Raw genomic sequence first — 135550 nt, 5'->3', positions numbered from 1 at the left:
TTTACAGAGAATTGTGACAATATAGAGTACTTATTAACACCCACCTAGATGAAGGCAGGGTTTAGAAGGCTAAGTAAGGGATATGGTATTATATAATACCCTAAAATATAAATGAATGTCAGTTAGGTAATCAAAGAATGCACAGAATACATCCATTTCGTCATTGCACAGGAATCTTCTCCAGCATGGGGAGTTAGGTCAGAAATGAGTCAATGCCCCAGTATGGGACTCCTTGCTAAAGAGTTGAGTCTTTATCCTGCTTGATGGCTCTCACAGTGTCTGGCTGGGTAACAATCGGCTCAAAATCCTTCATTAGGAAGACAATTCTGATACAAGATGGCAGATAATCTTAAGAGCAGCCAGTATCTGTAACAGGAATTAGAAAGAAGGCCACTATGTGTTCTCAAGCTGGGAAAGAAGTAGCAATTTATTTGAAACCACTGGTGAAAGATGAGTTATAAGGTTCTATAAGGTCAGATGGTGATGTGGGATGCAAGAGGAAGAAGGGAAGGGAAATGTTGAGCTTGAAATGGTAAAACCCATCTAAAGATGTATCAAACATTCTCACAGAGACTTTGAATTTGGTAGACCTCGATCAAGACTGACAGCAAGAACTCAGATGCCAGATTCATATTATTTCTTCTTTTAAAGAGTTTATTAAACAGGGCTGGAGTGTTGGCTCTGAGGTTAAGAGTGTGTTGCTTTTTCAAAGTACCTGGGTTTGATTTCCAGCACCCACATGGTAGCTTGGAACCAGCTCTTACTCTAGCTCCAGAGGATCTGATACCCTCTTCTGGCCTCTGAGGACACTAGGCATGAGACACATACCTACATACAGGCAAAACACCCATACACATAAAAAAGCCGTAAAATAAATAAATCAAAAAAATGTATACCCAGATGAACAAGTATGAGACCTCGTGTCAAACAAAACAAAAACAGGGCTGGAGAGATGGCTCAGTAGTTAAGAACTTGTTGCTCTTGCAAAGGACCAGAGTTCAATGCCCAGCAGCCACACTGGGCAGCTTACAACCGCCTACAATTCCTACTCCACAGGATCCAATCTATTCTGCCCCCACAGAGGCAATAAAACACACATATACATACATAAAATAAGTCTTCCACACACACAATACTGTCCCTGGTCTGATTTTCTTTTTAGCTGCCATTGACTTTTTCCCTCTCTTTACAATCAAAGGGGTAATGTCAATGTTGTCATGTTGGTTACTTATTGGTGGCATATTAGTTGAACTGCCAGCTAGTTAGGCCACTTTGTTGAAATAATTCACAGAAAAGTTACAGTAACACTTTATCTCTTAAATTTAATTTATACTTTCCTGTCTTTGCAATGCCCCCTTCCTAGATCCTCTGGTGGCTTTAGGACTCCACAGTCTGACGTGAGCCTTTTCTGTTTGTTGTGCTGCCCTGAGCAGTGTTGGCCTTTTATTGTGGGTGTGTCTTTCCTGTTGTGGCTGCTGCATCTGAGCAGTTCTGCCTTTATGCAGCCTGTGCACCCTCAACACGCTCTCTCCCATAATATCATCTCCAAGTCTGTACTTTGACCTAGATAACTCTCCAAACCACATCCCTGCACAGGATCTGTCCGTAGCTAACCTACTCACTCGTTTCTCTAGACTTAAAGTCAGTATACCCACAATGAAATTTATTTCTGACTTCCCTTTATTTCCCCTCTCTTAGTTTCCTTTTCTCAGCATGCTTCACCACTGCTGAACTAAATGGAAACCTGGGTTTCATTCTTTGACCACATTGACCATTTAACCCTCTTACACCTCATCTTGTAGTTTTTATTTTCTTATTCCTATTTTTTTTTAGCTCTTTGCTATTGCCTGCCAGCCATTGTGTTGCAAGCCTTTAACTCCAGCACTTAGTAGGGAGGCAGGAGAATATATGTGAATTTGAGGCTAGATGGGTCTACATAGTAAATTACAGGCCAGCTAGGGCTATACAGTGTGACCCAGTCTCAACCACACACACCCACACACACTAAACCAACCTGCTGTACAACCCGTCCCTACTGTCATCACTTCCTTAATCATGTCCTTCATCACCTCTTTCATAAACTGTTGCAAAAGCTACTGATTTGACTCTGATCTCAAACATTTTACTGTCAACAAAGATGATCTCTTCCTGTACTTGTGTTTATTTGCACTAGCTCCATTTCCACAGGAAGGGGGGTGCAAGGAGCTTTTCATGTTACTCACATATTCCAAAGCTTGTAAGAAGTCAAAGGACTTATCCAGATCTCTAGATTCTCCAAGGTCAGTACCAACTTAGGCTCCGTTCTTGAAGGTGCAGTAACCTAAGAAAGGCAAAGTGCTGGAGACAGCCCCACATCGTGCGGCTTCATGTCTCAGAGGCTGGGCTCCTCTCTGCATGGTGTCTTCTTTACCTGTGACTATCTGAGGAACAGCTGAATCCACAAGACATAATGAAACTGTTTCCTCTTCTAATAAAACTGATATCTGCCTTTGTCATAGCATTTAGTACACTTCATTGCACTCCCTTGGCTTGTCTTAACTTATTTAACTAATGGCTTCTAAGCACCTATACAATACCAAGCATAATCTAAAGATAAGAAATATAAAAAGCAGTACATGACTGGCAAGTTCTATGTTATCCGGTTATCAGGTCGTTTACATTCCAGCATTTGCCTCATTTCATAGTGAAAAAAAGTTCTAGCCTCTGTGTATGTCCCTTCACTGCCATGACCAGCATCACTAACTCTAAGACCCTAGAGTGACCTCTTATAATGTCAAGTCTGCTGCTGGGAGACCCTGCTCAGGATTTTCTCATAGTACATAGAATTCACCATCACAGATCAGTCTTTCTCAAGTAGTTCCAATGGTAGCACTTTCCTATTCATGAATATTTAATAATCTCTGATTGCAATCACAATTAAATTTCACCTACTTGCCAAATAATAGACACTTTTAGAGGAATAGATGGTGGTAGGGGGTGGTGGTTTATTGCTCAGCCTGAATATATTCATATACAATGTGGCAGTCCTGGGCTGGAGAGATAGCTCAGTGGTTAAGAGCACTGGCTAGGCTGGGCGATGGTGGCGCACGCCTTTAATCCCAGCACTCGGGAGGCAGAGGCAGGCGGATCTCTGTGAGTTCGAGACCAGCCTGGTTTACAGAGCTGGTTCCAGGACAGGCTCCAAAGCCACAGAGAAACCCTGTCTCGAAAAACCAAAAAAAAAAAAAAAAAAAAAAAAGAGCACTGGCTATTCTTCCAAAAGCCGGGGTGCTGTTCCTAGCACCCACATAGTGGCTCACAATGGTCTCTAACTCTAGTTCTAGAGGGTCTGACACCACTTCTGGTCTCCTCAGACACCAGGCATGCAAGTAGGGCACAAACATACATGCAGGCAAAGTACCTATAGACATATAAAATAAGATTTTCTTAGCAACCAATATGGTGATGCCATTTTAAAATAGCGTTAAAGAGATAAAATATTCTGATGGGCATAAAAATGCTAAGAAATGACTATCCTGTTTGTGGTTTCACTGGCTCATACCTCACCTCTGTTGACATGAAAATAGTTTCTCCTGTTGATAGGGGACCAAAACAGCAGGTCTGGGTCCAGATTTCCTGGGTTGGTCACACAAAATAAAAAGTCCCAACTGTGGGTCACCAACAGAACAGACAAAAGAAACATTGTTCCATATAAGGTGTGAGGTTTATTCCAGTTACAGTTCTTTATTCCAGTGGAGAAGGAAGCCAAGCTCTGAATTATTTGAAGCTGAAACTATGCCCTTGTCACCATGTGAAACATGCAAGTCAGACAGGGCTACTGTGTTGTAAAATTTTCTTTTAGTTGTTGAAGCTCTTAGATTCAAGTGAGTGTAAGATGAAGAAGCTTTTAAATCTCCTTTTGAAATAAAGGGTTTATTCCCTCTAAATTATAAAGGTGATACCAAAGTATTTTTTAATACAAAAATAAAAGCAAGAAAAACACACAAGAATGTGCCCACATCTCCAACCAGCCAGCTTTTTACAGATCACACCATAAAGTCCAAATCATTACTAAAACAGATATTGTATCATTAGTCAAAGCCAACTGATTTATAACTCAGTGCACTTAGAATCTAAAGTCAGAAAAACTCACATAATTATCCTCTTATCCTGTTCGCAGGGATATACACAGTGAAATATTTTATTATTAACATAGGGTGGGGCATAATCCACATTGTATACACAGTTTTTATTGTTAGGAAATCAGAAGTCAGTCAGCTCAGGTTTTATAAATCTCTCAAGAGCAAAGTCCAGTGTAATTATCCCTAGCGTGTCTTACATTTTGTACAAGCCATCCCCAGATTAGAGCTCAATAAATGTTGAATGAGCCATCCAGATTCTCATATACAGTCTTAAAATTTTGATCTGCCCAGTAACTCAATGACATCTTCCCAAACTTATCTTCTCGTACTACAGTGTCCTCATAAGAATTCCAAACAGCTAGAGCATAAAGCAGTTGTTTGCCCAGTGCTCAAACTACCAATAAAAATAAAATAGAGACTAAAGATGTAAAGAAGTTTTAAAACACAAAGCTTCTATCATGACATCACAAACTATTTACTTTACAATTCTCTCCACCCCCCCTCCCTTTTATGAAAAGAAAACTTATTTCACTTTACATTTCCAGGTCACAGTTTGTTAACAAGTGAGTTGTGGGGCAGGCATCTTAAAGCAGGACCTGAAGCAGAAACTGATGTGGAATTCCCTGCTGTATGCTGTGAATTCCATTGGTTAATAAAGAAGCTGATTTGTCCTATTGCAGTGTAGGAGAGAGTAGGCAGAATCAAACAGAAGCCATGTTGCCAATACAGGAGACAGGTGCTGGACTCTGGACAGCATCTTACCAGTAGGCCACAACCATGTGGCGATACACAGATTAATAGAGATATGTTAATTTAAGATATAAGAGTTAGCTAGAAATATGCATAAGCTAATAGGCCAAACAGTGTTTTAATTAATACAGTTTCTGTGTGGTTATTTCAGGTCTGGGTGGCTGGGAAACGAACAAGCAGTCTCCACCAACAAAATAACACCCAGTATAAGACAATGTACATCCACATAAAGCCTTAAAAAAAAAGAGGGCTTCTAAACCCACAAAACAGGACTCAAGCACAGTTTCTTGGTAGCCACATTTTTTTTTCAGATAGGCTCTGTTTGCTAGCAACGAACAGAGACTGGCTCCTCTAAGAGAAGGCGATAGCAGCAAAAGCAGCACAAACTCCTTTAAGAAGGCTTCCTGGTTCATGCTAGTTGCACGAGCAGCTCTGGCTCTTTCAGGAGGCCAAGCACTTAAGTAGGATCTGTGAGTATCATGCTACAAATTGCATTATGGTGACACAGACCCACTGTGACCCTGGAGCTGGGACAGTGTGCATAGCTCTCAGAGGCAGCAAACATGACTCCACTATGTTGGACTGGGTGGATCCAACAAGCAGGACCCTGAAGTTGGTCCTAGCCATGCCCCCTTAGCATTTAAAAAAAAAAGAAAAAGAAAAAGAAAAGCATTTTTGGACAGAAAAAGATTGCAGATACACAATAAAGACAGATTCAGATGGAAAAAACCTCTAAATGGGTTACAGTGTTAAATAAATAAATGTAGGCTTGAGAGAAAGAAGAAAAAATACAGACATCTATTAAAAGAAGTTGATGATTTTTTAAAAAAATAAAAATAAAAGTCTTTAAAGAGACAGAGTACAGACAGTCACAGATTAAAGGAGTAAAGATAATAAAATAAATATTAAACTTGTAGAAAAAGTAATAGAGCAAGAAAGTAAGGCATGTAAAGATGGAATATACACAAAGCGTCTGGATCATGTATAGTACTGTGTTTTCATTGAATGTTTTGACTGTGAATGAGCTAAGTACAGAGAGACTTTCATTGTACAGGGTGCTAAGCTAAGTCAACATATATATTTTAAAGGTATCAAGACTTTAAAAGAATGGATATGATGCAAAAGCTTCCCCTACTTAAGTCATTAGCTAAAAGAAACCTAAGTTTTAGAACTTAGTCCTAGAAAGCTAGGACTTTCTTTTCCTTCAAGCAAGTTTCCAAAATCAAAACACACACACACAAACATACACACTCACATATACTTAAACACACACACAAACTCACTCACACATTCATATACACTTAAACACACATAAAACATAGACACTCACACACAGACATACAAACTCACACACAAAAAAACACTTAAACACACATTCAAACAAACACATGCTCACATACAGACATTTACAGATACCCCACTTGTCATTTACCACTCAAGGATGTTGAGAAAGTAAAAAGACTGTTCTGAGACAGTGGAACACTCTTTTCTTGTTTTCCTATAAAATGCAATGAGCTGTGTTTGGAGGTATTATGAATATGCCAGTGTCTGAGTCACCCAGAGTGGGTTCCTGTGAGGTCCCAATTCTGTCTTTACAATAAAGAGCTGGGTAGAGGAGGGAGGGAAAGTCTGTCCTCTTCTCAGCAGGTCTGAGTAAGTTGAATTGCTATAGATTAACAATCTATGTAAAATATACACCAAGAAGTCACACAGACTCTTCTACTTCCTCATGGCTAAATTGTTCTCTAAAATTAGATTTAAAGAACTTAGGTGAGAAACATGATGGAGAAGGTTTGGTCACAGGCCTGCTTTCCTAGACATGTCAGAAGGAACAATGTGTCCGTGGCAGTTTTTTGCCAGGAAAACACTTGAACTCCTTTTCCTTGGTATTATATTTAAGCAGCTCCTTCAACATCTCGAAGAAATCCTTCTTGATTTTCCTACCCAATTTCAATGACACTATTATTAGCTTTAAAAAAAAAAGAAAAAAGGAAGGAAGGAAGGAAGGGAAAGGAAAGGAAAGGAAAGGAAAGGAAAGGAAAGGAAAGGAAAGGAAAGGAGAGAGAGAGAGAGAGAGAGACTGACAATGGCTACCTATCTCATGGCTCCACTATTAAAGAAGCTTGCAGCCAAACCAGTGACCTGAGTTTGATCCTTGAGCCCCACATGGTGGAAAGACAGAGGTGACTCCTTTAATTGTCCTATGACACCCACATATATGCATACCTTGGAGTGTACAAACACACTCCAAGATAAATAAATGCAATTTTATAAAGTAAAGCATAGGTATCTGGCCTATCATATGAGGTGATTATAAAGATAAAAACATAATGCACAGGGCTAGAGAGATGCTCAGTGGTTACGAGCTCTTGTTGTTCTTCCAGAGGGTCCGGTTTCAGTCCCAGCATCCCAGCATAGGCTCTCAATTGCCCCTAACTCCAGTTCTAGAAAGTCTGGTGTCCTCTTCTGACCTCCATGGACACCAGATAAGCACACAGTGCACATATATACATGAAACCAAAACATGCGTGTACATAAAATTAAAAATAAGCCTAAAAATTCAAAAGGTAGTGCACATTCAAGTACTTTGGAAGCTGCACAACACTCCTCAAAATATTATTACTGTCACCACACTAGCCTTTGTTTCCACAACAATCGTGGTGTCACTCTGAGGAGGAAGTTAAGGAACAGCAGTGTTGAGTGCCCCACTTAGGCTCACATGAGTTGAAACGAATTTACACACATTGACCAGCTGCTAGAATACCAGTTCACACACAGGGAAACTGAGCGAAATTTCTGGAATTTTACTAGAGCATTCCCCCCCACACACACACACATGCTCACCATACACTATTTAAGCTTGAAGAGAAAGAAGGGAGAGAGAGAGATAATAAATCATCTTACACACAGCCAAGTGAATATGTTCAGTTCTCACGACAAACCCGTTTCTCCAGTAAGACAAAGCAAGGCATGACGAGAAGGAGAGAACACATTGCATTGCTCCCACACATGAACAACAAGACGGGTGTGCTCAGCATGATCAGTGTAAGCATGGACATAGGAATACCAGGGTAGGACACACTGGAACAATTCCTTTTACTGAGCCTGGTGGGAGGCAGCTTCTGATTTAGAAAACCCACAGTTACAAATTCGGACCTCCCAAACAAGTTCTTCACTACACAGAGATACATTTATAAGATTTTCTTTACAATAGTTCTGAAGATAAAAGAAAGCTTTGAAAATTAAAGAATTTAAATATCTGTAATTAAATAAATTATGGTACAATTTCTCAATGAAAGACTGTTTTAAAAAACTTTTTAAAGCTGAGACAATTTTACATGAATTCCTCGCCAAGCATTAAATAAAGAAAGAGTAAGTTGTTGACTAGAATTTCTTCTATAATTGGTAGATAGATGATAGATAAAAACACAATCTAATAATAACATTTTCCCTCTAAACATCTCATATATGTAGATTTTCACTTGCTATGTTTTATTATTCTTTACATTTTTGTTACAATGAAAATCAAAGAAATGCTTAAATAATAATAATAACAACAACAATAAAACAAACACTATGGAATATTCTAAAATAAGAATAATGGTGAAAGCTGGGGATGTTTCAGGAACAGTTGATCCTTCCAGACAAGGCAGCAGGGATGAGGGCATGTGATGCTGACGAGACTGTGAGCATCCATAAAAGCTAAATAAATCCTTTTATATGACATATAAATCCTTGTTCACATAGATCCCAGGATATTAATCTTTGTTAATAAGTACAGGGTGACAAATACAGTGAAATGACGAGAAAGTGGATTTTGATATAAAATTCAACCTAGGCCTGATGACTCAGGGCCTGGAATTTCTTTTCACTGTTTTTCAAATCCAAATTAAGTTTTATGATTTTTAAAAATCAAAATATAATTTTATAATTTCTCCCTCCACCTCTTTCCCGCCACTCCTTCCGTACCCCTTTGATTCTTCTCGAATTCAAGAGCCCTTTTTCTTTATTACGGTAAAAATATATAAATTAATGCATAGATCTATTAATACGAGCAGCTGAGTTTATTTACTGTTGCTTGTATGTGTACAATTTCAGGGCTGACCACTTGGTACTGAGGAACCAATGAGTGAACACCTCCCTAGGGAGGACTATTTCTCCTCTTGGCCTTCCTTAGTCGCCTGTAGTTCTTTGTCTAGAGTGGAGTCTCGTGAGATGTCCCCTTCCTGTGTTATCATGGTCCTTATTGTTGTCACTGCTCAGGACTTATTTAGGCAGTTTTATCATTGAGGTGTCATGGGTTAAGCTTCCATGCCATTTCTTAGACACACATTTTGCAACAGATGTCCGGGTCCTCTGGCTCTGAGGGTTTTCCCTCCCCGTTCCTCTGAGATGTTCCCTGAGCCTGAGGTGTGGGGACTGCGCCATAGGCATACCCGGTGGGACCCAGTCCTCCTTGACCAGCTGATCTCCACAGTTTAACCAGCTGTGGTTTTCTGTAACGGAGTCCATCTGCTGCAAAGAGACGTTCCTGGGACAGGGCGAGAGGTACACTTCTCTGTGGGGCTAAGGAGGAATGCTTAGAACACAGTCGAGGAATCTAAATGAGCAAAGCGTCAATAATCAGGAAACAGGAGGGAGGATCCTGAGATCCAGGTCAGCCTGAGCTACAAAGCAAAAGAACGAAAGGTATTTAAAATTCACAAACCAAATGAACACTGTCAAATGTTTTACTTAGGAATGCTAAAGGAAATAAAAAACAAAACTTTATCTACAAAAGAAGAAACAAATAAACAAGGCCTGTTTGCTGGGGAGATACCTAAGTCCATACCATATTTGTCCTACAAGGCGGAGGTCTCAACTTTCACCTCTAAAACCTCTCTGATAAAAGCCAAGTATGGTAGCAAGCAACTTGTGATCCCAGTGCTGGGAAGGGAAGCAGAGTAGATAGACCCATGAGGCTCACTGCCTAAGTACCCTGGCCTACCCTAAGTGACAAGCTACGGACCAGTGAGACACCCTATCTCAAAAACAGGGACAGTGGTGCCACTGCAAGGACAGTCGAAGTTGCTTTCCGCCCCCACCTGTGCTTCACGCATAGCTGAGCACCTACACGTACACACATGTATGAATATGTATCCCCACATACTAAACCACAGAAATCGGAGTATGAGGGAGCATCATATGGTTCAAACATTTTCTCTCTGTGGAACTCTTCCCTTGAGTCAAACCAGTTTTGCCTGAGTAGAACTGTTCTGCCCACATCCCTCTAGATGGCTGTTTAAATTAAACTTGAGAGTTACTGAAAACTATGTGTGTATAAAGATAGAAATTCAACAAAACTCAAGTCTGTGCAGAACATACTTTAAGTCATTAGAGCGGGTCGATTTCAAAACAACTTGACTATCCACACTAGAGAGTCGATTATAAATAATCTCATTTTGGAATTAAGCTCAACACTAAGTTGTCACATAAAATAAGTGTGATACAGCTGTAGTGACACATGTCTCTAACCTTAGCGGTGGGAGCTGAGGCCAAGAAGTGCAGGTGCAGGCCCGGACGACACAGTGAGGTCGTGTTCTAAAAGGAAAACATGGGAAGGTTATGCTGTAAAAGACCGTTCCAATTTCTGAAGCTCAGAAAAATCATGGGAAAAACAAAACTACAACAACAAAATCACACATGTCAGAAAAAGCACATGATGTAGAGACTGTAATGTTCACAAGCTTGTCCTGTGGGGGATGGGGTAATGACCTTCAATTCATGATTTGATTCTGTGCACTTTATCCTTGGGCAAAACAGAGGCAATCTCTTCTATTTCTCATTCCCAGGAAAATCCATACATCCTTCTTTGGATCCTCCTTGTTACCCTGCCTTTCTGGAGCTGTGGCTTGGTTATCCTTTACAGTTAATATCCACTTATGAGTGGGTACGTACATCATTTGTAAGACTCTTAGCAATGGGATAAGGGCCTGTTCTTAATTGTTGAGCTGGCTTTGGGGAACCTATTCCTCATACTAGCTCGCCTTGCCCCGCCTTAAAACAAAGGGAGGAACTTAGTCCTACCTCATCTTGATAAATATGTTTTGCTTTGTTGACACCCATGGGAGGCCTGCCCTTTTCAGAACAGAAACAGAGGAGTGGATAAGGGCAGGGGCATAGGGGAGGCGGGAGCGAGGCAGGAACAGGAAGAGAGGTGGGAGGGGAAACTGTGGTCGGGATGTAAAATGGATGAAAAAAATTAATTAATAAGGAAAAAAAAAACAGAGAGGCAAACTTGGCCTCAATTGTCCCTCTGATATGAGAGAAGTCTATGCTTAGAATTTCTAACTGACAAAAGAAGAAGAAAGAGAAAATGCATGTATAAATATTTCTGAATACTGACTGTGAGTTACCTAAAGGCTGGAAGAAGTCATCTTCTTCATTGCCCCAGAATTCCCTTAAGTGCCAATTTGTTTTTTTTTTTAATTTTTTTATTGATAAAAGGAGGATAAAGAAAAGAAAAAAAAAACAAATTTCCCCCTCCTCCCACCAGCCTCCCATTTCCCTCCCCCTCCTCCCACTCTTTTCCCCCTCCTCCCACCCCTCTCCCCTTCCCCCCACTCCTCTCCCCCTCCCTTTCCAGTCCAAAGAGCAGTCAGGGTTCCCTGCCCTGTGGTAAGTCCTAGGTCCTCCCCCCTCCATCCATATCTAGGAACGTGAACATCCAGACTGGCTAGGCTCCCACTAAGCCAGCACATTGCGTAGGATCAAAACCGCGTGCCAATGTCCTTGGCGTCTCATCAGCCCTCATTGTTCGCCATGTTCCGAGAGTCCAGTTTTATCCCATGCTTTTTCTGGTAACAGTCCAGCTGGCCTTGGTGAGCTCCCAGTAGATCATCTCCACTGTCTCAGTGGGTGGGTGCACTCCTCGTGGTCCCGACATCTTTGCTCATGTTCTCACTCTTTCTGCTCCTCATTGGGACCTTGGGAGCTCAGTCCAGTGCTCCAGTGTGGGTCTCTGTCTCTATCTCCATCCATCGCCAGATGCCAATTTGTAAAACGATGTGAGGATATTGCTGCCACCTAGTGGGCAATTATATTTTTACTTTTTTATTATTGCAAACTGAGACCATGAAGGAATACTTGTAAAATAATTTCATGACGAGTGCTAATATTCATGCTTCAGAATAATACAATATTGATGAACAAAAGCATAGACATAAAATATTTATTTTATTAATTTACTTTTATAAATAATTAGAAGTGGTACCACAATTAGAAGCAAAGAATTAGCTTTTACAGTTTTAGAGAAAAGAATATAATTTTAACCTACAGCAAGATAATAATCTCCCATCTTTTACTTTGTATCTTTAGGGTAAAATAATTCCATAAACTGTCTTTTCCTCCAATTGTAAACGTAATGTGCATGCATCAAATCTTCATTAAACATTTAATACCCGTTGTTAATTCATTCCAAACTTTTTAATATTTCCCCCTTTGTGCAAACCACAACAAAGTTTCATTCAAAATTTTGGGAATTTTCAATAATTGTGTCAAGTCTTACTGGCAATCATGATGAAGAGAACCCATTGTAACTTAACTCCCAGCTCAACTCCACATGGTAACTCAGAACCAAGTTCCAATGTTCATTGATATGGGAATCTTGTGCTATAAAATACAAGAGAAATTAAAATCTACATGTAAAGTCTCATCCAATCTCTGCTGGAAATGTGCACATTATCTAAATGTGACTTCCTAAGGCAAAGACTCAGTTGTACTGTGCGGACCATGGCCGTGGCTTCTGTGGCTTCTAGAAACTTGAATAACATCCTAGGAAGAGTGAACCCTGGCCTTTGCCTAACAAGCAATTAATGGGAAACAGGCTTATTTAACACCAGGCCGGAACACGCTGAAGGAGCTTCACGGTGCGTGGAGGAACCTGAGCACAGTAAAGGTTGCCAACTCTGGGTTACAAACTCACTCTTCCCCGATAACTCAGTGATTCAGTGATGAAGACAGGAGGAAGAAACACAAGTGAGCTGAAGGATGGAGGGATCTGAAGATTGTTGTTTTCAGTGGATTCTTGATGAGCAAATTAACATGCCTTAGAATTTGCACTGGACTGAAGGAGAAAAGAAAATAACATAAGATAGAACACCACAATCACACAATCAGTAAGCAGCCAAATTTAAGATAACAATGAGTTGATTGTTTGCTTAGTATTCATAATTTTATGTTCACCTACATTTCAACTTTGCTTTTATTTTTGTATTATTCAATTTGATCTTTGACAGTGTCTTACATTTATTTAATGCATTCTGATGACTCTTGCCTCCAACCTTCCTTATCTCCCTCTCAACCCTGTGAAGCTCTCTCTTCACGACAAGTCCCTGTCCCTTGTTCATGACATTTTCTTTATTTTGCATCCCACAGAGTTTAAGCAAGGCTATCTGTGTGACTGTGCATTTGACATTGCCCACTGGAGGTTGGTGGGCTCACCAGTGGATGCATAACGACTACCCCTGCCCCCATGATCTATCAGTATCCAGCAGTTCAGCAAGGAGGAGTAGGATCACATGCTCCTTGCAGAACTATGCCTGGTTGTTGACAGGCCCTGTCTTAGGCAGGTCACTGCAGCAGCTGTGACATCCTGATTGCAAAGGTTGCATCATGCCCTAAACATTTCAGAGCTCTTCTCCCTATATTCCAGTGCTTGCACTCTTACTTGCCCTGGGCCACAGTGTTCTCTGAGTCTTAGAGGAGATAGAATAAATATCTTGTAAAGAGCTGTGCACTCGTTTCTTACTTATTTTCAGCATCCTGAGCAGCCATGCATAAGATGAGAGACTTTATAGGAATGAGAGGCTCCTCTGACTGAGAAGCAGCCTTCGCCTATGGATACAAATGTAAATAATTTTAAGGCAGTTTGGTGTCATGTCAGACTAGCTAAACAATGGTAGTTAAGTCCCCCACCCCTGTCATTTCCCTAGCCACGTGTTATTGATTCAGTTTATAATACCAAGAGTACCAATACTGTGGGACTCAGATAAATCAGAAGGGGTTGGTCATCCCCATAATAGCTGTGCCACTACTACACCAATGGATACATATTACCTACTTGCTTAGTATCATGCTTGGTAGAGTTCACAGCTGGGTGAGTGCCTTGATCCTTTTTGCTCCTAACAGCCTGTAGAGCGTCTTCTAATATTACTATGAAAGCTAGTCAGCAAAAAGGAAGATTCCAGCCCTTCTCCAGCCCGATTTCTCTGTATCTTAAATACGAAGTACTTTGTTCTAGTGGCCAATAAGGAGGAATGGCAGGACCATTGTTTTAGGAGCTTCTGGAGCCTGCCTGAGGAACAGTTCATGAGGAAGTGTCCCACATCTGGCTCTAGGACTTTTTTGTTTTTACAACTCAGAGTCTCTGTGCAGAATTATCTAGCCATGCACTCCCCTGTCTCAATTCTAACCTTACTTTTGTTATGTTTTGGTGTGGGAAGTTCTTCTGTATATGTGTTCCTTTTATTGGTTAATGAATAAAGAAACTGCTTTGAGCCTATAGCAGAGCAGAACAGAGCTAGGCGGGAAAAACTAAACTGAATGCTGGGAGAAAGGAGGCAGAGTCAGGGAGAGGCCATGTGGTTGCTGGCTGGTAGGCCACAAGCCTCATGGTAAAATATAAAATAATAGAAATGGGTTAATTTAAGAAATAAAAGTGAACTAGAAATATGCATAAGCTAATAGGTCAAGCAGTGTTGTAATTAATACAGCTTCTATGTGATTATTTGGGTCTGGGCAGCTGGGAACAAACTAGAGGCCTTCATACAACAATGTTTTTTTTAATTTATTTATTTATTAAAGATTTCTGCCTCCTCCCTTCTACCGCCTCCCATTTCCCTCCCCTTCCCCCATCAAGTCCCCTTCCCTTGTCCGCCCAAAGAGCAATCAGGGTTCCCTGCCCTGTGGGAAGTCCAAGGACCACCCACCTCCTTCCAGGTCTAGTAAGGTGAGCATCCAAACTGCCTAGGCTCCCACAAAGCCAGTACATGCAGTAGGATCAAAAACCCATTGCCATTGTTCTTGAGTTTTCAGTAGTCCTCATTGTCCGCTATGTTCAGCGAGTCCGGTTTTATCCCGTGTTTTTTCAGACCCGGGCCAGCTGGCCTTGGTGAGTTCCCGATAGAACATCCCCATTGTCTCAGTGTGTGGGTGCATCCCTCACGGTCCTGAGTTCCTTGCTCGTGCTCTCTCTCCATCTGCTCCTGATTTGGACCTTGAGATTTCAGTCCGGTGCTCCAATGTGGGTCTCTGTCTCTGTCTCCTTTCATCGCCTGATGTAGGTTAATATTCAGGAGGGTGCCTATATGTTTTTCTTTGGGTTCATCTTCTTATTTAGCTTCTCTAGGATCACGAATTATAGGCTCAATGTCCTTTATTTATGGCTAGAAACCAAATATGAGTGAGTACATCCCAACAACAATGTTTTTAAAGGCATCATCTGTCACTTTCACCCAGGCATACTTGTTTTGTTGCCTTCAAGGAAACTTCCCTGTGCATTTCCTTTGTAACAACTCTTCCTTCTGTGGATACACTCCCCTTCCAGCTCACACCTTCACTTTAAATCTCCCTGCAAATGCTATCTCTTCAATGAGTTCTTTCTTGGTCACTGCATGCAAAATTATAGTCTTCCTCCTGTGCAGTATTCTAACCCCCCCCTTCAGCCTTACCTATTTTAATTTTGTCATATAACTTTTTAAACATCAGTCACTTGTCACTTACTGACAAGTATATGTTTTGAGACCCATACATATGGTCAAGTTCATCACACCCAGGAATATCATAAAATATATTCATGAACTTAAATGGTATAGTATCACTAAGCAATATCACCTTTCAGGACAGTGTTTGTATGCATATAATTTTAGCACAGGCCTCATATCTATGAAACTCAGCATTGCATTGAATTTTCTGCTTGTCACACACTTTTTTAATATCTCCACTGAAGAGAAGACAGAGTTGTTTGTTTGTTTTTTCATTCACTGATACTGTTACAAGAGCCTGGAACTTTTGTCAAATTGTCAAATTAACTCAGTTGATTTTTTTTATAGTAAATAAAGATGAAAAGAAAGTAGAGAAAATCTCTTAAAGTAAATTTAAAAAGCAATAAAATGGGAAGACTGGGAAGAAATTTTGAAGATCTGACACAGCTACATCCAAATAAAGCTTCCAGAATAAACACAGAAAAGCTACTAGGGTGGAATTTATCAGAGAAACCTTTCAAGAATTTATCCACTACTTTCAATTCTAAATAATAAGTATCCATTAGCAAAGAATTCACAAAATATCAAGAACTTTGGATGAGTGTACCCCTTCCTCCACAGCCTCTCCAGCAAAGGCTATCCTTGGTGTTTTTGACTTTAGCCATTCTGACAGGTGTAAGATGATATCTCAAAGTTGTTTTGATTTGCATTTCCCTGATCGCTAAGGAGGTTGAACATGACCTTAAGTGTCTTTTGGCCATTTGAACTTCTTCTGTTGAGAATTCTCTGTTCAGTTCAGTGCCCCATTTTTTAATTGGGTTAATTAGCCTTTTAAAGTCTAGTTTCTTGAGTTCTCTATATATTTTGGAGATCAGACCTTTGTCTGTTGTGGGGTTGGTGAAGATCTTCTCCCAGTCAGTAGGTTGCCTTTGTGTCTTAGTGACAGTGTCCTTTGCTTTACAGAAGCTTCTCAGTTTTAGTAGGTCCCATTTATTCAATGTTGCCCTTAATGTCTGTGCTTCTGGGGTGTTACCTAAGAAGCGATCACCTGTGCCCATCTGTTGTAGGGTATTTCCCACTTTCTCTTCTATCAGGTTCAGTGTTATCGGGCTGATATTGAGGTCTTTAATCCATTTGGACTTGAGTTTTGTGCACGGTGATAGATATGGGTCTATTTTCATTCTTCTACAGGTTGACATCCAGTTGTGCCAGCACCATTTGTTGAAGATGCTTTCTTTCTTCCATTGTATACTTTTAGCTCCTTTATCGAAAATGAGGTGTTCATAGGTTTGTGGGATTAAATCCGGGTCTTCTATACGATTCCATTGGTCGACTTCTCTGTTTTTATGCCAGTACCACCCTGTTTTCATTACTGTAGCTCTGTAATAGAGTTTGAAGTCAGGGATGGTAATGCCTCCAGACAATCCTTTATTGTATAGGATTGTTTTGGCTATCCTGGGTTTTTTGTTTTTCCATATAAAGTTGATTATTGTCCTCTCCATATCTGTGAAGAATTTTGATGGGATCTTGATGGGGATTGCATTGAATCTATAAATTGCCTTTGGTAGAATTGCCATTTTTACTATGTTGATCCTCCCAATCCAACCACTGTGGAAGTCAGTGTTTCGGTTTCTCAGGAAATTCGGGATCAACCTACCCCTCGACCCAGCAATACCACTCTTGGGAATTTACCCAAGAGATGCTCTATCATATGTCAAAAGCATTTGTTCAACTATGTTCATAGCAGTATTATTTGTAATAGCCAGAACCTGGAAACAACCTAGATGCCCTTCAATGGAAGAATGGATGAAGAAAGTATGGAATATATACACATTAGAGTATTACGCTGCGGTAAAAAACAATGACTTCTCGAATTTTGCATGCAAATGGATGGAAATAGAAAACACTATCCTGAGTGAGGTATCCCAGACCCAAAAAGATGAACATGGGATGTACTCACTCATAATTGGTTTCTAGCCATAAATAGGGACCACGGAGTCTACAATAGGCGAATCTAAAGAAGCTAAGTAAGAAGGTGAACCCAAGGAAAAACATATAGTTATCCTCTTGGATAAGGGAAGTATACAAAATTGCCGGGGAGAAAAGTGGGATGTTGGGGGTGGGGTGGGATGGGGGTAAGGGGAGATGGGGAGAGAAAAGGTAGAAGGAAAGGAGGGGGGACTTGGGGAAACAGGAGGATCGGGATAAAGGAAGGTTGGATAGGGGAGCACGGAACCCCATTTCTTAGTTAAAGGACCCACTTTAGGATGGGCAGGAGACTTGACCCTAGAGGGGATCCCAGGTGCCCAAGCTGAGGCCCCCAGTTAGTTCCTTGGGCAGCTGAGGATAGGGAACCTGAAATGACCCTATCCTAGAGCAATACTGACGAATATCATGCATATCATCCTAGAACTTTCATCTGGCGACGGATGGAGATAGAGACAGAGACCCACACTGGAACACTGGATAGAGCTCCCAAGGTCCCAAGGAGGAGCAGAAGGAGGGAGAACATGAGCAAAGAAGTCGGGACCACGAGGGGTGCACCCACCCACTGAGACAGTGGAGCTGATCTACTGGGAGCTCACCAAGGCCAGCTGGACTGTTACCAAAAAAAAGCATGGGATAAAACTGGACTCTCTGAACATGACGAACAATGAGGGCTGATGAGACGCCAAGGACAATGGCACGCGGTTTTGATCCAACGCAATGTGCTGGCTTGGTGGGAGCCTAGCCAGTTTGGATGTTCACCTTCCTAGATATGGACGGAGGGGGGAGGACCTAGGACTTACCACAGGGCAGGGAACCCTGACTGCTCTTTGGACTGGAGAGGGAGGGGGAGAAAAGTGGGGGGAAGGGGAGAGGGGTGGGAGAAGGGGGAGAAGAATGGGAGGAGGGGGAGGGAAATGGGAGGCTGGGAGGAGGTGGAAATTTGTTTTTTTTTTCTTTCTTTTCTTTATTCTCCTTTTATCAATAAAAAAAATACATAAAAAAAAAGAACTTCGGATAAGTGATCTACACTACAATACCTCCTTGTGAAATTTTAAATCAAGGTAAAACCAAAGGAAAAATATCAAAGAATTTTTTTTTCTAAAGTTACGAGTCTCCCAGCGCCTGACTTCTCAGCAGCAACTAACACAGGGTAGAAACTTAAGTTCAGTAGGGACGGGTACTGTCCTGTGGCAATATCTTCAAATGCTAGATAAACCCTCTTTCTGCTTCGGAGTCTTACAGCAAGCTTCACTAAGGATGGGGCCCCTTCCCATCATCTTATTGGAGGAAGTAACTATGTCAGCACATTTAACATAACAAGTAGCTTTCCATTCAAGCACTGCCTGAAGGGGGTAGACGCCATTTCCCTATTTTACCTAGAAAATGAAGAATCTCTTCTAATACATTTTTCTACAAACTAATCTTAACCTGCTCACACCTACCCTCCTGCACTGTGTGTACATAAGAAAAAGGAAATTAAATGGTGAGGTGGAACACAGCTGTAACATTAATTAACCCTTGAGAGGATGGAACAGAAGGAGCCAGAGTTAAGGGCCAGTGCGAGCTAGGCTGATGTGGCGGGGGGGGGGGGGGGGGGGGGGCCTGCTTTTGCAGGCTGTGAGTAGGGGACGTGTGCAGGGATAGGGAATGACAGGGAAGGTGTTTGTAGCATTTTCCAAGAGCTGTCTTTGGTCAAGTCCAGTTCCAATGTCTTCCGCTATGACTGTAAGAACTCAGATCGTATTAAGGCATGTCACATCCTCAGATACTGAAAGTGTTCAAGGTCTGTATAAACATAGACTTGGGAATTGTAGGATCTTCGCTAAGTTTTTGCTGTTCCCTTGAGATCTCTCCTTAACGTTCTAAGTGTCAGAAGAACTTCAAAAATGTTCGCTGATAAAAATAAAAAGTCCCCTCAGTTGGTTGTTGCCTTTTCTGCTGCCAGTGTCCTCAGTGTTTGCTGGTGTCCTAAGATAAGCAGGCCTCACTAGAACTACGTACAGTTGATAAATTCACCCCAGCACTGGAAACCACTGAAATGAGTCTTCAGGGAAACCGTCATTTTGAACTTCTCCCACATACAGATTAGTAGAAGGTCAGAAAGCAGTTAGTTAAGGTCCTCCTAACACTTCTCTTGGGAGAGGAGAATTTCCTGGCAAGGGAACATCATCCCAGACAGAGTGGCAGTTCCCAGGGGCAATGTTCTAACTCAGTCTTTGCATCTTTTGCCTTTGACTAAGACAGACGGTGCAGTTTTCAATTTAAAAAAAAAAGAAGAGAGAGAGAGAAGAGAGAGAGAGAGAGAGAGAGAGAGAGAGAGAGAGAGAGAGAGAGAGAGAGTTTTAAGAAGTAATCATGGTAGGTGCAGAAATCAGGAAGATAGTTATATCAATGGAAAACAAATCGCGAAGGTACAATCCTGAAAACACTCTTTTCAAATAAGTGACATGAATCTTTGGGTTGGGAAAAAAAACAACAACAACACAAAACCAGATCGGGTCTGCTGAAACTACTATGAATGAATACCCTCTGTGAAGGGCACTGGCTGTGTGCTGCCATGTCAGAACCTACAGCATATAGCAAACACTCACTAAATATCTGTTTAATGGATAAATATGATGTTCTGGCTGAAAATAAATAAATACAATCATTTTTTTTCCTTCTATTAAAATGATTCAACTATTTTTTAATTTGTTCTAATTACAGATCTAAGGAAAGTATTTATGCAGCTGTAAGTAATTTATGTAGGGTTCTACCCCAAAGTCATAGCCTAATCCTCGAGAATAGAATACAAATTATTCTCTCTCTTGTGACTTGAGTCCTTATTCCTTTGCTCTGTGCCGTGTAGGTCTGTAACACTAGGGGAGGTTGAGTATATGTGCACACCATCTTGTTCACTCTAGAAAAACAAACTTACTCAGTTAGATTAATACTTTATGGTGGATTGTTAATGATGAACTATTTCCCAGATGCTTCCCCAGTGATGTGAAAATAAAATAATTGAACGGGAGACTTTTCAAGTAACATAATGGGAGAACCATCATATACCTGTGGCAATGCCCTTTCTCAGGTAGGGTTTCAGTCATGAATTTGGTTCCATAAATATTTATCTGTAGACTGCTATGTGTTAGGCAACATACCAGCACTACAGACACAAGATAGAAAGGGATATATATTGTGAAGTACGTCTGCTATGGGAAGTCCTTCTGTATATGTGTTGTTTTTATTGGTTAATGAATAAAGAAACTGCTTTGAGCTTATAGCAGGGCAGAACAGAGCAAGGCGGGGAAAACTAAACTGAATGCTGGGAGAGAGAAGGCAGAGTCAGTGAGAAGCCATGACACCAGAGATAGACGCCAGATGAAACCTTGCCCGTAAACCACAGCCATGTGACAATACACAGATTAATAGAGATGGATTAAATTAAGATGTAAGAGCTAGCTAATAAGAAGCTAGAGCTAATAGGCCAAGCAGTGATTTAATTAATACAGTGTGTGTGTGTGTGTGTGTGTGTGTGTAAGTCTGGGAAGCCAGGAATGAACAAGCGATCTCCTACTACATATGTCAGTCTTTTTTCTATAACTAGCCTGAAAGAATCTATTCTAGTTTGCTTCTCCGTTAATGCAATAAACACGACTGAAAGCAACTTAGGAAAAAAAGGGTTTGTTTGGCTTATAGGTTCCAGCCTACCACCAAGGGTATCCAAGACAGGAACTCATGGCAGGAACCTGAAGACAGAAACCGAAACAAAGACGACAGAGGAAGGCTGCTTACCAGCTTGCTCTCCAGGGCTTGCTCAGGTTGCTGCTTATATCACCTAAGACCGGCCCAGAAGTGGTACAGTGGGCTGGACCCTCCCACATCAGTCATCAATCAGTCAGTTTTACCTACAGCAGAATTTTATGAGCACAATTTTCAGTAGAAGTTGTTCCCTCTTCCAAGCAACTCTAGCTTGATCCAATTGGTGAAAACTAACCAGCACAAAGTCTCCTCTATTTTGAAGGCTTGAACTGGTCAATTCATTATTCAATACCTAGCTAGCATCTACTAAGCGTCTCTTTTTCCCTACCCATATATACTGGGAACATAATAACGAATCCTTCTGGTCAGAGAACTCTCATTTGTCTACAAGGAATTTCATAAATTAAAGTGCCCTGGGTTCCTGGACTAGGTTGAGAATGCTAAGGGAAAGAAATCATGTCTTCTAAAGTATTATTTAGAAAGTCAGATCTCAGCATCCCAAACGTCTCCAACCTCAGAACTAAACCCAACTCTTGCTACTATATTTTTTGTTTTATATACTACTCCCCAGCTAACTGTATCTTTTCACTTGCCACTGTATCTTTTCACTGTTTTTCGTTATCCACTGCTCCCCAGTTAACATCACTGCCCTATACCAGTTTTGAGAAACATCTAGTACATAGTAGGGCTTTTGTGGCCAAGGCATAAATGAACAAAAGGCACAAATTCTGTTTTTACAAATGAGATCAGTATTAGTTCATGACTTTAAAACTCTTATGTTACTTGGTTAAATGTCTCAGCTTCAAAGACAGTTGTGAAGGCTTAATCCACGCTCTTGTTACAGACACCAGTCCACACATGGGATGGTTACAGTGTTGATCTGTGAGTTCCTTAGTCTAAGAGAATCTGGGCAATGCTGAGAAGACCTGCTATCAGTCTAGTTAGAAGGAAAACCATCTGGAAATTCAGCTACAGGTACAAGGCTGCTTCGGGGTGTGGAAGGAATCTTTAATTTGTTTAGATTTCCTGCCCTTGCTTGGTGAGATTTGTCGTTTCCTGCATTTGAAAGTCTGTAAAAGTTTAGATTTATTCTCTAATGGGACCAAGGCTGAAATCCTGAAAACCCCTACCTACTCAATACCAAGAAATATCTTTTAAATGAGTCGCATGAGCTATCTCAAGGTTGGTGGGTTTGCGCCCCGAAACTTTCCCTCGGACCCGCGGCTCCTCCAGGAGAATCGTTGCGTGACAGGCCTGAGGCTTAACTGGGAACAGACCATGCTTAGCTTCAGTGCAGCCTCCTGGGCGGGGCGGGGCGGGGTCGGCGAGCTTCGGAGCAGGCGGCTGTGGTGTCCAGAGAGTGTGGTGTGCAGGATGCTCTGGGTCCGCAGCAGCGTCCTGCGCTGGGGCTTGGAGTTCACCGGCCGCCGCGCCCCTCAAACTGTCCCGAGTTGGCCGGGATGGGGTCCCCGGGCCGCGAGTCACCCCTGTAGCTCCAGCAGCCAGAACCTCAGAGGTTCTGAGCCCCCAGGTTAGGGTAGGGAAAAACTGGGAGGAAGAGGGCTGCGAGAGGGCGGGCCAGGGGCTCGGACTGGAGGGTTCAGGTTTGCGGACGCACTGTGCTTCTGATCTGCCTATCGCTTTCGCTGCAGAGAAGGTTCACAGGATCCCCGCCCAGTACAAGCCTTCGCAATTCGACAAGAAAATCCTGCTGTGGACCGGGCGTTTCAAATCCATAGATGAGATCCCGCCCCTAGTACCGTAAGTGTGAATGGGGTCCTTGACTGGGTTTCGCTCCCAATGGGGAGACTCGAAGCTCGGGAGGGACACAGTGCCCTATCCGTGTGCTTGCTGGCCAGGGGCAAGGCAGCCAAGGTGCACACTAACAGTTATTTACAACATTCCCCTAGTGTGGGTAAATGTCAAGGTACTTAACTAGACAGTGGGAAGCTGGCGTTTTAGAGAGCAGACGCTGAATGAAAACCCAGGAATTTAGCGGGCAGTTCCCACCCAGCCTTGTAGACACGAGTTCCTGGAGAGCTCTGAGCAGACTGAGCCATGGAGTACTGTGATGGTTAGCAAGAACACGATAGGATACAGAATTGAGGAAGAGATATTTCTGAGCATGTCTGTGAGGAATTACTAAATTAGGTTAATCAGTGTGGGAAGATTGACCGGTGGTGGTGGTGGTGGTGGCGGTGGCGGAGTGTGTGGGGGGGGGGCGGGGGTGGTCCTGAACGGAATAAAAGAGCTTGACTTTCCAATACCATTACATACATATATGGCCATCTCAACTACAAACACCGCGCTTAACTCCATGATAGACTACATCCTCACTCTATGCACACCACACCACAATGACAGACTGTGAACCAAAGCAAACACATTCTTAATTTGCCCTTGTCAAGGTACTCTATTACAGCAATGATCAAAGTAATTAACATACTTAAGTTAAACTAGAACCTGGGTGGTGGTGGCTGGGATGTTAGAGACCTAGAGGGGCCCATGTCAGGGGATGTTTTCTTACTGCTCCATACAAGGAAAGAGTCCTTATAGGACTTTTTGACTACTGGAGAGTAGCCATCTGGTACCAAGTTTCCTGGCCCTGGGATGCTAGGCAACTTCAGCATGGTTGGTTTCATCCTAAACGGCTTTAAGTGAAATGGAAGTGGCAAATCGTGTGTTGGGAAAATGTACACTCAGTAACTCATTGTGAAGCAATGAAACTTGCTCTTTGAGCAACAGTTTAAAAAATGTGAAAATCTGAAATCAACTTAAATATATTTTCTAATACTATAAACAAATTTTATTCTTGACATATATAGACTCCAAACTGTTGAAAACATGAGTCTCAGAAAAATTTGAGGACAAGTTCTACTTACTAAAATATAGTATTTTAGAGTCAAAAATGTAGAAAGAATATAAGTAGAGCAAGAAATAAAAGTCCACCCTTAGTTAGTTTGAATTTTGATATCTACCATTATAACAGATTAAGAATGTAAAGAATCTGCAATGTTGCAAGTTAATTTCCAACAGAATGGATTTCTCTATATTGCATCATCACAGCTGAACATGGGAAAAGATCCATTTCAGAGTCAATTTAATTCCCCCAGGATCACCGTCAACAGAAATAACATATACGGGAGCATTTCACAACGAATAAGACACTTATAACAAGCATTGTAATTTTGAGCTCAGAGTATTTGTATATGTTTTCAGTTTTATTGTTTTTATAATTTTTGAAAGTTTTGCTATTTAGGAGGGACATTCTATTAAGATGTTATGCTTGCAACATAAGGAATGTTATTCTCTATGATTTTAACAGACAAATAATTAATAGAAGACCTACGGTTTTTGCACTGCACACTAATTTTGTTTACAGTAACTGTGCCTTTTCTTTTGGTTTTAACTGCTAAACTAATTCTGTGTGCCAGATCACAGCTAGATAAATAAGTTTAAAATGATCAGATCTTTTAGGCTTCATCTGGAAAAAGAGCTGGCAACAAATACAATCTAATAATGTCTCCTGGGCCACTAATTGAGCCTGTTTGCAATTGACGTTTTAAGCTTAATTCTGCCTAAAGCACAACAAAAACAGGCTACTGTATTTTTTGAGACTTTTTTCCCAAATCGTAAAAGAGTTAAAGTTTTCCTTTTCAGGAGAAATTTAACACATCTTTATGAATTTTAAAAAACGTAACTAACTGCATTATAACTAATCATAAATAAACTTTCTAGTAGATAAGAATGCCACTCAATATTTTCCAGAGTAAAGAACCTTATGCATATTGATAAATTGACAGTTAATTATCATGGGAAATTGGTAACGTTTTCTTTCAATATAAAAGTACCCAAAGTTTGATTCCCATTGTAACAGTCTTGTGAGTAGTGTTGCAAAAATCTAAGGTAATTGTACTATGTGTACTTGCATGTAGCTAGTCTTGTTGGAGAATAAGGTAGGAAAGGACAAGAAGAAACTGAAGTTCTTGAAAGAAAAAATGGAAAGTGGTTTTAAATATAAGCTGTTCCAAATAGTTTCAATTATTTTATCCTAGTTCAGAAATAACAAGCCATTGTCAAACAATACACGCTAGTAGTTTCATCTTGATCAATTAGAAACCAAATGTTTTACACTGGTTTCATAGGGGCTGCCTCTAGTTTAAGATTGGAATCTGAATGCCAATTTGAAATTGCTAAGACAAATGGGCTAGCATTTGTTACAGCTGTGGTTTGCATTTGGGGAAATAGTTGAGCTATTCGATCATTATTTATCATGATCATCAGGAAGCTGGATTGCTTTAATATTAGCAAATATTAAAGTATCAACAGATATTCTAAATGATTAACAAAATGCCCATTTTGGTTTAGGCCTGAAATGATAGATGTTGCCAGGAACAAAGCTCGAGTGAAAACCTGTTACATAATGATCGGGCTCACAATCGTTGCCTGCTTTGCTGTGATTGTGTCTGCCAAAAGGGTGAGTGTCTCCCTGAAATCCATACCCAGTGGTGGTGGGCGGGGGAAGAGGCCCAGGGGCAGACCCCTTGTCTATCTTCTGGAGGTCCAGGGTTCAGTCTAAGCTTATGGGGTAGGGAGAGAAACAAGACTAGTTACAAGAAATGTTATAGGCCTTGTTCTGAATTCAGGGGTTGACTATGCTGTAAGAACAAATTCATCTTTGGATCCTGGCTCTACCCACATGTGTATATCATAATAGATACAAATCTGTTCATAAAAATTTGCATCCAAAATTAATTGGTCAAGAGAGACAAAAGGTTTTTTTTTCTATTTGTAAAGTAACAAAGAGTAGTTTAAAATCTGCATAAGAGCTCTGTTGTGTGAAAGTAAAACAGACCAGCTCATTATCTGAATCACTAAGTAGCGGTTGCACAGAGTTAGGAGATAAGCGTACTGATTGGAAGTGGCTTTCGGGGTTGAGGATGAGCTTCGCCATCTTCCATGCACACTTCCTGTTTAATATCTATAAAGAGAAGTGGAGAGATGACCATTTCACATTCTGTACGCTGCCTCTAACCTTCCTGTCTCTGGATCCTCTGAACTATTTTATTTTATTTTTTTACCATGAGCAGCTTCAACAATACTGACAGATGCTCTAAAAGACTCCATCTGAGAGCTGCCTCTAGACACACTCTACCTCATTTGTCCCCTGTGACTGGACTGGTTAGAACTGGCTGGGTCGCCTGACCTCAGTATCCTCCCTTCTGGGGTATTTCAGCAGCTGTCATTCCTCCTTCTTTTGGAGAGGCAGGCATGCAAAAGACATCAATGCTTGGATTTCTTCTTAAAGTTTTGTATATGTATACAATGTGATAAGAGTCACCCCCTTTACCCTCTGGAATCTTTCCTTTCACTTTGAACCCCATCTTATTTCCACCTAGCCATGGCTACACCATTAGAGAACATGACACCCTCAATTCTTTACTCTTCGGGTTTTCAAATGTCTGAGTCCCCTAACCTCGGGCAAGGACCAGGTGTCATTAACTTAGTAATGGCACGCTAACCATTGGGGTTAACTTACCCCTACAATGTGCTCCTCAGAGGAGATACTTCAGAACCATACTGACTGGGCTGAATATTCAAAAGTGAACAAAGAAATCTAAACCATCTCATTGGTAGCCTATCCTAGATAATTGCTTGCCAAATTGACATTTCTCTGGTTTCTAGAACTCTTTTAATGGGAACTATATCCCACCCCTCTTTTTTGAGACAGGGATTCTCCATGTAGCCCTGGCTGTCCTGCAACTCACTCTGTAGACCAAGCTGGCCCCAAACTCAAAGACTGCGATTAAAGATATGTGCTACCACTGCCTGGCATGTATTCTGCTCTAAACGATGAAAACTAGGGCTTTTTGTTTGTTTTGTTTTTAAATCAAACAAATGGCCCCCTTGTTGCCGGTCTATCAGGCTGGTGTAGCTTATTTCACACCTTTCCTGACTCCTTCAGCTTCCCGTTCACAGCTCAGCTCCACAGTCAAGAATCCAATCATGTGCTCACTCCTTTGTGTGCATAGTTAAAGTCCCGGTCCACAGCTGTCATGGTTAGTGTTTTCCCAAATGCCCTCTGGCTGAAACCATTCCCATCCAGCCTGGCATCTTTCTCCCATCCCCTGCCAGCGCAAGCCTTGGGTTTCATTCATTCCTAGAACCTGAGGATCTCCCTTTTGGGCTTCAACGTTGGAAAATATTTCAACATATGTTTTAGCCAACACACATGTCTATTTTAACTAAGAGAGATGGCAGCTGATTCCTGGTATCAACTATCCAGTTGACTAGAAGCCTAGCATCTTAGGTGATTTCCACCATAACATTGAGCCTTTTCTTTCTTTCTTTCTTTCTTTCTTTCTTTCTTTCTTTCTTTTCTCTTTCTTTTTCTTTTCTTCTTCTTCTTCTTCTTCTTCTTCTTCTTCTTCTTCTTCTTCTTCTTCTTCTTCTTCTTCTTCTTCTTCTTCTTCTTCTTCCTCCTCCTGCCCCTCCCCCTCCCCTCCTCCTCCTCCTCCTCCTCCTCCTCCTCCTCCTCCTCCTCCTCCTTCTTCTTCTTCTCTCTCTCTCTCTCTCTCTCTCTCTCTCTCTCTCTCTCTCTCTCTCTCTCTCTCTGGATACTGTGAGAGTTACTTAAGGTACCTTTTCCCCTTTTCACTTTACAAAGGCTTTTCCATAGAACAACGATGCAAGTTCTTTAAAATGTCATATTGTGTTGTGTTTTATTTTTAGGCTGTAGAACGACATGAGTCCTTAACAAGTTGGAATCTGGCAAAGAAAGCCAAGTGGCGTGAAGAAGCTGCACTGGCTGCACAGGCTAAGGCTAAATGATGCTAAAGTGTCAAAGTACTCACTCAGAAGCCATTACTATTATTAGCAATAATAAAAGATTGATAAAATATTTGCTATGGTTTTATTTTGGTAACAAAAACACTAAAATCTTCTTAATGCTGTAGTAAACATTTACTAACACCCATTAAAAAATTGTGAACAAAAGTATCAGTGTCTTGGTAGATTTTTACACAGCAAACAGAAGGCAAAGGGACACTAACCCACTCAAGCATATGAGTCGGGCAGGCCTTTCCCTTCTCTCCCGAATTCCTCTGTCTTGCTAAAAACCACTAGATTGCTTTCTTAAATCTAGCCATCAAGGTCTACTCCCTTATTTTGCCACTTTCTCCTTCTAAGGCTGACTACCAAGGTCCAGAAATTTAAAATCCCTTTGGTTTATCTAACACGTCCAATTAAAATTAAATGTGTCATCCTAACGTGGGGTTTCCCCCTCTACCTTTATAAACCTTCATTTATCTAAGTCCCATATCTGTCTAGAGACATTTCTTTGTCCCTCTGGGACAAATACCTCTTCCCTTCTTCCCTTGTCCCCTTCTCCTCCTCTCTAGTTCCCTATCCACTTTACCACGTCTTGGGCCATTCTAACACAGACCTTCCCTTTTCCTTCTCTTAAAAATTACACCAGCAAGGTCATTTGCTGCTGTTTTTCTGCCTGAGTCAGAAAGCAGACACTTTAACTTTTCTTTCTTCCTACTTAATAAAGGATCTCTGGGGAAACTGGTGTTTGGGTGTGGTTTGTGGCAAATCTGGCGTCCGGGAGTAAGCCCCTGCTGTTGGTGGTGGTGGTGGGGGAGTCTTCAGGAGGAAGCTCCAACTGAGTGCAATACTGAGTGAATATTTTGTTGAAATGGACACAGCTGTGACAAAGACCCCAGCCCTTGAACCCATGGGAAATTAGCAAAGCTGTTTCCCATCTGGCTGGGCTTGAAATTGGAAAAAGCTTCTTCCTCTGATCCAAGTGCCAGTGTTTACAGAGGCTTGATCAGTGTGTACAAACACTAGCAACTGCAGCTTCCTCCTCCCGGATGTTTACAATTCGAGACAGCCTGCCAACAGACACCTCCTATGGAGGCTAATTTATGGCTCCCCCTGTGCTGTATATAATAAACGGGGTGTGTTGGTGGTAGTAGTGCGATTCATCAGTGTGCACACTGCACCTGAATTTATTCTAGAGCGTGCCTGTCCTTTCTGCATTCCCTTGTTGTCAGAATCAGGTCTCGAGATCCAGACTCCACGGATTACAGCAATGGTATGCTCGCTGCCCAAAATAAAATCAGCAGGACTCCAGAACTCTACTCTCTCACAACGTGGAACACTGAAAAGGTAACCATTGTTCTAGGTTTCCCTGTTGATTAGTTTTACTTGCTTTTGAACTTTAGATGGAATCATACAGCATGCAGCTGGTGTATGGGCTCTTACCATCACATTATGATGTTCATGCATAAAGTGTATAGCTACGTTCTTCCTTGTATTGCTAACTTTCACCCATCAATCGTACCTCATGTATGTAACCCAAGCACTGTGCTGAGGCAGTTTTCCCATGAGGTGAAAGATAGCCTGGACTACAGTGTGAGACCTTGTCTCTAAACAAAGAAACAAAAACACCAATACTAATTTTCAACCCAAGTATCTAGTATTTGGTACCTGGATAGTCCCTTCAGTTATACTTTTCCTAGCTGACAAAAAGTCTAAGAATTATTTTTTTTTCTTTTTTTTTTTTTAATTTTTTTATTTTTATTTATTTATTTATTAAGGATTTCTGCCTCCTCCCCGCAACCGCCTCCCATTTCCCTCCCCCTCCCCCGATCAAGTCACCCTCCCTAATCTGCTCGAAGAGCAATCAGGGTTCCCTGACCTGTGGGAAGCCCAAGGACTGCCCACCTCTATCCAGGTCTCCTAAGGTGAGCATCCAAACTGCCTAGGCTCCCCCAAAGCCAGTACGTGCAGTAGGATCAAAAACCCTCTGCGATTGTTCTTGAGTTCTCAGTATTCCTCATTGTCCTCTATATTCAGCCAGTCCGGATTTATCCCATGCTTTTTCAGACCCAGGCCAGCTGGCCTTGGTGAGTTCCCGATAGAACATCCCCATTGTCTCAGTGTGTGGGTGCACCCCTCGCGGTCCTGAGTTCCTTGCTCGTGCTCCGTCTCCTTCTGCTCCTGATTTGGACCTTGAGATTTCTGTCCCGTGCTCCTCTGTCTCTGTCTCCTTTCATCGCCTGATGAAGGTTAATATTTATGAGGATGCCTATGTGTTTGTCTTTGGGTTCACCTTCTTATTTCGCTTCTCTAGGAACATGCATTATAAGCCTAATGTCCTTTAGTTATGGCTAGAAACCAAATATGAGTGAGTACATCCCATGTTCCTCTTTTTGGGTCTGGCTTACCTCACTCAGGATAGTGTTTTCTATTTCCATCCATTTGTATGCAAAATTCAAGAAGTCCTTGTTTTTTACTGCTGAGTAATACTCTAATATGTATATATTCCATACTTTCTTCATCCATTCTTCCGTTGAAGGGCATCTAGGTTGTTTCCAGGTTCTGGCTATTACAAACAATGCTGCCATGAACATAGTTGAGCATATACTTTTGTTGTATGATAGGGCCTCTCTTGGGTATATTCCCAAGAGTGGTATTGCTGGATCCAGGGGTAGGTTGATTCCGAATTTCCTGAGAAACCGAAACACTGCTTTCCAGAGTGGTTGCACAAGTTTGCATTCCCACCAGCAATGGGTGAGTGTCCCCCTTTCTCCACAACCTCTCCAGCAAAGGCTATCATTGGTGTTTTTTATTTTAACCATTCTGACAGGTGTAAGATGGTATCTTAAAGTTGTCTTGATTTGCATTTCCCTGATCGCTAGGGAAGTTGAGCATGACCTTAAGTGTCTTTTGGCCATTTGAAGTTCTTCTGTTGAGAATTCTCTGTTCAACTCAGTACCCCATTTTATAATTGGATTGATTAGCCTTTTACGGTCTAGTTTCTTGATTTCTTTATATATTTTGGAGATCAGACCTTTGTCAGTTGCGGGGTTGGTGAAAATCTTCTCCCAGTAAGTGGGTTGCCTTTTTGTCTTAGTGACAGTGTCCTTTGCTTTACAGAAGCTTCTCAGCCTCAGGAGGTCCCATTTATTCAATGATGCCCTTAGTGTCTGTGCTGCTGGGGTTATACACAGGAAGTGGTCTCCTGTGCCCATGTGTTGTAGAGTACTTCCCACTTCCTCTTCTATCAGGTTCAGTGTGTTCGGACTGATATTGAGGTCTTTAATCCATTTGGACTTGAGTTTTGTGCATGGTGATAGATATGGATCTATTTTCATTCTTTTACAGATTGACAGTTTTGCCAGCACAATTTGTTGAAAATGCTGTCTTTTTTCCATTGTATACTTTTAGCTCCTTTATCGAAAATCAGGTGCTCATAGGTTTGTGGGTTAAAGTCAGGGTCTTCTATTCGATTCCATTGGTCGACTTCTCTGTTTTTATGCCAATACCATGCTGTTTTCAATACTGTAGCTCTATAATAGAGTTTGAAGTCAGGGATGGTAATGCCTCCAGACAATCCTTTATTGTATAAGATTGTTCTGGCTATCCTGGGTTTTTTGTTCCTCCATATAAAGTTGATTATTGTCTTCTCCAGATCTGTGAAGAATTTTGATGGGATTTTGATGGGGATTGCATTGAATCTATAAATTGCCTTAGGTAGAATTGCCATTTTTACTATGTTGATCCTCCCAATCCAAGAGCAAGGGAGGTCCTTCCATTTTCTGGTGTCTTCTTCAATTTCTTTCTTCAAAGACTTATAGTTCTTGTCGAATAGGTCTTTCACTTCCTTGGTCAGGGTTGCCCCTAGATATTTTATGCTATTTGTGGCTATCGTGAAAGTTGATGCTTCTCTGATTTCCCTCTCTGTTTCCTTATCCTTAGTGTAAAGGAAGGCAACTGATTTTTTGGAGTTGATCTTGTATCCTGACACATTACTAAAGGTGTTTATCAGCTGTAGGAGTTCTTTGGTAGAATTTTTGGGGTCACTTATGTATACTATCATATCATCTGCAAATAATGAAAGCTTAACTTCTTCCTTTCCAATACAAATCCCCTTGATCTCCTTATGTTGTCTTATTGCTATTGCTAGAACTTCAAGCACTATATTGAAGAGGTATGGAGAGAGTGGACATCCTTGTCGTGTTCCTGATTTTAGTGGGATGGCTTTGAGTTTTTCTCCGTTCAATTTAATGTTAGCTGTTGGCTTGCTGTAAATAGCTTTTATTATATTTAGGTAGGATCCTTGTATCCCTATTCTCTCCAAGACCTTTATCATGAAGGGGTGTTGAACTTTGTCGAATGCTTTTTCAGCATCTAATGAAATGATCATATGATTTTTTTCTTTCAGTTTATTTATATGGTGGATTACATTGATAGATTTTCGTATGTTGAACCAGCCCTGCATCTCTGGGATGAAGCCTACTTGATCATAATGGATAATTTTTCTAATGTGTTCTTGGATTCGGTTTGCCAGTATTTTGTTGAGGATTTTTGCGTCGATGTTCATGAGTGAGATTGGCCTGTAATTCTCCTTCCTGGTTGAGTCTTTGTGTGGTTTTGGTATCAAAGTAACTGTAGCTTCATAGAAGGAGTTTGGTAATGACCCTTCTGTTTCTATATTGTGGAATACATTAAGGAGTATAGGTATTAACTCTTCTTGGAAGTTCTGGTAGAATTCCGCATTGAAACCATCTGGTCCTGGGCTTTTTTTGGTAGGGAGGTTTTTGATAACCTCTTCTAATTCTTCGCGACTAACAGGTCTGTTTAGATTGTTCACCTGGTCCTGGTTTAACTTTGGTATATGGTATTTATCTAAAAAAGTGTCCATTTCTTTTATATTTTCCAGTTTTGTGTTATACAGGCTTTTGTAGTAAGATCTAATGATTCTCTGAATTTCCTCTGTGTCTGTGGTTATGTCCCCCTTTTCATTTCTGATCTTATTTGTGTGTTCTCTCTCTGTCGTTTAATTAGTTTGGATAGGGGTTTGTCGATCTTGTTGACTTTCTCCAAGAACCAGCTTTTTGTTTCATTGATTCTTTGGACTGTTTTCTGTGTTTCTATTTTGTTGATTTCGGCCCTCAGTTTTATTATTTCCAATCTTCTACTTCTCCTGGGCGCGTCTGCTTCTTTTTTTTCTAGAGCTTTCAGGTGTGTTGTTAAGTCCCCAATGTATGCATTTTCCGTTTTCTTTAAGTGGGCACTTAGTGCTATGAACTTTCCTCTTAGCACTGCTTTCATTGTGTCCCATAGGTTTGAGTATGTTGTCTCTTTATTTTCATTAAATTCAAGGAAGACTTTAATTTCTTTCTTAATTTCTTCCTTGACCCAGGTGTGGTTCAGTAGTTGACAGTTCAGTTTCCATGAGTTTGTCGGCTTTCTGTGGGTAGCATTGTTGTTGCCTTCTAACTTTAATCCATGGTGATCAGATAGGACACAGGTGGACACTGATATTTTTTTGTATCTGTGGAGGTTTCCTTTGTTTCCAAGTATGTGGTCAATTTTTGAGAAGGTTCCATGAGCTGCAGAGAAGAAGGTATATTCTTTCCTATTTGGGTGGAATGTTCTATAGATGTCTGTTAAGTCCATTTGCTTCATTACCTCCAATAATTCTCTTAATTCTCTATTAGGTTTCTGTCTGATTGACCTGTCCCTTGTAGAGAGAGGTGTGTTGAAGTCTCCTACTACTAGTGTGTGTGGTTTGATGTCTGCTTTGAGTTCTAGTAATATTTCTTTTACATAAGTGGGTGCTTTTATATTGGGGGCGTAGATATTCAGAATTGAGACTTCATCCTGACAAATTGTTCCTGTTATGAGTATAAAGTGACCATCTCGGTCTCTTCTGATTGATTTTAGTTTGAAGTCAGTTTTGTTAGAAATTAATATGGCCACACCTGCTTTTTTCTTAGGACCATTTGCTTGAAACACCTTTTCCCAACCCTTTACTCTGAGTAGGTGCCTGTCTTTGTGGTTGAGATGTGTTTCTTGCAAACAGCAGAATGTTGGATCCTGTTTTCGTATCCAATCTTTTAGCCTGTGCCTTTTTATAGGTGAATTGAGCCCATTAATATTAAGTGATATTAATGACCAGTGGTTGTTTACTCCGGTTATTCTTATTGCTTTTGGTTGTAGAGATTGTGTGTCTCCCTTCTTTGAGATGTGCTAGTGAAGGGTCACTAGATGCCCGGGTTATTGTAGGCAGTGTTGGCAGTGTTGGATTCCTTGGGTTGTGATTTTCCTTCTATTACTTTCTGTAGGGCTGGATTTGTGGCTACGTATTGTTTAAATTTATTCTTATCCTGGAATGTCTTGATTTCTCCATTTATAGTGAACGAAAGCTTGGCTGGGTATAGTAGTCTGGGCTTGAATCCATGGTCTCTTAGCTTCTGCAGAACATCTATCCAGGACCTTCTGGCTTTCATAGTTTCCATAGAGAAGTCAGGTGTAAGTCTGATCGGTTTACCTTTATAAGTTACTTGCCCTTTTTCCTTTGCAGCTCTTAATATTCTTTCTTTAACCTGTATATTTTGTGTTTTGATTATTATATGGCGAGGAGATGTTTTTCTTTGATCCAGTCTGTTTGGTGTTCTGTATGCTTCTTGAATATTTAAGTGAATATCTTTCTTTAAGTTGGGAAAGTTTTCTTCCATAATTTTGTTGAATATATTTTCTGGGCCTTTGAGCTGTGACTCTTCTCCTTCATCTATACCTATTATTCTTAAGTTTGGTTTTTTTATTGTGTCCCATATTTCCTGAATGTTTTGTGTTGAGAATTTGTTGGTTTTGCTGTTTTCTTTGATCTGTTCGTTTATTTTCTCTATGGTGTCTTCAGCATCTGAGATTCTTTCTTCTATCTCTTGTATTCTATTGATTATGCTTGTTTCTGTAGACTCTGCTCGTTGACCTAGATTTTCCATATCCGGCTGGTCCTCAGTTTGTATTTTCTTCCTTGCCTTCATTTCAGTTTTCAATTCTTGAACTGTTTCCATTACCTGTTTGATCGTTTTATCTTGGTTTCCCAGGGTATCATGTACATATTTACTCATTTCTTCAAACTTTTTGTTATACTTCTCATCCATTTCTATAAGGGCATTTTTTACATGTTGTTTAAGGGACTCTATTGCGTTCATAAAGTCAATTTTTTCCACTTCTTCTGTGTTAGATTGTTCAAATACCTCTGTTGTAAGATCCTTGGGTTCTGGTGTTTTCATGTTGTTTTTCAGATTATTGGGTGAGTTCTTGCCTTGGCGTCTGCCCATCTCCTCTTATTAATCCTATCTAATAGGTCTTTTAAAAACCGGATCAGGTTTCCCTGCTGGCCCAGGGCTCCGCTTACAAGATGCCCTCGCTCTGTTTTCTGGTTTCTGCCGCAGGCCAAGAACCCTCTCACCCCTCCGAAGTGTCTTCCGGACAGGACCAGGCTCCCCGTTTGCCAGTGACCTGGCCAAACAAAGGCCTACCTCTTTGATTTGATTGTAGTAGGGCGATCTGTTCTCCTTATTGCCTGCCTGACTCTGCTGCTTGCGTCTGCTGCCGCGCTGGTCTCTTAAAGCCTCGTCCTGAATGCAGTGTCGCTCCGCCGCATCTGGCCACCGGCGCTCCGCCGCGTCTGGCCGCCGGCGCTCCCTAGGTCTAAGAATTATTCCAGAATTTATTTTATTGATGAAGTATTAAAACAGCAATTATAAAAGTGATTTTAAAAATAGAAAAAGACTTGGATGGTGGTGGCACACACCTTTAATTCCCGCACTCGCGAGGCAGAAGCAGGTGAATCTCTGTAGTTCGAGGCCAGACTGGTCTACAGAGTGAGTTCTAGAACAGCCAGGACTGCATAGACAAATCCTGCCTCAAAATAAACAAACAAACAAACCATTAAAAAATAAAAAAGGAAAAAGTATGTCAATCGCCTTCAAACGTTTTAAAAATCATGCGCCTTGGAGCTGGAGAGATGGCTCAGAGGTTAAGAGCATGGGCTGATCGTCCAGAGGTCCTGAGTTCAATTCCCAGCAACCACATGGTGGCTCACAACTATCTCTGAGATCTGGTGCCTTCTTCTGGCGGGCAGGCATATATGCAGGCAGAACATTGTAAACATAATAAATTTTTAAAATTCTGCTAAAAAATTATGTATCTTGCCCTACATGCTCTTTATTTAGCATGTAATTTTTAATCATTAGGATTTTTTAGCTTTACAAACTGGTTTTCTTACAAAAAACATAGAATGCCTTAATAAATATGCTCAGGGCAGCATAACAAAAAAAATAAATAAATAAAAAATAAAAAAATAAACAAACAAACCTCAGAAACAAACCAAAACCAAAAAAACACCAAACAACACTTCCAAACCTAGAAACTAAAAAATTAAAGGCAGAAACTTCATTAAATGAAACCAGACAAATCAATGTAACCAAATATCTCAGAAAAAAATGAGATAAAAGACAAGATGCAAGAGAAAAGTATATAACTGCAAGTGAGGCAGAAGCCTCCTTTCCAGCTGTGAAGAGAACATGGTGGACTGGTGCCATTTCCTGCCAAAATGGAGGAACAAGGACTCAATTTGAACTCTAGCATAAAATGTCAGAGAAAAATGTGAACGAGCAGTCATTTGCAAAATCAAAGGAACCTATGACTGCCCTATTTGCCTTCCTACAGAGTTTAAAGACAGCCAGCTAGGCAGGGAACCCCTGAAATCTGAGTTAAAAGCCAAGACAGGCAGAGCTCTGTCCCCTTATGCCAATCATAGTAGGTAGGCATAAGGGGACATGGTTTCACAGAGGCAGCATTCTCTTCTGTCTTCAGATAAATTGGGCAGCTGTAGTTACTACCCAAGACCAGCAAAACAACCCCCAGAGAGGGCAAATAAGGGAAAACAATCCTTGGAACTCACCAGTGACTGGGCCCATCCCCTTGTAATTCACAGGCTATGGGAGATGCTCAGACCAGCACTGCCCAGCAGCAACTGCTTTACAATTTTTTTTATAAAAAAAAAAGAAAGAAAAAAAATAAAAATCAATTTTTTTTTTTTTGCCCATGTAACTTGTAGGCTGTTTCATATCTTAGCTGTTCATCAGTGCTACGATAACAACCCAAGGTGCACTTATCTTTTTGCTGTAGCAGTTTCATTGCTTTGGGATATGTACCAGAAGGGCTCAACTTCATTAGCCATCAGACACACACACATCAAAACAAAATGAAATACTATCTCCTTCATTAGAATGACTATTAGCAAACAGAAAACAAGATAGCAAATGCCGTTTAGGATGTGCAAAAGAGAGCCTGTATATACTACTGATGGGAGTAAAATGAGTAAGACCAATCTGGAAGTGTGCAACTTTCTAAAAAACAACAAATAAAAAACAAAAACAAACAAACAAAAGAAGTAAAACTGCCTCGTGGGGCTTGATCACTTTGCTTGACAATGTTTCCATTTTCAATAGTCTTCTGTGAGATTTACACTACTGCAGTGGTTTAAATGAGATGTCTAATGTCATTCTGGCATTTAAGTACTTGGTCCCTAGTTGGTTTCTGTTTAGGAAGCATAGGAGATATGGCCTTGCTGGAGGAAGTGTGTCACTGGGGTGAATTCTGAGGCTTCAAAAGACTGGTGTTGAGGTCTCCAATCCCCCTGGAAGTTGACTGGACCATGGCGCTTTTCCCTGGCAGTAGAAATGTGTTTAGTATAGCGACCTACTATGCTTATGCACTAAACATCTCATGAAAATCACTGTGATAACTGACAGAACTGATTTATGTCTAGCATCCTGCTACTTGTTCTATTTTTGGGGGAAGAGGTCCCCTTTTTTCTCTTTTTCTAACTAGTTTTTTTTTAATTAATTTATTTATTTATTAAGGATTTCTGCCGCCTCCCCTCAACCGCCTCCCATTTCCCTCCCCCTCCCCCGATCAAGTCACCCTCCCTCATCTGCTCGAAGAGCAATCAGGGTTCCCTGACCAGTGGGAAGCCCAAGGACCGCCCACCTCTATCCAGGTCTCCAAAGGTGAGCATCCAAACTGCCTAGGCTCCCCCAAAGCCAGTACGTGCAGTAGGATCAAAAACCCACTGCGATTGTTCCTGAGTTCTCAGTATTCCTCATTGTCCTCTATGTTCAGCTAGTCCGGATTTATCCCATGCTTTTTCAGACCCAGGCCAGCTGGCCTTGGTGAGTTCCCGATAGAACATCCCCATTGTCTCAGTGTGTGGGTGCACCCCTCGCGGTTCTGAGCTAGTTTTGAATGAACTACTTTTTATGTTTCTTATTTTATAGAAATGGACAGACTGTTAACTGATGGTTGCATCTGTTTTTATTCCATTGGGAACATACAATCTCAGCAATAAAAATTAAAATAAACACATGTATAAATGCAACTGCAAAACAGTATTTTATTGTGTTTAGTAGTGTGTAACATTTCATAATATTGCATAATGCTCAAATGTTTGTTCATTTAGTTTGGTGAGAATCTCCTCATCTCATCTCATCTCACTTCCCAATCAGGGGACAACAACCTTTTAGAGCCCTACTATCCGGGCTACTTAATAGCATGTCACATTTCAGAAAACATCAGTGCTATGTACTGAAAGGAATAGAAGAAGTTCATTTTATTTCACAGTATCAAATTAAGCAACAAGTAGATTGCTGAATTTCGAACAGTAACAAAAATCCACAGACTTTTTTAAGCTTACTTTTTCCATAATACTCCTTAATAAAGAAGAAAAACTATAAAAGTGGAGGTAATAAATTCTTCTTTAGTTCTGCACCCACTGAGTCAATCTTTAACTGCAAACAGATTTCAGGAACCAAATGAGAAGCTATTTCTGTGCCAGCAGATATACTTTAAAAACAAAAAGCAAAACAAAAAATACCCTGGTTTTGGTGCTACCAATAAGTGACAAATGACACTAAAAATTAGGCTAGAATAAACTTTCAAATTAAAACTTAGAGTAAAAACAACTAAATGAACAGTAAGAACCGAGGACAGTGCATCAAGTAGTTATCAAACAAGTAAGCATGATTGCATAGTTCAACCAGTAGAAATTCAAGTTCAAGTAAATTTAACTAAAAGGACCAATTTAATTAAATGGACTCTTTCAAGCATTTTTCTTGGTATCTGCATTAATATCATAAGAATTCCCTAAAACACGTTTTATTTTATTTGGCACAGTACTTTTATAGAAGTGTCATACATCTTAGAAAAGCAACCTATCAAGTTGTGTCACGAGGGACGATATTATGATAATGAAAACAAATTTGGGGGCATTTTACATGGTGCACCTACAAAGCTATCTCTTAGACTTGGTTCAACAAAAAAGAATTAGACTTAAAGTGGTACCAAGTACCATTCATTCAAATCTAATCAATTATGCAAGATGCAGATCCAATAAATTAAATGTATATTTAAATGTTTAAAGTATGTTCAAGTTCTGTGCTTAGAAATACATTTGTCCCACTGGCATAATCTAAAATCTCCTTTGATAGGTCATTCATTCTATGTATCTGCAAACATTATATGTATTTGTGTGTATGTTTCCATGTATGTATATGCATGTACACACATACACACACACACAAGTTTCTTCTGTAAGAGCTATTTTTTGGAAGATTTGGCTTAGAGATTTGTTATAGTGACTACTGGGTTGTCAAAGCAGGCACAGCTGGCTAGGTTTGAAGTATGCTGCATCAACAAGTTCAACTAACTGATTACAAAGAACTGAATACCCTGTCACCATACACTTATAAACATCGGCACCATAAAACAGTGTTTATGTGATAAATTTACCCATCAGCTTGGTAATCTTTATATCACTACCCTGTTTCTTTGAATGTATATAATGTAAAAAGAAAACTTTTTATACTTAACTCTGTAACTTCCATTATAATAAAAAGGGCACAGACACAATCTTCTACTTAATAGTATAAAAAGACCAACAGTTACAGTCAGCCCTATGGATGGAAACTATTTAAACCTAGATTTCATGGCTGTAGGGCTTAAGTGTCTTGCTAAAGCTTAGATTCATGATATATAGCTTACAAAGTGTCCTACTATTTAAAAGTACTCCCATATACACATTCCTATGCCACATGCCTCTGATTTCCAGAAGAAACATTACAGAAGCTATCATAAATGTAATATTTTACAGACTAGACCATGAATCATATCAAAATTGTTTTAGTCCCCATCTTAAAAGCGCTTTAAATTAGGTTTTACATAAGTATTCTTAAGTTTATAGCTGGATATATCCATAACCTGCATATAACTATAAATCCAAAGACTGAGTTCAACAATCCCACATCCTCTTAGAAAATTCTACCAAGCACAGTTCTATGGGCATAATACACATGTAGGTAAATAAATAGAAATTTTCTATCAAAATCTTTTAGCCTTTCATATTCCAAGAGATCGCTTGCTGTTAACTCATAAACACATATTCAGACTGGCCGATCTGATACAAAGGTCATCAGCACACAGTTCATAATAAGCAGCAGCATCACCTGCTGGGCATTACTAAAAGGAAATATTCCTAATGTGGACTTCTACACATTAAACCATCCTTAGTTTTCATTACTATCCTCATTTAGTCGAAACATTAAATGCATTTAACAAAATTTAGTATATAACCTTGTCATTCAAGTACTCAAGTTCACAACTATACAAAGAATAAAATGTTTCAAAATTTTCTGAAAGCTCAGAGGAAACAATTACATTTTTAATTAAGTAGCTACTTTAGACTCGTGATCACCTCTGTTATGATCCTCTTTAAAATAAAGAGTGAGGATAAACACTATTCCAAAAGGGATAGCATATCTGGATAAAATATAAAATATACTAGACTAGTAGTATTTTACGTGAACAACACAGATATTTAAGTGTTTTTTAGGTATACAATGTGATCAACACAAACAGCTTCTCTCTTCATATCTGCCACTGATTTTGAACAATCAGCACACTATTTCTTCTGTTTTATAAATAAATTCTGTATGCTTTCTGTTGCAATTGTTTGGAGTATAACATATAGCACAGTGATTTATAATCTAAAGTAATAAAGATTATCATATTTTAATTCAGCTCTTATATGACTTCGTGCTTCTGAAGCTATTTTTGCTTTTATGTTTGCTTCAAGACAGAGGTAGATTTAGTAAAGCCTGGGCACTGCCAGACTTCCTGCCAAAATGCAATTATCAATATTCACAACACTGCTATTGTGCAGTTTTCAAGAATACTTGAAAAGTTCAGAACCATTATATAACACTAAGCCCTCCTTTTCAAGCTTGAGTGAAATAATTGCATAATGAATGTATATTCACAAATAGCTATAAAAGTTCAAACAACAGAAGACAAATATAGCTACATCAAAATGAACAACCAAAACAACAAACAGAAATCTATTTTAAAAGGGGTGCATCTGAATGGAAACTTTTGTTTCATTTTTGCTTTTTAAAAGTGCATCGTATTTTTTCTTTTCCATATTACATAAAAATATTTCTACCAATACTCGTAATGTGAAAAAGAAATCAGAAGCTAGCCACTTTAGTCATTTTCTTCACCACCCGTTAGAGCTGAAATCCTTCCATTGGTGCCTCCTGCTGCTGAAATACAAACTGTTGCTGGCTTTCATCCACTGTAGGTACAATGCTGGGATCATCATCTTCTACACCAAAATAGTGTTCAATCAGATCAAAAGCCTTTTGATAAACTTCCTGATTTTCATGACTTTGCAGAAACTCAATTTTATCCAAGCCTATCACAGAAAGAACACATACAAGAAACAAATTATTATTAGGGCTTCGGTATATATTATATGAAAATAACAAAACAATAGCATCCATTCACTTCAGAAGTTTTTCAATTTATTTTTTGCACAAATCAATGAGTTTACACTTAAGCCATATTCTTTAAGAATGACGAGTATAGGAACCTAGGGATGTAGTTCACTTGGTAAGAATGCTTGACTCGCACACAGGAAACCATAGATTCAAACACCATTATTGCATAAAACCAGGCAAGTGGGACATGCCTGAAATCCTAGCACTTCATAGACAAAAGTTCAAGATCATCCTTGACTACACAAAGAGCTCCAGGACAGCCCAGGCTAATGAGATCCAGCCTTTCTAACTAAGAATACATAAATAAGTAAACAGGGGGGAAAGTACAGGGAAGTACAACGTGAAGACAGGCACCCGCTAGGAAGGAAGATTACAGCTCTAGCCAGCCTGCTGCTCTGTGTTCTTGACTAAGACAACAAGTTCCATTATCTGCACTTGAGTTACAGAAGTCTAGTTTTAGACTAACTCCACAGACCCTTTCAAGAACAATGCTAAACAATGAAAAACCAAAAGAGAAACAAAGCAAATAAACAAAGTAAACCATTTTGAACTAGAGGGTTTCAGTACGAAACACATGCAAACTATATTTGACTCCATGACACTTCACAACAAAATATCATATATAGTTACAGAATGTCCCCAAAGTACAACCTATAAATGAACCTTGAAAAAAAATTCATTCTGAAAGAATGAGAGAAATGTATAGCATCCTATTTTATTGCTTTCAGGAAAAAAATTCTACACAGATTTGAGTAATGCTAGAATATTTTTCATTCAAAGACAAATTACATTGGGCCAACTAGATGACTCAGCAGGTAAGGGCACCTGGCAGCCCCCAGGAAGTGGAAGGCGAGAGCTGATGCCACAAAGCTCTCCTCTGACACTCACATGTGCACTGTGGAGCTCATGTCCACAAACGCACACTAATAATAAAAACTCTCTTTAAAGAAGACCTGACACTGGATATTGTATAGTAAGGAATAAGCAAAGCAGCCCCCGTCTCCGTACACAAACACAGAACACCCCCAAACTCCAGTATAATCTGGGATTAAAAAGACTGTTCATAAGGAAATACTGATTTTTAACTTTATTTTTTATTTATGTGTATATGTGTCAGCAAGCTTGAACTTACGTGCATGCAGGAACCTAAAAAAGTCTGAATCTATGGATCACCTGAAACAGGAGGTTGTGACCTGCCCATGTGGTTACTGGAACAGAATCTGGGTCCTAAACTAGCACAGTGTGCTGGCTGGATTTTGTCAACATGACACAACCTAAATATATCTGGGAAAGGAGAACTACAACTGAGAAAATGCCTCCATAAGATCAGGCTGTGGGCAAGCTTCTGGGCATTTTCTTAATTAGTGATTGATGGAGGAGGGCCCATCCATTGTGGGTGGTGCCAATATAAGAAAGCAGGTTGAGCAAGCCATGGGGAGCCACAGATATCTTATATATTTTGAAATAAGGTTAATATACCTCAGGCTTCATTTAAGAATCTTAAGTAAAAGCTTCAATATACAAAAAAAATTGAGACTTAATAGAGAACAGTAAATATTCCTATAATAAATCTTTTAAAATTCAATTTAGGTTCAACTCTATTGGGAGTTAAATTTCTTAAGAAGACAAAAAAGATTGACTAAGATAAGTTTGGTGCTGTACATCTCTAATCCCAGCACTTGGGAGAGAGAAGCAGGAGGCTCTCTGTGATTAATTAGCTGGTCTACACAGCAAGTTCTAGGATAGCAAGGACTGTACAGGCAGAAGCTGTTGCTCCCCTTCCCCCAACCAAAGGGGAGGGAAGGAGAAGGGAAGGAGAGAAAAATCTGACCAACAAAAATTAATTTTTGCCAGATGGTAGTGACTGACACATAACTTTAAACCCAGCACCCAGGAGGCATGGACCATTATGCCCAGATGAATTTTCAGGAATGCAAATGCTGGAAACTGAGGTGGATGCCAACCTTGGGCTATCTAGTGAGTTCTATGCCTGTCTCAGCTACACAGCTGACAGTTATTATTAAAAAAAAATCCCAAACCAAGCCCAAAACTGCTACCAGTAAACAGAAGAAATAAAATTTCACACAAAAATATTATTTTGGCTTATATAAAGCACTAAACAATTTAGAAACTAATGATCAATTATAAGCATGTAGCTAAAACTGCTAAAATATTACTTAAACTATACTTACACATCTATTTGATACCTTATACATCTATTCAATCATGGAGAAATGTACAACACACACTACTTAAATCAATTTAAAGTACTTGTTCAAAAATATAAAAAGGAAGGTATACAAGAAAAGTTAAATTGTAAAAAGAAAAGTAAACGATGAAGATGAATTGCTGCAATGAGTCATGGGCAATTATTTTTAAATATTATACTGCATTTATAATGAAGAAAACTGATGGAATGGGGAGGGTGGAGGTGCAGAAGGGGGAGAGGCCTTTTAGGGCAGGTCATTATGAATTAACTATAACTACAAACTTTCAACTGCCTGCTTACCATATGCTTCTTCAATGAGAGAACAGTATGGATTGACACTCATTCCATTCTGCTTAGATTCTTGTTCTCCAAGACGTAAAATATTTTCAAGTCCATTCAAAGCCACTTGAACTATTTTGGAGTCCATGACAGTCAAAAGGTCACAAAGTGGTTTAATGCAGCCCAAGGTTACTAAATACCTTCACCAAAATTTTAAAGAGAAATGGGGGAGGAGGGTTTAAACAATGCAAATCATAATAAAACAAAACCAGAATGAAATGTTATATAACCAATAATAAAAGTGTTTTTATACACACTTGTTGCTGTTCTTTTTTGAGTTAGGGTTTCACTATGTAGCCCTTGCTAGCCTGGAACTTGCTATGTAGGTCAGGCTGGCCTTGAACTCACAGATTTGACTGCCTCTGCCTCTGCCTCCTGAGCGCTGGGATTACAGGGGTATGTCTCTATATCTGGCTTAAATGCAGAAAGTATTTTATTTACATTGCAATCTGCAACCCTTTTTCTCCTGTTATCCAGTTTCACGTACTTAGCAATAATAGAATTACAAATACTACAAAATGTATACACACAGACCAGCACTTGGATGATTTTGCTAAGGAGGGTTAGAAATAGTAGGTTCCACCCATTCTTTTTTAAAAGTGAAATGTGTTCTCTCTTTCCTTCCCTCCCTCCTCCTTGGTTTATTCGTTGGGAAGGTACAAATGAGAAGGAAAGGAAACACCAAATTAAATCAAAAGATTTCTTACAACAGCAATCACAGTCAATGCTCTGAAACATACACTGTATTTCAGAAATTCAAAGGATCGAAAGAAGAAAACAGGCTACCTGGTAAATGTGAACCAGTACTGTTTACTGAAGTAGCCCATAATTGCCTAATGCATTACTATTTCCTACTTTCCACTTCCTCTAATATAAATGAAACACAAAGGGCAAAAACAGGCTTTGAAGCCAGATTGCATGGTTTCAAATTCTAATTCCATTTTTAGTTAGTTATGTGCCTTTGAGCTCTCTACCCCACTTTCCCAACAGGAAGTATTTTATAGAAGTTTCTGCTCCTTTGAAAAAGGAGTGTGTGTGTGTGTGTGTGTGTGTGTGTGTGTATACATATATTTTCAAATATTATACAGCTTTTGTGGGAAAATGTATGGCATTGAAAAAGGCATACAACAGTGAGAACTTGTCTCTAAAAACCAAAAACAAACAAGATAATGATCTAACCCCTGGTGGACTTAAAATCCTTTGATTCATTAACATAACATCATAATTTGTCTTACTTTATAAAGTTTTAAGAGTTACATATTTGTTAGAAAATATTTCTTAAATAGTGACTTCGAGTTTTATGGAAGAATTCTTAAAATGAGAGGGTTATATAGAGAAGTCAAATTTATCTGAGGTACAAAGTCTATCTTTGCTATACAAGTCAAAAAGATTGAAGACACATGATACAAAGAGACTGGAATCAATATTTGAAATGACAATTACAAAAGACAGCAGTACCTTATTCTAACTGAGAACCTAATATTCATTAAGCACTGTCCTGAGCATTCCAAGTGCATACATTTCACTTTTGATACAGTTACTGAATTCATTAGCAAGAAAAAACTGGACTAGAAAGGTTAAATGATTCTGTCAAAATTGATCCTCTCACAAGTTTACCAAAGGATGAGGACTTGATCAGTATTTGGCCAGGCTTACTTAAAGTCATGGACCAATTCTGAATGCTGTCAGTAATATATATAATAAAAGGCATAGATTATTAACACAGTACAGGAGGACAAGGACAAATAGTGCATAAAAGTATTACACTATCTACTGCAAGACAACAACCAATAAAGAGAGAAGACCATTAAACAAATGCGTATTTTAATTTTACTTTAAACATGCTGACATTCATATTTGTTACTTCTATATAATGAAGTTAATTTTGTGGTTTTAATGCTTGAAACAAATCTAATACCTATGACAGTTTATTCTGCAAATCAACAAATTCTTCCATTCAAAGTTCTAATCTCTACCGAGGAAGATGGGTTAACTTTCACTTAAGCAAAATAATAAAAGAAACCAAATAAAAAGATACAACAAATGCTGTCATTTCCTGTTAATGCATGTCAAACAGACCTAAAAATGTTAGTTTCATCAATCAATAAAAAAAGTTTATTTCAAATTGTCTGATTCATATTAAAAGACAGTGTTAAAGAATCTAAGTCCACCTTATTTGCTCTGGAGTGCCTCCCGATGTGGCATTAGTTATAGCCCATGCTGCTTCTTTTCTGGTACGAAATTCCGCTTTCTGGAGAACCTCAATCAAAACAGGGAAAATACTTGCATCTATGACAGCCTAAGAAGAAAAATAATCCCACAAAATTAATGCAAATACTGTTTCAGAACTACTGTCACATGGAGTACTGAAGTAAAGAGGCTTTAAAATCTGAGAGCAGCTGGAGGATGGCTCAGCAGTTATGGGTTTGCCTTTTACAGAGGACATGGGTTTGGGTCACAGCAAAGACACCAGGGGACTCCTGATGACCTGTGCCTTCAGTTCCAGGGGATCTGACACCCTGGCTACCACAGGAACCTGTACACATGGTGCTTTACATAAACTCACTCAGGTGCACACACAAACAACTTTTTTTAAAAATTTAACTTTATTTTATGTGCATTGGCGTAAAGGTGTTAGATCCCCTGGGACTGGACTCTCAGACAGCTGTGAGCTGCCATGTGGGTGCTGGAAACTGAACCCCGGGTCCTCTGGAAGAGCAATCAGTGCTCCTAACCACTGAGCCATCTCTCCAGCCCCACACACAATTTTTTAAAATTTTAAAATGTAAGACATTTTCAAAAGATTCTGTTTATAATCTGTCAACACTTTAACTGCTTTTTTTTTCTGAAAAAAGAAATGAGCTTTTGTAAAGAATGGAGACTGTGTCAGTAAAATATAAACATCAAAGGTGATAAACCGTAGGCATGTGACTAACCAAGTGGGTGTTCTTTGGCTCAAAAAAGTTGACAGAGCTCCAGTGTGGGTCTCTGTCTCTATCTCCATCCATCACCAGATGAAGGTTCTATGATGATATGCAAGATATTCATCAGTATTGCTCTAGGATAGGGTCATTTCAGGTTCCCTATCCTCAGCTGCCCAAGGAACTAACTGGGGACTCCCAAGGTCCCAATGAGGAGCAGAAGGAGGGAGAACATGAGCAAAGAAGTCGGGACCACGAGGGGTGCACCCACCCACTGAGACAGTGGAGCTGATCTATTGGGAGCTCACCAAGGCCAGCTGGACTGTGACTAAAAAAGCATGGGATAAAACTGGACTCTCTGAACATGGCGAACAATGAGGGCTGATGAGAAGCCAAGGACAATGGCACGGGGTTTTGATCCTACGTAATGTGCTGGCTTTGTGGGAGCCTAGCCAGTTTGGATGTTCACCTTCCTAGATATGGACGGAGGGGGGAGGAAACCCTGACTGCTCTTTGGACTGGAGAGGGAGGGGGAAAGGAGTGGGGGGAGGGGGAGAAAGGTGGGAGGAGGGGGAGGGAAATGGGAGGCTGGGAGGAGGTGGAAACTTGTTTTTTTTTTTTCTCCTTTTCTCAATTAAAAAAAAAAAAAGTTGACAGACCTAATAAACACTGAAAGCCAACAGAAAGATGATTCCTAACATTTAATCCTCTGCCCAGACTGGGTCTCCCCATACAGTCCATTCTGGCCCCAAAATCATCATCCTGAATCTCTCTCAATTTAAACCTGATGGGACACTTTTTTTTTTTCAAAAAGAAAAAATCTTTTCTTCTTCCCAGACAAGGTGTCCCTATATAGCCCATTTGGCCTCAAAATCATACTTTCCTTCTGCTTCAGCTTCTTAAGTACCAGGATTACAGGTGGGAACTACAGTGCTCAGCAGAAACCATTCATTTCTCTAGACTAACTTTATGGTTCAGATACTTTTATAGACGTAATTGGTATTCCTCACTAGAATACTAAACACAAATGCTATTATTTAGAGAAGAAAAGGTCATGTTGAATGCCGGGTATCTCAGCTTAGACCTTCCTATTGTCATCTCAACTCTGCAAGGCACTTACCTGGATCTGAGCTCTGTTTCCTGCAGTGATGTTAGAAATGGTCCAGCAGGCTTCCTTTCTAATTGACTCCTTTGGACTACCCAACAAGTGTAAGAGGCAGGGCAATGCAGAACAGTTCAAAATGACCTAAATTGGGTAAGACAGAAAACAAAAAGGGTTTTAGTATAAATGCAAAAATCTTATGAATTACTTAGAAGTACAGAAATCAATCTGAAAACAAAGAAATAAATTACTTTCAAGGTAAAAATTAGGCAACTGTTAACCTTTCCACCTTGCTTTTTGCAAAGCTTCCCTAGAGCTAGTGCAGTTCTCCACCAGAGTGGGAGTCAGAGACATGGCCTTCAAATACACAAATTAAAGTAACAAAGCTCCAGCATTATCAGCACAGATTATGCTTTGAAGACTATTACCAAGTAGGAAAGATTTGAAACGGTTAGGATTTCTGGTCATACCCATAGAAATGTCTGCAAAGTTCAATGTAGAAAATTACTCAAAGAAAGATTTAGTGATGGAAGACAGGATTTAACCTCATTTTCAAAACAAATTACTGAATGATATTCTTTCCCCAACAGGTTTCTATAGCATCACAAAAAAATTTCAAGTACAGAATAAATTTTTCTGCTTTCATAATTTGGCTTTTATAATGAAATATTATCTAATTAGGTGTGTGGCTAATGCCTTTAATCCCAGTATTAAAAAAGCAGAGATGAGCAGGTTTAAGTTCAAAGCCAGTCAGAGTTACTAATGAGACCCTGTCTCAGACAAAAATCAACTGACTTAAGTACTGTCTGCTTTGTCCTATATTCACAATCATCCACAATGCTTTTTGATTTACTAAGGGTAGAAGGTATGCAGCATTAGGACCTTGAAAATTTTGCTGGTAAGTGCAGTGTATCCCAGAATAGAGAGCTACCATTAAAATGGGTATTATGGACTGACTGCTAATGATTACTCTCAAAATAGAAGTCTAGCCCAAATCTGGAGTCAATCTTAACCTCTTACCATTCTCCAAAAACAGGCATGTGTAAACAAGTTAATCACCAATTCTGGAACCATTTCCTTGTTATCTTTCCTTTGGCTTCATAGTCTATAACCTATGTATAATAAACGACAGCTCCTATTCAAATTTAATGGTTCTTAAACATACCTCAGGGTATCTGCCTTTCTCCTCTACTGAAGTGCTACTCTACTTATTTAGTTCCACCTGTCTACAGAAACTACAGATTTCTCATCACACTCAACTTTTCCACTAATCCTCAACAGCACTTACTGGATTGATCATAGCACATTCATTTCCTTGTTAGTTTGTTTTAAGTCTCAAGCTCTATTGATTTAGTTAGCTGGGCACCCGGCTTTATTTCAATGACTTCTAACTAGTTAAGATTCTGAATGAGATAGCCCAGGTTTGAGGTCTCCATCCGGTCACTTCCCTTGGAGCTTGTCCTGCAGAAGAGGAGGAACTGTGGGAGCCACGGGAATTGAGCACACCAGGCCCCAAAGGCCTAGAGACTCAACTAAGCAGGGCTCATGGTAATTTTTCAGAGACTGAAGTGGCAGTCACACAACCTGCATGAGTCTGTGCTAGGTCCTGTGCATGTATGTTATGGTTGTTGGCTTAGTGTTTTGGGAGATTCCTGACAGTGGAAGTGGGGGTGTCTCTAACTCTTTTGCCTGTTCTCGCGACCCTGTTCCTCTTAGTGAGTTGCCTCACCTAGCCTTAATGTGAGGGTTTCTGCCTGGTCCTATTGTACCTTGTCATTCCATGTCCAATTGATGCCCCTGGGAGGCCTGCTCTTTTCTGGGGTATGTGGGGAAATGGAGACGGCTGGGGGAGGAACTGGGAGGAGTGGAGGGAGGAGAAGCTGCAGTCAAGATGTACTGTATGAGAGAAGAATAAATTAAAAAGACTTTGAATCCTCTGAGAAGAACACTTGGTATATTTGCACTAACAGGGTTCTATGATAGTATATTCCCAATAAGGTAACTGAAGCTGAAAACTGGGCTTACTGCCACAGACAACTGTATAATTATACTAATAAGGCCTTGAACATATAATCAAGTGATATGAAACAATAATGCTAACAATGTGTCATAAATTCTGAACTTACCTGTGTTTGAATATCATCACCAGTCACAATATTACCAACTGCTCTTAATGCAGGTGACACAACTTTATAGTCATTGTGCCTAAAAATAAAAAATATGAGCTTATACACTAATAAGTTAACATTTATATAAGTTGAAAAATAGTACATAAATCTTCTGTATCTATCACCCAGAGATCCTACTCAATTTTTACTTACTAATATTTCAAAAACAAAAAATATCTAATCCAGTATTATAAATGCTATATAACCTCAGTTTATCTTATTAGATGACATATTGTATATACTCTGTCTTATTATTAGGTACTTAACTCTGGTCCTAATTAAGACTGTATATCATGTTACACTTCGTCTCTATTCCAATTCCTCCTCTATACTATTTGATGAAGAAATAGTTGAGATCACGTAAAAATCCCATTCTTTAACCTATTTAATTTATTTTAGAGATTATAATTACATTTCTCCCTTCCCTTTTCTCACTTCAAACCCTACCTTATACTCCTTCCTTCTGTTCTTCAAATTATGATCTATTTTTTACAAATTGTTATTGCATGCCTATGTTTATGTATACACATATTTCTAAATATACATGTACATTTTCAGTGTTAGTATCTGTTGGCTCATTACCTGAATTAGTACTTATTTGTATTTTTTATAATCATTTTGAAAACTACCATCTTGACCATATACCTTATCTGCCTACTGACCCAGCTACATATTGTAAAGTGGACTCTGGGTTGTTGCTAGTCACTAATTTATAATAATACATGAATGTTATTTATTCCCAAGATAATTGTTTTCTGTGTTCATCTAATTTTTCCTCATTCTAATGCAATAATTTCTCTAAGAAAAGCTCCTTTTCTTAAGTAAACAGTGATACTTGGAGACAAAGAGTTGTGGCTTTAGTGTGCTTACTTATTTTTAGAGAGGTGTCCATGGCCCCAAAGCCTTAACATACATATGCACACACATACTTAAACAGCTCCTTATTTTGAAAGCCATGAGTTTACTCTGAGGGATTTAGTTCTAATCTAACAGCAAAGCCTTTTTCCCTTTGTATTTTCTGACTAAAAGTCAGTTGCTTTACTTCACATCTTCCTACATAAAGATAATCTGACAAGAGAGGCTACCAAGAATTGAGTTTTTGGCTTTAAACTTTGTTCTGGTCTGCTGTCTACCCACTCAAGTAGAAATCACCACTGTGCCTGTCTAGCTTTCGCTGATACTATTCTCATATTGGAACATCAACCCTTTAACCAAGCTCTATCTGTTGTGCTTTCTGTTTGGTGGTTCTTTGAGATAAGGTCTCACTATGTGGTTCTGGGTGGTCCAGAACTAGCTATGCCTGAAACTCAGAGATCCACCTGCCCCTGCCTTAAGTGCTGGGACTAAAGGCATGAACTATCATGCCTGGTTTGCTATTAATGGCTTTTTAACAAAATGAAGACAACTGTAAGGAAGGTTGGAGGATAAAGAAGTATAACATCTTTATAAACGAAATTTTCTTTTAATGTCTTTGCATGGAAAAGCTGTAACTATAAACAAATGTAGTAATAATTGGCCAGTAGGAGAAACATCATGGAGACACTAAGTGAATTTCCTAGCTTTGTTTCAAATTAATTATTACAAAGAATAATAAACTAGATTACTGGTTCTGTGAAAGCAGTAACTCTATTCTCTCCTAATAACATTTCACATGTCACCTTTGGTACTAACAAAATTCCCTAAATGATTCCTGAGTTAAGGCTCCTTCCTTCAAAAAATAAAAGTTTAATTCATACAGAGATTAATTTATAAAGTAATTTCATTGTATTTCAGAATATATGTTAAAGGACTAGTATTTAAGGATTATAGATACTCTCTAAAGGGTGGAGTTAGTAACTTTTTAATTCTTCCTAAAGATGGTGATTTTTGAAATGTTTAAAAACACGATCTTAATTGTTAAACTTAATATACAATCACATAACAACTAAGTGTAAATTATAGTTACATCAAAAGTTCCACCAATCTTCGACAGACTCCAGAATCAATGACTACTTGAATTTTATCATTGGGCCCATCAGAGAGATAAGAAAGGGCCCAGCAAACATCTGCTAACACATCTGGATCACTGCTAAACAACAATCGTGATAAGACGTTTAAGCAAGGTGAAATCTGTAAGAAAAAAAATGAGTTAATATTTAATTATTCTCTTTAGTATCAAGATTCCTTAGCAAAATGTAGAAACTTAGTTTAAGACCCAAATCTAATACAATAAAGAATTCTATCATATTAAGATATTCTATCATAATATCAAGATTATGATTAAGTATTTGAGTATCAAAATGAATATGGTTGCTATTAATTGGTTATTAACTAAAACATGTTAAAGCAATAAAATATATATAGTATCTTCATTTAATATTTAAGCTATATAGACATCCAGACTAAAAAGCCTACATGCTTCATATTAACGAATAAATTATTAGTTTTTTATTCATTACATGTGCTCAATACAAATAAGCTGAATAAACTTGAGCAGCAAAGATAGAGGAAATGTAAAAAAAATATTCTGAAAGGTTTTCCATAAGAAGCCACTACTGCTAGCACATACTTCTTTTTCTTGTTTTATTTTAAGATGCTGGGACTTGAACTCAGGGCCCTGCATATGCTAGTTAGCCATAAGATAGACTGCCTATCCTGGTCTCACGTTAGCTAGCCAGAAGACAGACCCCCTATCCTTGTCTCAAATTTCAATATCCTGCCTCAGTGTAGGGTTACAGATATGTGCCACCATACTCAGCTCTATCTCTTTTTACTGTAATGAATAATGCTGTAAAATTTCAACTAAAACAAAATTCAACAGGTGTGTCCAAATGCACACCTGTAATCCCAGTTCTCAGAAGGCTGAGGCAGGAGGATGAAGATTTTGAGGTCAGCCCCAACTACATAATGAAATATTGTCTGAAACAAACAAGCAAAACCCAAAGAAAATACCAGCTAAAACATGACAAAAGAAACCCCTCTAGCACCGTAATTATTTCAATCCTTCATCTAACTACAACTAATCAGTGTGAAAGGGAGCAAGGCACTTGACAGCTCTCAAGGCTGTTTTCAATTCTGTGAAACAGAAGATCAGTTCTGTGATCTCTGCTATATTCCTGCCAGACAGCCCTAGTTCTCATGCTATTTGCAACCTCCGTGGTAGGAATAAATTACCTATTATCTGTATATCCAAATTTCTTCACTTGTAAAACAGACACAGGAAAGAACTGTTGGGTGTGTAAGAACGCATGCAGTAGCTAAGAACATGCCTGGCATCACTCACATAGGAATCACTCACATATTAGCTCTTTTTCCCCATTACCAGTACTGAGTCTCTTACCAACTTATTTTGAATTCTTTTAACTGGCAACCTCCCATCTCCCTTAATCTTATCTCTCAGATAGGAGATACAGTAGTGGCTTTCATTTTCATTCCTTTTCTGTTGAAGATACATCCCAACCCACCCGTGGATGTCTGAAATCATGCACAGGTCTCTATGGCTTTCCTATATACACAGAGATAGGTGAATTGTCTTTCTAGTTCAACTAAGCCCTGTCAGGCACTGAAGCTGAAGTTTCAATAACAAAATTAGCATGAATCATTTTAGTTCTTTATAATTTTATGGACAAATGATTTTTCTCTTACCAAAGACTTTACCAACCTCATTATAAATTTTTCTTTTCTTATTAGTTCAAAAAATTTTATATTTTCATTTAAATGAGAAGCACTTCACAGCATGAACAAAAATTATTTGTAACAGGGTAGGAGAGTAGAAGGTTATGTAATGGTACATAGAAAGGAATGCAGTTTAAAGCTCATGAATTACTTATTTTGGGCTTTCTTGTTTGACATGTTTAGACAAAAAGTAGTTGAAAACTCAGAAATCAAAACTAAAAATAACAGTAGCAGTACATATGTTAAAAATGTCATAAATTAAAAAGAATTAGGATGTTTTAATGTTAGTTTTTCCTCGATCACTAAAGACTGAATCAGTACATAAACTATATCTTCTAAAACTAGTTTTACTTTTGCTGCATCTTTCCTCTAAGAATAACAGAAGGGCTGACATACAGAATTTGGCTTATAAAAGACACATGCCCATCCATAAGTTAGTAAACAGAATTAACACAACTGGATCCTTCATCAATAACATGCATCCACCCCTACCAACAACCTTTTTCTTTAAAAAGGGAAACTGTTATTGAATTCTTCTTTTGAAACATGCTTTTTTAAAAGATATTACTGAACACATAATTGACTTGCTATTTTTACAAATAAATAAATATTTACAATTTCCATAGTTTAAAATTTTAATCTAGTATTATTACATGAAAGTCATATAGAAAAAGAATTTGGATCCTGTGGTAGCTTGAATGACAATGGCCCCTACAGGCTCAGATGTTAGAAGACTTGGTCCCCAGTTGGTGAAACTGGAACTGTTTTGGAAAGGATTAGGGTGTGTGGCCTAGTTGGAGGAAGTGTGTCATTGGGAGAAGGCTTTGAAGTTTCAAGACTCTTGCCAATACCAGTGTGTTCTCTACCTCCTGCTTGTGGGTAAAGATGTGAGCTCGCAGCTTCTGTTCTAGTCAATACATTTGCAGCTTGTCTACTTTGCTCTGACGTCATGGACTCTAACCCTATGAAACGCTTTATTGGCCATGGTCACAGCATCAGTAAAGTCACTAATATAGATCTTCAGAATGTTTAAGAACAGAAGGAACTCCTAAGGCCAAACATGTTAAGAATCATTTATTAAGAACTATTTATTAGTTGTTTTAAACATAGAGAATGGCTAAAGCAAAGCATGCTGTGTGAATAGGAGGAGCAGCAAACAGTCTAGTGAGGCCAGAATGTAAAGAGGATGGCAAACAGGACCTGAGGAAGGGAGATCACAGTGGGCTGGTGTATGACAATTCTTACAGGGTATTTAACAAAATTACTGGGAACAGAGGTACAGTTTCCAAGTTGTGGATTATTCTGGCTGCTTTCTTGGGAACAAAAAAAAAAAGAAAGAAAGAAAAGAAAATGATAGTTAGGCCAAAGAAAGTATAAGGATGATTTGCTAAAAAGCTATCACAACAACCCCAGTGCTAAAAGGTGCTGCATCCTATAGTATGAAGAGGTGATATATTTCCTTCCTCAATATGGTACTCTGAAACACTTCAAACCTACAGAAGCTCTGCACAAATAGTACAATCAACACTAACATGCTGCATCCAGATTCATCAGCTGTTTGCCCTATCTGTTCTCTTTCAACATTCGCATGTACATCTGCAATTGTATATGTTTATGTATTTGCCTTTCCTAAGACAGGAAGCAGCTCACAGATTACAAAAATTACCATGATAGTCCACATCTAAATGCTTTGGTATATGTCTCCTAAGAAAAAGGTACATTCTAAAGTTTTCTACAATATTTTTATCACACCCGCATTTGTTTTGGTTTTTGTTGTTGCTGAGAAGGGGTCTCACTAAATAATCCTGGCTGTCCTGAAATTTACAAGCTGCCTCCCAAATGCTGGGATTAAAGATGAATCCCCAGTTGCCTGGCACACCCACAAAATTTAACATTGACACAGTATTATCTCTAAGGTATCAATCACACTTTTTAGGTAAACAAGTATTCTGATCCATGATCTAATCAAGAATTAAACATTTTTTACAGATGCCTTAAAAATACAAGATTATTATGGTAGTATAAACATGGAAATTATACTTACTTTAAGTCCACAAGTCAATATGTCTATTTCTTTTTGGTATGCCATTTACATTGTAAAAATGAATACATTTTAATAACCAACATATAACCAAATTACAATCTTCTACCATTCTGAAAAATTTCCTTCTGCCCCTGGGTGGTCAATTTTCTCACCTCGGACATTCCCCAATATGATTTTCATTCTTTTAGATTTCTTTTCCAAAACATGTACATGGAGTCATGTAAGATGACACACCTACAGACTCCTTTAATTTAGCTTAATGCTACTGAGATTAAAGCATATGTAAGTAGCTTGTTCTTTCTTATTGCTGAGTTGTAGTTCACCATAAATGAAAGAACTAGACTACAAACATTTCTAACTCAACTCGAAGACATACAGATGTCTGGCTATGGTGGAGTTTCTGGCCAGAGAAACTAGAGGCAAAAGAAGAGTAGAAATCTATAAAATTTATTTAATTTGCTGAATGTGTAAACAGTGTCTAGTTAATAGAGAAGATAACAAAAATAAAGAGTCTACTCAATGTTAAAAAAAAAGGCTCTTACCATAAGGGCACTTATTTATGGAAACATTTCTTAACTCGTATATTCCACTCATACCTTACTAAAATTTGGAGGAGGGTTTTTGCCTCTACATAGGTTTGAGAGGGCCCATACAGCATTTCTGGTGGTGGTAAGTCTGTTTGAATTTGTTAATAACCTGCCAAGAAAAGAAAAAGAACTGTCATTTTTACATTCACTTTTCCATTTCAACTATTTTCTTGTAATAACTAAATTCTCTTTGACAGACTTTATAAGATATTTAAACTGGTAAGACAGAAAAGGTGAACTTAAAATTCATTAGTTTTATTAAAAATATAGGTATCTTTCTCAAGTCTGAATCTAATATCTAAACACTTAAATCATAATAGGCTGAAGATAATGGATATCAGAAGAAATGTACAAGATTACCTTTGATAAAATAATGAAAAGACTACATTATACACAATCAGGAAGCAGGGAATAAGTGAAGGTCAGCTATTGGCAAAGGAAGTTCTTAGCTTTTATTTTAACAGGTCTTACAATGTGTTCTAAAAACTTGTTTGCAATGAATCCTGATAGATTCTAAGAAACCAAGTATCAGAAACAAGAATGTCTCTTCTCTCAGTTCCCTAAGAAGTTATTAACAGTTTCGCCACACTTACAACAGCATCATGGTTCAATATTCGGGTGGTTTCAATGAGACTGGCCCTCACAGGCTCATATATTTGAATACTTCGGTTCCCTGTAACTGGTGGCCGTTTGGAAAGGTTAGGAGATGTGGCCCTGGAGGAGGAGGTGTGCGACTGTTGGTGGACTTGAGGTTTCAACAGCTTCCTACCATCCCCAGTTTACTCCCTGATCGTGGCCAGGAGTGTGAGCTCCTAGCTGCTGCTCCAGCCACCATGACTTCTCTCTACCATGACAAACTCTAACCCTCTGGAACTGCAAGCCCAGACCAATTAAACTTTTTTGTTGTTGTTGTTTTGTTTTGTTTTTTGAGACAGGGTTTCTTTATAGCTTTGAAGCCTGTCCTGAAACTAGTTCTTATATACCAGGCTGGCTTTGAGCTCACAGAGATAGATGCCTCCCTCTGCCCCCAAAGTGTTGGGATTAAAAAAGAGTGCCACCACCGCCTTGCCAATTAAACTTTTTTGTAAGACACTTTGGCATGGTGTTTTAGCACATCAATACAGAAGTAACTAATACAATTAAATTTATATTTTTGTTAATCTATATGTTAATTATGTCTAATTAGGAGATGCCCAAGATAGTGAAATGACTTAGCAGGCAAGCACTTGCCATCAAGCCTGACACCTGAACCATCCACAGGATCCAGATGACAGAGGAGGAGAACTGACTCCAACAAGCTGTCCTCTGCACGCTACATGAACACACACTAAACGGACAATAGCAGATTCCTTAATATGACATCATACTAATCCTTTATAGCTTAGAGAAAGAGAACACACACCAAAATTAGCCATGTAATTTCAGGAGTTTATTGACCTTCATAAAGCTGCTAGAAATATTGAGAACCTAGGTTGGAAAAAAAAATCCCATTTTGAAATGACATCAGCAAAAGCAGTCAAGAAGGGAGCCCTGAAAAACCTCTCCTGCCCCAGAAGCACCACAAACAAACAACAAACAACACCTAAACCGCGATGGAAACCCCGTGCTTATCTAAAAGACAGCTAAATGCTTACAGCCCCGGAAGGACTAAAACATCTCACTGAACCTTTCCAGTGTTTTAATTCACACTTGCTCAAGCCCATCTCTCTAGTCTGCCAGCTGACTTTAAAATGATGTATTTTTTTCTTCTGGAAGGTCCTTATTCCAGAGGACCAGAGCAAAAGCATATACCTTGTTTCCAGGTGCTTATACATGTGTTGCCAGCTTTGTGGGGACACTTAAAAGTGGGTACAATGTGTATTTGTCTTTCTTTTGCCTATCTGGGAAAATTCAGATGTGGGAAAGTAGCTAAATGTCTTTTAGTAAAAAGCAGAAAGCTCAAGTAAAGAATATAGGGCAAATGGGAGACACTGAAAAAAACATGGAAGGAAAACTAGGGAGTGAAATCCTCTGGGGAAATAAGCCATTCGAATAGCTTTCAAGTAGACATCAAGATAGTAAAACATCTTCTGGTCAGAATACACACTCAGGAAAACACCTAGGAAGGCCCTTGCCATCCGCCTGACTTTCAGACTTAGCATAAACAGAAAGTAAGGGCTGAGTTCATAATACTATCTGGCCCAGCTAAGCACATGTCTGATAACATAATGACAATTTTTAAAACATCTTTTTTTTTTTAAGCGCTAGAGGGTAAACTTGGCTGCTAAAAGCACTTATTGTTCTTGCAGGGGACACAGATTTGAGTCCCAGCATCTATATGGTGATTCATAACTAGGTGCAGCTCCAGTCCCAAGGGAGCCAACTATCTTCTTTTGATCTCTGCAGATATCAAGTTCACACGTGGGACATAGGCATACATACAGGCAAAACTCTCACATACGAACTTAAAAAAAAAAAAACTTTAAACAAGCAACTATAGTAAGGATCATTAGGACCCAACAGAGGATAATCTGAGATCTATTATAATCAAAATGTGCAGTTTTCAACAAAGAATTAAGAGGCAAAGTTAAAAAAAAGAATTAGACATTGGATTTTTCCACAGATGCTTTACATCTATTGTCTTAAATAGGCCTCCAAAATAGTAAACTACAGACCAATATTCCTTATGAATATACATATAAAATTTTATAATAAAGTTCTAGGAAAATTAATTCCAAGAAATTATTTAGTAATTAAAATTATTAAGGAGTATAACCTAATAGGATTTTATCCTAGAAATTCAAGAATGGTTCAATAGTCATATATCAATGGGATAAACTACATTAACAAGATAAAGAAAACATGATCAAGCCTATATATTGAAGGAAACCAACATTTTCATAATGAAAAACAAAAATAAAAGGAAATCATTTCAACATGATAGAAGAAGGGAAAGAATACAAACTGGAGAAGAGAAAATGAAACTATCTCTATTTACATGTGATATAATGTGAAATAACAAGAGGCCGCTAGTTCAGTTCCCGGCAGCCTAGACTCCCAAAATAATCACACAGAAACTATATTATTTAAATCACTGCTTGGCCAATCACTTAAGTGTATTGCTAGCTAACTCTTACATCTAGTATTAACCCATTTCGAGTATTTTATATTTTAACACAAGGCTCATTGCTGTGGAAGCACATTCTGCTCCTTTGCCAATACCTACTGGGGCGTGGTCTCTTACACTTTAAAAAGCAGTGGGAACCATGCACTACGCTCCCTTTCTGGCTGCTAGTCTCTGTTTGCGCTCAGAGGACTATTGTGATCTGTAAGTTTTACCCTTAAATAAATAACCCTTGTATTATCCTAATTCTGAACTGGTGTGGGATTGTTTTACAGCATCAGCTCGGTGGCCTACTGGCAAAGTTTCAGCCTGCGTCTGTCTCTGGCAGTGGCTCCATGGCTTCTTCCTGACTCCTCCTTCCTTCAGCATTCAGTTTAGTTTTCTCCACCTAACTCTGTTCTACCCTATCAGGCCACGCCAGTTTCTTTATTAACACATGGTATTCACAGTATGCAGAGGGGAATCCCACATCAATATAATCTCATATACAGAAACCTAATAATCTGTAAGGTCGAGACATATAGTAAGACCCAATACCAAAAAGGAAAAAAGAAGCTACTAGTTACAACAAATAAATTCACAAAGTTGCAGGGTGTAAGCTCAAAACTTTAAATTAACTGAATCCCCATATACTTCTATGACAAGCTTTAAAAAATCAAAACAACACTTTTATTTACAAAAAAAAAAAAACATGTTCTTGGGTTATTAATGAATAAATCCATTACAAGTTAAAAACACTGCAAGAAAAAAGATATACAATGTATCTAACCTATTAGTATGTTTGGATCCTAAATATTCTTTAAATGCCATGCTAAAGATTCAAGTGATAACAGAACCTACTGGAGGTAGTATGCGATAGAAATAAATTAAGTTACTAGAGGAATGACTCTAAGATCTGGAAACTTTGGTCCTTTCTATATGTTAGTGTCGCTCTGGTCTGCTGGGTCAGCAGTCAACATCCCTGTTATGATGTTCTGCCTCTGCAGGGGCACAAAGTAACCCTGGCAAGTAATCTTGTACTGAAGCCTCTGAAACTGTGAGCCAAAAATAACCCTTTCCTCCATACAAGTTCATCACAATGATAGAAAACTAATATACCTACCTAAACAGCTTAGCAGCACAGTACTCTACAGAGGGTCAGTTGTTTGCTCTCACCTATGGCTAACTAGAAGCTGCAGTTTGCCAGTGCACAACTTGATATCCACAAGAATATCACTCACATACTGCTAGTCCAGGAAAAGGTCAGAGGTCAAAAAAGAGCATCCATCAAATGTATTTCACTGTTAGACCATCAAGCCAATCAAGCATATATTCAAACAATGTAAGCTAGAGACTGTTTTAGAATAAAGTTAATCAAGGCATAAGTCTTTGTTTACTAAAAACTACAAAATATTTAAAGACCTAAATAAATTATATTACATCCCATGTTTTTCTATTTAAACACTTAATACTGTTAAGAAAGTGTTGTGGGATTCCCCTCTGTGTGCTACAAATACCACTGAATAATAAAGAATCTCCTTTGGGCCTATTGCCGTGCAGAACAGGGCAAAATAACCTAGAGAAATAGATACAAAGAAACAAAATGCTCAGTTAATTATCTGATCTACAAATCAAATAATCAAATCAGAAAAATGTCACTTGGAAAGGACAACGACCAAAAAGTAGGTCCACAGTAGTAAAACTATAGCAAACAATTCAGTGGTCTGCATGCAACTGGCTCTTAATCAAGTTTATTTAATCATATTTTCATGCTACGAAATCATTTCTATGGTGTTGTTTATTAGAACAAACGGTTTCAAATTAGTCTAGATGTTTAAATTTATTCTATTTAATTCCTCCCCTGAAAAGGATGGAGAATATCACAAAATGATAGATATTTTTTTCTTCCAACCATCTCTTTGATTAGTTTTTTCTTTCATAATAATTGTCACTGAAATTTAATGTACAGATAATTTCAGTGAATGCTAATTATTTTATATAAAGAAATATCTCTTTCAAACAATTTATCAGTTTTTTTAAAGGACCTTATATCACAGCATAATGTACTTTTAAATATCAAGCAGCTAAGACTCTCACTCACTGCTCTTCCAGAGCTCACTCAGTTCCCAGCACCCATATCAGGCAGCTCACAACTACTATAACTCCAGGTCTAGAAACTCTGACAGCCTCTGCTGTTCTCAGGAACCTGCACTCACGTGAACATGCTCCCAACACAGACACACACACATAAAGATAAATCTTAGCAGTAAAGCAGCCAGACAAGAAACTACTTGCTCAGTCACTGTAAGTAAAAAGTAACTTTCAAGCACTAAACCAAAAATCTCTTGTGGTCATTGTTCTGAGGACATTTTAAAATCAAATATAAAATTCTGTAGACATTATAAGTACACAATTTGTTTAAGTATTAAAGATTCCATTTTATAAGGGCCTGGAAACACAGTACAGTAGCTAAGAGCATTTGCTGTTCTTTCAGAGGACCTAAGTTCAGATCCTAGCTCACAACTTCCCATATATAACTCTAGTTTCAGGAATCTGACACCCTCCTCCTTTGGCCTCCATGGACAACTGCAGTCAGGTGCACATACCCCTAACCCCAAACACACACACAATATATACATAACGTTTTAACCTTAAAAAGTTGTTCACACTACAGGACCATTTAAATGTTGTTATACTATAAAGTAGTGGATGTCCTTGTTAATTATTTTAGCACTGAAAGCACCATGCAAGTGGTGACTACTAAGTACAGATGAAGAGAACACAGAAGACTTGTTTGTGTGTGTGCACACACACACACGCACATGTGTCTGTTGGGGGTGGAAGGTGGGTGGATGTGTGTTTCGAGACAGGGTTTCTCTGTGTAGTCCTAGCTGTCCTGGAACTTGCTCTGTAGACCAGGCTGGCCTCTAACTCAGAGATCCACCTGCCTCTGCCTCCTGAGTGATGGGCTTGCACCACCATCACCTGGCATCATAAAAAACATTTTTTAAAAAGCATACAATTTGAATTTTTTTCTCTGATTTTCCTACTTTTAAATAACTTTTGGACTGGCCAATCATAAAACTACAAAATAAAACAATGTTTGAGAATTTAACTGTTATATAGAAATGGAGGAGTATATAATTTTTTTCCAAATGCAAAATTAACTTATGATAAACTGAAACAAAATACTTACTCTAAAAGAGGTGGAAGTATCTCACAATTCAAAACAAAATCCCTGCATTCTGCATTGTCACCAGCAATGTTACCAAGTGCCCAAACAGCCTGAGAAAAATAAAACATTGCTTTTAAGACAATATCCTAAATCTCTGCTAAGAGAATTTTTCTAAAGTAACAATGTTTTCAAGAAAATGTGAAAAAACAAAGGCAAGGAAAGACAAAAGGATAGGAATTTTTAAATGAAATGCTACATATTTTAAATCATAAGGTAAGGGCACTTAAGTTTCTCTTACATTCTAGTGAACTCTCAATAATATTCAAAGAAGAGCTTACAGAATCTCTTTTGAATCTACCAAGAGAGATAAATTTATCCAGCAAATTTTCTAATTATACTAGAGATTTGCTCCTCTGTTAAAAAATCTTTTAGCTAGAATGGTACTAATTTTTGAATAAGAGTTAAAAAACATAGTATAAATAATAACTAAGATGAGAATTAGACGAACACTGAAAATTTAAGATTAGTCAGTTTAGTATAATTTTAAAAGTAAATATTGGGAATCTTAATCATATGAGTGACTATCCAAATGAAAATTTCCATTTTATCATAGTCTCACTTTAAAGCTTTCAGAGAAATACAAAAGTATATTATGTTTTCAACTTAGAAAGTCTTATTTTTGGAATTTAAAACATGAATCATTATTTTTAACATCTATTTGAGACCTAAGATTAAAATTTTTTAAAAAAATGTTTAAAACCAGACCAAAAAATACTTTAAAGATAATTCTTACTATCTTATTAGTAAACCTTAATAATATTATCAAGGGGGGGAGATATGGTGACGTGTACTTTTTATCCCAGCAAGCAACTTGGTGGCAGAGGCAAATGTATCGCTGTGTTTGAGGTCAGCCAAGGCTACATAGGTTGCCCTGCCTTAAAAAGAAAAGTACTCTCTCTCTCTGTAGGTGGGGCTATATATGCGCAATCATTTCTATATACTTTGAGAGGGTAATTCCTTTTCTCTAATAAATGTATTTTAAATAAATGTCATGCAAATTGGGAATAATAATGAAATAGAGGTCAAAATTACAAGTAGTATTTTCGAGAGAAAATTAAAATCTCTATATACAACATGCTGCACAGTTAGGAACTTACCTGCTCCTGCACATCTTCATGTTCAGAAGTGAGAAGTTTGATGAAAATTGGAACAGCTCCAGTTTCAATCACTACCTTCGTATGCAGAAAAGTTCCAGATGCTATATTAGTTAATGCCCAGGCAGCTTCAAACTAAGGAAAGAAATCAAGTTTATAGATGGAAAAATAATATTTAAAAAAGCAAAAAGATTCTTCAGATTTGCACGAACTAAAACCAAATAGAAGTATATTTATAATGTCAAAAATATGTAAATACAACTTAATTTATTTAACTTCTAATATTTACTATTTCAGAGTGGTATTCTAAAGCAGGCTCTTCAAAAACAAATGAGACACTATTATGGAATGAAAGAATCATACATGCTATTTGCATCCTGGGGGGTCATGTCACCCCTACCTCATTTAAAAACATGAAAATTAGAATGTGAGACATTTAGGTGTTTGTTCAACATAAGGTTTTATTGTTAACAGAGGTGGGACTAGAAGTGTGGTAGTCTTTCATACAACAGGACCTCTGAAAGACTGAAAAGAAAAACCCTGAGAAATAGTTTATATTTCACATCAATGGAGATGATAGCCTTCATCAGTTGTAAATAAGAAAACAAACAGAAAGCAACTACAAGTTTACAAATCTGACCTATATCCCCTAGGAGAATGCATTAGTAAGACTGGTAAAGTCACACCCTACTGAAGAACTGAACAAAATGGAATGCATGGCCATGACATTAAAGCTGGAGTGATGGCTCGGTGGTAAAGAGCATGGATGCTCTTACAGAGAACCCACGTTTGATTCCCAGCACCAAAACATGGGTGCTCAATCTGCCTCTAACTGCAGATGGATGCCTCTGATCTCTGTGGGCATTGGACTCGGGCAACAGATCCACACACACAAACACAACTGTATTTATGTAGTAGCAATTACAACTGTTTTGATTTGCTAAAAATGTGAAATAGCTGTATATTTGAAGTCCACGAGTTGTTAAATGTGTACAAATCTAACAAAAATTGCCTATAGACAATATATCCCACAGGAACCTAGTTTGAACTTAGACTGATGATCTGAACTAGCAGATTAACACCCACTTAAGTAACAGTATGGAGTGATCCCCAAATTACTCTGGTGAATTTTATCAGGATCGAATAAAGATTCAAGTTCCCAATGTTCTTGCATACACACCACACTGCCTGCAAATGCTATGCTCTCATGGAATATTCCTTCCTTCATCCCCTGTCAGCTGCTCTATCCTGTGTCCCCAGAGCACTTCTTTCATAGCTAGGCTGCAGTGCTAAGCACACTGTGCTACTTCTTAGCTCTTGGGATGTTTACCTTCTGCAAGGCACTTGAACTTCTGTAAGCAGAAACAATGTCTTAATTTTTGACCTATAGTATCCTATATAATGCCTGGCTCTCAAGTTAGCACTCAATAATTTTATTTATTTATATCCATTCATTACTTCTTTCATTCACTAGAAGTATCAGAGACCTGCGTTTTACTTTGTACTCAACAGTTTTTATAAAGCAGAGACAAAATCCTATTACTTCTTATTCAAAATAACTGACCTGAATAAAACAGCCTTTTCCTCAGAGACTCTGATTAGGAATTATAAACATTTTTTTTTTACATTCACATCTATTTCATACTCTTTTGCTTATACCTAAAATGGGGGCTTTCCCCAAACTGCTCAAACAAGTGGACCACCACTCTCAGCTGCAATTTCAACAACTGTGTCTCACAGTCCCTCACTGACAACAGCACTGAGTTTAGAAGGAAGTCTTTTCCAATTCCTAAAACATAAGCCTGACTCTAGAGTGTACACAGATATCAAAGTGAGAGAGTGTTATCTCTTTGTAACATTAAAATGTTTGCAAACTCCACTAAATTATCATCAGTAGCAAATGATTTGGGAGACTGTAACCATATCAGGGTTCAGAGATAATGCTCTCTAGGAAAAAAAATCTAACTGTGATCATACCAATTTATTCTTTAAAAAGATCAGCTGGAAACATTTTAAGCAGTTCTTTAAGGACCAACAGAGGTGGATGTGGTGGCTTGAGCCTTTAACTCCAACACATTAACAGGGGAAGGCTGACCTCTGTAAATTATATTTAAGGTCAGGGCTACTTAGATAGACCCTGACTCAGAAAAAAATAAAGAAGCTTAATAATGAGATTAACACTTTAAAAGTTTGAGTTTTCTAAAAGAAAGTAGCTGGACTGGAGAGATGGCTCAGAGGTTAAGAGACAGGCTGATCTTCCAGATGTCCTGAGTTCAATTCCCAGCAACCACATGATGGCTCACAACCATGTATAATGAGATCCTGTGCTCTCTTCTGGAGTGCAGTCATACATTCAGACAGAACACTGTATACATAATAAATCAATCAATCTTAAAAAAAAGTTAACAAAGGTTGACACCTATAGAATTTCATTAACATTAGCTGTGATTTTATGCTTCTGGGAACTGTTCAGTAGAATAATTCCTAGCAGAAATTAGTACTACAGCCATAAATAATGCTTACAATATAGTTAGCACTGAAACCATTTCCACTAGAAACTCAGTCATTTCTAGAAGGAGATTTAAAAAGAAAACTTCAAACTCACTTGTAAAGCACAATTTTCATTTCTTTCAAGAAATTTCACAAATCTCTGTACAACTCCTGGTTTCTGTATAACTTGATCTATTGGTGGATTGGGTTCTAAGATTTAAAAAAGAAAGGATGTTAGATAGACACAGAAAAACAATGAACTGATCCCCATTTCACACAATATGCATCTCAGCTCCTTTTCCTTGAGAAGTGAAAAAACAGCCTGAACAAGCCGGGGAGTGGTGGTGCACACCTTTAATCCCAGCACTCAGGAGGAAGAGGCAGGCGGATCTCTGTGAGTTTGAGGCCAGCATGGTCTACAAAAGCTAGTTCCAGGACAGGCTCCAAAACTACAGAGAAACCCTGTGTCGAAAAACAAAACAAAACAAAAAACCAGTCTGACCAAAGAACATTAGAGGAGTAGTTGCAGTCCATCACAGCAGAGAAGTCACAGCAGCAGGAACTTGAAGCAACTGGTTACACTGCATCCAGGGAGCCACAAGCCTCCTCTACTCAGCCACCTCTCCATTTACACAGTCAGTGCACAGCTGCAGCCAGAGAGCGGTGGACAGGTCTCCCCATCTCAGTTAAGGAAATCAAGATCAGAGGCTAGTCTCCCAGGTGATTCTAGACTTTTAACAAATTGGAAAGTAATATAACTGTCACAGATCGCATAGGTTTCAATAACCTAAGTGTAGACTCTTAGCTGGATGTAACTGCAGATAAATGTTCTCATGACTGCAGTACTTTTGCAAAGCAAACTCTACTTTTTCATTAACTGCAATGATAGGTAACTAAAATATATTTCCCAATATGAAATATATTTAAGAGATCATCCTTATAAAATGGGAGAACCTGGGTCTAATATTCCTAACCCCAATGAGAAAGTCCCCACTAAATCCTTACAGCACTACCCTCGATTTCCAAGGATGTTCCCTCACTAGTAATAATCATTCACTTACCTGTCTGTCAGACAAGATTTTGTCTAGACATTATTATTTATAGAAATACTACTAAACTATCTAAAAACCATAATGCAGACTTCTGAAAATGATAAATCCTCATGCAATTCAAATAAAATTCAAACAAATGTATTTCAAGTACTGACCAACTAAATACAAGGAAATCTTTCCTCTACCTCTGCTTCAATAAACAGTGCTGTCAGTGGCTCAGTAGCTTTTGGGGTGGTGTTCCTGTACGTCTTCTATTCTCTTCTAGAAACGGACCTCTTTTGTTAAATTCACTAGTCATTCACTATTACCACGAACAAAACTCCAGAAACTCCCTAAATTCTTTTCTCCTTTGTCCCACCACCACACTTTAGTGTGTCTATGTGGTTGCTTTTGTAAGTTTTCTTAAGGGAAGCATAGCCAGGCCACATACCCCTATCATGCTCAACCTGACCGGTACTAAAACAGCTGTTCATTAAGTCCCACGAGAGAACTCTCAGTCAGTCGAAATTTTATCTTAATGAACAAAATTATGTTCATTAATTTTTTTCTCTGTGTTGTAAATGAAAGTCTAGATTTTGAAATGCTCTTCCTTTCCCCTATCTTACAAAACATTAGCAGACATTTCCACCCCTTCACCCTCTATCTTTGAAAGTGTCAGAATTTTAGGACAAGAGTTACCAGCTTCACCTTCTTTTTTTTCTTTTTCTGATGGAAAACTCTAAACTTTCCTTTTTTAAAATTTAAAGAACAGAAATTTGTGTTGTTGTCTTTGAGGAAAGAGGAGATAAGAAGGAAGATGAAAACAGGATGTGTGGTTAGAAGCAGTGAGAAATGGACATGGACCATCAGCATCTACAAGTAAACACAGACGCAGACCTATCACTTACATAAGAACACAAATGCAGTCTCTTCGCCCAAGGTTCAAAGCAACACTTTTTATCATTCCATCTAAAAGAAGCCAATTAAAGTGCACTAGAATTATCAGCTAATTTAACATAGTTATTGATATTACATAACAAAGTAAAAGTCTATATGAGCTTATAAAGGTGATGAGCTATCATAAATAAAATTCACAGGCATTGTGGCAATTTAAATATAAGCAAAATGGGAAAATATATGCTCAAACAGTGAAAACAAAGAATAATATAGAACAGAAAAGCTTTGGGGAAGTTTCTGCAAAAAATGAAATTGAAGAAGTGTAACCCGTGATTTGCATTACAAGAGTGGTCATGATGGGGAAGCAGATTAAGGGATTTTAACAAAGGTTTATCATCTGATTTAAATCAGAGCTGGGTTTAATGGTAGGCTATGTAGTAGCCAGTGGCATACTTAAATCTGCTTTGTGGCAACTGTTAGAATACTACTTAAAGATGAAGAACTACAAGTCGCCTGCTGTTTCTGCTAACAGTTCTATTTACAGCTGCTTTCCCAGGTTTTCTATATGATAGATTAAGTAAAAATATAGTAAATACAAAGTTCTCCTATCCCTGATACACTTGGCAGAAATCCATGTCAATCAGCAAAGGAGAGCATTTATAACCCCTGTTTTATGTCTAACATAGGCTTAAAAATACAACTATTAAGAAGAAACGGTGAAAAATAATTGACATATAAAGCTTAAGAGAAACATGACAGTTTGAAATTACAGAAAACAGTTGTCTTACTAAAACAGTCTCACCTCAGAGAATGATACAGATAACAGAAAGATTAAAATCTTTCAAACTACATTCTTACTTTAAAGAATCAAAATAAATTCAATAATAATAAAGATGTGGTAGAAAAATAATTGAGAACAACTTCAAAATTCTCAAACAAAATCTACAGAAATCCTATCAGTTGTATACAATGCAGGTGTCAAAAACAAATCTTGAAAAAGAATATAATAAAAAATTTTAATCAGGTAACATAAACATCAACTGCAAAAATATTCTAAAATGCAGAGATAAAAAGAAATCATTCTTGATTGTATAAATATTTCTGAACTACTGAAGATGAAGGATGAGATATGAAAGCTAAACGTAGTCATTCAAAAATAAAAATATTTGATAATTTCCCCTTACTGAAGTTTTTGCACTCATTTATGTGGTGTGTGCAGACATGTTCACAAATGACTGTATGCCACTGTCCAAGTGCAGAGGACAGTGGCAGCTTTTGGAAGGAGTCAGTTCTCTTCTTCAGGCATATAGGCTCTAGGGATCAAGCTCGGGTCACAGAGTTTGGTTGTAATTGCCTTTATCCACTGAGCACTCTGCCGGCCCTATTTTATAACTATTTATAATACACTCACTCTTAAAACATAAGAGAGCAAAGACAAACACTTAGATTACACTGACCAAACCACAAGATTGCATTCATTCCTCACCTTAGCAAATTTTATCTTTCTTAGGAAATTAAGGTGGGTGATTCAGCATTATCTGCAAAATCTTAACATCTTAGAAATTCCTTACAATTCAATCACCAATTCTATAAATTCTACATATGAAACAATACTAATACTAACTGGGTAAGTAGTTTGACCATATGAATTACAAACGGTTAGTAAATAATGAAAGAGCTGGGTACGGTGTTGCATAACTGAACTTCCAGCACTTGTGAAGGTGAGGCAGGAAGATGGAGAGTTTGGGGCCAGTCTTAGCTACAAGATAAACCTTGTCTCCTCCAAGTCAAAACCGAACAAATGAAAAATATGTCTAAAAAGTATTTCTATATAGAATTATAGCCTTATTTACTGGTAACAATTATTTTTGATTTGCTTTTTTAGATTCTTTTATAATTTTTTCTACAATGTGTTTATTCTAACAATATATTTTGAAAAAGATGATACTTTAAAACACTTGTTTTAAAGACAGGATCTCTATGCAGCTCTGGATGGCATGGAATTCATTATGTAGACCAGGCTGGCTTCCAACTCACAGAGATCTGCCTACCTCTGCCTCCCAAATGCTGGGACTAAAGGCAAACACAACCAAGCTGGGTGCTAAGGCAGGTGAGCCTACCTGTATGAATTGGAGGCTAGCTTGACTTATCTAGTGAGCGACATCTTGGTTACCAAGATTAGGCAGACAGACCCTCTCTCAAAGGTAAAAAAACAAAATGAAACAAAGGTGTATAAAACCATATCAGGCTAAACTATAAAGAGAAATTAAGACCTGTCTCTGGAAAAAAAAAAAAAGGAAAAAATAAGTGTCCCAAAATTTTAAAAAATATAAATCTCTGCCTTAAATTGTGCAACATCAAATAGCCACTGAAATAACTCTTGCCTTTAGAGAGCAGTTTCCTGAATTTCTGTGTTGCTGCCAACTGCTGTTCAGCATCGCTAGAGAAAACCATCCGAATCATATCTGCAGTGACGACATCTTCCTAAAACACAGAAATAAAATTATCGGGCAAATGATTTTGCATGAATATTATTTTTATTATTTGATGCATATACTGTCTCAGAAATATTATGAGGCATAATACAAACCAAAACACAATTTCGTAAAGTATACCTCTGGAATGGGTACAGTGGAACTGATATCTGGGTCCTGGATAGGACTCTCTAGCATACAGTCTTCATTTTTGGGCAAAGAGACATTTCTGCGTTTGAACAACTGCAACAAAGAAAAATTATTTTATATACTAAGTTTTCCAAAACATTCAACAGTCACAGGATTCATATGAGTAAACAAAATGATTTTTATAATTCAAAATATTAAACATTTACATTTTATAGGGCTTGAAAAAGCATGTATTTCTTTATTTGATGACTAACTATAGAAGAATTTTTCTAAGAAAATCTTTACTATAGACTGGAGAGATGCTTAAGTGCTTAAAAGTGCATACAGCTCTAGCAGAGGACCAGAGTCCCAGTACCATGGTTAAATTCCAAGTTCCCAAGTTTGACAACTTATAACCATCTGTACCTCCACTTCTGGGGCATCTGATACCTCTGGTTTCTATGGCCAACTGCTCTCAGTGTACATACCTTCCCTCAAACATACACACATAATAAATAAAAACAAATCTTTAAAAAGAGAACTCTTGATTTAAAAAGTAAATCACACAGTATAAATATGCTACCGAGTCAGTATAGCCAACTAACAAGCAATAGGAAGCTGGGCATGGTGGTGCATGCCTATAATCCTAGCACCTGAGTTAGAAGCAGGAGGCTCTAGAATTCAAGGGCATCCTCAGCTACAAGAAAATCTGAGGACAGCCTGGGTTATGTGAGACCCTGTCTAAATAAAGTAAAACAAGCAATAGGAAAAAAGTCTTAGGAAAATCAGTCCTATACTTTTTAGTTCCATTATTAATAAAAATAGAAAGATAAAAAACAACAAAAAAAACCTCCTTGTACTTTGATGACTAAATAAATACAGCTCTTCCACAGTCTGTACACACATTTTTTTAGTCAACAGTTTTTTTTTTGTTTGTCTGTTTGTTTCTTTGATGTAAGTTCTGCAAGATACTACAGACAGGAGCTGAAAAACCACAATTACTACATTTCTAAGCAGGCCTTCTTGGACTTTCGGGAATAGTCCTTTACATACACTAATTTTAGCTTGTTTTTGTTATTTGTTATTGTAAGAACTACTTTATAAATATTTCCAAGTCTATATTGGAATGCAAAAAGGTTAAGAAGTATTCATAAGTAGCATATGCAAAGTATAGAAGCTATGAAATATAGAAATATATTAGCAAATACAGAAATCATTAAATGAAAACACACAAAGATGACTTTAATTACCTTAAGACTTATGAAATCCACAATGCATATCATGTGTTTCCTGGGGACAAAGTCTATGCTGAAAACTGGAGGTTAGCTAAATGACTCAAGGGTAAGCATTTTTAGCATTAGGAAAAAGTATGGTAACAAAATGTTTATTAACACAAGAGAAAAATCACCCTAGTCAGTAACTTAGTATAAGATTCTAATCAATGAATTTACAAATATTATTCTAGGGACTTAATTAAGAAACAGAGTTAGCAAATCAATTTTCTCAAACACTTAGCATTTAAAATTTTCTAAAATACAGCAATGATAATTAAACTTGCAAACCTCCACATGAGGTACTGACTAGAATGGATGAATTTGTTGTATCTAAGAACACCCACCTGTTCTTCCCTTTTTTGTTTTCGAAGTTGTATTCCTTCTTCTTCTCTCCGCCTTCGCATCTCTTGAGGATTTAAGGCTTTGTTCTTATAACTTTTCATTCTGTAGTTATCCCTCCCTGGACTAGCCATGGAACCTTAGAGGAAGAAAACACAGGGATAACTCTCAAAACAATGTAAGAGGCTTAGTGTAGGCAACTAAATTTAAGCTCACTGATTCATTTGACCAAAAATCCTGTCTCTCATACCTCTATCATATTAGAGAAAAATGACCAAATAGTTCAGTATTTATTTCTTAGTCGTAGCACATTTCCTGATGCCTTAAGGACAATTTGAGATCCTAGCAACTTACTTCAAAAAAGGTTTAGTTAGCTCACAGACCTGGAGGCCAGGAAGGTGCCAGCAGATGCCCCACTTGTGATAGAGCCTCATGCTAATTCATACACAGCAGAGAAGCAGAAAGGCAAAGTCAATGGGCATTTGTAGATGAGATAAAGTCACAAAGCTGCTGGTCCAAAGGGTTTCTACACTGGCAATGAAATTAGGATACAAATTTTGGCTGGAACAAATCACATCTAAGCCTTAGCAATATTAAACAAGTAACAAATTTGGGTCTAAAAATATTCATCGCCCTTATTATACTGATACATGATATTTTATTCCTATGTTATAACCTACTCTGGGTTCACACATGAAGACTAAACAGTGGTCTACAGCAGTATTTCAACTGTAAGTTAAATGTGACAGATACTTAGTGATCACTTAATACCCTACTGTGATAAGTCCGAAGAACATACCCAGGCCTGACCAGAAGTTACTGTTAACCACTTGCCAGGCAGTGGTGGCCCATGCATTTGGGAGGCAGAGGCAGGTGGATCTCTTGAGTTCCAGAACAGGCTGGTCTACATCGTGAGTTCCAGGATGGCCAGGGTTACACAGAAAAACCCTGCCTCAAAACACAAACAAAGAGAGACAGAGACAGAGAGAGAGGGGGCTTTCATCTATCTGACCTCTCTGATGTAAGATGCTAATTGGTTTGCAGATGTATAAGCAATAAAGAACACTAAAATATATGCATTAAATTCTGTGAGAGGACAGTAAGAAACAGCAATTAACTGTCCCTTAGGAAGCTCAGAAAGGCTTCAGTGTTGCTCTGTGAAAAAGGAGGGAAAGGGGGAAAAAAAGAACAAGCATTTCAAACAGAAAGAATATATGAAGATATGGCAAAAAATTAGAAGCCTAGCATACACATAGAACAGTAAGAAATAAAGTGTGCCTCAACAATGGACTCAAGCAGAAAGAGACAGCGATGAAGCTATAAACATGAAACAAATATGGTTGCTGCAATCCAGCTGAGAAGTTCAAATTTGATCCTATGGAGCAGAACTAAAGGAAACAAGTGATATCTCAATGAGTGTGCTGCTGACGTTACTGCAGTCATTGTAATAGATGAATCCTGACTTTAGGAGACTGTGTTGAGCTACAGATGGTTGGAAATACAGTTTGAAACACAGAACAAGGGTCCTGACTTGATTATCCAATGTCATGGAGAGCCACAAAAAGAAAGGGGACAGGAAAACTCTTCATGGTATTTACATTTCAGTGGGGGGGGTGAGAGGCAAGACGAAAGAAAACCAAAAGAATTGGGACAGAGAAGAAAGTAAGAGAAAATACGGGAGTGGGGAGAGTGCAGGGAACAGGAGCCAGAGAAGTATTTGAGTAGCAGTGACATTAATAACACACTCCTCAACATATTTTACTCTTCTGTTGACTCATCACACAAACAAACCAAGTACCAAACAAGGCATCAGATTTGATAACCAGAGGTCATTGGTAAAAAGAGTAAAGCAAAGCTCACTACTAAAAGAGTTCAAATTAAAACACAATGGGCTAAGGACTCAAGAGTGGGAAAAAGGTTGTGGATTGGAAGTATAGGCCAGAGGTAAACCTCACGCTCAGAATATCTGAGATATCTACAGCTGGTCAAATCCAGTTTTCACATATGTTTCAGCAATTCATATATACCTATGTGGTGGTTTAAATGAGATTAGGCATCATAGGCTCATGTTTGAATACCTGTCCCCAGCTGGTAGATCTAATTGGGAAGAATTCGGAGAAGGGGCAGGCTTTGAGTTTCAAAGGACTTGGGCCATTCCCAGTGTCTCTTTCCCTGCCTTGTGGGGTCCCAAGATGTGAGTTGTCAGTTACTGCTCCAGTAGCACGCTGTTGGCCTGCTGCCATGCTCCCTGTCATAATGGTTATAAACGCTATCCCTCTGAAACTGTAAGGCCCAAATAAACTCTTCCTTTTATTAACTGCCTTGGTCATGGTGTCTTATCACAGCAACAGAAAAAAATAACTAAGTCAACCTACAAACAGAAACTAGAAACTGTTAAATTGAGGTTATATATAACAACGCATGCATTCTCCTCTCTTTTTATATATTACAAACCCTGAACTAGAGAGACAGTTCAGTGGTTAAGAGTAAGTATTGCTCTTACAGAGGACCCCAGTTTGCTTGCAACAACCAAATCAAGGCAGTTCACAACTCCATATAACTTCAGCTCCATAGGAATCCAATGCTTCTGACACCTGCACTCACATACCCATTCCCATGTATTAATAATTTAAAATAATAAAAATAAAAGTTTAAAGAAAAAATGTATTTTTAAAACTCTAATTTCACTAACAGCTTAAGTAGCAAAACAAGAAAAAACTAGTTTCTGAAATAACATTTGTTACTGAAATACTACTCTATTTGTACAAATAAATCTTTTAAAATTTTCTTAACTACATATGTGGCATTTTCTAGACTGCTGGCATTTAAACACTTTGAACACACATTATATATATATATATATATATATATATATATATATATTCCACATACATAAAAATATATATATTTCATCGTCAATATTCATTCATTTATTTATTTGTGGATGTGTATGCTCGCATGCGTCAACACCACCAGTCAACTTTAGGTTTCGATCCTCGGAGTCACCCACTTTTTCTGTTAAGACAAGGGCCTTGGGCTCGTTATTTAGGCTCAGCTGGCTCTCAGGGAGCTCCATGAATCCGCCTGTCTCAAATCCCTAGCAATGGGACCACAAAAGTGATCCACAATCATTTTATTTTTAAAGACAGGATCTCTCTTTGTAAGCCTACAGAACTTGGTAAACAGACCTGACTGGCCTTGAACTCACAGAGGTGTGCCTAGCTCTGCCTCTCAAGGGCTGGGATTAAAGGTGTGTGCGCCACCAAGTCTGGACCAAGTGCCGCCTTGGGTTCTGAGGATTAAAGGCCTTCTTACTTACCAAGCTACCTTCCCGAGCCTTTCCAATACTCTAAAAGGCTTTTTGGACCACCAGCCCCAGATCATGACACAGAGACTTATTAATAATGAATATTCAGCCTTAGCTTAGGCTTGTTTCTAGCTAGCTGAAAAACAAAAAACAAACAAGTCAGCCCGTTTCTATTAATCTATTGCTGCCCGGAGGCTCATTTACCTCACGTGTGTACTGTCCACCCTGCTCTCCAGCTTCCTCCGTGTCCAGCTGGTTGGCCCCTGGTTCCCTTTTCTCTCAACCCACCAGACCCATCTAACCCTCCTCTGCCTAGATATTGGCCATTTAGCTCTTTATTAGACCAATCAGGTGCCTTAGGCAGACAAGATAAAACAGCAACGCATCTTTCCATAGCTAAACAAATATTCTATTCCACAACAAATATTTATCTTTATACATGTATTACCATAATAATTATCACCCCACTGTGAAAATTACAAAACTAGCCATTTTCTTTAAGGAATGAAAACAATTAAAACTGCAAACGAATAGAAGCTCTAATCTTTACTCCTCACAATTGTTTGGGTCACTTTGGGCCCTTCTCCCCCACAACATTTTTGCATTCTAGATCCCTCTTAAATTATTAACAAACTTGTAATCCAAATTAAAGGTAGCTCCAAGAACACATTATGTTCTTTCTTTTTATTCAGTGATACTAACTTTCTGCATCTTTGCCTTCTTCACTGTGTTATCTCACCCAGAGAAATTTACTTAGCTGGAAAACAAGTTTTTTAAGGACTGGAATTCAAAGGCTTGAATTGAACAAAAATTATATGAAATATAAGAAATGCTATCCAGACATCTTAAAGTTGCCAAACCGAAGTTTTTGTTGTTGTTTGCTTGTTTTTTCATTCCTAAACTTATTTTTATCCCGGTTCTTACAAAAACCACACTGGCTGAAGTTAGGCACATAATGAATTTGAACTTCCAAGAGTCTTTTTTTTTTCTGGTATTTGTAAAAGCAATTTCTCAAGTCAGTAAAGCATCATTTTTCTGTGCTTGGACACCTCGCTAGAAAATGACAAGCCTGTACAGAGAGGGGAGTGACAACCCTGGGTCCTTAAGACCAAACACACACTACTTCGGTGTAAAGCAAAGTTTCCTGCCTCCCTTTAGCAACCCTGTTCCCTACAAAACAGCAGCCATTACTGAGCACTGAAACTGAGAAGCAAGTCAAAAAGCCTCTTGTCTTTTTTTCCCCCTTATTCTCTGTGCAGAAAAAGCTCACGTGTAAATGTCATGGTTGACATCTCGCTACGCCCTCTCATAGCTTCCGAATCCCTACATCTATTATGCATTGCATTTTCATCCTCAGGCAGGGAAGCCAGCTGACAGACAGCAGCACGGGACCCAGGGTTTGCTGGCTGTGGGACAGGAGGACGCCAGCTCGGGTGCCGCACGGAGGGTCCCAGGGACGTCCTGTCCCTCCTACAGGCACGGTGACAGCCGCTGGACACGGATGACCAGGAGCCGCGAGCAGGGCTGGACGGGCGGCGTGATCGCTGCCACGCCCCCACGCTGCAGCCCTCCGGGAGCCTGCGAGCCCAGGGGCGCCCGCCCCGAACCCTTCCCGGGGACAGGGGGACAGGGACGTGCACACCAGCAGCAGCCCGAGGTCCCAGCCCCGCGCGAGCGCGGCCGACCTGCGTCACTCACACTTACACATTCACGCGGTCCCTCCCGAGCCCCGACTCGCAGTGTCCCGCGGTGACCACGGCTGCAGACAGCACGGGGTGGACGCTCCACCTCGACCGCGACCGCGACCGCGGCTCGCAGCTGCGACCCGTTAACCAAACCAAGATGGCCGCCTCAGGCGCCCCTTCCTCAGACCCTAAGCCGGCTCCCAGAAGCCCTTGCTCTCGCGGCCAGGGCGGAGGGGGCGTGGCAGCGAGCGGCTGCAGAGGGGCGTGGCTGCTCAGCTGGTGGCTCTGAAGGACAGCACCCAGCAGCTTCCCCTGTCTTCAGCCTTACTTTGTAGATGAATGTCAGAATTGTCACTAGTCTCCCTGTGCCTGCAAGGGTGAGCACTCCTCTGTTCGTTCATTTATCTACCTCTCCATCCTAGAAAAATATATTGAGAGTGTTGTATACCGAAGAACCGATTTATTATCGGGGATCTAGCACCCAAACAGGTTTTGTTTTGTTTTATGGGGGATTTTTTTGTTTTTGTTTTTGGAGACAGGGTTTCTCTGTAGCTTTGGAGCCTGTCCTGGAACTAGCTCTTGTAGAGCAGGCTGGCCTCGAATTCACAGAGATCCGCCTGTCTCTGCCTCCCGAGTGCTGGGATTAAAGGCATAGCACCACTATTGCCCGGCCCAAACGGGTTTTTTAAAAGCAAAACAAAAAGTCAAGGCTCATGAAAGTCAAATGCAGCCTTTTGCCTCCTTCAGCTTTATAAACTTCTTATGATGTCTCTCTCTCTCTCTCTCTCTCTCTCTCTCTCTCTCTCTCTCTCTCTCTCTCTCTCTGTGTGTGTGTGTGTGTGTGTGTGTGTGTGTGTAGCGCTGACCATCATGTAGCTCAGAAAGAATAGTCACCTACAAGTCTCCTGCTTCAGCCTCTAACACCTGAAGGATTTCAATAAATGTCGTTTCCTATCAATGCAAGAATTAACTCCGGTGTTCAAGTCTCTTTGTGGGAGCCTAGGCAGTTTGGATGCTCACCTTACTAGACCTGGATGGAGGTGGGCGGTCCTTGGACTTCCCACAGGACAGGGAACCCTGATTGCTTTTCGGGCTGGGGGGGGGGGACTTAATTGGGGGAGGGGGAAGGAAATGGGAGGAGGTGGTGGGGAGAAGGCAGAAATCTTTAATAAATAATTAATAAATTAATAAATAAAAAAATAAAGTTGGAAAAAAAAGAATTAACTCCGGATGAGGCACTCTACACTATAGCAAACTCACCCAAGCCCATAATCCACCCTGAAGAGCTGCAAGCAGTAGTGGAGGCAGCAGACTAAGGCCCATGGGGAACGCTAAGCTCTGACTATGCAAGACAAACAGCATGATTCCAGTCACAGAGAAATTTTCAATGTATTAGAGCAGCTAAATGTTTGGTTACTGAAATATAAAGATATAAAAACTGATTCTTTGTCCATGTGTGTAACTGAAAAGGGAAACTTAACAAAAGGAACCTGGACAAGACTTTCCAAATACTAACACTGTAAGCGGCCTGACTGGCCAAGAATGAACATATTCTAAAAACACACTTAGATTTTTTTTTTGCCTACCAGACTATTAGAAGTATAATCCTATGAAATTAGAATTTCTCCAGCAATCTCCTGTTAGACAAAGGAATGGCTGAAGCCCATGGGGTAGCCAGGGAGGAACCTGGCTCTTGAAGAAAGATTCACAACTTGTCAGATCACCTTGGAGGACAGAATCGGAGAAGAGACAGTACTAGACAAAGGGACATGCCATGACTGGACTGCTGAGTCATAAGTACTGCGTGCCTTGTCTTTAAATGTCTGTAGATGAATGGCCAATAGCTAGGCAGGATTTCCAGGCACAGAGGATGCTGGGAAGAAGAAGAGGGAGACATCAAGGGATGCAGAGCAAGCAGGATGGGCACCATGGAGATGAGGTGATAAAGTCATCAGGCAGAAAGTAAATTAGTAGAAATGAGTTAGTTTAGCCAAGCAGTGGTGGCACACGCCATTAATCTAAGCACTCGGGAGACAGAGGCAGGCAGATCTCTGTGAGTTCGAGGCCAGCCTGGTCTAAAAGAGCTAGTTCCAGGACAGGCTCCAAAGCTACAGAGAAACCCTGTCTTAAAAAAAAAAAACAAAAAACAAAAATGAGTTAGTTTAAGTTATAAGAGCTGGTTAGAAACAAGCCTAAGCTATCAACCAACCAAGTTTTCATGATTAATAAGAAGTCTCCTCCATGTTGTTTTTTAGTGAGTTGGTAGCCCAAATAAAAATCCATCTACAGAATAATGCAGTTCTAATTACATATTGATCTTCTCATCAAGAGTCTTCCAGTTCCTAACTGATGTTGTCATTATGGTGTTGGCTATCTTGTTGGACTAATAATAATAATAATAATAATAATAATAATAATAAATATATATATATATATATATATATATATATTTGAATCAGGGTGTATTAATCCCAAAGATTTGAGGAGAAAGACCACTAATCTGAATCATCACTGTCAGGTTAATTAAAGCAATGTCAGAGGAGGGCCCGCTTGTTTGTCCCGGCCACCCAGCTAACTTAGCCCCAAATAACCACATAGAAACTGTATTAATTAAATTATGGCTTGGCCCATTAGGTCTAGTTTCTTATTGGCTAACTCTTATATTAATTTAACCCATTTCTAGTAGTCTGTGATCACCATGTGGCAGTGGCTTACCTGGTAAAATTCCCAGCGTCTGTCTCCAACGGATCCATGGCGTCTCTCTGACTCTGCCCTTCGTTCTCCCAGCATTCAGTTGTCTCCCCGCCTACCCTATCAACAGGCCAAAGCAATTTCTTTATTAAACAATGAAAACAACACATAGCCAGAAGGACCTCCTACACCATTTCCCTTTTTCTGTTTAAACAAAAAGAAGGCTTCAACTTTAACATAGCAAAACTACAAATAACAAACCAGGTATCAAGAAAGAACTACAGTTAAACTATTTATACCTACTTTATCTTTTATCATAACTAAGGAAAACTATAACTATAAATTCTTCAACTCCATCAAAGACTCCAGAAGGATATAATATGTAAACAGGAAGTGCATTATAAACAACTTCCAAAACTCTAGAATTGACAGAGACATCTTGCTACCTGGACAGTCACCCAAAGTTTTTCTGTACCACTGGGGTATCCATCTTCAGCTTATAGGCCCGTAGTATCCAGCAGATTTTTCCATGAAGCAGGAAGTTTCAAAGATAGTTCCACCTATATGGGCAGTTTGTCAGTCACTTTCTTCTGTGTCCTGTAAGATGTCTAGCAGACTCTTTCATGAAGCAGAAACCCCAAAGGATCATCTCACCTTTAGGCAAGTTCAGAGTCATTTCTCTGTGGGTCCCACATGTCCAGTTCACCCAACAGGGGAAGATAAGAGTTGTTATAGGGGAGTTTCAAATGGGGGACTTGGCATGCAAATAGGCAGGGTTATAAAGCAGAATATAACCAGGTGGTCATAATAAGGTATTAATAATAACAGGTCCCTGTAATAACCCTCTGAAACAAAGGTAGAGTTGCAAGATGGTCATAACAACTTTTCAAACAAAGGCATGGTTGCTGTTTCCTGAAACAGGCAGGCAGTACTAAACCGTTTATAGTTAAAGTAACAGGTGAGGTAGAGTCCAATAACTTTTCAGACAAAGGTATGGTTGCTGTTTCCTGGAACAGACAGTACAGAACCGTTTATAGTTAAAGTTACAGGTGAGGTAGAATCCAATTCTTGAAAAATAAAAGTTTAATCATGAACAAGAACGAACCTAGCTTGTCTTGTCAAATGAGAGTAAAGACCATTTCCCAAATTCTTTGGTCAAATTATGCAAGATTTATTTTCTGTCAGAACGACAAGACTATTTCCTTAAAGTAGGTCTGAGGAAATAGCACTGGACACAGGAAAAGGTTTATATAGCCCCAAACCTGCAAGGTTTTTTTTTTAAGATTGGGGGACTTCCAAAGGAATTTTGGTTATGTATAATTTTGACAGAACATGTTATTAGGTTGGAAGTTAGGGTATAGGGTGTGGAATGAGTCATTCCAGAAAATAAGTCAAGGCATGGTCAAACACAAGTTTTACAGAAAACAGGAATGGACTTATTTTGACCTCGTAACAAAATGGCTTCTAATGTTAAGATGTAAAAGGCTGATCCATCAGTCTTTACTATCAGATGACTTTCAACCCTAAGATGGAAGCAGTCTGGTTCATCAGAAGTTCTCAATCTGTGGTCTTGCCTGAATTGAAAATTGCTATATAGGTCCCAAAGACCTCCAACTTGCAGACATCCATCTACCTCAACCTCCTGAGTGCTGAGATTACAGGTGTGCATTACCTCTTCTGACCTCAAAACAATATTTTTTAAAGTTAGCTCTGAAGATATATAGTATAAGAATAAAAGAAGAAATGTTAAAACCACAATATCCACTAAGAGACAAGAAAAAATACTTAATTCTCAAATTAAAAGTGTAAGTACCTCTTGGGATTAGAAACTACTATTATAAATATTATTTATATATACAGTATTCTGCTTGTATATATGCCTGCACGACAGGAGAGAGCACCAGATCTCCTTCTAGATGGTTCTGAGCCACCCTGTAATTGCTTGAAATTGAACTCAGGACCTCTGGAAGAGTGGTCAGTGGTCTTAATCTCTGAGGCATCTCCCCAGCATGGCCCCCAATACTATCACAAGTTTTAAGTGTTTCTATCAATTGGAATTTAGAGGATAAAACGGGAAGTTTCTCAGAAAATAGAACAGAAGAAAGAAGATATAGATGATAAAAAATGCAATTTTTTAAAAAAGTACAAAATTAGATAGCAAATTGAGTTCCCCTAACTAACAAGAGCTGCACAAAGGAGTAAAAGGCAAACGGAGAAAATTAATTTTGAGGGAAATAAAGTAGAAGATCATTTTGCCAAAACACCACCTCTCATTTTTTTTTTAAAGCAGGGGTAAAGAAAGAAGCAAAACAAGGAGAGTGGAAAGCACAGAATTCAACACTAATCTCCAACTAAATGAGGCAGAACAGAAATAAATGTGAGGAGGAATTGAGTTTAGGGTTTTAAGACTGAGGATCACAGCTTATGCCCCAACAACTAGATCTGGCCTCTTATCCTCAATAAATTGATTAAAAGAGACAAGTAAATAGTGAAAAGCAGAAATGGGCGATTTATTCCATGTGGTCTCATTGGGAAAGGAGACAGGCGATCCAAAGACCTTTCAAGTTCCTCTCTGGGGTCTTGGCTTGAGGTAGTATTTAAAGACAAGACATACAATACCCATGACTTAGCAGTCCAGTCATGGCATGTTCCTTTGTCCATGACTGTCTCAGCTCCAAGTCTGTCCTGCAAGGTGATCAGACAACTTGTGAATCTTGCCCGGTCACAGAAGATGGCCTGCCACCTTCTTTATAAACCAAACCTGTCCTGGAGGGAAAAATGAGTCGCTGGGGAAGCTGGTGATGGGGGGGGGGGATCTGGAGTGGAGTTTTAGCTACACTGTGTTTAGACATTTCACAACGTTTTCTTTTATTCAGTCCTTCAAATTCTTTCCCAGAAGTTTTCCATTTACTGAATATTTTTTATTCCTCTAGGGAGTTGACTTGTTGTTGTTGTTGATCTCTCAGCTAATTGGTGACTACTCAACTCTGCTCATTTTCTGACTTTCAATGTCCTGTAAGAATACCATTTGCTTTTATAATCACTCCTTGACCCCCTTGAGTAGATTCAGAGAAGCAAGAAATACATTTTGCTTCATGAACCACATTTACCCCATCATTTAAAAATACTATACTTACCAGATTATGACTCCCCCACACACATTTAAATACGTTAGAGCTTCCTCAGAGCTCCTAAGTGAGCTGATCCTGCAGCTCTAAGCTGACTTTGTAATCCAGTGGTTCTCAACCTTCCTAAATGCTGAGACCCCGACTCTTTAATACGGTTCTTAATATCATGGAGACCCCCAACCATAACATTATTTTAGTTGCTACTTTGTAACTCTAATTTTGCTACTGTTATGAATCGTTATGTTAATAATTGTGTTTTCCAAAGGTCATAGGCCACCCCGTGAAAGGGTCCTTTGACCCTTGCCCCCACCCCATGAATTGAGACCTACAAGTTGAGAATCACTGTTGTAATCACTCTTCGCCTAGCTTTGGCATATTATGGTTTAGTAAGGAAAAGTTCCTCAGTCTTAGGCTTCTTTCTTGTTAAACTTTGTTCATTAGAATGTCCACCTCGTTAAACAGAACTTACCCTAACATCAGTAACTCTGTAAGTCGGCTTTCTAACATTAAAACTAATACTGTCGTCCTAAAAGGAGACTTTCTTACATCTTACACTTATCTTTATGAGTGTGATGTTAAGTTGGGAGTGTCACCCCAGTCCCTGGCTTCCATCCTAGCCCCCTGGGCAGGGAGTTGCGTTGGTCTGGACTACAAATCCCAGCATGCCAGGTCCTGACCCCTCCTCAGGGGAGGGTCAGGACCACTCCCACAGGGTATTTAAGTGGACGTCCAGCGGAGGAACATGGCTTTGCATGTGCTCCACTGTTTAATGTCTCTTATGTCATGCTCTCGGCACCCGAGAGTGCTGTATTGAATAAAACATGGGCAGTTTGATTCGTTTTTATTCGACCTGATTGGATTTCTGTGCGGGGGCCAACGGCTTGGCTCATTTCCTAACAATGAGAAGACTTTCTGACAACATTTGTACCTCTGCAATTCAGTTTTATTTTCTTTGTAACATTTATGGTATTCGTTTCATTTCTTTTACTTGTCTCTGCCTCACCAGAATGTCCTGTGTCTTGTGTATTTTAGTTCGCAGGCTGCCTCCAAGTACAAAGAACACTTCTAGTGGGAACACTGGGGAGATTGTAACTGCAGGGGACAGGCAACTTTGGAACCTGACGAAGGAACCTGCTTTAACTAACCTGCAGAGTATAATTTAGAGCTTGACACTAGGCAGTGTAAATAGAAACACGTGTTTGCCTTAACATCTCTCTCTCTCTCTCTCTCTCTCTCTCTCTCTCTCTCTCTCTCTCTCTCTCTCTCTCTCTCTCACACACACACACACACACACACACACACACACACACACACACACACACACACACACACACTCACAGATGGTTTTCAAAGATCTCAGAACCTAGTTTTTCTTTTAGCAAATCTAACGTGGAAACTGCGGCGGGAGAGTGGGAGGGACCGGGAATGCTCTAGCAAACGCAGCTGGAAAACTCACCCCGGGTCCCAGAATGCATCACACTCCGCCGCATCTGGAGAGGGGCATGCTGGGATCTCTCCTCCGGCGGTGAGGAAGGGCTGTAGTGGCTGCGGTACTGCGGAGGGCTCTCGGAGGCCAGAGCTCTCTTTCGGTTCGCTGTGGGGCAGAGTCTCGGGTGGCCTGACCCACGGCGCTAGGGCGGGCTGTGCGGGGAGCGGCGCCGGACGCTGGCGGCTCCCGCGGTGGGGAGGGGCGGCGGCGCAGCCGCAGACCCCGTCTCCTGGCCGGCTCTGGGTAGCCGCAGGGCCGGTGCCCGGAGCCAGGTCGGACGTTAGCCCGGTGGGACGTTGGCGCAGAACTCCGTCAGATTCGGGCCTTGCCGCCTGCGCCACCGCGCACCCAGGCTCCCCTTGGCCTGTCTCACTTCCACTGTATCCTTTATCTGAAATGAAACTGAGTGTTCAGAGAACTAACTTCCTTCTAGAATCAGAAACTTACTTTCCTTGTCTGAAAAAGAAGAAAATGTAGAGACATTTTGCAAAGCTGAGTTTACATGAAGGGGATAATTGCCCTCGGTTTTTATTTTTAGGTGGGTTAGGCAGCTGGTGGTGTGATTGCTTGAAAAGGGTTGTTTTTGTTTGTTCTTTTTTTTTTTTAAAATCAGCTTCCTATAAGTAATCAGCTTGCTATTAGCCCATCAAATCTAAAGTCTCTGAACTCGTTTGATACTGAACTTCAGAGGAATGAGCTGTTAGCTAATGTAACGAAACCAGCGTCTATAACCCAGTTTTCTGGGCTTCCTGGATTCCAGGAGTGAGTGCTGTTTTCCTACAGCCTCTCAGCTTTTACCTTTGGGCTCTGCAGTGTGTGTTCATTTTCTGGCTAGAGTGACCTGTCTGATCCAGGGTTTCCATGTATGTAAAAACGATTCAGTTTGACATTTGTAAAGCCCGGAAGTGTTAATACTAAGGTACATTTACCCTTCTCATTAATACATGCAAGTAAATATACATGTAGACTGCACTTTTCCTTTAACCTTATCTTGCATGAACACCTAATTAAATATACTTTTTTTCTGTCTCTTGAATCAGACACTTTGAATTTTTGTTTTGTGTGATGAAGTCTCGCTAGGCAGCTTTGACTGGTTTGAAACTGTGTAGACCAGGCTCGCCTCCAATTCATGGCGATCAACCTGCCTCAGCCTTAGGAGTGCTGAGATGGCAGACATCACCATGCCTTAGTGAAATGTTTGATTCATAAATTTATTATTTTTATTTTATTATTACCTTTGATATGTTGAAATTCAGGCACACGTTGAATATCCTTTATCTAAAATATTTAGAAATACAATGCTAAACACAAAATTTCTGTATGTGTCATGTACCTCTTGTATTTCCATGTATACTTATACATGTATATTTATATTTTCAGTGTGCCTGTTTTTGACTGTCATCCATCCCATGAGATCAGGCATAGATCCACTGTGGAATCATGTCATAGCTCAGAAGTTTTGCATTTTGGAACATTTGGACTTTGGAGTTTTGGAGAAGAGATGCTTAACCTGTAGTGAAGTTTTGATTGAGGCTTAGAATTAAGTATATGAATTTAAGGAATGATAGGTATACTGAATATTTTTTGCCAAAGCTAATACACCTCTAAATACTCCAAGAGTGACCAAGTAATTTTATGAAATGTCCTTTTTCTCTAACTCTTGCTTTCAGAATTGTGATTTTGCTTATTTCTAGGCACATGTCCCCACCATGCTTTCCTGTGACATCTGTGGTGAGACAGTAGCCTCAGAACTAGATATGAAGGCTCACCTAATTGTTCACATGGAAAACGAAGTTACATGTCCGTTTTGCAAGTTGTCAGGTGTAAATTATGATGAAATGTGTTTTCATATTGAAACTGCTCATTTTGAGCAGAATACACCAGAAAAAAACTTTGGGAAACTAAATGCAATGCAGTATGAAAATCCAGACAGCCAGAATACCACCCTACAGAGGACAATGGAAGTTCATTCAAGTATTCATTCAGCTTGTGCATCTAATTTTCCAAAAAATTCAGCCCAAAGCGTTCCTAAAGATGGGACTTTAAAACATGAAGCTTTTCATACAGAGAGGGTAACGGAATCTAGACAGTACCTGAGAAGCCCAGAAAAGCAGTCTGGATTGTCTCCAGTACCAGGACCAATTTACGAGACAACTTACAGTCCTCCTGACTGTCCCTTTTGTGGAAAAATAGAGGGGTGTAGTCAAGATATGGAGACGCACGTGAAAACAAAACACGCCAGTCTTTTAGAAACTCCATTAGAAGGTAAAGTGTTTAATTCAGTTAAATTGCTATGAAAACAATAGTCTTGGTTTAATCAATGCTATCAAGCTGACTTGGTAACTGCTACAAATGGGCTTTTAAGATTCAATTTCTGACATCTTATTCAGTTGCTTTGAAAATATATTCTCAATAGAATCTGTGACTTAAGCTGTTTTCCACCACTGTGTCTTAACCTTTTAATTTTTGCAAGATTTACATTTCATTTGTGTTTGCTTTCCATATATTTCCCACAGTGGTATTTTTACTTTTAGATAAAAAGGTATTCATTTATATTCTTGTTTCCCATATTTTAAATTCATTTGAATTATGTATATGTTGTATGTATATGTAGTGTATATATTTGAGAGTTTGGAAAATAAAAATATATTGATTCATAATACTTTTTAAGTTATTACATCTGTATGAGTCAGTTTTGGTCTTCCAGGTCCTATTTTCTTAACTATTCCTTATTATTGTGCTAATTTAATAATTATTATTTTGTAACATGTCAATAATATCAGAGAGGACTGTTTTTGACCTTTTCATTATTTCCTTAGGCCTTCTCATTTTATTTTTAAGATTTTTATTGTTGATGTGTGTGTGTGTGTCTGTGTACAGGTGCCATGGATTCCAGAAGAGGGAACTAGGGTTATAAATGGCTGAGAGTCCCCTAATGTGAACAGTAGCTTTTAAATCCAACTGTAAAGGACTTTCATTTTCACAACAAGGTTAGAAAGTAGTAGAAAGTCTTTGATGTGCCTTGTTTGTTTGTTTATTGAGGCTGGGTCTCACTGTATAGCCATGGCTAGCCTGGAAATTGATGTGTGGACCAGGCAGGCTTTAACTTACAGAAATCTGATTGCCTCTAGCTTCTTAGTGCCATGATTAAAAGTGTGCACCACTATGCCTGGTGACATGTTTAATGCTAACTAGGAAAACATTTTACTCATATGATGAAGTTGCCAGATTGCACATAGTTCTTGGCATGGAGTGAAAAGTTTAAACATTCTGCAAATTGAACAAGCGTTTCTGCATCTCTACCACAGACTGTCATCAACCACTCTACGACTGTCCCATGTGCGGGCTCGTCTGTACAAATTACCATATTCTCCAGGAACATGTGGATTTGCATTTAGAAGAAAGCAGCTTTCAAGAAGGTATGTTTGTGTCTAAAAGTATTTTAATTTCTACTTCCTAGAATACATGTTTCTTTTAGGTTACTGATATAATGAAAAAAGTCATACTGTTTAAAAGTGAATCTACTCTTTAAATAGTCCTCATGGAGGTGCACTGCTTTCCTGAAAGTTACTTCACAGAAAAGTTTTACAGGATGAACTGTGGAGACACCATTCAAACCAGATTTTGGCATCCTTGAGCTTTGCTTGGCATGGAGAACGTACATCATTTAAGATAATGCTTTGTAAAGTGTTTGCCATTTTAAGGTTTTTATTGGCAAAGTAAGGCCATTCTTTCATTGGTTTGAAGTAATAAAGTTAGCATTTAGCTAGCAAAAATTTTGAACTAAGAAGCTGCCAATTTAAAAAGCTAGGTGAATTTATGTGAATCTCACAACTGTTGTGTGACAAACTTTCCCTGAGAAGACACAGCACACATGTCTACTTACCCCAGAGAGCCTATGATACCAAAATCCTGATACCACCAAAGTTCACCAAAATTCAGTTTGATGAGTCATTGAGTTTTATTGGGGTTACTTACAGGAGTATGGGTAAGGAGTTACAAGAGCAGAAATGGGTCAAAACCAGCTGCACCACCCACCCTGTCACGTGGGATGCTTACAAAATCTGGGAAACCCGGAGGACACTGCCTAGCCTGCAGGCAGCTCACCAGGTTGGAGGGTGCCATTTCCTAGAGATTCAGCTGGTCTAAATCCCTCCGAGGCAGCCCAGCTAGTTTCTGCCTATGTGGATACCATGCCATAATGTTGGATGTCATCCTCAGGAACGCCATATCTCTCTTTTAAGATGGGGTCTCTTACTGTCATGGAGTCCATGAGTTATTCTAGATCCCAGGAATGCTCCTATCTCCACTTCCCTCATGCAGGAATTACAAACATACCTACAAGATTCACATGGTTCAGTGGAATGAACTCAGGTCCTTGTATTTGTAAGGCAAGCACTTCACTGGCAGAGCTATCTCCCTGGTCCTGTTGTCTGTCACTTTAAACAATAACTTTAAATACTTTTTAGGGAGCTTTGGAAGTGGAAGGATCTTGTATGAGTTTCCAGGATTTACAGAAAAGTAAAGTGGCCTCTAAGAGAAGTAAACTGTATTCTACTCAATCTTAGTATTTGAGGATATATAGATAACATAATAAAGTGGGAGATTTAGTGTTCAGTGGTTTACTACCAATACCAATACCAGTGATCTCTATGCATCACATGCCTGCTTTATCCCTCACCACAAGAGAAAAATTACTAGAGCATTGATGGCAGATTATTCCTCTTCAGTGGTTCTCTGCTGCCTGCTCCAGTTGGTATGTTTTTGCCTTTGTTTAGGGTTCCTGTTTCTGTAATAGAACACCACAACCAAAAGCAGTTTGCAGATAAAAGGGTTTATTTTATCTTACATTTCTAGGTAACAATCACCACTGAGGGAAGTCAGGGCAGGAACCTGTAGGTAGGAGCTGATGCAGAGACCATGAAGGTGTGCTGCTGACTGGCTTGATCCCTCCTGGCTGGGTCAACCTGGGTTCTTCCAGGACCATCAGCCCAGGAGTGGCAACACCCACAAGAGCTGGGTATTCCAACATCAATCACTAAGAAAATGAACTACAAACTTGCCTACAGGTCAATCTTTTTGATTTTTTGAGACAGGGTCTCCCCGTGTAGCTCTGTAAGTCACTTTTGTAGATCAGGCTAGAACTCATAGAGCTCCACCTGCATCTGTCTCCCAAATGCTGGGTGGGATTAAAAGCATGCAGCACCATACCCGGTCTACAGGTCAATCTAGTTTTGTTTTGTTTTTTGTTTCTTTTTCAAGACAGGGTTTCTCTGTGTAGCTTTGTGCCTGTCCTAAAACTAGCTCTTGTAGACCAGGCTGACCTCGAATTCACAGAGATCTACCTGCTTCTGCCTCTCTAATGCTGGGATTAAAGGCATGCGCCACCCACCTGGTTTATAGGTCAATCTTATGGAGGCATTTTCTCAGTTGATAGTCCCTCTTGCCAAATGGCTCTAGCTTGCTAGCTTGCATCAAGTTAACATAAAACTAGCCACCCAGCTATCTTTTTTTTTTTTGAGTACTATTGTAAGGAAATGCTGTGAAAAGGTGAGCCTTTGAAAGCTGAATGTCTGCTAATTCTTCCTTTATGGGTAGGCTTTGTATTGGCGCGTGTATTCTATTAACCAAGGCAGATAATCTCAGGATATGTTCAAAATCAGTTGTGAATTACATCACCAAGAATATAATGGAGCCTCAAATAGGAAGAGTAGCAATAGCTGGGAGGTTTGGAAGAAAAAAATGTTCAGTTTCGGAATTAAATAATCAGGTTTGTGGATTGTAATGTCTCTGGATTGAGGAATACCTTGAAGACTGTTAAACTATTCTGTGTGTTTCTCTGCGGATGTTTCTAAGGGAAATGTGTATGTGGGCAAACTGAATAGTGAAGATTTGTATTCAGTGTGGGGAGGTAGCATCCAGTTTAGTTGGATTCTAGATGGACCAAGACAGTTGTAGAAGGGGCAGACTCACTTTGGCTCTTCCTTCTGGATTGGGTCTTGTTTTTCCTGCTGCTGCTCTTTGCTTTTCTACTCTAGATAGAGTGTTTGACCTTTGGACTCTGGAACTCTTTTTTTTTTCAATTTATTTATTTATTAAGGATTTATGCCTCCTCCCTGCCACCGCCTCCCATTTCCCTCCCCCTCCCCCAATCAAGTCTCCCTCCCTCGTCAGCCTGAAGAGCAATCAGGGTTCCCTGCCCTGTGGGAAGTCCAAGGACCACCCACCTCCATCCAGGTCTAGTAAGGTGAGCATCCAAACTGCCTAGGCTCCCACAAAGCCAGTACGTGCAGCTGGCCTGGGTCTGAAAAAGCATGGGATAAAACCGGACTTGCTGAACATAGCGGACAATGAGGACTACTGAGAACTCAAGAACAATGGCAATGGTTTTTTGTCTGGAACTCTTCTTAGCATCCCTATCAGAAACCTGAAGCTTTTGACCTCAGATTGGGATTTTATCCTTTCTAAACTGGTGCTGGCATTTCCAGCTTCTTGGTCTGACTCTCACTTCTAGTCTCTGTTTCCCTGACTATCAGGAACTTTTCCCCCTGTGTTATTATGTGACCTAAACCCCTCATGACTCATGATATTTAATGATGTTCTCTTTGTCTCTTTATCTCTGTTTCTCTGTCTCTCTCATTCTGACTGTATGTGTGCCTGTCTCAGTGTGCCTATGTGTGGTGTTTCTGTCTTGCCCTTAGTCCTATTTCACTGGAAAACCCTGAAAAATAAAGAACTCTAAGAAACAAGATACTATACAGAAGCCACTAATAAAAGAATCTTCAGTTTCTCTGGGAAAGAGGAAGCAAGTCATTATGCCATAAAATTATCTTGCTTGGGTAAAACTAACTGTAGTGAAATACTTGGAGCTAGTGAGTGTATAGTTTGTATTTTTTATTACTTTCTTTTTTTATAGTTCTTTCAAAAGTGAATCTCCATTAGTTGTATTCAGAGCCATCAATAAAAAGTGTCACTTAACCTTTCGATTTTTTTTTCTCAGTCGATAATACTTCATAAACTGTCAGGAAGGTGACATCAGTTAGTCAATGAGAAGTGCTTGTTGCAGCCTGAGCACTTAGTGAATGTCGCTTGTACTCTCTGATAGGTATGGACAGAGTCCAGTGTTCTGGTGATCGAGAATTAGCTCAACAGCTTCAACAAGAAGAAGACAGGAAGAGGAAATCTGAAGAATCAAGACAAGAAAGGGAAGAGTTCCAGAAGTTGCAGGTACAAAAATTAATAACAGTTTTATTGAGTAGAGTTCTTATTTCCCAAATATATTTTAGAGATGTTAACTTATGTCTGAAGATATGACTCCACCATTAAAAGCTCACAGCCAAAAAGATTTCTACCTAGCCTGTCCATGTTATGTTAAAAAATATTTTCATCTGTGTCCTCTATAGTTTGTTGGGATGGGGGACACAGTTCTCCAAAGCTGGAGAGATGTGTTAGGAGTGCTTGCTGCTCCAGCAGAGGGCTTGAATTCATTTCCCAGCCCCGAAGTCAGGCAGCTTATACCTGCTTATAATTCCAGCTCCAGGTGATCTGTTCCCTCTTCTCCCTTCACAGTCACAAGCGCCCTCCCCCAATAAATAAAGAAAAGGAAGAAAGGAAGAAAATGTAGCCATTCTTGACTGTATATGTGGCGCATGCCTTTAGTCCCAGCATTAGGGAGACAGAGGAAGGTGAATAAATCTCTTGAGTTTGAGGTCAACCTGGGAACCATCTCAAAAAACCCCAAAATAAAACAAAACAGTGTAGCCATCTGTTCAGATACTAGAATAATCATTTCAGATAAAATATGTGAAAAAATTTACAGAAAACAAACAGAATTTTGTTTTCATTTTTCTTTCTCTCGTGTGTTTAAATGAAGAATCAAAATAAAGTGTTTTGTTCCATGTTAGATAGCTATCAGGTAGAAAAGTGTGCACATAAAACTATGCAAGTGATGGGCAGATTGTGACACTATACTTTTGAAACCTCCAAGTGTACTCCAAATGAGACACTTCTTTGACAAAGCCATGCCTGCTCCAAGAAGACTGTACCTCATCATCCTTCTCAAATGGTTCCACTAACTGGGGACCAAGTCTTTAAACATAGAGCCCATAGGAACCATTCTTACTCAGACTACCACAATAATTACTGCTGCTTTAAAATATAAAAATTATCTGTGGGTGTGAGGGTGTACACATGTCCTGGCGGGCCTGTGGAAGTAGGAAAATTTCTGAAAGTTGGCTCTCTCCTTCCAACATGTGGGTCTCAGGGTTTGAAGTCAGGTAACCAGATTTCAGAAGCAAATAACTATCACACTGTGCAGCTGCTTTCATACCTGCTTTGTTTATAACCTTAACACTTTACCACATTTAACACATTTTCAGCTTTCTGGTCTACCTTTACTCTACTGTAAACCTGCATAAGGGTTATAGCCTGTAATCGTGATGCAGTCTGAATGTTATCTTGAGATTTCCTTACCAATCTTCTACTTCTTCAGCTTCTGAAGTTCTTAGGACACAAGCAGAATGAAGCCAGATTCTTGCCAGAATGAATCCCGAATGACTTCTAGCCCAGTTTACCTCTGAAACCTCCTGAATCAGCCCTCCACTCTTCACATGGTCCTAGCATTCTGGTCTCCCTACTCTATCAGAATGGCCTCTTAAGCCCTGCTTACAGTATTCTAGGGCCTTTTGAGCCTGGAGTTCCAAACTCTTCCACAGTCCTCCTCATAAACAGGTTTCAACGGCATAAGAACTCTCCGGACAGGTTGACTACAGTAGAAGCCCACTCCTTAGTAAGCTTTTTTAGACCTTAGTTGTTGCTTTGATCGAATAAGTATCAAGAAGCACTTTATGGAAGGAGGGTTTATGTATAGCGTGAGGAAGAATGCTGGTCACATTGCATTTACAGCCAGAAGCAGGGACAGATGAGCTACTTTATCCTTTCTATTCAGTCTGTGAGTAGCTATGGGATGCGCCATTTTTAGGGTGGGTTTCCATCTCTATTAGCTCAATCTAGACAACCCACAGACATACCCTTAAATGTTCCTGTGGTAAATTTAAGTCACCTCAACCCTAATAAGATTAACCATGACAAAGATGTAACTTTGTAAGTTGTTTAGATCTCAGGAAGTTTATCCATAAGGCGTTTTATACATTTGAATGTCTCAGTACAGTTTGCAAAAACACAGCTCACTTACTCTGTAGCATGATTGATTGATTTGAAGACAAAGTGGGACTTTGTGGATGAGTGTTGGGACAGAATCGCAAATTCCCATTACAAACTGTATCTTGAGAATTCTGCCTTTAGCAGAAAGATAGTTCTTTCATTCCAATACTAGAAGGAAAGCAACTAATTATTTCCTAGAGCTGCAGAAACTTACAGAGAAATATCTAGTTATTAAATTACCTTCATCTGGTGATGGATGGAGATAGAGACAGAAACCCACACTGGAGCACTGGACTGAGCTCCCAAGGTCCCAATGAGGAGCAGAAGGAGGGAGAACATGAGCAAAGAAGTCGGGACCACGAGGGGTGCACCCACCCACTGAGACAGTGGAGCTGATCTACTGGGAGCTCACCAAGGCCAGCTGGACTGTGACTGAAAAAGCATGGGTTGAAACTGGACTCTCTGAACATGGCGAACTATGAGGGCTGATGAGAAGCCAAGGACAATGACACGGGGTTTTGATCCTACTTAATGTGATGGCTTTGTGGGAGCCTAGCCAGTTTGGATGTTCACCTTCCTAGATATGGACGGAGGGGGGAGGACCTAGGACTTACCACAGGGCAGGGAACCCTGACTGCTCTTTGGACTGGAGAGGGAGGGGGAGAGGAGTGGGAGGAGGGGGAGAAGGATGGGAGGAGGGGGAGGAAAATGGGAGGCTGGGAGGAGGTGGAAACTTGTTTTTTTTTCTTTTTCTCAATAAAAAAATAAATAAATAAATTATGGATATATGGTTTAATTATTATGAAAATCTTAACATTTACTTGTATGAAAAATCCATTAGCCAGACTATGTTAATATACATTCCCCACCCAAAAAAAATAAGTTGAAAGTTTCCATTTGCTTGAAGAACAGGGATATAAAAATAAGTTATTTGTTTTGTGTTTATTAGCGGCAGTATGGTTTAGATAATTCTGGTGGATACAGACAACAGCAGCTACGGTACATGGAGATGGAAGTAAACAGGGGAAGAATGCATCCCTCTGAATTTCACAGCAGAAAAGCAGACATGATGGAATCAATAGCTATTGGTATTGATGATGGAAAAACGAAAACTTCCGGTGAGTGCTTGAAAATACAAGTTGCAGTTTACTATTGTATGTGCTACTGGAGTAATAAATTTAATGTTGCATACGTCACTGGGGTAATATAGTCGTTTGAATTTGCTGGATTTTTTTGTCAACAGTTAATGTAGTTTGAGGTGAGATTGTATTTCACATATTTTTTCCAAATATTTAAAACTAAACTCCTATTTTTATAGTAAATAATTTATTTAAAATAATTTAGTTTCTCTTGTATTAACTCACAGCAATGGGAAATGAACCTTTAGGTTTTTTTAAACATTTTATTAGCGTATGTTAATGTTTATTTGGCTTTGGTTCAGGGTTACTTGTAAGAACATAAATGAAGGGTCAGAAAAAAGATATGTGTTTCACCACTTCCCCACCCTAGTAACCATTATCTTCCTATAGATCTGAGGGAGGTGAGGGCCTCACGTTCTCCTATCCTGTAATGGTTTAATGTCTATAAATCATCAGAGATGGGTGTGTCCTTGCGACCACCCCTCTCCTCTCTGACAGAGTTTTGGTGTAACATGATCGGCCAAGCCTGCTTGTTGTTGTTTTTTGCCCTGCCTGGTACCCCACAACTGTTTAGCCCCAAAGAAAATCACACATAGATCTCTATAAGTTATAAAGCTGATTGGCCCATTAGCTCTAGCTTCTCACTGGCTAACTCTCACATTTTGATTAATCCATTTTTCATATCTATGTTGGCCATGTGGCTCAGTACCTTTTTTCTGTGGGGCAGCTCACATCGTGCTGCTTCAGTGGTCTGGGCAGGAGTGGGAGGAATCAATTTTCTCCTTCCCAGAATTCTCCTGTTCTCATTGTATCATTTCTACTTCTTGTCTGGTTTTCCCACTTCTACTTCCTGCCTGGCCAATCAGCGTTTATTTAAAACATGATTGACAGAATACAGACAATTTTCCTGCACCATTTTGGTAACCTGAGTACTGTTCAGATAGTCTTTGCTACTTAGGTTGAAAGCCAGAAACCCTTCGGTGCCACCTCTTCCTTAATGTTTCCTGCGCCTTGGAGGGGTTAATGTAGATATACCACTTAGGATTGAATATCAAATAGTCATTATTCTCACTAAGTTCTTTGACCAGTTAATGACACCCACTACCAAACATTAACCTATGGATGTAAATATAAACATTTAGAAGGCAATTTGATAGGCATAACATGTCAATTTGGCAAACTATAATAGCTTTCCCACTAAGGCGGATTCTTTAATATGGTTGTATGATATCATTGCTAAGACAAAGTTTGCCAGGAAATGAGGTATTTCTGTCTTACATCTAGTAAGCATGCCAGAGTATACATATATATGTATATATATACATAATATACATATTTTATATATATATATATAATTTTATTCTTATAGGTTTTCCCCCTTTTCATTTTTAAAGTACTGTCCTAAACCTTGATTCCATCTGAGTCCTTTATCTTTCTGTTGCTAGAGTGTCTGTTTCATACCACTTCATCATTTTTTCTCTCCATGAGTAAACTTACTATTCAGTCACAAGTCATTTTTGTTGTTCTTTTTCTTGAATGTAAGTCTTATTTAGGTATTATTGTTTTAAATTTATATCAAGTTTTTCTTCATGATAATGGGCACAGCTGCAGCTATTGGTAAAATGATTATTTTGAATTATTTTTTTTTTAATTTGTCTCCCTAAAAACATTTCCATGTATTTCATTCAAATAAAATACATATAATGACTTTTCTTTTTCATACCCCATGCTGTGAGAAAACACGAACTACATAAAAGGCACCACTGCCCATTGTCATCCGAGTTTTTAAAGAAGACAGAATTTTTTATATAATGTTCTGCTGTGACATAATGTGACTAGATAATAAGTAGGGGTCATGAAGAAAATAAATGTTCTGATTGTTTTTGTAGAGTCAGAAAAAAGTTACTTGAAGGTGATCTTTGGTTCTTCCAGGATTTTTAGAATTTTAAGAAGAAGAAGAATTTTCAAAAGGAAGAATCACATGTAAACTTGTCTAAATATCTTGCCTAACCAAATTCTAGACATTAGTCTACGGTCATGTTTCTAGAAATATTGTCATATTTATCTTTCTTTGCTTAGCACTTAATATCCTGTTATGTATACAAAGTATAGTACTGAAGTTAAATTATAAGCTCAGCAGTAGAATATTTGATTGTTAGGTCAAGAAGAATAAAAAGTGAAGGTCAGATGCAGGACACTGGCTTAAGCTTTATATACTGCAGATTAGTACTAATGCCGTAGACTAGCAGGAGACATACACTTTCAGGTGGAAGCAGACTGATGAAGACTGAGCAAGCTCTAGTGGTGAGTGTAACAAATGGGAAGACAAGATGAGCATTTGTTCTATAAGGTGGGTACTCTTGTGTTCCAGGCTTTGCAGTTGAAGAGCTTAAGGATGCAGTCACCTTCAGGTCATTGCAGGGAGAACTATTTTAGTGTTAGAAAACGTAGGTTTATTTTCATGTTAGAAAACTTGGGTTGTGGGGCAGTGAGAGCATGAGCTAAGGTCGTAGTGTGAGATGATAAATTAAAAGTAGACTTGGTAGGTGTTTTCTGTGGAGCTTAAAGCTGATGTTAGACATGAACAGCCGTGTAATGGAGATAATGAATCTTCTTCAGTATTCCAAATCTCTTCTATTCTAGGAATTATTGAAGCCCTCCATAGATATTATCAGAACACTGCCACAGATGTGAGGTGTGTGTGGCTCTCTACAGTGGTGGACCACTTTCATTCATCCTTTGGGGACAAAGGTTGGGGTTGTGGTTATAGAAATTTCCAGATGCTACTTTCATCATTACTACAAAACGATGTGTATGGTGACTGCTTGAAAGGTATGTAAAGTACTGTTATCCTCTAAGTTTATACACACAGAGGGTCTTGCCAAGAAATGTCTTAGAAATTGGGTTTTACTAGAATACATGTTACTATGGGGTATAATTGTTCAGCATATTAGTACCTGACCTTGTGACTTGTTTTGCTTACACGATTCCAGGTATGTCCATTCCTTGTATTCCAAAAATTCAGTCCATGATTGAAGATGCATGGAAGGAAGGTTTTGATCCTCAGGGAGCCTGTCAACTTAATAACAAATTACAGGGAACAAAGGCCTGGATTGGAGCTTGTGAGATTTACACACTTCTGACCTCACTGAGAGTAAAGTATGTACCTGCAAACTCCAGTTAACATTATTTTTTTTCCAGTTAACATTATTGCATTCAATTGCAAATTACCGACATTAAATTTAGTCAGACTAAAGTTCACTGCCTTAGTTATTTTTTCCATGCTGTAGTAAAATGTGCTAGCCAAAGTAACTTAAGTGAGGAAGGTTTATTTTGGCTTACGTTTCAAAGGATACAGCCCACTGTGGTGGGGAAGCAGAAGGTGCAGAAAGTAGACTGGCTGTCATATTGCATCAGCATTCAAGAAGCATAGTATCAGTAGGAAATGGGAACCTGCTATAAAGTTCCGGACCTGCCTCCAGTGATCTCCTTCCTCCAGCAAGCCTCCACCCCCTAGAGTTTTCACAGCCTTCTCAAATAGCTCTTCCTGCTGAGGATCAAGTCTAATGTGAGCCTACAAGGGACAGTGCACATTCAGAGTATGGCAGAAACCATTGACAGTTTTTTTTATCTTTTTGAGATTTTATTGCTATGAGAGACAAGGATGCATTGTTTGTGCTGGAATTTAAAATAATCAAGCTATTAAATGCTTTTGGTTATGCTTTATAGTACATTTTTTTTGGTGTGTGGCATAGAAGTGGACCTAGTTCAACAATCTGATTTATTCAAGATTACTTAAAGGAAACGTGCCACCATAGTCTGGGCCAGACAGGAGACACTGGGTGGAGAGGGGAGAACTCACATATTTTTATGCTGTTCACCAATATTGTCTGTAACAGGAACTAAAAAAAAAAAAATCAAATATACTCTGAATATTTTTATATTTACTTATTTATTTTTGGAGTAAAGTATTTAGAATGCTTTTGATGTAAAAATGACTACTACTGAGGATTAAAATCAGAATTCAGATTTTTTTCTTTTAAATAAAGACACAATAACTTGATTGAAGTTTTTAATTATTTCTGTGTTTACACTTAACGCTGAGTAGAAAAACCTCTGTAAGAAGTTGTTTTCTTTAAAAACAAAAACCATGAAAGTTATTATTTTACTGGTTTTGCGTTATGTGTATATGTGCATGTTTGTGTTTATGTGAACATGAGTGTGGTGCCTTTGAACCCTGTAGTGCTGGAGTTAACAGGCGACTGTGACCAAATGTGGGTCTTCCGCAAGAGTAGTGTGTGCTTTCAACCACTGAGCTATTTCTTTAAGTCTCTATATTTTTGTTATTATGCATGTGTTGGAGAGTGCCTGTGGAGGTCAGAAATCTAATGTGTGGAGTTGGTCTCCCCATCTTCCTTGATGTGGGTCCCAGGGATTCAACTCAGGTCATCAGGCTTTCAAAACAAACATCCTTACCCATGGAGCTATTTCTCCAGCCTCTAGCTGGCAAGTTTCTAGCTGACCATCAGGGATAGGGACATTAGAATAAAAGTGATTGTGTCCCATGTTATAGCACATGGGTTTTAAAAGTCCAGCATGCTTCTTATTTGCTGTGCAGGGAATATGTTAGGAAATCATTGTAATCTTTAGCTCATTCATGAGCTATGAGTGGTGATTTGAGTTATTATTTTCCCCATAAAATGATAGTTTTTCTAAATGGTTAAAATTTATATTTACTTTTTTCTTCATAGGGAAGTCATCAATACATAAAATTGTTCTGGATCAAGATTTTTTTTTGGAAATTACATTTATGCAAAAATTTGTAAAATATCTCTAAACTATTTTCTTTGTCAATTGTTTAGGTGCCGCATTATTGATTTTCACAAGTCAACTGGTCCATCGGGTACACACCCTCGCTTATTTGAATGGATATTGAACTATTATTCTTCAGCTAGAGAAGGGAATCCAAAGGTTGTGTGTACATCTAAACCTCCTGTCTATCTCCAGCACCAGGGTTAGTAGATCACACACACAACTATCATTTTTAAGAGAGCAGATTGACTATTGCTTAAGGAAGGTCAAGATTGCACTAGTAGAGGTGACAGGGTGGAGGGTGGTGCTGTTATGACTGGTTGTCAGAGCTATTTGTCATTCTGGTACATTCTTGGGTGACACAGCATTTTGGGGCCTTTGCACTTCTTGTGGTCCTTTTCTGGTTCACTGCTCTCATTATCCATCCCTTTCCTTCTTACAGTCTTTACTCATTTGTCACTATGTTAAGCCTTTCTAGACTGTACTTATTTAAAACAGCAAGTCTGTGTGTGTATATGTGCGTGTGTTCTAAACACACAAAAACCCACACAGAGACTGTGGATGTATATATAGTAATAACTGTACAGATGTGAGATATTAAACTGATATTTATACTTTGACTAGGTCATAGTCGAACAATTGTTGGCATTGAAGAGAAGAAAAACCGGACATTATGTTTACTAATATTTGATCCTGGATGTTCTTCCCGAGAAATGCAGAGATTGTTAAAGCAAGACATAGAGCCTGGTAGTCTCAGGCAGCTGCGGAAATCTGTGGGGAATCTTAAACATAAGCAGTACCAGATAGTAGCAGTTGAGGGCGTTCTTTCACCAGAGGAGAAAGTTGTAAGTATCTCAGTATCAGATGAAGTCACTTAAAAGTTTTAGTTAAAATCAACATTCTCTCTCTATATCTCCTCACAGCTCTTTTCTATTTCATGAAATGGCAAATACATTGGTCTTTGATGTCACTGGATTTCTGGAATGGCCATTTTTAAATTTAGATAGTACCTAAATGTCTTTCAGTTGCTTAATTCATTTTCATAAAATATTTAAGTTTGTTGTTTTACCTTTTGATGTCAGGTAAGTAATCAGTAACAATAATGTGGTTATGAAAACAATCTGTAACCTAACTCAGGTGGTCTTACTGTTTATCACACTAGATTCAGGAGCTATATCTTATCCTTTGGCCTTCTGAGTATACTCAGTTCAAGAACAACTCTTGCCTTTATCATTTATAGTTAAGTAATGAGCTCCAAATTACTGAAAAACTTTTAGACATTAGAAAACCTCCACTGAGGTTGTAAGCTGCAGTGGCGTCATAGCACACTAAGCCTAGATAATGCATGAGATCCCAGAATCTTAAGATTTTATTTTTTATTTTTAATTGCATGTGTTTGTATGTGTCTAAGTGTGGTATTGTGTATAGAGTAAAACTCTCATGGAAGCCAGAAGAGGGCATAGATGCCATGGAGCTTCAGTAGCAGACGGTTGTGAGCTGCTAGATGTGGGTCCTGGGAAATTCATTTGGGCCTCCTGCAAGAGCACTATGTCCTCCTAACCATCGAGCACATCTGCAGCCCTGGTGTGGGAATTCTATGAGAAAACTAAAAAGAGTACTTATTGAGAACTTCATATTTGTTTCCCTCTAAAGACGAGACAGAATACTCGAGAGGGACTTGGGAAAGAACAGGTTCAAGGGAAAGGAGTCAGATTTAAAACAGAAGCTGGCTAATCTCAGCTTCTTAACTGGAGATAGAAAGACAAGGATTGTTTGCTGGGTTACTCAATTTAAGTATGCTTTAAAAGATTTCTTTTCAATGTCTTTAATCCCCAATTACAAACTTATTTTTAATCCTATTACTAGTTTGGCCAGATAAATGTAGAGTTCATTTTAATTCTTATTATGGGTTCTGATGCTTGCTTTCAGTGCATAGTAACTTTGGAGAGTATAGTAGTAATCAGGTGTTGTCTGGGCTCCAGGTGAACAACATTTTAAGTGGCTTTTATGTTTCCAGTTTTAGAAAGTGAGTCATTGTTGCTGCTAGAATACTAAACATGTCTTTTCTGTGCTTTACTTTTGACTTTACTTTTTTTGGGATTGCAGAGTTTGTTAGATCATAGCTGTGCCTTTAAGAATTACAGCTACTAAGGACTTTACATGTATCACTGTATAGAACATCACTGTAGGGTAAATGGATATTGTTTCTGTGTTTCAAATGAGAACGCTTATAGTGAGTAGTGAAGTCAGATCTGCAGTGTAGAAGTTTATCCAGCACTTGGTCTTGTGTAGCCTCTTGGAAAAAGCTTCTTGTTAAGAAGTTTTACTAAATCATTTTTCTTTTTAATATTTCATACATGTATAAGGATGTGTTCTGATTATTCTCACTACCTTCACCTTTTCTGCTCTCCCCCACACCCTTATCAACTCACTCTTAGTTCTGATTTTTTTTTTCCCAAAAGAAAAAGAAAATTGAGACAGGTCTTCTTCACAGTGTATCTGTGGCTGACCTGGGACTCATTATATAGACCAGACTGGCCTCAGAAATCACAGAGGTCAGCCTGCCTTTGCTTCCCAAAGCTGAGATTACAGGTGTGCACCACCATGTACTGCCCTATTAAAGCTATTAAATTTTGTTTATTTTTATGTAAATTTGTGTGTGTGTGTGTGTGTGTGTGTATTCATAAGTTGTTTCTCTCCTTTTACCATATGAGTCCCAGGGCTTAAATTCAGTTCATTGGGTTTGGCAGGAACTGTCTTTTCCAACTGAGCTGTTCCACTGGCTTCGTTGTTATATTTTGATAATAATTTACCTATTATTCACAAACAAAGTTTGCCATTTAAAACTTCTTTTATTTTTGAAACTGTCTAATGATGCTATAAGATATTTTTGCTGTGAATATATTTTGAGTAACTGTTTATTCAAGACCTGTCTAGATAATTAAGGTCTTGTTAGTTGAAAGAATAAATACCATCTAATTAAGGTTAGTTAAAATAATAATTAGTTATGTATATAACAGATATTAGTCATATCCTCATTAAAAAGAAAAGGAAAACTGTAAAAAAGGTCTTATTATATTTGTGTGTGTGTGTGCCTGTGTGCAAACCACATAAGTGTTACACCAGAACATGGTGTCTTCTATATCTAGAGTTGTGGGTGGTCATGAGCCACCCAATATGGCTTTTGGGAACTGAGCTTACATCTTTTGTAAGAACCACATCACCAAACACTGAACTGTTTTTCTAGAAACCTATTTTCACTTAAAAAAAATTTTTTTTCAACCCTTGAGACAAGGTTTCATGTGGCCCAGGCTGGTCTTGAGTTCACTGTGTAGCCTAGGTTAACTATGAACTCCTCATTTGTAGTAAGAGCTGTGGGCTGCGTTCCTGCCGCCCAGCTCCCATCCACCGGCTAGCTTTACTTGAAATAACAACACGGAAACTGTATTCTTTTAAACACTGCCTGGCCCATTATATCTAGCCTCTTCTTGGCTAACTCTCATATCTTGCTTAACCCATTTCTAATAATCTGTGTCTTACCGGGAAAGATTCAGCATGTCTGACCTGGCAGCTTGCTTCATCACACGTCTGCCCTGAAGAGGAGAGGCATTGCGTCTGCCTCACTTCCTCTTCCTCCCATCATTCTGTTCTGTTTACTCCACCTACCTATGTTCTAACCTATCAGGCCAAGCAGTTTCTTTATTAATTAACCAATGAAAGCAACAGATTGATATGACACTCCCACATCACTCATTCTCTTACCTCAGCATCATGGATTACTGGCATTTGATATTATGCCTGGCTTTTCTTCACATCTTGATAATAGTTGCTAATATACTTCAGTACATTCTTAATTTTTATTTGGTTATTCCAATTTGAATTATCCTAATTTGTTTAGTTTAGCTGAGTTTAATATGCTTTAGTTTGTAAACCAAATTTGGAAGCAGCAAAAACAATGAAATTTTCCTTTATTCTTTTAATATTTTATTAACACTATGAATATTTTTTATATGTATAGAATGTATTTTGACCATGGTTTCCTCCTCTATTCCCCTTAAATTCTCCCAGATCCTTTCCCACCAAGTCCTTATCATGTGCTTTATTTATCTTTTTTCCATAACCCACAGAGTCCAATTTTTTCTCATATATTCCTGGGTATGAGACCAGCCACTGGAGCATGGTCAACTTACCAAGAGACATTTCCTTAAAGAAACTGACTCTCCCTCATCCCCAAGTCAGATACTATAACTCCTCACCTAGGAATGGTACAGCTGGAATACTAACTCATAATAAACAAGGGTTTTGTTGTTGTTGTTGTTGTTGTTTTTGCTTTTGAGACAGGATCCTACTCTACAGTTTTGGCTGTCCTGGAACTCACTATGTAGACCAGTCTAGCCTTGAACTCACAGGGATCTACCTGCTTTTGCCTCCTCAGTGGTGGGATTATTTGCTCATAGCTCTATCATTCTTTTCACTTCTTCTTTGGTCTCCTGTTGTTCCTCAAACCCCCTCCCATCTATATCATTGTGAGTCAGTAGTTTTACATTTGACAGAGTCCATCAGATAATAACATTTTGTTTCACTCTATTTTGCCTTTATCTAGAATTTTCTTCAGGACTTGACTTGTAAAATATGTATTACTAATTTTTTAAGTTTTAGATCATAATTTTCCACTAGGACTTTTCATTGTTATCTTGAAAAAAGTACAGGTTTTATTTTCTACATTGAAATGATGATAAGACAGAGGGTTGATACAACTACTCAGCTGTCAAAAATACTTGCTACCAAGGCTGACAAACTCTAACTTCAGGATCCTCCTGGTATAAAGAAAGCTGACCTCTATAGCATACACAGGCATGCACAGATAAAACAATACATGTAATTTTTTTTTTAAAAAATGATAACATAGTATATGTAATTAATTTCTAGGTTATAATTCATAGCCTGTTTTCTTCTTGATTCTTTTTCAAGGCCAGGAAACAGGCTTCTCAAGTGTTTACAGCGGAGAAGATTCCTTGAATGAAATATTTCGGTGATTTTGTACTTATCGTTTTTACTGATATTGAACTCTCTGATACAGTTGAAGAATTTGATTTCACTGAAGTCCTTGGTATAACATTTAAGTTATAAGTGCATATTAAGTTATACTTCTTATTAATTCATTGTCTGTAATTAGTTGAATAAAATACCTTGTTTGCATTGTTGATTTTGATTTCTTGTCCATGTCTCACAAACTTGTTTTATAGTTCACAAGCTAATGGATTGGGCCATAACTTGTATGAGTTACTTAGTACTTAACATCTATTAATACATTTAATTTTAAAACAATTGTTTAAGGCAAGCAATATTATTAACTCCATGAACCCAGATGCCTGATAAATTAGCATTAGCCCAGGAATATTACAAGATGGATCCCACAGCCAGCTCACTGTATTTTCCACTGTTGTGTCAATCAGGCCTTTATTGTGGTGACAAACACTCAATCCAATTCAAGGAGGAAGATTTCTTTTGCTTCAATATTTCAGTGTTGGGTGGGCTTACTCTGTAGTCTGCTGTGGTGCTATAGCAGATCCACTGACTCACTGTGGCCAAAAAGCAGAGTTGAGGCAGGAAGAGGCCAGGAACAAGCTCTACTCAATGTGATATAGATCTCCAATAGGGATATCAGATAATCCACCAAATAACTGATTCACTGACAAGAACTTCTGGTCCAATAAACTCAATAACTGGATCTGCCAGTGAGTCCAAACTATGAGCACAAATGAGGTGCCTTTGGGGATGGTGATGTTTTTGGGGGGCGGAGCTTCTGTTATTACAAAATGAGTAGCTCCTTAATGTGTAGTGATCACTTAAGCTTGAAAACCAAGGATTCTCTTGTTAAATATTTCCATTAACCCTCCATCTCTACTGAAAGCCTTTGTGGCCTGGCCTGTAGGAGAAATACTAGATTCTGGTCAGACAACTCTCGTATGCGTGTGTACATGAGAATCCTATTATTCTGCTCAATAAACAAAGAATTATTGAAAGACTTAGAAATTCACAGAAACTGTGAGTAACTTAGAAAAATGTCTTAGAACCAAATCAGTTATAGGCTATAGTTTGGTGTCAATTTTTAAAGCAGGAACAATCAAGTTATAATTGTAGGATACTCAAATTTCAGATTACAAACAGAGCACATTTGTTTGGCATAGAACAGAAGTTCCCAAAGGGAATGGATACTGAGCAAATTAAAAACTGTTCATTTAAAAAGCAAAACAAAAACCTGTGTGAAGTTTGTTAACATGAATTTCAGTCATCCAGTCTCCCAATGAGTCTTCCTGTCTTAATTTTTTTCAACATTGAAGCCAAATGCTCTAACCTTTGCATTTGTTTGTGTGACCTAGTTTAATACTCTTTCTTGCTGGTTTGTAAAATTTAGCCTGTAGAAATGCCAGTGAAGTCCTTAGTAAATGTATATTGTTGACAAGGTCATGGTCATATCAAGGGTCAATGCCTCAGCCTCATTGGAATGGCAAAACCTTCCCTTGGTGAAGCTCAGAGGGGCATCAAAGCCTTTCCTAGGGTCTGAGTGTGAATACTGGCAGTGAGTGCAGAACATATCCCCTGTAGCTTTCTCACTGCTCCTCTCTAACACCTGATGTTTATGGTATGAAGACTAATACCCTACAGAGACTTCTATGTCTACTAAGATCAGTCAAACCTGCCTCCTTGTTCAGCTGTATATAATAATCCTGCCTCCTGCTCTGGCTGTATTTATGCAAAAATTCTGGCTCTTTGTTCTAGTGTGTACAATAAAGCCACTGAGATTCAGGGTTGCTGAGGTTTCTTCATCAGAGAGCCCAGTTTTCCTGATTCCAGTTTTTGTGTGTGTGTGTCTGTGTGTTTTTCTTTTTATTGTTTCCTCACCTTTGTCATATCAATTCCTAAAGCCCTGGCACGAGCCTTCCACACTATCCAGCCTCTGCTTGCTTCTGCAGGTTCAACAATCACTCCCCCACCCTGCCCTGACAAGAACCTTTCACTGGAAGTTGCATTTACCCTAAAATCCCTTCCAAAATGCTGTCCCTGCTGCTGGGCACCCTTCTGGTATAGGAAGTCCTTCTGTGTATCTGTTGCTTTTGTTGGTCAATGAATAAAGAGTCTGTTTTGTGGGTTGCAGAGATGGCTCAGAGGTTAAGAGCACAGGCTGCTCCTCCAGAGGTCCTCAGTTCAATTCCCAGCCACCACATGGTGGCTCACAACCATCTGTAATGAGATCTGGCACTCTTCTCTGGCATGTAGGCATATGTGGAGGCATAATAAATAAATTTTAAAAAATAGTTTAAGAAAATCTGTTTTGGTGTTGTGATAGGGCAGAACAGAGGTAGCAGGGAAAATTAAACTGAATTCTGGGAGAATGATGGCAGAGTCAAGTAGATACCATGAAGCCCCAGGACCTTGCCAGGAAGCCACAGCCATGTGGCGATACTTTAAAGATATCTTGTCTTCAAAATTTGCGTCTAAGAATATGTTGCTTTGGAAAAAGTTCTTTTGATTCCACAGAGAATGAGAGCCTTTGGAATCCTTACCAGCTAATGTGTGAACCAAGATCCCTTGAGAGTTTGCCTTGAACACCCCCAAATACTTTGCCCAAAAAAAGCAGGAAGCAGTTTGGTGAGACCTATACCTCAGTTCCCAAATATTGTTTATAAATGTTTGTTTACATTTAAAGTGTATTGTCGGGTTTCTTTTCTGGCCAGTTTCCATGGTTGTTAAGTCCCAAAGAAATCACACATAGGTCTACATTACTTATAAACTGATTGGCCTATTAGCTCAGGCTTCTTACTAACTTTTTAAACTTATATTAGCCCATTATTCTTGTCTATGTTAGCCACGTGGCTTGTTACCTTTTTAGCGGGGCAGTCACATCTTGCTTCTTCTGTGGCTGGGTCACGGCTCCTGAGAGAATGGGGTTTCCTCTTCTCAGAATTCTGTTCTCATTGACCTGCTTCTACTTCCTGTCTGGTTGTTCTGCCTATACTTCCTGCCGAGTTACTGGCCAATCATTTATTTAAAATATAATTGACAGGATGTAGACATTTGTCCCACACACTTCCTCCTCTTATTTTTCTTTTTAAAAAACAAGAACTCTGAATCTAATATCCTTTGTTTAGCTTTTTTCCTGACCATTAGCCATAATAACTTGTAACCAACATTCTAAACAAAGGAAAATATCCATAATCCATTTTTTGGGAATGTGAGCATAGTATTCCAGGCTACTTTCTGCTCGTTGGGTGCTCTGATAATCTAATGGAGACCTAGAGAAAATTTAGAATTATTTTCAAGTCCTGACTGGAGTATTCTGTGAGTCTTGATCATCTCAAGCAGCAGGCTTGAATCTCTTCTGGATATAGAACTCAGACATTTGAGCCATCTGTTCCTACTGGAGATTTCTTAGGTGATCTTCCTTGATCAAACCTGATTTTTCTTAACTCAGAATGAATCCACAGCCTCTCATTTCCTGTGGAAACAAAAGCAAATTCTCTTCTCCAAAGTAACATACTTTTTGACTTCAATTTTGAAATCAAATTATTTTCAAAATACCTATCTTAGATTAATTTAGCAGCATTTATAAATAAATATCTTTTAGCAGCTCTTGCTCCTTCCTCAGCATTTAAACAATTCAAAGAGTATATAACATACAGTATCCAGATTCTCTGTGTATTTTTCATCTTTACTTGGCTTTATTTTAAATTCTATTAGTTTTGTTTTTATTTTTTGATTTTTTTGCTTTTCAAGACAGGTTTTCTGTGTATCTCTGGCTGTCCTGAAACTCCCTCTGTAGACAAGGCTGTCCTTGAACTCACAGAGGTCTGCCTGCCTCTGCCTCCCAAGTGCTGGGTTTAAAAGTGTATGCCACCATAACTTGAGCTCACAGAAGTCTCTCTGCCTCTGTTTCCCAAGTGTTGGGATTAAAGGTGTGTGCCAACTACTCTCTGTTTTTAAAAGGACTTTAACCTTTTTCTTTTCACTCCCAAGCCTGCATATATTTTTAATACATTGTAAAACATTTAGAGGTTTTCTTCTTATTTGAGACTCTCTACTGTATACCTCTTTTTCTGACATGTAATTCTTTAATTTGCTAAGCAATATGGAGAGGATTAAAGCCATGGCCTTGACAGCTGGATCAAGCTCATTCGTTAGCTTTCTGAGAATCCAGCCTCATGGTAAAGTACTGGCTGGAGCCATGTTCATTGCCACAACTCTATGGTGTTTCAAGGTCCTTGCCAGCAAGCAAGCTGCAACAGAGTGCTCACAAACCACACTCAAATGCTCTGTAGCTGGACCTCCTGCCTAAAAGAGTTAGAGTTTGCACTGTCAGGACAGTCCTGAAAGCTGGCATTTTAAAACAGCACGGCTTTTTTCCTGCTATGACTGAAAACCAAAACGTATGTGGTCAGCTTTTCATCAGTTCCATTTAAGTGTTTCATGGCATGGCCTCTTAAAAGAGCTGCAAAGTTTTGCAGCAAAAGCTGAGTTAGGAAGCCTTTCTTAAATGAGAGGGCTTGCTTGCATCTAGCAAGCAGAGCAGACCCAAGAAATTGCTGCTACCAAGAAGCCATGCTTTATTCTTTTCTGTCTAAAATTACTTCCCAACCTCTCCCGGGCTTTATGTGGTGTAGTCCACACGTTGGGCACCATTTGTTGACTGAGTTTCTTTCGCACCTGGCCCCATGTTGGGTGCCATTTGTTGTTGGGGTTTCTGTCCTGCCCAGTTTCCACAGTTGTTAAGTCCCAAAGAAATCACACAGAGGTCTACATTAATTATAAACTGATTGGCCCATTAGCTCAGGCTTCTTATTAACTTTTTAACTTATATTAGCCCATTATTCTTGTCTACGTTAGCCTCATGGCTCAGTACCTTTTTTAGCGAGGCAGTCACATCTTGCTTCTTCTGTGGCTGGGTCACGACTGCCAAGAGAATGGTGTTTCCTCTCCCCAGAATTCTGTTCTCATTGACCTGCCTCAACTTCCTGTCTGGTTGTCCCACCTATACTTCTTGCCTGGCTACTGGCCAATCATCATTTATTTAAAATATAATTGACAGAATATAGACATTTGTCCCACAAAAGTGGGATAGGATATAGACATGAATACTTTGCATTGGTATGGATCTCGGTTTATTGATACAAATTTAAGGTCAATTTTGTTATACTGTGTATATGTATTTCTGCTCTTGATTAAGGTACTGTGTTTATACAGTTATTTAAAGATGTAATGTATAATTAAGAAATATAGGTTAATAGATAGTCATCTATAATAGTCAAGCTTGTAAGTCATGTTAGTGAGATTTTCTAGACATAGATATATATTTCAGTTAAATAGGTATTATTCAAATCTTTCAAGGACTAACAGAATATGGCATTTAAACATTTTAAAAACTTAGGACTTTTCATGACAATGAGACACATCTGTTGCTGGCAGCACCAAGCTACTTCAAGAGGATGAAGTAGAACCAAAGAGGCTCCTTATGGCATTGATTAGCCATTTGGGTAAGAAACTGCTCTTACCTGGACTGCTTGATACTATGCTGTATGAGCTAGACCTGCAGGGCCCACAGAAAAATGATTGCTGAACTTGTGTAAAGGTGAGATGATTCTTCGGGCTTCCTGCATCATGAAAGAGTCTGCTAGACATTCTGCAGGACACAGAAAAAAAGTGACTGACAAACTGTCAATATCGGTGGACCTCTCTTTGAAATTCCCTGCTTCATGAAAAAGTCTGCCAGATACTATGGACTATATGAAGATGGGTGGCTGCAGAGTTACAGAAGAACTTTGGGTGACTGTCCAGGCAGTGAGATGTCTTTGTGAATTCTAATGTTTTAGACGTTGCTTACAATGCACACTTCCTGTTTACTTAGGTAATATTATATCCGTCTGTAGTCTTTGATGTTGTAGAAAATCTCTGTAAAAAAATTAAATAATTGAATAACTGAAGAAGGCCCTTTCTTGAAGAAGGTCTAGATACAAGGTGCATTTTTGACAAGATCTGGCTGGTCTATTTTAAATTTAATTTTATGCACATTGGTGAAGATGTCAGATCCCTTGGAGTTGGAGAATAGATAGTTATAGTTTTCCTTTGTTACATAAAAGATGAAGTATATATTAATATTGTAATTGTAATTCTTGCTTGATATCTCTTTTTTATATGTATTTTACTTTGTTAAAGTTAAAACCTTCCTTTTTATTTAGACTAAAAAGGGGAGATGATGTCAGAAGTCCTTCTGTATATGTGTTGCTTTTATTGGTTAATGTATAAGGAAGCTCTTTTGGGCCTGTTATAGGGTAGAATAGAGCTATGTGGGCAAAACTAAACTTAATGCTGGGAGAATGAAGGTGGATCAAGTAGATGCCATGTAGGCCCTCCAGAGACAGATGCCAGATGGACTTTTATCTGGTAAGCCACAGCCAGGTGGTGATTCCACCATAGTAGTCTATGCAGTGACTCATAAGTATTTTAGATCTGCTCAAGTATTGAGTAGACACCTTCTGATTTACCACAGTGTTACTCAAAATTATAATTCAGTGATCTACAATCTCCCACTCTATGACAAGGGAGGTAGAAAAGTGTAAATTGCTGATTGCTTTCTAAAAGTAACACAGTTGTCACAATTTCATAAAGATTTATTTTTATTTGAGGGTGTGTGTGCACTTGTGTGTAGCCTTTGGAAGAGGTATCAAATCTGACAGAACTGGAGTTAACAGGTAGTTGTTTAGCTGCCCAGTTTGATTTCTGGGAACTGAACCCAAGTCCTCTGCAACAACAAGAATAAGTGCTCTTAACCATTGAGCCATCTCTCCAGTCCCTGGTTATTAAAGTTTTAAATTCCATATGCCTTGACACTCAAAATCTAGGCATTTCCAAGAAGCATTGTGAATTGTAATTTTCAATACTTGCTGAATTTGAAATTAAATTTGAGCATTGTGGTACACAATTTAATCTCAGCTCTTGGGAGGGAGAGGCAGACAGATTTCTGTGAGTTTGAGGTCATCCTGGTATACAGAGTGAGTTGCAAGACAACCAGAGATACATAGTGAAATCCTGTTGGAGAGATCATTCCCAATCAGGATTACTTAAGTGTTAATTACCTGAGTTGTAGCTATTAAAACAGTGATGTGCTCATATGAGCTGGAAAATCTACTGGGCAACTTCCTGTACAGCAGCTCTTTATATGCTTTCTCAAATGTGATATATTTTTTCAAGGTTAATTTCAAGATGTGGTCTCCCTATGTAGCACTGACTGTCCTGGGACTTGCTAAGTTAACCAGGGTGGCCTTGGATTCAAAAAGCTCCTACTGCCTCTGCCCCTCCAAGTGCTGGGATTAAAGGTGTGTTTTAGCATACCTAATTTTTAAAACATTTTTTAAAGATTAACTATATGTGTGTTAGCACATGTGACTCATGCACACATGCAGTTGCTGTGGAGCACAAGAAAGGACATTGGGACTAGACCTTGAGCCACCGGACTTGAGTGTTGGGAACTGTCCTTGGCAAGGGCAAAATATTTATTAACCGCTGAGCCACCCCCCCGCCCACAATCCTCCACTTAATAACTTTAAAGGAATGATATTTTGTACCATCATTTCTAACATACACATATATGTATTTTCAAAATATATGTATGTATATAAAATGAGTCTCCGTAAAAGATTTGTGTGTGTCAGTGCCACATCAGACTGGGCTAATTTCGTGTTAGTCATCATTGTCATCATCTTCATCATCAGTTTCTTCATTCTCCTCAGCTGACAGTACAGTGGCCTCCTGTGTGGCCCTGGACGCCTGTTCCTCACTCACACTGGGATCATCCATTTCTGTAATTTCCGGTCCACTGGGGTATTCTTGGTAGACAGGTGGCAGGCCTGGGGGTGCGTAATTCTCCACACTATACTTATGACCCCAGCCTATGTAGATGTTTTCAAACTTTCTGTGAGTGAAAAGAAAGTAAAGTCATGTCTCTTTAGGAAGGTTGACCCCTTTATACTAATAAGGTCTTGCTACTATATCTTGGAACCCTGTTTTGTTTTTTAAAACAGGGTGTTTAAATTGCCAGAGTGAAATTGTCCCCAGTAATTCATCAACTACTGGAAATTATATTTTACTAAATTGCTAAGTTGGTTATGGAAAACTGCCAGAGGTCTGGAGAGATGGCTCAGAGGTTATGAGAATTGGCTCTTCTTTCAGAGGATCTGAGTTCAATTCCCAGCATGGCAGCTCACAACTGACTTTGACATCTTCACCAATGTGCGTAAAATTAAGTTTAAAATAAACCAGCCAGATCTTATCAAAAATGCACCCTGTATCTAGACCTTCCTCAAGAAAGGGCCTTCTTCAGTTATTCAATTATTTAATTTTTTTTCTTTTTTACAGAAATTTTCTACAAAGTTCAAAAGTTGCTAGCCTTGGCTGGGTGAAGAATAAGAGGTGTAGCTAAAACTGATGTGTTATTTTTTTCAGGCATGGTCATAGGAAATTGCAGATGCTTTTTCTTGTAGGCCTCACCTCACTTAGGACATGATGCATAACCAGTTGACAGACCCCCCCCCCCTTTGCTAGAGGGCGTTTCAGTTAAGGCTGGTCATGCATCCCTAAATCAAGAGCCTTCTTCTGCCCCCAAGGCTGGTCATGTATCCCTAACTCAAGAACCTTCATCTGCCTCCAAGGCTGGTCATGCAACCCTAAGTAAAGAGCCTCCATTCTCAGTGTTCTATCTCTCGCTGGAAGGCCCACCCCTTCACATGATCCCACCTACATCTCCATTAAACTTCTTCAATCTTTTTCATGGGGTTCCTTCTCAAAGAGATGACCACATATCAGTGACATACACAATTCTGCAAATCCATTTCATCCTTGGGAGAGAATAATATGGGCGGGGGGAGTCAAAATTCTCTTCCTCATATTATCATGGTAAATAATTAAAAGCTTGGCTTTTACTTGTTTTTTCCCCAATATAATATTTCTATTGACTATTTGGGAATTTCACATTATGCACCCCAATTACACTCACTTTGCAGTCCTTCCAAGTCTACCCCCAACTCTTGTGACCCCCCAAAAGGAAGAAAGAACCACATATGTCCAATTTATGTTGCCCATATACTCACTGGAGCTTAGTCAAACTCCCTGTAGCCACTGGCTTTCACTTTTGTCTTAAACGTGGTTTCTATTTTTTTCATATAATATATTTCATCATTTTCTTTTCTTTTCTCCAACTCCTTTCAAATCCCCCGTGCATCCAACTCAATTTTCTTTCTTAGAAACAATGGATCAGACACATACACACAAAGTGTGTTTTGTGTTGGCCAACTAACACCTGAACATGGGGCATTCATTAATGGCTAGTCTAACCAAGGCAGCTTGACTTTTACCTGTTCAGTTGTGCTTTCTGATACTAATTAAGAAAGAAACAAGACAAATGAAACCGTTTTTTACAGCAAGGGATAAACTCTCTACTAAATTACTGAGTGAGTAATATAAAACCAGTCCATTATAGTTAAATGGGATAATTAAGATGATAAAGTACAACCCTGAATTTTCTAGCTCTGAACTTTATCTTTACTATATTACAGAAGTCATTTTAATAAATCACACATTATATATCTAATATGCCAAAGAGGAGTTAAGACAGTATTAACAACAACTGTGATAACATAATTTCCAGAGCCTAAACAATTAGAATTGTCAGACACTAAGCAAGGCTTTTAAAGCCAACTGCTTATATGAATGTACTTTCAGTGTGTCTTTTATTTCTATGTAAAATTTACCATGCAAGCTGAGAACACCCAGAGTCATTCCTATTTAGGATTCAAATCCCAAGCCATGTTATTTATGAATTTCAGCTAAACATAACTCAAAATATGTTTGTAATCATTCCTTTCTGGATTGTGACTTTGAGTGAATATGCTTCGGACTGCCCTGCTTATGCTCAGTACCCTACACACGGGACTGTCTCTGCCTTGGGTAAATGTATGGGCTCCCCAGACAAAAGCATCATCCTTCCATCCTTTGGCCAGAAAGGTGCATTGAAATGGGTTTCAATATCCTGCTTACCTGCTGTGGGTAAATAAATCCTTTGCCAGCTTTATGTTCTGGTGGGGCTGACTTTGGTTTTGCACTCACCAAAATATAAGCTGTGAAGTTTGGTTACAAATGGCTTTGTAAGTGGCCAGATACTTACTTGCCATTGGAAAAGGCATATGCTCCAGGCCAAAGATTGGATCTAAGGACAGCAATAGCATACTGTGGAATGAGATTTGAGGACAGCCGTGTTGTCCAAGAGGGTATATTCTGAATATCTGGAACCCAATGAAAAAGTTATAAGCTTCAAACAGAACAAGAATCTACTGGTAACTGAAGTGATTTTTATAAGTATGGAACAGTCATCAACATTTGCTATAAAAAGTTAAAACATTTTCTTTATCCATTTTTTGGTGGAGGGGCATCTAGATTGTTTCCATGTCTCGCTTTTACAAATAATGCTACTGTGAACATAGTTGAACAACTGCCTTTGTGGTGTGATTGAGAATTCTTTGGGTATATGCCCAAGAATGGTGTTGTTGGACTTGAGGTAGGTTGATCCACATTTTTCTGAGAAAATGCCATACTGATTTCCAGTGTCTGTGCTGGTTTGTACTCCCACCAGCAGTGGAGGAGCATTCCCCTACTCCACATCTTCTGCAGCATAGGCTGTCATCAGTGTTTTTGATCTTCGCCATTCTGATGTACATTTACTCAATGTTACTCAGCAAGGACATCTTGAGATTTGTAGGCAAATGGATGGAAGTAGAAAAAAATCCTGAGTGAGGTAACCCAGACACAGAAAGACAAAAACAGTATGCATGCACTCATAAGTGGATATTAGACATGAAACAAAGGATAAACAGGCTGCAATCCACAAACCCAGGAAACTATGCAAAAATGAGGACTCTAAGATAGACACACATGGAAGGCACCAGGAAAGGGAAATAGTTAAGATCTCCTGGGCAGCCTGGGAAGGGGGAGAAGGGAGAGGATGGGGGATGAGAACTTGAGGGATTAATAAAACCAAGTTGGGGGAGGGACAGAGGGGGAGAGCAATGAAAAACGTATCTTGATAGAGAAAGTCATTATGGTGTTTCTCTCTAAACAAGAACGACCCCACCTAAGACTCCTAGTCATAATGGAGAGCATGTCTGAAAGGGCCTTGCCCTTTAATCAGATTAGTGACTACCTTTATTGTCATCATAAAACCTATATCCAGTAACTGATGGAAGCTAATGCAGTGATCTACACCCAAACACTGGGTTGTAATTTAGTTGAAGAGAAGGAGAAGGAATCATAAGGACAAGGGCCAGTCATAACCATGTTTGGGAAAACCACAGTCACAACTGACCTCAGCTAGTGGGAGCTTAGGGACTCAGGACTCACAGTTAGGGAATCTGCATGTACCAGAAATAAGCCCTCTGAATGTGAGTGACAGTTATCTGGCTTGATCTGTTGAGAGGACCCCTGGCAATGGGACCAGGACTCATCCTGGGTACATGAACTGGCTTTTTGTAGCCCATTCTCTATGATGGGATGCCTTATCAGGGGGTAGGGGCTTGGTGCATCAGACTTTGTTGACTCCACAAGGGAGGTCTTACCTCGTCTGAGGAGTGGATGGGGGATGGGATGGGTAGGGGGAGGGGAAACTGGGCCTAATATGTAAAATGAAACAAAGTTTTAAAATGTAAAAAGATAAAAGAGAAGCTTGATATAAAAATCAATAGAGGTTTCTTTTTTTTTTTTCATTTTCCAAGGCAGGGTTTTTCTGTGTAACAGTCCTGGCTATCCTGGAAGTAGCTTTGTAGACCAGGCTGGCCTGGAACTCCATGAGATCCACCTGCTTCTGCCTCCGAAATGCTGAGATTAAAGGCATGAGCCACCACTACCTGTTTCAAGAGAGTATTTTATGAGTGTCCTAGGGCAATATAATTGTATGGATGTATATATGTATATAGTGCACTCACGCGCGCGCGCACACACACACACACACAGCTTATGTATAAATATTTACAAACATGTAAATATGTACAAACATTTTTGCAATGGAGGCTTTACTAAAGGAGAAGAAGTTTGATCACCAAGGAAAAGATAAATCATTACTATGGGAAAAACCTAGTAAGAGTTGCAAGCAAAACAGAATAGGAAGAAACAATAGAGAGACAAATATAGATGAGACATTCGTTAGAGACCACGCATAACGTTGTACCATAGCTGTGCCATGTGCTTGTGGTGTACTGAAGGCAAGACAAGAGGGGTGTCAGCCTTTCCTGTTAGTTAGAACCCATCCACGTTTCCTCTCTGCACCAGTCCTTCAGCCGCTCCAAAGCCTTCTTTACTCCCACCCTACAGAACCCAGGGCAGAGATAAGGGATGAGCCCTAGCTCTCTGCCCCTCTTTAGGGTTTCCAACCGTTTCAAGTTTACCACACATGTGTAATATATAGCTTATGAGTCCTCACTAACAGTGTGTAAAGTTACCTAAATCTTCAGAGATTGGTGTCAAAAGAGGAGGCCCCACTTCCTGTTCTATGTAGTCAGGCTCTTCTCCTTTGTCTTCTTTTTCTTCATCTTCTTCTTCTTCCTCTTCCTCGTTCTTTTGTATAGGATTGAACCAAGTACAGCGACCCTGGAGATGAATGTTGCAACATTTAGTAGATTAATGAGAACCTTAATAGTGTCAGAATATTCTTAATATATTCAGAATATATGGTTGGTAATTATCAAGACAAGACTTCTCTGTATGGGAAACTTGCCCAACTATTCTGATGCAGGGTCACTTTCTATGATCCTCCTATGTAGCACAAATAATAAAAAGCCAGAGACATATATTGGGCTTCAACCCAAAAACCAGAAAAGCAAAGCAGCCAAGCCACTAGAGAAGGCTTACCTCTACCAAGACTAGGAGACGGCAGACTAAGCCTCTCTCTCCTCCCATTTTATATTCCCTCTAGTGCTGAGATTAAGGACATATGACTCCCTGGGATTGGGATTGAAGGTGTGAGACACCACTACCCCAGATTTGTTTTTGTATTGATCTTGTGTAGCTCAGGGTGGCCTTGACTTCACAGAGATCCATCTGATTCTGTCTCCCAAATCCTGGGATTATAGGTGTGTATCACCATCGCTTGACCTCTAGTGGCTTTAGCTTTGCCTCTGGTCTTCAGGCAAGATTTATTTATCCAAATACAGATAATATAGCACTACACTCCTACTTCAGTTTTCCCAGTGCTAGACTTGCTGACACATGCCTCCACACTGAGCTTCTTCTTTCTGTATGTTTTTACCAAGTGTTTTTTCCATTTGGGTTTCTTCAGGAAAAACAACAAACCTGTATGAGTTATTTCAATAATTTTACATTTCTTGAAGTTACAGAACTTTAAGGTCTATGCAGTCTTTAAAATGGGCAGAATCTTTACAGAAATGGTAGTAATACATTTAACTAGTTTGCTACACTTTATATAAATAAAGTAAATGGTGACTTTCAAAAGCATACTTTTTTCATTTCTTTTGAAACGTTCTAATTGATTGTATTAATGTTATTTTAGATTAGAAATCATCAGAAAGATTTTAAGATCACTTAACATTTTAAAATTCAGGCATGGTGGCACACACATTTAATTCCAGTATTCAGGAGGCAGAGGCAGGCACAACCCTGAGAGTTCAAGGCTAGCCTGTTCTACAAAGCAAGTCCCAGACTAGTCAGGAATACATAATTAGACCCTGTCTCAAAAAATTAAAATCCATCATTACAATCCTCTTTTAAAATGTTTGTTTGTGCTTGTGCGTGCGCACTTGTGACACCTGTGTGCAGGTGTCCCTGGAGGTCAGAAGAACATATCAGATATCCTAGACCTGGAGTTGCAGGACATTGTGAGCTGTCTGTCAATGATACTGGAAACATAACTTGGGTCTTCTGGAAGAGCAGCAAGCTCTCTTATGTCCAGTTCCTGTACTTCCTTATTTGTAGAATATTCCTTAAATATAAACAGTTGTAAGACATTGCCACAAGATTCCTGGTGACATGGTTTATACATATCTGGCCTTCACTGTACTTTTTTTTGTTTGCTTTTTGTGACAGGGTTTCTCTGTGTAGTCCTGACTGTCCTGGTACTCACTCTGTAGACCAATCTGACTGTGAACTCACAGATCCATCTGCCTCTGCCTCTTGAGTGCTGGGATTACAGGTGTGTATCACCATCACCTGGTGATAGTACTTTTTAATAATTATTTTTATTAGCATAATTTCAATTTATGAGTAACTGAACAAAAGATTTTTCATTGTAATGCTTACATACAAGTATATAATGTACTTTCAAATTCAGCTCATTAGCTGAATTTCCTTCCATGCTAATTAATATTAATCACAAAATTTCAAGTGTTATAAACCTGGGGCCCTAATTGCTCAGGCAATAATCCTTATCTAGAGTCCTCAGAAGAACCTACTATCTGTATGGAAGTGAAGACTTTCTACACATGATGGAAGAGTGCAGCAGGTGTTTCACAGGACGGGCTCTGGGTCCTTTGTCTCACATCTCACTCCATAATGAATCAGCTGAGGTTGCTTTACCATCTCTCCCACCCTGTCTGCCTCAACCCCTCATTGTACAAAAGGAATCCTGCAATCTTTCATGGGGTTGTGGTGAGGATGGAATCCTATGTATTTAAATACATAATTGATTATATACAGTGTTCCTGCAGAGCCCCTATATAACCACTGTACAAAACTAGTTTTCATGTCTGTAGTAATCGTTTAGTGTTTTTTTGACATGAGAGCTTCATGTAAAATAAAAGAACTGTTGACAAAATTAATGCACATCAATATGTAAAATATAGAAGATCATCTCGGAACACATGTCACCTGAATACACTCCTACCTGAGGAAGAATGTACTGCACATGATGAACCCAATTGGATAGAGATTCCACCAGGTCAGTCACTTGGATGCCTTCAAATTCGGGGTTTTCCTCATAGCTGTCTCGGCCACCTTCCATCTCTTCTTCTTCTTCTCCTTCCTCTTCATCAAACTGATAGAATCCTAGAGGACTGACATGGGTCCCTGCTGAAATGCGGGCAATTTGTGCTCTTAAGTAATTGCTTTCATTTCCTGGGAAGGGTGGGTAGCTTATGATGGCCGCATCTAGTCGTCCAGTGAAAAATTTCTTGATTTTTCTTGCGGTAACAATTTGAGCAGGCGTCACTGATGGTAACTTCACCCATGGCCTTCCAGGCTCATTGCAAACAAAATAGATGTACTTGTTCGTACCTGTTCTGTTTTCTTCCTTGGGTATCACCTGTGGGGCCTTATACAAGGACTTCGGTAATTCGTCCTCCTCACCTTCCCCGGCTTCACTTTCTACATCGTCCCTTTCTTCAGCTACACCTTCCTCTTCCACCTCCTCTTCATCTTCCCCTTCACGTAATTCTACTTCAGCAATGATATAATTCATTTCCAGACCCAAGATCTTGCCCCAGAAGCGGCATCTTTGGATTGGGTGTGTTTCAGTAAGTTGCTTGAGGGCAAGAAACACCCGATAAGTCTCATCTGTCCCCAAACCAACTCCAGCTTGTTCAAAATAGTACGCTGACTCCATCACATTGGGCAGAGAGCTTTCTGCCTAGGAAAACAGATATCCATGGTTAAAATCTTACTGATAAGAGGAATGTTTGCATCTTTTCTATGCCTTGACACTATCTCTACTTTCTCCACTCCTCTTTCTTTGAAGATACAAAGCAAAATGTGTGAATCCCTAAACTTCTGTTCTTCCCCCACACACAAGGCTTCTTAGACCAGTTGTGTGCTATACTCATCGATATGATCATAAAACTTTGTTTCATGTGACTCTTAGAAAGAACTTAATGGGTGGTAAACATTCAAGTCAGGCATTATGGTTCACATCATTATTTCTAGCACTAGGAAGGCAGAGGCAGGTAGACAGTTTTCAATTTGAGGCCAACTAGTCTACATAGCAAATTTCAGTACAGCCACAGCTATCTAGTGAGGCTCTATTTGAAAAAAATTCAACATTATTTTTCATATAAAATAAGTTAATAATGCGAAAATAAGACATAGTCTAACAGACACATATTTATATATATTTATGTTGTCACTAAACTATGTATTAAATTCATGGTTTTACATGTATGTCAGGTAAATAACATTAGCATTCTATATATGAAAATATGTAAAATAATGGAAAAGATTATAAAGGTAAATATCTTTTGAATTGCTTGGCATGAGCTACACTTTAAAACAAAAATATAAGTACTTGACAGTATATGTAGTATATAATAACATTTGAAGTAATGAAGATAAACATAATTCCATAAAAGAAATACAGGGAAATGAATACAGAGTGCTAAATGGACACTAGAATAGCTACAGTTAGAAGAGAAAATGGAAATTCAAAAGAACTTTAGCTAAAGTGGGGTGCTTCCCAGAGCAGTTATGAGCACTCATCGTTCTCACAAATGATTTGCAAGTGTTTATAGTTTCCCATTGTGGTGTCAAGAAAAATATGAAGACTTTGGTGGAGGTTGTTTGTTTGTTTGATTTTGGTTGAGACAGGTCTTAATGTATATGTAACCCTGGCTTTCTTGGAACTCACTCTGTCATCCAGACTGGTCTTGAACTCACAGAGATCTGTCTGCCTTTGCCTCTGAGTTCTGGAATTAAAAGCCATTTGGCTTGACTAACACAATGCCCTTTAAAATCCTCACCTGTGACATAATTTTAAAATTCTTTCCCTGGCATGTAGAATATTACTTGCTCTTGGTCCTGCTCACTTAGCTACAATGTCATGGGGTCAGGAGCACAACAGTGAAGGTCAAAGGACAACTTTCTGAAGTTGGTTCTGTCCTTAAGCATGTAGGCCCCAGGGTTGAACCCAGGTAGGTCTTTAGGCATGACAGTAGAAGCCTTTACCTTCTTTTTGCCCCCGATGTGAAGCTGTACTCTTCATCCCATAACTCATCTCTGATATTTCATGGCTGCTGGCCTGACCTTTATTAGGAAGACGCTGGGTCAAGGGTGGTCAGTCTTCAGACCCAAACCAGCTATGTGTCTTCTCACTCACCTCCTGTATCCGGGTGTAGATCCTGAGCTACTGAAGTTGCCTAAGACAGCTGGGGGCCTGTTCCTGTACTGAATACTGATGTTTCTTAATAAGTTATCCCTGAGAATGTCTGCCATCTGCTTGATCCCCACATACTGAATGCTCCTACAGTTCTCGTGGTTGTATTTGACCCATACTCCAATGCCACTGTGCAAAGCAGCCTGGCATTAGCTCCTTGCTTCTATCACAGATTCCTTCCATCCAAGGACTATCGGTCTCTTTGCCTCAGGCTGCGTTTCTTCCCAAAGGCTGCTACACCAAGGCTCTGTGGGAGCAGTCAAGCCCCTGCCTCTTTTGCTTTTCCCTGAAAATTCTATTTTGAAAGCAGTTTATTTGAAATTATTGTAAATAGTTTGTTGTTACTAGAACATGAAGTTATACATAAATTTTTAAGTATACAAACATTTATGGAAAAAGATATAGTATGCTATTTTGAAGTATTTGAAGTTCAAAATTTTGTGTCACCAGATTTTACTCCAAACTATGTATTTTCTGCCTTCTGTTACCAATTCTTTCTCCAAATATTTTCACCAATTTGACTTTTGATTTTAAAAAGAATTTTATTTCTAGCTGCTTGTACTTTGAACCATGGCTAAACTATAGTAAATACCCAGACAAATGGATCTTACCCTAAAAACGACCACACATTGGAAGTGACAATAGAAGTACTTTTGTTTTGAACTTAATTTAAAGGAAAATATGCAAATTGATATAAGTCTTTTACAGTCATGCATCACTTGATGGTGGCACATTTGAAGAGATTTCATTCAGCAGGTTGGTCTTGCAAATATCATGGAGTGAACTTCGTCAAGACTAGATGACATAGCCTACCAAACACTCTGTGTGTACTTACCTTAAAATCTATTTAGCCTTAATTTTAATGTGGATTGGTGTTTTTCTAGCATGTATGTTTGTACACCATATGTATGTGTTATATCCCCTTGGAATGGAGTTATGGTTGTGAGCCTTCATGTGGTGCTTGGAACCAAATCCAAGTCCTCTGGAAAGGTAGCCTGTGCTCATAACCATTGAGCCCTCTTTCCAGCTTCTCACCCTTTCTTGTGATAAAAAAAAAAAACCTCACTATAAATTCATTGCTGGTCTAGAGCTCATTTAGTAGACCAGCAACCTCGTTCATCCCTGAGATTCCAGTGTTCATTAGCAGCATCGAGAAATTTGGTAATGACTTACAGTTATTTACAGAGCTATAAGATGGTGTATTGATGAGGCAAGCCCCACTCATCTCTGAGATTCCAGTGCTCATTAAAATAGTGTTGAGATAGTTGGTGATCACTTACAATTTCCTCCTCCAGTTCTGGATCAGCTCCTTCCAATGGTCCCTGGAGAAAAAGAGCCTTTTGCTTCTCTGCTATTTCATATGCTGGACGCATCTCATTTTCATTGTGGAGTGTATCTAACTTTTTATTAAAATTTGCCATCTTCACATCTTTGCTTATATTTTCAATGATGTCAACAGCATCTGCAGGACGCTCCTCTAATATCATGGTCAACACATTAGAAAGATGATCATATCTACCAAACAGAGAAAATTCCAGATAACATACATCATGAACATTTGAAATTTTTTTCATGCAAATTCAGTTGGGTTTTAAGAAAGTTAAAAATTTGAAATCTTAAGAGATTTTGAAGAGAAGCTAATTTCTACCACTCCAGATAGAACCTACTCTAAAATTTTCTTTAGTAAAGTTTCTAATACGATGTGGATATTTAAGTTAGTAGAGGAAAGTATAACAGCAAGATATATTATACACATCAGTTCTTTTCACATTTCATTTCTGAAGTTAAAATCTCCAAACTATATACTAACAGTGATGCATGTTTTTACTCTTACATCAATTATTTCCTTCCTGTTCCTCATCCTTGCCCTCACCAAATACAATCTGATATCAAATACTGTTAATTCTTTAAGAGCTGTGTGCTTGCCACCTTATATATGTTAAAGGATTTCCAATTATGTCTATGCATGTGAGTATGTGCATGTGAAAGCAGGTGCCCATGCCAGATCTCCTGGATCCTGAGTTGTAGGTGCTTTGTGAGTTACATAATATTGGTGCTGGAAACCAAACTCTAGTCCTCTGCAAGAGCAGTACATGCTCATAACTGCAGAACCATTTCTCTAGCATCTACATCTTTTTTAAGGTTTATTTTATTTAATGCATGTGAGTGTTTTGCTTACATGTATGCATGTGTATCATTTGTATTCTGGTTCCTGAGAAGGTCACAAATTATTGGATACTCTAGAACCAGAATTAAAGGATGGTAGTGAGCTAGCATGTGGGTACTGGCTACCAAATCCTGGTGTCCTGCAAGAGCAACTAGTGCTCTTAACTGCTGAGCCCTCTCTTCACCTCCTACATCAAAGTTTTAAAAGTAACATTTTGCTTCATTGTTTTTGAACTTCCAAAGAAGCATTTCATAGTGTTATCTGCTCAGGTTCAGGTAAAGACAAATCACCAAATTCTTTGCTTCTTTCTCTTATTCTAAACTATTCTTGTTAATTCTTGGAGAATTTTACATGTGTTTTGATCATATTCCCCTCTCCCTCCCAATGCTTCCCAGATACACACACTCAACTTTGTGTCCTTTTCCCCCTTCCATTAAAGCCAGTTCATGCTGCCTAAATATTCTTATACATGTGTCTTCTCCTGGAGTGGTAATTATGACATTTTTATATACTCTGTTTCACAATTAAATTAGTAAAACTCATTTACCCTCCCATTAATTAATCATACTTTGTTCACAATTCATACTCCATAGTTTTTATGCACCAGGTTTAAAGGTGAGGAATGGGCTTTTCACACTACTATACACTTCTCTGTTTGCACAATACTGATTTACAGAGTAAGAATGAGTGGATGGATAGATGTGTAGATGGATGGCTGGATGTGTAGATGAATGAATGGATGGATGGATGTATAGATGGATGGTTGGATGGGTAGACTAATCATGGATGGATGATGGATGACTAGATGAATGGATGGGAAGATGAATGGATGGATGGTTGATGGGTGTGTAGATGGATGGATGGATGGAAAGATGAACGGATGCATGGATGGAAAGATGAATGGATGTATGCATGGATGTATGGATCAATGGATGGATGAATAGATGAATGGATGGATAGATGAATTTATGGATGAATGGATGCATGGATAAATAGATGAAGAATGGCTGATGGATGGATAGATAAACAAATGGATGGATGAATGATGGATAGATAGATGGCCAGCTGGCTGGCTGGCTGGTTGGATGGATGGATGGAGGAGTGGATGGATAGATGAATGGAGGATGAATGGATACATGGATGGATGGGTGAATTAATGATGAAACAGTGACAAAGTCTTTAGCCTATGTCTTCTGAGACTTTGTTTCCAATATCATCAAGATCTATTGAATTGCCTTCTGTTTTGTTAGTTAACGCTGTCAGCTGAAAAGAAATGTGGAAACTAAACACCAGATCCATGGGATCCAATATCATGACCTCCAAGGACACCCACATTCATAAGCATATACCCACACATAGATACATAATTAAAATTTTTTTATGACCTGGAGTTATGTAGCGGTTAAGAGTACTTCCTGCTCTTTTAGAGGACTCAAGTTGGGTTTCCAGTACTCACATGCACCCACATTATATTTGGAAGGTGTAACCTCTAGTTCTTGCTGATATTTACTCATAGTTTGGAGGATGATGATCACTAGCAGGAAGGCCAGGCATCAAAATATAAGTTCAAAAACAATTGTAAAATTATAAATATCACAAAGTACCATGAAATAAAAGAATGCACTACTGCAAGAGAGTTCCATGGCAGCTGAGTTCTGAAGCATCTACTTCAAGAGGAAGATGGGCATTGAAGAGGATCCTTATGGAGTTTGAGAGCCATTTGGGCAAGAAACTGCTCTTGCCTGGACTATTGCATAAACTGGAAACAGAGAACCCGCAGAGAGAGAACTACTGAACTTGCCTAAAGGTGAGGTAATCTTTCAGGGTTCCTGATTCATGAAGGAGTCTGCAAGACATTCTGCAGGACACAACAGATAGTGACTGAACTGACTTTGAATTTTCCTGCTTCATGGAAATGTCTGCTGGATACTATGGGCCTGAAGGCTGAAGATTGATGCCCCAACGGTACAGAGGAACTTTGGGTGACTGTACAGGCTGCGAGATGTCTCTGTCATTTCTAGAGTTTGAAAGTTGCTTACTTCTTATTTACTTAGGTAATATTATATTCTTCTGGAGTCTCTGATGGTGTTGAAGAATAGATAGATAGTTATAGTTGTTTTCCTTAGTTATGATAAAGATAAAATAGATGTAAATATTGTAATTTTTACTTGATAACTGTTTTGTTATATGTAATTTTGCTATGTTAAAGTTAAAGCCTTTCCTTTTTGTTTAAACAGAAAAAGGGGAAATGGTGGAGGAAGGTCATTGGTTAAGTAATAAAGAAACTGCTTGGCCTCATAGGTTAAAACATAGGTGGGAGGAGTAAACAGAACAAAATGCTGGGAGGAAGAGGAAGTGAGCTCAGACTTGACAGCTTTGATCTCTGGAGCAGAGACGCCATGCTCCCCTCTCCCGGGCAGACGCGATTCAGCTCCAACCCAGGATGGACGTAGGCTAGAATCTTCCCGGTAAGCGCACCTTGGAGTGCTACACACATGATTGGAAATGGGCTAGTCCAGGTGCGAGAGTTAGCCGAGAAGAGGCTAGATAGAAATGGGCCAAGCAGTGTTTAAAAGAATACAGTGTCCGTGTAATTATTTCGGGGCATAAGCTAACAGGTGGCCAGGGTGCTGGGGACGCAGCCCCGCTGCTCATAACACTACAAAACAGGATGGGTGGTCACCCCATCACTGGCCTGGGACTGAACATACAGTCCACCTACACAAGTCCTGGGATGAGAGTGCACTGTCATCATAGGCAGTTATATTTTTAGAGGCACCCTGGGTAAGGGCTTAGATTTCATGACTTTGTAACTCCTTCCAAGTCAAGAGTAAATAAACCAAACAATAATGAGGCCCAAAAGAAACAGAAACTATTTGAATGGTCTGCCTAGGGTCTTCAAAGACCTGAAAGAATCATTAACAGGGCCTGGATTTGAGTGCTTGATGCGGTTATCTCACCAATTCACTTTCTTTGTCTTTCCTCTCCTCTATTTGTTAGTTTTTGAGATAGGGTCCCAATGTGTTGCCTTAGCTGACCTGGACCTTGCTGTGTAGACCAGGCAAACCCATAACAGTGATCTGCCTGCCTCTACCTCCACTCCCAGGTCCTGAGATTAAAGGCCTATTCTACCATACACAATACCTTTTCATTTTCCACATGGAATTCTTTCCAATTCTACCTCTTTTGTCTCCAACACATTTTCACAGAGACACTCCTGCCCACTGCCCCTGCCCTGCTTTGTCAAACTGTCCCTCCCCCCACTCCCAGTGATACTTACAGATTTAAACCAGACTTGCTGCTGGTGCTCAGTAGGTATGCCTTTGCATTTTGAATAGCCACCTCAAGCATACTGGGAGCTGCTTCATTAGCTTCAAACTCAGGTTCGTTTGGATCACAGTTACCGTTTGAGTCTTCTTCCTGTAAAAGGTTGAATCTCAGCCTTTTGGGCTTGGGCTTGTTATGGCTGGCATCCCCTGGCCTACACAAGTCAAACTGGGGTGGCTGAGAGGGTGCAGAGGTGCATTCCTCTGTTTGGCTTGTGTGGTAAAAAGATAATTGTCTTGCAGCAGAATATGGTTCCCAAGCCTCAGAATGAGGTGGTGTTGCAGTGCCAGGAATCCCACCGGGGTTCTTCTTTGCCTGTGATGAAGCCACAGGGTCCTGGGTAGATGCAGTCGGGGGAGGACCGAAGTGAGACTCCAGCGGAAACAGAGGAGGGGAGAATGGCACTCCTGGTCCCATGAGGTATCCCAGAGACAGGCTGGCTCTAGATTGGCCGCCCAAAGAGGGGCTCATTGTGCCTTGGGTTTCAGTGTCTGACCTTTGCTCCTTTTCCAGGTACTCAGGTGACAGGGGACCAGGATCCAGGGGAGAAGCTGCTGCCGCTCCTTCCCATGGCTTCTCTGCTTCTCCAGGCTCTTGGTTTTCTTCTTGCTTTAAAGTGGAGTTTTCCATAGGATTCAAGAAAAAAAAAATCGGTTGAAGGGAGAATGAAGTTACGGATGGAAGCAATACAGAGCTTTGCTAAGTTCTCCAAGTGATCAGTCCTACCTGCTGTGCAGGTTGCAGCGTCCTGTCTCCATAGCAACCCCAGGCTGGCCTTTGCTTTGAAAAAAAATCAAGCAGTCCTGTTGCTGCGATTCTAAGGCGGGGACTAAGAAGAAAACTCTAGTTTTGTGATTTGGTGAAGTATCTGTCATTCTTCCTAGCTCAGCCAATCCAAACCAGACCCTTTCGGTTTTGTTTTAGAAACCCAAGACCAGCAAGTCTTCAGCCTAAAGCACACACTGGGAGGAACTGTGATCTGGGGCTGAAAAACTTTAAGAGTGTGACAGCTTGATCTAGGCATGATATGAAGAATGAGGTCTGAACTAGTGGAAAGCCGATCGTTCTCTGTGTACCTCCCACGTTTCGAGAGACAGATAAAGACACTGGTGGGGTGTTGAGTGCACCAAGAGAATCTTATAGATTAGCTGACAATGGCGTGGGAATAGATGGTGTTTCAGGCACCAGGAGAGCCCCAAAGGCAGACTCACAGTGCATTTGCATCTCATTGAGCCAACTTACTGTGAATGGCAGCTTCTGAAAGGAAGCTGCATCTAGCTGTGAATCAGTGTCTGCAGAGACCAAGTGGTGGATTAGAATTTAGTACTGTGGAGAGATTGGCATGTTGAAGGTCAGAAGCTAATTATTTTTTTGTGACAAGTTCTGGTCCTCTAGAGCATTTCTTGCCCCACTGTGACGCAACTAACATCTTGTGACAATAGATAAAAGCCTTTTTGAAATCTATTAGCTTAGCAGACCACTAACTTCTGCCAAATGTCATGGGATAGATAACACACATTGTCGTATCTCCCTCTCTGATGTACCCATCACAGTATTTTAAACTTGCCTTGATTTATGATATTTTTTGTTTATGAAATGATAAAAACTTCATGAAACTGCTTCCACATTTCAGCATAGAATTTAGGGAAACCTAAATCTGTGTTCCTTTGTCACAATCACTCAAAATGGCTCCAGAATAAACTATCTCTTTTACGTTTAAGATGATAGATGTGGTTTTTGCATCAACTATTATGGCGCCACAGTGTGGGATGTCAAGATTGATCTTCTCTTCCCTGGAGGAATCACCCAGGAGGGATCCGCATGCCTGGACGAACCCATTGAATACAGGACATCTGCTGTTAGTTCTTCCTGGATTGTTGGTGAATTCTTTTAGGACCCTGGACCTCCCTTAGCTTGATCAGTGATCCATTTGGCTTATTCTGAGCCAGTTAGGAAGGCTCTTACTTTAATAGGTGGGAGGATCCTACTTTGATTTCACTAACTGTCCCTTTTTATCCGGTGCCACACAGCTCAATGGCAGACATGTTTACGCAGTCTCCTCCTCTGTTGATTGTTTATCCTCTGTACCAAAGTCAGATTTAGTCTGAAATTAATGAATCTTGGGTTCAAGCCCAACCATTGCTAGACTTTCTCATAAATTTCATATTTATAATTTTTATTTTCTTAGTAGAAGACTCCCCCAAAATAAACAGGCTGAAGGCCCCATTAATCTTGGATCTGCCCTATTTGTAAAACAGCCTCAAAAGAGAGGCTGATACAAAGAAGCATCACCCTAGTGTCGTGCTTCTTGCTGAGACTGCAGCTTTATATGGATAGTCCTTTTCTCCTCAGGGATGATGCTCCTCTATTAGACTGAAGTGAATGGCAGCAACTTGTTGGTAATTTATAGTTAAATTGATCTATGTTCTTCTAAAGAAGCCTATTAAAAAACTTAATTGATTCTTTGTGGATTTCACATCATGTATCCCAATCCCACTCATCTCCCCTTCTGCTCTTGCAACGGCCACCCCAACATAAAATGAAAGCAAAAAGAAAAACACAAAACAAAAACAAAAGGTCTTGGTGTGGAATCTGTATGTGAAACAGCGAGTCACACAGTACACTCTTTAGTCCATACATCTTTACTTGTGTTTATTGCAATGCTCATTGGTCTATTGTAAGGCCTCTGGCTTCTGCTATGCCCTGGATACAGGGCCCTCACTGTGTTTGCTCCTGGATATCCCATTGTTGCCTTGTGTCATAGAGATCCAGTAGCTCTGTCTGGATCTGCAGGTACTCATCACATGCTCCAAGAGTTCATAGACTTGGTGGATGTTGGGGTGCACCAAGACATAGCCCAAATTCTGGGCCTGGGTGGTAGCTGGGCTTGTCAGTTTGCCAGCTTTCCCTCATTACCAGGGTGAGCACTCCAGTGCTGCCCTGGCTACCTCACCCAATGCAGCATATAAACAGGAGCAGGGCCAGTTCACCTGCATCCACACCACCAGGGCTAGCTCTACTATTTTGCTCAGGTGAGGATCAGGGCCTGCTCTCCTGAGTGCTGTGGTTGGGGAGGGACAGGACCAGCTCTCCCACTCTCATGGCCTCCAGACCTGCTCTCCCACCTGCCACAGGTGGCAAGGAGGGGCTTCTTTCCCTCACCCTGACACCACATGGCAACTAAGGGAAGTGGGGTCAGCTCTCCTGTTCTCACACCCTCAGGGCTGGTTCACTTTATCTCTGCCAATACAGTCAACTCTACTATGATACCCAGGTGAGGTACAGGGCCTATTCTCCTGTGTGCTGCAGCCAGTGAGGGATAGGGCCAGCTCTCCCACTCTTTTGACCCCCAGGCTGGCTCTCTCACCTGCCAGAAGTGATAAGGTAAGAGGGAGGAAAGAAGCTTATTTTCCAGAGAAGAATTAAGTTTTCTTTGATTATTCCTATCTCATGCCACTGATGTAAAATACTTTGCTTACCAGGATCTCAAACAGTAGGAACTGTGCTTCCAAATTCTCACTGTTTTAAGGTAATCTTTCCAAGGCTACAGGGCTAAGAAAGCTTGTATCTTGGATTTAAGTAAGTTTGGTTCTAAAAGCAAAAGGGCCCCTGCTCAGAAAAGCAATAGTATTTTTCACTCCAATGATATTTGGTTTTACTAAATCATACCTAGACTATAAAGTAAGAGATAAGTAAAGGATCATAAATCTAAAAATCAATTATTATAACAAAATTGTTATTAGCCTTTTCCAGTTGCCACATAGTAAAACTGTCAACCAGGAGTATTAAATGTATGTTTAATTCTGCATAGAATAGTGGTGTCCCCACACTACCACACAGTTTCAGGATTTCATGCTGTTCTCTGACTATAAATATCCATGTAGAAATTTTAACAGGTATTTTTTTTGGGAGTTTCAGGGGATTAAAATAGACATATTTTGACCTTTGGCTAGCTGTAAGTTCAAGCTGCCTTTTGGAATGAACTTGTAAACTATGTTCATAATTTTATTTATCATTTATAAAGCTGCAGAATTCTTTCATTCCAGGTGCAGTTTTCCTCCCTTCAGTGCCTTGCAGGTTTGTTCAGACCCATCTGTAAGCCCCTTCCCTGCTGTTGTGGGCTAGTCCTCAGTTGTAAGGTCACTGTAAGAGTAGCTCTGGCAGCTTCTGCAGGATCTACATATGACGATCAGATGGTAACACCCTGGCACAAACACCAAGAAGCCCACAATCAGGATGGCAATGACCCGGCTGGTCCCCATGGGGCTGATGCAGCCGGTCAGCAGAAGGCAGCCTGTCACGATGAGAGTAGTGCCAACCAAAAACTGCAAGCTGGCACAGATGATGGTCTTGTAAGGAATCTTAGCAGGGTTGTTGTTTAAGAAGAGAGATATCATGATACCGCAATCTCTTTAACTTAGCGCTAGTCAGCAGTTAGGTCCATCCCGAAGGTTACAGTTTTCTGAGTCAGCATTGAAGAGCTTCCAATAGTTACTTTGCACTGGGTATCGCAATGTGAACTTTCAGCTCAGATCCCTTCCAAAGGTTGCAGTGTTCAGGTCAGTGCAGGTGAGCCATGTTTTCTTTGCTGGGGATCGTAATGTGAGTTTGCAGCTCAAAGCCGTTCCCAAGGTTGCAGTGTTCTGGTTCAGTGCAGGAGGGCCTCCAATGCTTACTTAGTTTCTGAGGATCCAAGTACTACATTGGTACAAGTGGATCGTCATCTCTAGAGTGGATGAACTTCACTTGGATGCCACGCAGAAAGCAGGGGCATCTGAGACCTGACGGTTGCCCGTAGAGGCTCGCGCGGCAGTTTCCTCAATGTGTGTCTACCGTCTGCCTCCACCACAGACTAACTGCTTCTAAGGAGCTGTCGCTTTTGTGTCATTGAATAAAATTCTAAATCTCCAAAATTATGATGACTTTGACAGAGAGTATGGTTTGGGCTTTATTTTTGTTACATTGTTAAGCCAGCTCTAGTAAATATCCTCATTCTGTGATAATTGAAGTTAGTAGATTTAGTTGGTGTGTGAATGTTCAGTTTGACTGCCTATTGCAGGAAGATCTCCTGGTTTCTAACTCACAAGTTATGTTTTTCAGTCCTGGTACTTAATAAATCAAGGGAGAAAAACATATAATGTGAAGACTGTTGGAAAAATCATTTCAGTAATACTTTCCATAAGTGTACAGCTTGGTGTACTCTTGATATAGTATTTTGCTCTGACTTTTTACTCTTCAGTGGGAAAGTAAAATGTTTCTCACAATGGAATAACAAGATCCTTCCAAAGACCTTCAGTACCAAGGCTTATTTTTCCCCTACAATGTCCAGGTCTTCCCTTTGGTTCCAGTGTCTTCATATTAAGCTCTTATACAGTAGCAATCATTACTTCCTTGTGGAAGAGAATGAATTAAATGTCATGTTTGAAATTTTTGAACCTGGCTTGGCCTAGTTATTCCTCCAAGTACAGCTGGCTTAGAGAATTAGATATCTCCATCATTCCCCACTTTTCCCGCCATTGTTGAGCCTATTATCTGACTGAACATAAATTTAGAACTTCTCACAGAAACATAAATCAGAAATAGACCTCATGTTTCCATTTGTTTATAATTTTGCAAAATGTGAAGACTAATGAGATGACCCACATTTAGGAATAAATATAGCAAAGAGCATAAATGAATTCTCTCACTTTGCCAGAATTACTTAGACTTAAACAATTTAATAATAATCTTTATTTGTACCATACACTCTAATATCATATGATATTCTAGTGGAAATCTGTTAATAATTTTTCAGTTGTAAATTGAGGCCTGCGTGGTTTTTTTTCTTTTAAAAAGACTCCTTGCTACCCAGGATGTGGCTGTTTATTCTGGACCCACTCTGTTTGTTGTTTTTGTTCAGTGCTCTTTCTGGAAAGTACCATCAGACCAGCACTCTCGCCTTATCTTCCCTTTACTGAATACACACTGAGTTGTACTTTAAACTATTTGGCAATTCACAAAATCCCCAATCCTATTTGTCTTCTAGAAATAATTTCTCTTTTTTGCTTGTCAGATTAGTCTATTTCTCTGCCATGGGTTAAACATCTTTAATTTCCCGCTTTTCATAGCTCATTTAATCTCAGTAAGGGAGCAAGAAAGTGAGAGTTATTAATAAAAAACAGAAGTAGACAATAGCACCACATCACAATGTGTATAATATAAAACACATGAAAGAATAAGATTATAACTGGGTGAAATACTTGAAATAAAGTAATTAGGAAAAAAAATCTTTTTATTTTCAGAGAAGGAAGGCCAGAATGAAGAATTACTTGAGGAATTGCTAGAACTTCAGGGCCTAAACCAAGGCTAGGCAGCTATTAAACTAGTGAGAGGTAGAAAGCTGTTTTAAGGTCTTAAGTGTGATGAATTAATTTCTTGCAATCACGACAAAAAAACATATAGTGTAGTCCTTACTATTGTAAGACTTAACTATTGAAGAGTTAAATGTACAACATGGTAATTTTTAAGTAACTTCAAAGTGCCTTAAGTCTACTTTGTGCTTTTCTCCCACATAAATTGCTCTTATTAATACATAAAAACATGAGATACTTAAAGAGAATATTTGAAAGCAGAGTGTATTGACTTGTGAAAGTATTTCAAGTGAAAGAATGCAAGATGCAAAGATCATCCAGTGGAAGATTATTCCAGAATTCACTGTGAAGAAACAGAAGAAATACGAAAAATGAAATCAATATAAATCCTCAAAACTTAAAATCATAGCAATAGATTCCAGTATGGGTGGAGTAGATGAAATTCCAGTGAAATAATTCAAAGGGACTATAAGACTTTTCAATGGAGTCAGAGGATATGGATAAACTCTGAATGAATTAAAAGAATGGATGAAATAAGACAATGGTGGTCAGGGGCATGTAATTTAACAAAAAGAAAAACTGAAAAAGATCAAATTGAAATTTTGGGAAATGAAACATTCATTGTTAATCAGGAAAACAACCCTATTTATGATATCTTCAAAAATATCCAAAAATAAACCTAATCAAGAAAGTTAAATATCTCTAAAAGAACATGTAGAGACACCAGATCAAGGAATTGAAGAAGACACCAATGGAGGACGAGCCTTGTCACATGGTTAACAGGATTAAACTGCAATTAGTTACAGATTCCATGGAATTTCCATCAAATTTAAAATACTCTTGGTCTTGTGCTCCTCACAGCATAGAAATCCCACTGGGAACAGGTAGAGCAAGAAGGCAGTTGAGGTTTATTTTAGCAGCCATCAAGACAGCAAAGGAGAAGAGCTGTCTTCCAGTGTGGATTGCTGACTGAGCTGAGCCTCAGTG

General features: G+C 39.2%; 4 protein-coding genes across 6 annotated transcripts; 2 read left to right on the top strand and 2 right to left on the bottom strand.

Annotated features, from left to right (window-relative positions):
- Nucleotides 1-22717: 22717 nt before the first annotated feature.
- Nucleotides 22718-28308, top strand: Fam162b (family with sequence similarity 162 member B). The gene is made up of 4 exons (XM_075959234.1): nucleotides 22718-22874; nucleotides 22996-23104; nucleotides 25712-25820; nucleotides 28076-28308. The coding sequence occupies exons 1-4, from the start codon at nucleotides 22718-22720 to the stop codon at nucleotides 28172-28174; spliced, it is 474 nt and encodes a 157-aa protein (XP_075815349.1). The 3' UTR covers nucleotides 28175-28308.
- A 10204-nt stretch (nucleotides 28309-38512) lies between these two features.
- On the bottom strand, nucleotides 38513-85469 carry Kpna5 (karyopherin subunit alpha 5). 2 transcript variants are annotated; one of them, XM_075945772.1, is made up of 15 exons: nucleotides 85385-85469; nucleotides 80825-80920; nucleotides 73123-73256; nucleotides 71517-71618; nucleotides 71286-71385; nucleotides 67089-67183; nucleotides 64487-64618; nucleotides 63351-63439; nucleotides 57082-57181; nucleotides 52733-52896; nucleotides 50746-50824; nucleotides 48638-48763; nucleotides 46768-46895; nucleotides 44558-44736; nucleotides 38513-41963 (listed from the first exon to the last, which is right to left on the bottom strand). In XM_075945772.1, exons 3-15 carry the CDS (start codon nucleotides 73249-73251, stop codon nucleotides 41776-41778), a joined length of 1611 nt encoding a protein of 536 aa, XP_075801887.1. In that variant the 5' UTR covers nucleotides 73252-73256; nucleotides 80825-80920; nucleotides 85385-85469; the 3' UTR covers nucleotides 38513-41775. The 2 variants fall into 2 exon arrangements, with proteins under 2 accessions (XP_075801887.1, XP_075801879.1); XM_075945764.1 differs by lacking the exons at nucleotides 80825-80920; nucleotides 85385-85469 and adding an exon at nucleotides 78129-78325.
- On the top strand, nucleotides 85401-105734 carry Zup1 (zinc finger containing ubiquitin peptidase 1). Of its 2 annotated transcripts, none has more exons than XM_075945753.1 (10): nucleotides 85401-85453; nucleotides 87112-87682; nucleotides 88726-88836; nucleotides 92523-92644; nucleotides 95529-95697; nucleotides 98362-98550; nucleotides 98712-98877; nucleotides 100581-100732; nucleotides 101155-101375; nucleotides 105502-105734. In XM_075945753.1, exons 2-10 carry the CDS (start codon nucleotides 87127-87129, stop codon nucleotides 105547-105549), a joined length of 1734 nt encoding a protein of 577 aa, XP_075801868.1. In that variant the 5' UTR covers nucleotides 85401-85453; nucleotides 87112-87126; the 3' UTR covers nucleotides 105550-105734. The 2 variants fall into 2 exon arrangements, with proteins under 2 accessions (XP_075801868.1, XP_075801859.1); XM_075945744.1 differs by lacking the exon at nucleotides 85401-85453 and adding an exon at nucleotides 85589-85797 and having other exon boundaries at nucleotides 87088-87682.
- Nucleotides 105735-110327: 4593 nt separating this feature from the next.
- Nucleotides 110328-129043, bottom strand: LOC142833876 (radial spoke head protein 4 homolog A-like). Its single transcript, XM_075945729.1, has 6 exons — nucleotides 128167-129043; nucleotides 124000-124234; nucleotides 120464-121204; nucleotides 118068-118215; nucleotides 115745-115862; nucleotides 110328-113497 (listed from the first exon to the last, which is right to left on the bottom strand). The coding sequence occupies exons 1-6, from the start codon at nucleotides 128841-128843 to the stop codon at nucleotides 113266-113268; spliced, it is 2151 nt and encodes a 716-aa protein (XP_075801844.1). The 5' UTR covers nucleotides 128844-129043; the 3' UTR covers nucleotides 110328-113265.
- Nucleotides 129044-135550: the final 6507 nt, after the last annotated feature.

Source organism: Microtus pennsylvanicus, chromosome 1, assembly GCF_037038515.1.
Source record: "Microtus pennsylvanicus isolate mMicPen1 chromosome 1, mMicPen1.hap1, whole genome shotgun sequence".
NCBI lineage: Eukaryota > Metazoa > Chordata > Mammalia > Rodentia > Cricetidae > Microtus > Microtus pennsylvanicus.
This window is presented reverse-complemented; position numbering and strand designations above follow the sequence as displayed.

Bases quoted from the DNA above. Each gene is read 5' to 3' on its own strand.
- Kpna5 (XM_075945764.1), bottom strand. The intron at 63,440-64,486 runs GTAAGTTCCTAA...TATTTTTCTCAG, and splicing joins ATGAAGATGTGCAGGAGCAG to GCTGTTTGGGCACTTGGTAA. The intron at 57,182-63,350 runs GTAAGTATTTTG...TTTTCTTGGCAG, and splicing joins ATACTTCCACCTCTTTTAGA to GTTATTAACAAATTCAAACA.
- LOC142833876 (XM_075945729.1), bottom strand. From the start codon at position 128,843: ATGGAAAACTCCACTTTAAAGCAAGAAGAAAACCAAGAGCCTGGAGAA. The intron at 121,205-123,999 runs GTAAGTGATCAC...CTGTTTTCCTAG, and splicing joins CAGAACTGGAGGAGGAAATT to GCAGAAAGCTCTCTGCCCAA. The intron at 118,216-120,463 runs GTAGGAGTGTAT...ATTCATCTCCAG, and splicing joins TGCAGTACATTCTTCCTCAG to GGTCGCTGTACTTGGTTCAA.
- Fam162b (XM_075959234.1), top strand. From the start codon at position 22,718: ATGCTCTGGGTCCGCAGCAGCGTCCTGCGCTGGGGCTTGGAGTTCACC. The intron at 23,105-25,711 runs GTAAGTGTGAAT...ATTTTGGTTTAG, and splicing joins GAGATCCCGCCCCTAGTACC to GCCTGAAATGATAGATGTTG. The intron at 25,821-28,075 runs GTGAGTGTCTCC...TTTTATTTTTAG, and splicing joins TGATTGTGTCTGCCAAAAGG to GCTGTAGAACGACATGAGTC.
- Zup1 (XM_075945753.1), top strand. From the start codon at position 87,127: ATGCTTTCCTGTGACATCTGTGGTGAGACAGTAGCCTCAGAACTAGAT. The intron at 95,698-98,361 runs GTGAGTGCTTGA...CTTCTATTCTAG, and splicing joins TGGAAAAACGAAAACTTCCG to GAATTATTGAAGCCCTCCAT. The intron at 98,878-100,580 runs GTATGTACCTGC...TCAATTGTTTAG, and splicing joins CTGACCTCACTGAGAGTAAA to GTGCCGCATTATTGATTTTC.